A 110036-nucleotide genomic window follows, 5' to 3' on the forward strand; every position below is an offset into this window, starting at 1 on the left:
CACTCTTCTAATCCTGATTCATTTTATAGCACAATCAAGTCACTATGCTGCCTTCAGTTGTTATGAAACCGGAGTATCAAAATTCGACTTTGCGTTATAACTGAATCTGACACCTTAAAATGGACCTCCGTCCTTTAAGAAGCTCCAACTCTTTCTGATGCTCTGCTTTCAGTACGTCATCACTGCAATGCTGTGATGACGTACATCAGGACTGGGCGCAGCAGACGTGCCGTTAAAACAGGTGTTTTCTAATTGCTGCTGCCGCTAGTTTGAAGGAGTGGGAGAGATTTTGTGTGAGAGGTGTTTAGACTCCCCCAAATGGCTGCCATGGGAGATTCAAGGATTTGTTAAAAATGCATAACAGAATCAAAGCAACATTTTTTGGGGGGGGTGTATGTTGATTTTACATAAGAGACTCCCCTTTAAAAAAGGTTTTATGTGTCTGGTATCATTGTCCTGTTGGAACGCTCATTTGTGTCCAAGTTTCACTTGTTTGGTAGCTATCTAGTCACAAAGCATGGTGATGCCATCTTGATGAGGTACTGTTATTCTTCCACTGGTAGCAGTGGATAACACAAACTGATGCACGGCTACTCCTGGATTGTAAAAATATCCTTCAATTCAAACACTCAATGAAAGTTGGACACAGCAGGGCGATGAAATTAAACAAACATCCCATTGGCTTCTGAATAAAGGCAGCAAATACCAGGCTTGTGTGACGGTGCCGCCCTAAGCCCAGAGAAAGTATGAACTACGCTGAAAAGCTGAGTCTGTGCCAACATAAATGACCATTACCATTAGAAGAGTGGTCAAGTTCCCAGTCAGTGTTGTAGCTGGAAGAGGAGGATATTTCTCTGGTTTCTCTGCAACCTGCTATGGGACTATGACCGAATATTAGGTTGGATGTACAACTGGGGCCTGCGTGTATATTTTTGACCCAGTTTGGACTGAAGAAAATTTGCAATAAATTCAAAGTAGTGCACCCAGTTCTTGTGAACAGTTCAGTTTCCCAAAATGAATCCGACATTTATATCCACAACAAGTACGTAAAGTTGCAGTAGGCAACTTTACTAAAAATATATTTATTTATACTTATTTTGTTAAAACAGTCACTATGTATTGACAGTACAATATGAGTTAAGACAATCTGACAAAAATATTGATTTCCTCTGCATCCTTGCTGTGAAATACACCGCTTGGTCAGAAACAACCAATCAGAGCCAGGTGGAGGGTCTTGGCGCTGTCAATCATGCTCCTCTATGCACTGCTCACACCCCACACAAGCGGTGTATTTCTACAGATGGCAGCAGAACCACAGGGAGGAGGCAGAGCAGCTTCATTTTTTCCACAGATGATCTGTCTCAGAGTCATGACTCAATGACTGTTTTAACAACAAATATATTTTTTATAAAAGTTACATACTGCAGCTTTAAGACCAGGACTTTATGCATCAGAAATCGAATCAGCATTTATTTCCTTTGCAAACTGCAAGACAATAAATAGGTCAGAAGCAACACAAAGTAATAAACTGCAGAGTTTTGGCTTTGTGTTTCTTCCATTTTGTCCCTTCGTCCTTTTTGAAACGTTGCCCCTCAGTGTTAGAAGTGTTGCCTATTTGTTTTGGACCCAAAAGCTTTTAAGGCACACATGTTCAAAATTTGATCCAAGGTATGAATCCAAAGTGTTTCTTAAGACTTCCAGACATGTATCTTATGCATGTATTTGTCTTCAAACAGCTTTTAATGGGAGGGTGGTCTCTAAGATATGTGATATTGCACTTTTGGTCACCTGGGCAATCGGCTGCCTTCAGTCTTTAACTCTTTCTGTTTCTCAAATGTCCCTCAGTCGTGACTTGTGACCCGTTGGCTTTCTCTGAGCAAGACGGGACCTTTAAAGGTTTTCTTTTACGTTGCGATCGATCTTGCTTGTCCCCTCCGCCCCTCCCCACTCTTCTTTAAAGCTACTTCTTTCGCTGCCCTCCACTGCCAGCTCTCTCATCTGTCACTCTCGCCTAAGTCACCCTTTGACCTCCTCTGAGTTGCTCTGAAAAACTACAAAAGGCCGGGATTTTCGCCTTGGCGTCCGAAAACACCAGCAAGACAGAGCGGAGACAGGGAGATACGGGGTACTTGAGGGGACAGGGGGGGGACGCTTGACCAAACTCTGCCTGTTGTACAGCTGGAGTGTACATTAGGGCGTCTGATACAGTAGAAAAAAAAAAAGGAAAAAAAGCCCCAGATTCATTAGCTTGTGTTTGTTTTCGTTCTCTCTGGAATTTCTCTCCATGTGTGGGGTGTGGACATCTCAAATGAGTGAACGTAACAAAAATCAACTGAGCCCCTTCCTTTTCCTGCTACGACTGGGAGGGGTTGATATGAAGATGATATGTGGAATTTTACAAGTGATGATGCAACGCTCAGGTATGTAAACTGTTCCCATTAAGGTAGGGTGCAGTGCAGAGTCGGGTTCGGGGTCTTTCCAAAGACGCCACAAGCAGAGACACTTTGTGATCTTTGCTAATGTCAGTGGAAAGTGCCTCTCTGCGGCAGATGCAGGAATGTCTACTATCGGTGTGCAGTCTTTGCTCTAATATTCTATCTTATGATCCCTTCTTTTACGTTTTTGAAATAGTCTGTCGCTCCACAGAGAAGATCCTGCAGCAGGGAATGTGTCATAATAAACGAAAGCAGGTTTTGGTCCAAACGTTAAGGCTTTTCAGTCGCGGACGTGTCCCTCTGTGACGCGGCTGATCAGGTGATCTCAGGCCTCAAATAAGGAAGGGCACCTGTGAAAGAGAACGGAGAAAGCAAGTGTTAAAATATTCCCAGTGCGAAGGGAATATTAGGTGGAAAGATGATAAAAGAGATATATGGCTGCCATAAATTCTGGGCATGTGTTTTAGTTCCGCTGACATATGGCTGTTGTTAGCATAGCATCTGACAAATGTGATTTGGATGGGAAGGTCAGGGCAGGGTGATGGAAGAGGTGTGAGGAAGAGGGAAAAAGAGGCAGGACAGCACCTTACATAAAGTATTCACACCCACGTTTTGCTAAGTTACAACCAGAAGCTTCAATGTATTTTATTTGAGTTTTATGTGACACACCAACACAAAGCAGTTCAAAAGATGGAGCTAAAACAACACAAATGACTACTATACTTTATTTGTACAAAGTTTTGGAAACCATGTAACCTTTTACTTCCACTTCATAACTTTGAGCTGTCTTTGCCTATTATAAAACTTGTGTTTATAATTAAAGTTTGTGGTTATAATTAAAGCATCAACTATGAGGAACTTTGAGCAGTGTGAATACTTTTTTGGAGCACTGTGGAAATGATGAAAGTTGAGTTCATTTTATGTGGAATAAATGAATTAAATGTTAAATTTAATGCATCATCATTGATTAATCCTGGCGCATGTAAGACAAACTGGGTTACATTTGTTACAGAATACAGTAATTAGGTTATTCAGTAACGTTTGGTGGACATGTTGAACTGTACATACAAAATATTTGGGTAACACTTTATTTGAAGGGGGTGAATAAGACTGACATGACACTGTCATATAAACCTGTCATGAACATGAATAAGCCTTCATGAATATTTATGACTGTTGTCGTAAAGCGTCATTCGGTAAATTATGACACTTTTAATACAAAGTTGACATTATTCAAAATGTCTTTGTTATGACAACTTGACATTAACCAAGAAATCATTACTGATATAAATTTGTTATAAAAGTATTAATGATTGCACTTTAAAAATTAGGTAACTTTATGTTATTAAAGGTAAAGTTTAAACAGTAATGATTTCTTGGTTAATGTCAAGTTGTCATAACAAAGACATTTTGAATAATGTCAACTTTGTTTAAAAAGTGTCATAATTTACCGAATGACGCTTTATGACAACAGTCATAAATATTCATGAAGGCTTATTCAACTCCCTTCAAATAAAGTGTTACCAATATTTGATACTATGTTCAATTCTACAGTTTGCATGAATGCATAGAAAACCGTCTGCTAATTTGTTCAGGTTCAGGTCAAAAAGTTGACCAATTTACTAAAAAGTAATAAAATATACATAAACTACATGAGTTGTAGAAGAGATGTCTCATGATTGGTTCGAAAATCTTGTTTTATAATTTGGGTCACTGTTTTATGAAAATTGCACAACTTCACAAATTACCGTAAGCAAAGACAAAATATCTAATGGCTGCCCTGACAGGAAGGTAACCTTTGCAGAGGAAAAAAAAAAAAAAAAAAAAAAAAAAGGACATCTCCTTGGCAACAGTGACATTGCCCGACTAAAAACAAACAAGTGTTTCATGGATTGCCGCTGTGTTTTCCCTGAGGCAGTCCGGTGAGAGCTCAGTTATGGTCCAGTTTCTGACGGAGTATTGGAACCTGCAGCGGCGCTGCTTCCCCAGCTGACCTCAGTCCGACCACCTGTTTCCAATAGTCGACCTGCCAGAGGCTGTTAGGATCTGTCCACCCCCAGAAAAGACCTTTTCCTACGCAGCTCCAAACCCAGCCGCACACCGGCTATCCAGTCGCACTGATTAATCACATCAAGATGGACCGTTCAGCCGTGCAGCGCTGCGGAGAAGTGTGCAAGTGTGTGTGCTGTCCTTTATGCACACACTGCCACACTCTCATTCTCTTTCTTCTGTCCACATTAAGATATCTGACCGCGATATTTCATTAGACATTTGCTGCTCTCGGATATTAAGTTAGTTATTCATTTGATACCTGCAGCCACATGGAGGCAGGCAGAGGCGAGCTCTCCGCTCTCTTTGAAGGTTCCCAGTTCTGTTGAGGTTGCCATGGGGTCAGTGGATGAACCTGATTGGCCAACCCCCTGCGGACCACAATTGGAAACGCCGGCCGCTGTAATCATGCTGTGACGGAGAGTGACGTTGTCCTCCGAAGTTAGACGGAGGCTTGTTTGAAGTTGATTTGAGTCCTTTAGCATGTGGGTAATGTGATGTGAGGGAGCCTCTGGCTGCAGGGATCCTCTGGGGGGAAACGCTCTGAGGGGGTCCAGCAGACCGGGCTGCAGCCTCGCTTCACCCTGATGGGAGCTGACTCTGCCGTGTAACCGAGCGTGGAGCTCACTAACAGCGCCGGGACGTTTATGGCTTATACTTAATCAGCTCTGCACAATTAACCCCAACACTTGAGAGCACATGACAGGGCGGAGGAAGAGGCACAGGCAGCATGGTGGATCCAGACGTTAGAACTGAGGCACATGATCACCCTCCCCTCTGGCTGGTTTGCTTCATGTATTTTATTTTCAAGATCTGCAGATTCCAGCAGAAAGCCTGAACGGAGCGTCATAAAAAACACAGAAAATTGGCTGAATGTTGATGTTGTTACATAATCTCTGAGGACTGAGAAAAGTATTTTGTCACAACTTTGTTGATTTATGTGGGTGGAAGCACAATTATTAATTAATCAGAACTACAATCTGACTTAAAGACATCAAAATCAATGCAGTAACTGGTAGATCTTAATATGGCACTGCATACATTTTTGTCTTTGCCTCTGCTTTCTCCATGTAAATTTCAATAAAAAAATAAAGAATCAACATGGATGGAAAGAACTAAACGTAGCAGTCGTTTCAACCTAATTTAATTTAGCTGTTAAATTAACATTTTTAATTTAAATAAATGTACAAGTTTGACATACTATTTTACTCATCTTTGTTTTACTTTCATATTTCTAAAAGTTAAATTTTAGCTATTTGTAGGGGGAAAAAAGAAGAAATAATCTAATCATCAAACAAAATCAAGAGTGACTGAAACGGTTTAGGTTGAAGCGGACGTGATTTTCTCCAATAAACTACAGGGGGGAAATGAAAAATCTGCTTTTGTCAGTTAACGTCTGTCATCAAAGCTGATATCTTAAGAATGTGTCCTGATATTTAGTTTTTATAAACTTCCTTTACGTTCATGCTTAGTCTGACTTGGAACAACTATGGGGATGATTCGGAAGAATATTGTCTTTAACGTTATTTGAGCAACATAAAATGTATTAATCCTGTCATTTTTAAAGCATTTGTTTTAAGGAAGAAGCAGTCCTGAAGCAGTCATTATACTGCATTATGAAAGCTGGATTTGTGATTGTTTTATGTATTTCCGCAAACATATAAGGAACAAGAACTGCATGACATCAGGGAATCTTATAATTGTGAATTTATTGCTAAATATTGCAATGGAGAAACTGATTATAATTAGCCCACATCTTCTTGAGACATATTGATATTGCAATAACAAATGCTAACTGTAAAATTGCATAACACTGTATGAAAATATAAGTTTTTAATTAAATCAAATTAGTCAATTAATATCCATTGCATACTAATGATTTACCTACATAGTAAATAAATAAGTAATAATAATAATAAATAATTTCTTGTTATTTTTAAACCCATGTTTCATTTTTTCTTCTGCTTCACAATAATCAATTACTTTGTGTTAGTTTATCCCATAAATTTCCAATAAAAAAGTATTGATTCTTACATCAATACTTCAACGAGAAATTTGCTTGCATCTTATTTCCTCTTTGATTATTTTTTTTTACACATCAATGAAGTATTAGAAAACCTCCTAATATGTTGATTATGTATTTGTTTAAATTTACCAGTGCAGATGTCAAGCAAGGTGTGTGGAGTTAAAAAAGGGGACGTTTATTGACCTTACTTTGCCCGTACTGGCTGTACTGGTAGGACGCGACGTGGTCCACTGTGTAGCCTGGTGAGCTGTAGGACGGAGTGCAGTAAGACTGGGAGCTGGGCAGGGAGGGCAGCGCTGACATGGAGGGAACGCTGGAGAGACCCTCCAGACCCTTGATGTGGTCCATGCGTTGGCTGCAGCTGGCGGCCATGCCACTGGGGGGCTCCAGGCCGCCTGTCAGGGGGGAGATGGCGTAGTCGCTTTGGGGCTGGTGTGGCACGCCGCCTGGGTTCAGCAGACCCATCACCTGATTTACAGAGAAAACAGTATTACAATGAGAAGTAAAAAAAAAACAAAAAAAAACATTTTCTTTTTTTTTTTTTTGCTGGTTTTGAAGGTTCTGATACACTTAATATATTTATTTGTTGTGTCCAAGCACAGAAGTGAGTGTTCGTATCATAAGCACTTGGATACACAAAGGAAATCCCCCCGCCGAGGACATCAAAAGACTCCCTGTAAGTCAGTTCCAGACACAGATCGCACCAGAGAGGAGGAATTAAACAATTTGTCTCTGATCCATGGCTCCACTTATTCTAACATTCCTTTTTGACGCTGCTCCAAAAAGCCGTGGCACAAGATAGGGACTTATCTCTGAGAGAGATACGCTCGGAGAGATAAGACGAAAGCAAAGATCTGTGTGAGCTGGGCTTTGTTAAACCAAAGAATAGATTTGCAGTTTGGAGAAATCCTTTAGCTCTTGACCTGGTCTTTATTAGCGAGCAGATAATCAAATTTAAGGAAACAGTCCTTGGACCGCAAAGGACGGAAAATAGCCGTGGGTCAAAGCATTATGGCTGCTTCAAAACAGACCTGAAAAACCACCAATGACCCAGTGTCACTTATCAAATCTACCTGTCCTTCATTAAGGCGCACTGTGTACCATTATTAAGGAAGTGAGACCAACTCTGTCTTATTTAAGACTGAATCTGCTACCTTCAAATGTAAAATATCCCACCTTTTTCTAGCAGAGCAAAGGCCTCCAGGCTGACCTAATGAGAAGCAGGTACGCAGCTCTTTGCGTCCTCTCAGCCCCTCTAAGTGACACATTATTCAACATCCACACACACACATGGTCCTGCTTAAATCATTTCCTAGCAGGGGAGGTGAGTGGAGCAGTCCATGTTGATTTTGAGAGCAGAGTTGTGTTTCCTCCCATGCCTGCTAACATTTTCCTTAAAAATTACCAAAATTTTGAGGGGTTTGTTTAAGCAAAAAGCCAGCAGGAAAAAGTGCTACTTAAAATGATGGGTGCCTGTATGCTGCCTTTCGTTTTATCTCTCTCTAGCTAAACCTTTACCCATCATGCCTCTCTACCTGTGAGCCTCTCTCTCTCTCCCAACATTCAGGGTGTTTCGTTTTGGAACGATGCCGTTGCCAGCGGCCTAAATCGACACAGCTTAGCAGGGAAGAATGTTGGTATGGAGGGGGGGGAAATATCTGAGACAGGATATTCCTTCTTTGCTGTATGAAACATATACAAATAAATTAGAACTTTCTGCTTTCAAGAGGAAAAATGCTGAGGCAAAAATTCTAAGAATGCCATCAGGAGAACTTTCCCTTGAGGCTGCAGAAAATGTTCAGCTGTTTGTCCATTCACAACATGGCCTTCAAGCTCTTACGGCGCCTTGGATGTTTTATACTTACGGTTGTCAGATTACACATGCTCTGATGTATTTTCTTGAGATTTTGTGTCATCAATTCTAACAAAGTAGTATTTAATTGTGAAGTGGGAGGAAAATGATACATAGTGTGCCGTCCATTTATTGTAATTTTTCTGTCTCCTAGAGCTCCTTTGTAGTATTGTCTTTGCTCATGCTTTCACTGCTTCCAACAGGTTTTCTTTTAAGGCACTGAAAATGCTGAAAAAAACATAGCTGAACAAGCAGAAATACATGGAAACAAATTACTTTTTAAACTAATCTATTCGTGATTGATTGGTTTTATTTGTAAAAACGTTTGAAAGCCATGTTTCGATACCTCTTAACAATTATGCACTACATTTTTGTGATCGAAAATCCAGCAAAAAATGTTGAAGTTTGTGGGAAAATGTAAAAGAGATCAACGGATGTAGATACTTTTCCAATGAAGAAGAGAATATTTTATAAGCATGCGGGAACACTCACATCATCAAATCTTTGAACAAAGTTTGCTTGGCATGTTAAAAAGAAAAAAAAAACAGTAGTCTGTTGCTGAAAAGCAGCCTCAGACGTGGCGCTCAACCATGTCGTGTAATATTTGTGTTAGAGATGTTGCTAAAGCCTTAACTGATCCTGTGAATGTTATGGAGATGATCAATTATCCCCAGAATGTGGAGGTTTGTCCCTGTAACTATGCCAATCTGCATGAGTGTGTCGCTGTCCTCAAACTCTGTGGAGTCAGACTGCGCCGAGCTGAAATCTCATTTTCTGCCTGTTAGGGTCCCAACCCCTCTGCCTCCTCTGCTGCGCCCGTCGTCTAGGTGCCGAGACCTTGGGACTTCATGCCTGGATAATTGACTGTAATTGTCTTTTCACTTCTCATTTGTCACACAGCGATTTGTCCTCTGTCCTATAAGAGTCATAGCACTTTTCTCCTCCACAGGGGCAGTGCTAATCCGTCACTGAGTTCAGGACTTATTCTGCTAACTTGTTGTGTGACACAATAACAAGTCTGGAAAAACGCCCATGACACTTTTTTTTGTTTTATGACATGAAGCAGCTCGCACATGTTTGTACCTGGTGTCTCACCTGTGGAGAGAGGCCGTTTCCTATTGCGGAGTTCATGGGATTGGTCGGCCCTCCTGGGCTCACGAAGCTATCCGAGTAGCCTGAGAAGGAGTGGCGTCCAGAGGCGAGGCAGTAGGCAGAGCCACCGTCTGCCTGCCCTCCGCCAGCGGAGGCCTGATGGCCGGAGGAAGGAGGCAGGGGCTGGGGACGGTGCACCGTGCTGGGAGGCTCCGACACTACAATCAGAGATTAACTGTAAGGATTTTGGGAAAACATGCACTTTCTTGTCTATCTTGCAAATTAAAACAGTGCAGATAAAAAAATATAACATGGCTTCTAAATTAAATAAAGATGCAATGACGCTGCAGCAGCTCTTCAGAATAGTTTTCGGTTGTCCAGACTGCCACAGGATCTGCGAGATTAGTCAGGTGTCTACAGGGAGCCTAAAGGATATTAAAAAGAAAAAGTTTTCCCCAGCTGCAGTCTGGCCACTGTGCTGGCATCCCATAACACCACACAGCAGACATATCAGAGGCTACGTTCACAAAACAGGCAAATTCAAACCAAATATGCTTTTTTTGCCAGTATGTAACCCATATCCGACTCTGAACGGCCCAATTCTGATCTTTTCACTCAAAAATTAATCAGATTTCAGCCACTTCCATATGTGGTACTAAATTGGATACATATCCTAAGGTTTTCAAAGCGTCTGCAGTCTGAACGGTCATGTCACATTTTATCCGACTTTTATGTTATTGATATGAGACATGTACAATATTTCTGCTCCAGAAGAAGCCAGACACGGTGAATCTGGAAGTTAACAATGGCTGAAAATTATAATTATGAAAATTTTAATCTTATTAAAGAACTCTGTCACTCAAGTAAATCACACCACAATCCCACCACTGCAAGATCCGACTACAAACAGACATCTCAACATAAGTTTGCAGTCAATACCAGGCTTGCCAAGATAACAAATTTTACTGGATGAGAAATTGTTCCTGATATTCTTCCAATAAACGATATTATTGTTTTGAGACCATTTTCAAATAAAATATTGAAAATAGCGTAGCAATGCTAGTTCGCCCTCTCAAAGACCAATAAACTATAATTTTGTAAAGAACCCGTAATACTGGAACTGGAAGGCATTTTAAATATCCAGAATAAAACATAACCACAAAAATAAATTCAACAAAAAAGTTATTTTATAAATTACCACATAAATTATGATTTCACACAACTGTAAACGTAAACTAAATGGATTAGGATATCTCTGTTAACAAAATTGCCCTTCAAAAAATATGAATTATCAGAATGGAAATTATTGAGCTTCTTTTAATTTATCATGTGATTAATTGATTAATTGCTGATTGTGACAATCTTAGTCAATAAAAGGCTATTGGTATTAGTTATTAGTCTTTTTATTAGCCTCCTTCATCTTGTTATGATGTTGTATCAATACTTCTGCTGAGCAAACTGTTCAAATTCAACAATATTTCTACACATTTTAGAAAGACAAAAAAACTGACACCGCATATCACCCTGAACACAACATCCACAGCATCACACAAAAATTAAAACACTATTAAAAACTGTCACTATTTTGTGTTGATCTATCGGAATCACAAATTATGAAAAAGTTAAAGGAGTGTGAAACTTTACACAAAAATCAAAAGGCAGTGATTGTTAATAGTTGTCCCGTACCCTGTGCTATAGATGACGGCGAGTAGGTGCTGTCGGAGAGCTGGTACGGCGGGATGCTGGACATGGCTGTGGGGGGGAATCCACCCGGGATCAGGTGGTTGAATGCCATCAGCTGATTGGCTCCAGCTTGCTTCCTCCACCTCGCTCGCCTGTTGCTGAACCACACCTGGAAAGGATGGGCAGTTATTGCACTTATATCTGAGTTTCATTTGCTGCTGAGTGTGTAATGCTTCCATACTTGTCAGAGGGTGAGAAGTTGAAAGGGAAGGTGTTAGACTGGGTGAGAGAGAAAGTGTGTATCATGGCTGGCTGCACTGACTGACATGCTGAGCCCATATGGGTGTAGCTCCTGCTGGGCCTGTTTATGTTTCCCATATGGAGCCTGTGGAGGAGAATTTTCTGGACCCTAGATCATAAATAGGAAGGTCCAGATTGGGCCCCTGAGACATCAGGACCAGAACTTGAATGTGATTTAATGTGAAGGAGCACATAGAGCGCAGCAGGCTGTCCTTAAATGCTGACAGAGTAAATAAAGCCACACTGCTTATGTCTGAATGTGTGTGAGAGGGATGCCTGCCATCAACAAGTGTGTGATGGTGTTAGAAGCTGGAGATATATTTGCGATCTTTGGGTTTATACTAGAATTAATCATATAAATTTAATGACTTCTGAGTTTAGATGTGTCTTACTGTCCCAGAAGTAGCTAGAAAAGTTCCCACCTGCACCCTGGCTTCAGTGAGCTTGGCCCTCTGAGCCAGCTCCTCCCTGGTGTAGATGTCTGGGTAGTGGGTTCTCTCGAAGGCCCTCTCCAGCTCCTCCAGCTGCTCGGCTGTGAAAGTGGTCCGACTGCGCCGCTGTTTCCTCTTCAGTGGCAGATCGGGCTCCGACTCCACGTCCGAGCCTTCGTCTGAGTGACTCGCTGTTCAGGAGAGAGGGGAACAGGGATTATTTCTCCAATATCAGATGTTTAATGAGCAGAAGGTGACTGCTTCTGAACTGGTACCACATTTAGTGCTCTGCACTTTAAAATAAAAAGAAAAACCAAGTCTACAATTTCAGTGTGCTTTCACTCTGTCCCTTTTGGTAGTTGGGTGTTAAAACTAATCTAATGCTATAAAATGTTAATTTGTTCTGTTACACACATGCACACACACCTGATAAAAATACTGTATATTCCCACCTCAAGATTAATCCCATTGACCCAAATAATGTCAGCACAACAAGTGGATTGAAAACGTTACAGAAAGACAAATTATTTCGATCCTGTAGCTACACAGGAATAAAATTGTGACTTAAATATGTAAAGGTTGATGATCTAAAGCACACAGACTAAATCCAATTTGCCTCTCATATTAAAGATAATGTGTCCAAATCTTACAGGCTTGTAGATTTCTCATCATTTATTATAGAGGCAACAGCTTTCACTTACTATAATTTAATAATTCAGGCATGAAGTTCAGGCTAGGATGACATCTAGCCTCTGATTAATGATTACACTGCAAAAACACAAAATATGTTCACGTATTTTTGGTCTTGTTTATAATGCAAATATATTAGCACATGTGAAATAGGACAAAACTGATGAACTAGTAACTTTTTGGAAAGATATAGGCTCTTGTTTTAAATAAATAATTCCTTAATTTTGATGAAAAAGTACTGGTCCTACTGTCAGATTATTTGACATTTAGTAACATATCTTATCTATGTCCTATGTGAATCTTGTCTTATTTCAAGTGCACTGAGATATTGGCACCAGAAACTAGACAAAAATTAAGATTTTGTGTTTTTGAAGTGTATATATATTTACATTGTATGTCACTAGGGTTAAGTCAAAGCATGGCCTCCAACCCAGTGTGAGATTCACACTCTGGGCATGTATTGTGCGTCTTAATTCAGTATGATCAGCCTTGGTTGCTGCTTTAAAGTGCTTTACATACACAGTGTTATGAGATGGATGGATAACAAAGCACACAGATGGACCACATAATTATGATAATTTCATATCTAGAACAAAATTTCTATCCAGACTTTTCCAGATCGTGTAAGAGCGTTGTTACATTTTTTTTTTTACCAAAACAAAAAACTTTATACCAATTTTAAAACAAAAGATTTTAACTGAACAGAACTTCTAATTTACAGTTGATAAAAAAAAAAATTATCAGATGCAATATAACCTGAGGCTTGGTGATGTAATACGCCTGAGCAGCTTTTGTGTTTCATTTCTTTTCATTTCTGCCTCAGATCTGTGTTAACACTATTGTGAGATCTTCTCTGTAATCCAGCAGTTTGGTTTTTAACTACTTCAAACACTCCATTGGCTTCCTTCTCAGCTCACTGTGGCCAAAGCGCCCACTTTTTGTGCTACACTTAATTAATTCCCCCTCAGCACAGGGGAAGTTTTGTGTGCAACACTGTATTAGTTCCCCCCTTGGAAGCCACAATAAAATACAAGAGAATCCAAATAGCTCGGGGCCCCTCATGTGAAACTGATCCTCTCTTCCCCTTTGGCGATTTTCTACTCACAACACCAAAAGCTGTGGGAGTCAACTTAACTTGCATTAGGAGCAAATTGGTAAAGAAACTTTCAAGCATGAGCGGCCGATACGTAAAATATTTTTGAGGTGGGAGGGGGGACAAAATTGAGACATTGGCTTAAGCCTCCTGCAGGATGTTTTAATGTGTTTTTAGCTGCATTATGCTGCCTGAACATGTTGGCATTTTAACAGGAAGGACAAATGAGCAGCGTCTCCAACAGGTGCAAAGAGAAGACAATTTGAAATCGCCGCAGCGGTTTAGGGTTTCATCTCTACGCTATCAGCTGTTTCTGGGGCTGTTTCAGATGTGGTCATCACAGAGCGCCTGTAAAACCTCTGATGTGTGGGGGCCACATCTTTCCTCGACTTCTGAGTGACTGGGCTTTGTGCTTTAGATGGCGAGGAAGGAATTCGGGGTGTGGAGTTTTGGACAGGACGACCGAAAAACAAGAGATGAGGCCTTTTGTAGCCTCCCCCTCCAGTTCCTGTATAGAGGAAGGCCGCAAGGAATGTCCACCCTGTCCTACTCCTCCTCCTCCCCCAATCCCACCCCAGCATGCACGTTCCTCAGCATTTCACAGGGATTTGGGCCTTGGGAAAGCCGAGGCAGCCCAGGAAAATCCTTAATCACTTTGGAATTACCCATTCGGTTATGACAGCTACCGGGGTTTCTAGAACTTTTCAAAAGAAGCGACAGAGTGGCACCTCTCAAGTCTTGGGAGACTAGCAGTGATAAAGTGCTTTAGGCAGAACCAAAGCGGGCTCATTAGTTTCATTTCACTTGACTTTGGATTGCTGCATCATGTGATGTCAAGAGGCAGCATTTATACAAGAGGCTGAGCTGAAAAGAAAACGATCTGTGGCAGGAAGCCGAGCACCAGACACAACAAATACTGCAAAACGAACAGAAAAAGAATCGGAGCAGTATCACATTCACCGGACAAACACTTTATGTGCTTTGGCGCACAACCCTCCTTAAACAAGCACCACCTTCTCCTCCCTTATTCTCCCCCTCCTTGTCACCCTGTCTTTGTCCCACCCCCCCCCCCAATCTCCCTCTTTTCCACCCATATTTCTCTCTCCGACTCTCGGGCTCTTTGTTGCTCCACAGAGTTGAGGTCTTTGCCGTCGATTTCCACGCTCCATCTGTGGAATCCGTCATGGCTCCCTCAGCCCTTCACAGTGGAGGCCTGTCACCTGCCCCATGGGGGAGCTTGGGAGGTGTTGGAGGGGGCTCGGGGGGAGAGACATAAAGAGGCTTCGCAAAGAGGGCTGGGGTGGGGTAGATGGGGGCATAGCCTGGGGCATTGAAACCCCTGCCTTACTGCCCCCCACCCCACCCAAAAAAGAGAAAATACTCTGCTAGCAGAGGGAACTGTAAGAGCACCTGAGGGGGGGAGTTGTGGGGTAAGAGTGGGTGTTGTTATGGTTGTAAATGTACCCATGAGGATAGACTGTCAGGGCATCTGTGCTGGTTTTAGTCGAGCATTTAGACACTAAACAGGGAGAAGCTATACTTTGTGTATTTTCTTTAAAACGTTCAAATATTTATCTTTCAGTGTTTAAAGAAAACATTGGTACATGTTAGCTTAAATGTGCATTAATACCCCTTGAGCCTTTCCTAATTTTTGTCACATTACACCAACTAACTCCCATGCTTTTTATTGAAACTTTGCGATAATATTTATGTGAAAAAATTAAAGAGTGACATTTCTATTTAGCTCTACTCAGTTAATTTCCTTTAGGAGCAATTTCCACTGCAATTGTTACTTTAACTCTTTAGGGTCACTAAGACAGAAAAAAAACATCTGTTAAGCATTGCTTCAGAAATAAACATAAAATCAAATTTAAAAATTCTCTAATTTTTTTCAAGAGAACCAAAAAACTTAAGCCCACACATAATAGATAATTCTAAATTTTCTGAATTTTTAACACCCTAAAGGCCAAATAAAAAATATAGAAAACACGTTTTCCATTACAAAAGAGAATGACAATTAAATAAAATAAAGGCAACTGCATTTGAATGGGAGTCAAAAACTACAAAAAAGGGCAACATTAGTTCAAATGGCGCACAAAGGAAATTAAGAAAAAATACTAAAAACACACATCCTTGACAGAGTTTGTGCAATTTCAATAAACACAGTGAAAGTAAAACTGAAATGTAATTGGACAAACTCTAGTTCATAAAACAGCTGAAGCTCAGTAAGATTGGATTGAGAACATCCGTGAACATCTTCAATGCAGCCTGGTCACTGATTTTCAAATGAATTAGATCTGGTAGTTGACTGATCCAGTCTGACACGTGGAAATGCATTTATAAACCCTTTCCATTACAACTTCGGATGCATGACAGAAGGATGAAGTTGGTTCTTTGCCCCAGTTTCAGGTCTTTTGCAGCCACCAGCAGGTGTTTCCCCAGGATTGCTTTTTATTTCCTCTATCTATATTCCCATCAACTCTGAACATATTCTCCATTCCTACTGAAAGAAAACACCAATACAGCATGATGCTGCCACCATCATGCTTCACTGAAGGGACCATGTATTCAGTATGATATTAATGACTAGCTTTAAGCCACACTTTGTGCTGAATATTATAATTATCTATAAGGGTCAACAAAATGCCAAAGCCCAACACCACAACCAAAGATAGAATAGGAATTTATGCTAAAACAAAATTTATGCTAAATGAGTTTATACAAAAGTGACTATATGTTAAAAAAAAATGTTTTTTGCAAAAACTGAAGTTATGTTAAGGCAGAGGCTATGATTTATGGAATTTGTGCCTAACATAATTTATGTTAAAATAGAAAACATGCTATATGGAATTCATGCTAAAACAGAGAATGTATGCTAAATCTCTATGTATGCTAAAAGAATTTTGCTAAAGTGGAATTCATGTCAAACACAATTCCTGGAAAATGGAATTTATGCTAAACAGCAGTTATGACAAAAAGTCATTTTGATCAAACGGAATGGATATTTAAATGGAATTTTTGCTGACAAGGAATTTATGCAAAAATGCAAAAACGGTAGTTATGATAAACTTGCAAGCATGATTTCTGTTGTAGCAAACCTTCTGTTGTGGTTTTAGTTCTTGTTATGTGGCTTTTGCATTTTGTTGACTCTTTTGGGGAATTGTAAATTACAAAACAACACATGTTAAATTATATTTTGTAAAATAACTGTCAGTTCACAATTGTTCATCACTTGATGTTAGTTCACCACTATGAAAAGTGTGGTTGTACCATAAGAAAACAAGAGGTATGAATACTGCAAATGTTAAAGCAGGTTGTGGCGAGGAGGCAACCTAGTCAACCCAGAAGCTTGAAGTTGTTTAAATGGCTAAAAGACACAAGGAGTGCAATACTCCACATCTATTACGCAACACAGCATGCAACAGTTTTCCCCTCATCCTGCATGCACTTTAGGGCAATGATAATCATGTCAGCCCTGAGGCGTCTGCTGTCAATTAAGTCTCTCCCTTCTAAACACATCTTTACCCTTATTGATAATGGGATGTGCTGTTGAATCAGCAGCACTACATTAGCCTGCTTACTGCAACATGGAGGGGATGAAGTTTAGCTGAAGAAATCATGGTGAAAGCTTTTCTAACTTCTGGTTTCACAGAGGTCTGTATGCCATCATCGCCTCACTATCCCTGACATCTGATTGTATCACTTTGGCACCGCCACATAGCCACGGCCAATCAAATTATCCACTCTATAGTTTATATCACCTCCTGCATGTATATACAACCTAAATCTTAAAATGCTGTATTTACACAGCTGTATGTAAATATTTCTGCTCCAGGAAAGAGCATATGATCCTCTCGTCAGTTCATCCAAATATGAGAAAATATGCGCCTTAAAAGGGTCAAATGATCTGAGTACGAAAGGGCCTGGAGAGACGGCCCGGGTGAGCTGCGGAGCATTAAGCTGCAAAATAAGAGAGGAGTGGTGGAAGGGAGGTTGGTGTTGGGGGTTGGAGGAGAAAAGAAAACTGTTTAATTTAACCAAACTGAGGACCTGAGAGGCACAGAGCACGAGGGGCTCTGAGCCAAAACAACCTCTCCTGAGCCAAGGAAGCCCAAAATGGCTCCCACCATGCTACGCCATCCCAAAGGAGAGGAAAACAAGAAGGAGAAGGCAGAGGCGAGGATTTAGCTGCAACAGTCTATTGGAAAGACTTTCAGCATTGACAAATTTCTGAGAGGCAGAGTGGAGGGGAGGGGGGAGATCGGATGGGGACACAAAGGCTTAAATATGTCCACTGAGACACGGGACAGTACACACCGAGCATAAATGCATGTGTGCATGAATGTGGGGCCGCTGGGAATTGGCCGACCATATGCGTGTTATTTGCACCACAGTTTGGACGTACGGCTAACTCATCAGAGGGGTTGGAGGTGGAGGTGGTGGTGGTGGGTGGGGGGGTATCTTGGTTAATAGTGAGGGTAAATCAAGCTTCTGACACATCTCCCCCTTCTCTCCACCTACTCCTCTCAAAAAACACAGAAAACAAAAGGCAGAGGAGACAAACGCAGCATTTATTTGGGCGGAGACGACCATGCTGCCTCCATTCAGGAGCTGTGGGACTAAGTGACTGGTCGACTGCATTAAACAGTACATAGAAGTCAAGGCAGGCAGATGCTGGCCTGGATAATGGCTTTGCTGACAGCTTACGGACCCATCTGTGATGCTTTCTGCTGGGTTAAGAAAAACATGGTGCGTGTGGGTCTACATGAATTGTGTGTGAGTGGGTGTGTGGGAGGTGGAGTGGTGGGACGGTAAACTCACTTGACTTGCTAAGAAGTTGCTACATTGACAGCTGCGCTGCAAATGAGAGGATATGCGTCCTGTGTGGAAGATGAATATCCATAAAACAGTTTTCATAACTACAAGGCATCTTCACGCTTTCTCACTTTACAACCAGAAACCTCTGAGTATTTTGTTAGGATTTTATGTGACAGATCAATACAGAGGACAACTGCAAAGTAGAAGAAAAACAATTAATGATTTTCTAAATGTTTCGGATAAATCAGAAAAGTGTGACATGCTTTTGTGTTTCACTCCCTTTAGTTTGATGCTGTCAAACAAACTAATGTGCCATCTACTATGTTCATAATTACAGTCCACCTGTGTGTGAATTCACCTTATAAATGTAAATGCAGCTGTTCTGTGAAGGCCTCAAAAGCTTAGTAGAGAACATTGGTGAACAAACAACAGCATAAAGGATATAAAAAAACAGCCGACAGGTCAGAGAGGAAGTGATGGGAAGGTTGAAAATCAGGGTTATGTTGTAAAACCATATCCCAAGCTTTGAACATAGAAAGCTCTGTTCAATCTAACCATTTGAAAATGAAAATAGGACGGCACAACAACAAATCAACCAAGATCAAATATCTGGCATGGTGGAAAACAAACAGTGCACATCAAATTGAACCAGGGCTGCACCTAATGTCACATGAAAGCTGGGATGTTGGATGGACGAATACAACTATGGCCACACTTTTCAGATTTCCCTCTGTAAAAATTATCAAAAGCAACAAATAATGTCCATCTTTTTCAGAGTTATGCACTACTTTGTGTTGATTTAAAATAAAAAAAAATGTTTGTGGTGGTATGTGACAAAATTTGGAAAAGTTCATGTAGTACAAATGCTTGGAAAACGCTGCACATGTCCTCACACACACAAAGGCAAACTCTCATCAATCAAAGCCTTGTTATGCTCAGAGTCATGACATGACGACAGTCTTAAAGAGTCTGCTGCTGTTAGCCAGGACTTCAGAGAGCGTGCTTTGGGATGTTGAAGGGTATGAGGAGGTGGTTACCTGTCATTTGTAGCTAAATGTGTTTCTAACCCTGTTTCCTGTGCAGCACTGGGGGAGAGTGACCTTACCGGGACCCGATGACCCAGCACTTCTTATGTCTAAACTACAAAAAAAAAAAAAAACTCCCAGCAGCAGTCCGTGGGGAACATGTCACACTTGCTATCACTGCCATTTTTATTTGTTGACAGATATAAAGGATGTTTGACTTTTTCTCCCTTTATTCCAGAGCCTAGGCGCTCTTTTTTACGCAGCAGAGTTATCTTCCACAGGCATTTGCTTGAACAGCAACATACTTGAAACAGAGCAATGTGCTGCATAGTGGTGCATTCATTTCATGTGGGTGAGGGGAAATCTGATTTTCCTATTTTTTTCTACCTCAGGTCTCAGATGGTAAATATTACCAAGGAACTCCTGGTTTGGCAACAAATGTTGGAACAAGGAAGTTCCTGTAATCAAGTTTCAGAGAGTTGTGAAACTCTAGATCCAACTGATTTAATTATTCTTTTCAGCATTTTGTACCTAGGATTATAAACAAATAATGGCATAGATATGACTGTTTGAGAGTACACCTATGGGTTTTCAGAGAAGATATTCCCACACGGGATGACTACTACATAAACATGCTTTTTAAGCACCCTGCTCCCACACTCTCAGAAGGCTTTAAGCTAATTAGTTAACAAAGCTCTGAAAGAAAGTCAGGCTTCATCAGTCTGATGATTGACAGCTGCCTGTCCCCCCATCAGCTATGTGGATGCTGCGTTTACTGCCCCCTCGTTGGCCTCTGCAAACTCTTGACACTCAACCCTGACCCCGGTAAACTCACTTGCACGTATGCACGTTAGAAACAATCGAGCTCACAAACAAGCAAACGGATACATGCAAGAGAGATTCTGCCTTACTTTCTCAGATACACACACTCACTCAGATTTAAAAACAACCTCTCTCCCCCGCCAACCCCCCCACCCAACTCAACTGTTGGGCCTATAGTGCATACTTGCAGCAGATAAAGAGGGGCCTTATTCGAAAGCCAGCCATTCTACTTGACCTTCGCCGAGCCTTTTCACTCTTTCACTCCCTTCAAACCATCTTTGGGGCGCGCTCGCCGCTCAATGTGGCTCAGTCCGTCGCGGGTGAAGGCTGGGGGCACTACTGCGAATTTATTTGGGAGGGGGTGCCCCCAAATACCCCCCTCACACACGCACATGCGCCTAAACACACGCAACCTCTCTGGGCCCCGCCTTTTCAGAAAATCGTCCTAACTTCAAAGTTGGTGTGCATTCATTAATTGCCCTTTGAATTGATATCAGAGGGTCACAATAAGAGTGTGAAAGCAAAAAGAGGCTTTAATGAAGCATAGAGCAGCCATTCATTTGCAGATAACTATGTTTTCATGCTTGGATAGTCATCATGCAAGGCCTTATTAGAAGAGAGGGAGGGGTGCAGAGGGCTAGCGAGACGGAGAGAGCCCCAGGGTAGAGGAGAGTGATTTGGTGCTCGCCACTTGGCCCCTGTGCCCCCCCTTGCCCTTGTGCCCAGGGACTCTCTGAGTGACACATTCATCCGCTCCTTGGACAGACAGAGCCCTCTTCACGACACATTTGGCAGAGTCCAGTAATAGCCAATAGCTATTATAGGACTCATCAAGATCTTCTTTTTTCCTGTCTTCGTCAAATTTCGTTAGGACAAAAACAGCAACACTGAAAATACCAAGGCCATCATTTTTAATATAAGTTAATTTGCTGACAGCTGTCCCAATTACACAAATGATTGGTCTGAAAAGTGCTTCGAAATGCCAATTAAACTTTCTGTGTAACATTGGACTCTTGTCTGAAACCCAAACATATGAAGTTTGGAATTTATTTCAAAAAAAGCTTCACAGTAAAAAAAAGCTAAAGGCAGAAATCTGCAAACATGTTTTCAAACTGACAAATTCCACATTAAACAGTTTAAAAAGATTTTTTTTTCTTATTCCAAACTTGGCATGCAGCCCCAGAACAAATGTTCAAAAAACTAAAGGATTATTACATGTTCAGAACTCCAGAATAGCTGCATATGTTTGTCATTTCAAACCCAGTGGCATGACAATGTAATAAGTATACCATTATCATATTTTTCTATTTCCAAAAACCTCCACTGTGCACATTTTTCTTTCCAATTTGTAACATTAAATTATCATATTCCTACCCTAAAACTTTTTTGATGATATGACAGATAATGTGAAGGAGGGAACTGACTTTTGTGGCTGTGGGGAGAAATGACTAATGCTGTGATTCCCCTCCTGTTGCTGAGTATTGCTGATTAAATGGCTGCAGACAGGTTGCTTCATTTTTTTTCTCACTTAGAGGAAAGACAGATTCATAGAGATTCGTACAAATATTGTAGGTGGCAAAAAATTATGCGGAAACCATCCACCAGTCTTAACAAGAAAAATATTATTTTAAAACTGCAGAGGAGATAGCCTAAAAGCTGATATGATGTTAGGCTTGTGTTACTCTATAAAAAGCAGAAAATATATATGTAATATATATGTATAATATAATAAGTACTTGAAAAGTACAACACAGTTTTTTTTTATTCTAAAGTTTCTGTATCAGAATCAAAGTAAAATGTAATAGCCTTATAATCACTGTAATACTCAGCTTGATATATTACTATTGCAGCAGCAGTAAAAATGTATTGCTTTACTATTTTAAATAAAAGCAATTAAATCAGTGTGTTTTAATTCATTGTGTAAAATACTGCTATACCTGATACAATTGGAAATTTTGATTTTCAACCTAGTTGTTTGCTGTGTAACGACTACAAATTCATCCATTATATGTTCTTGGGTGGCTAGGTTTATGATTCTTAATGTTTTATATGTAAATCATTTCTGTGTCAAAAACTATGGAAAAAAAACACTCCCAGAAAACAACCATTCATTAGCAATATCATCAGTCAAAATTGAGGTTTAAATGTCTCCTGTAAACTTTTTCATCACTAAAATAAATCCCCTCACATGGCTCTAAACTTAATCTTGGCCTCCTTGTCTGCTCCTTCCTCCTCTTGTTCTGCAGGTTCTTCATATTATTTCATCCCCTCTGCTGTGACACCAATGTGGGCTGTGCCCCCCTCGTACCATTTGCAGCTCAAGGTCCCACACCCCAAGTGGCAGAGGAACCTAAGTTCCTCATTCAGTTGCATTATTTACACAAACAAAGTCCCGCTCTGTTTCTGTGACAAAGCTGGCTAAATCTTTATAGCTCTTTTATGTATTGTATGTGCACGGTTCCCTTTTGTCCCTGAGCTACTGGCCTGGGGTTGTGGACACAATGAGGCTGGCAGAATGGAGGCAGATTGAAGGAATGTGCCTCAATAAACCTAATTATGACATGATGACTGCGCTCACCATGGTAGGGGTTTTTCAAAGATCCTGGGCTTATTCAATTAGCCCTTTCCAGGATCCTCTTTCACCAAAATAAAGTTATCCCTTTGATTGTTTGCATTGCAGAGTGGAATGTGTGGACATGTGTGTGCATACAAACGGCTGGGCTAAACGTAAGTGTATTGGTCCTCGACAAGGCTCCTCTGTATTATCGGGCTAATTTCACCAAAGTAAGTTCGGACTCTCAAAGATACACTGTTAATATGTGAGGCAGGAGGAGGGTGGAGGCGGGTACACCATGTCTGTTTTAATCATTAACTTTGTCTTCAGGGTTAATTACCATGATGTTAACAGTTTGCCAGGGCCCTAAAAATGGGCCTGGAGGGCAAAACTGTTGTCAAATAAATCTAAAAATGAAGTGGGGTATATAGGTTTTTGAGAACTGAAGTCTTCCTGTTTAATGTTTAAAGAATTTGTAAGATGTTACTGTTAAATACATTTTTATTGTTTAAGTTTAAAAGCAAACTTTGTGTTGCTTAGATATTTTCTTTAACTTAACATAAAAAAGTTATTTGTAATTTTTTTTTTTTTATTTCTAATTAAAAAAAAAAATCAACAAGTGACTTTCAGACCATGATGTTTACACATTCTGATGACTGTTTAGGCCACTGTGTATCTCTTTAATTATGTACAGCTGGTATTTCCATTGCCTAAAGCAGGGAATATGGTAGTTATCATCTGAGGAGATAATAGGCTCCTTGTTCCAAAGTAAACAGTTCGAGCTCTCGATGTAAAATCAGTCCCAGTGAAACAAAACATATGCATAATTAACCCGCAAATTGACAATACACACCACCCTAATAAGGTTCCTTTACAAACTAGATTGACTTTGCTTTGTGCGCTGTGGAGGATGCAGCGCAGATATAACCCGAGCTGTGCGCCGCAGGCTCCGAGAGACACACGGAGAGCGAAAGAAACAGAGGGAGAGGGGCGGTGTCGCTCTCCAGATGAAAGTGCGATGAAATAAAAGAGTCGATTTAATCTGCTTGAAGAGATTTAGGAGAGCAAGCGGGGGTGGAAGGGGGAAAGGAGCGGCTGGGAGGAAAGGGGAGGGCAAGCGGCTGAGTTTTCGGAGCTGTGCGCATGCAGCGCAGAGGACGGGCTGCCCGGGGCCCCCATTGTCAAGCTGTGCTACGGGCCAGACTGGGGTTCTCCCCGGGAGAACATTGGTCCCTATTCACCGAAAACACTCGGTAATGCCCCCACCCCCCTCGGTCATTAAAACGAGACATGGCACAATATCGACATCATTTAGAGGACATTATTAATGTTTGAAAGGCCAAGGCCAGGGCATCATCAAAGGATCAATAATAGCTCACGAGTTACATCAGGCTGGAGAAGTTCTCTTTGTTTTGTGGACCAGTTATAGTTTGAGAATGGCTAACTCTGCAATTATAGTGTTTATTAAAAGCCACGTATCAGGGCAATATTGTCTTTTTGCTTCTTGCAATGACTTTATTTTATCGAATTTTACTGGTGTCTCACAATGAATTATATACACTCTATATAAGTTAATGTTCGCTGGAGAAACAGCCTTCTTTCTTGTTAAAGCTTTGTGGCCAATTTCACCAGCTGGGATTTTCATGCGCGCCACTGTTTTAGGGGGTGAGCGCGCATCCTCGGGCTGTAGGTGGCTTTCACAAGACTGAATTGGCTAAGTGAATGGCAGCGGGCTTCTTGAGGCGAACCCTAAAAGAAAACATTTTGTAGATGAAAATAGCCGGTGAACGGGCCCTCCGAGCCGTGCCGGGGCAGCCGGAGCGCTCCCTGAATAATTCATCGTTCATTGCGGCCTCATAATGTCTTGCGTCGGGGGTTTTTTTCTCTCCCTCTTTCTGTGAAACTCTCCTTTTCCTTTCTTTTCCTCTGGCTGAATTTTAAGCAGGTCGCCTTCTTCTTCTTCTACTTTAGCGGCGGCCAAAGCTGTTTCCAAGCTGGCCTTTTGTCCGCGCGCAGCCCAAGCGTGAGCCTCAAATGGACTCGCGAGCCTTTGTCTCCCAAGTTCATCCGCAAGTGTCCCGTTGTGCGCGCGAGGCGTGTCTTTGTGAGGAGATGGAGACCGTTGAACAAATGTTTGATCAACTCATCTGGGGGACATTTTGTCTCTTCGAACCAGGGACCTTTATCTCTCCTCCCCTACTGACGCAGGAGCAAGCGGCAGCAAATGCTGATATTTGGCGCCTTAAACATATTTGACCAACAGATCAATATTTTGGGAACAATATGGTCTTCACTTTGTTGCTGACAGGGGAATCTGCGTGCGCCAAAAGCTTATTAAGCTACATGCTAAAAGTTTGTGTTCTAAGCTACTGGTCATACACTAAAAAACAATCTGCGTTACAGTTTAACCAACAAAATTGTGGACAATTTGCATGTATTTTATTTGAGAATGATGTACCTCAATATTTCAGAATGGAAAAATGAGGAAATGTGATTCTTAGCAAAAACTTGTAAAAGTTTGACAAATTCTAACTATCAAGATAATTGTGTTAATTTATCTTGTTGAAAACAGAAAGAATTAATATTTGACGTGAAAACATCAAATATCACTGACAATTTCACCAAATTGTGAAACTGTCAGTGAAATAATGATAAACTGATAAACTATTTAAACATTCTAAAATGTAAACTTTAGAGCTAGGAAGCACGATATGCTAGCAAGCTTGACATTAGCACTGTGGCTTACTAAACTGACATATTTATATAAATATAAAAGCCTTACTGTTCTATACACAACATTTGATAAATTATATTTAACTTAACCAACATCTTGAGTGAAATTCAAAATATTTAAGTAGGACCTGTTGTCAAAATAAAGAAGTTAATACTGGTGAAAACTAAATCATTATTTAACATAACCTTTATAAACTAATATTTAAATAGTGTCATAATCTTGCTTAAATTTCACAGAGCAGTTTCTTTTCCCCCAGCTGGATATAAACCAAATTTAATTATTTTAAGCTAGCAAACTCTGACAGACTCATTACCCTAACAGTTTTTCCCTCTGTCAGTCACAGCAAGGTCTACATGTTAAAAGATGTATGTTTGTAGAACTGTAATATAATATGGAAATTACAGAATGCTGCCATGCAACACAAATTTCCACTCTAGTGGTGCAAGCCAAGCATAAAAAAACAACTTGATGACATTCAAAAACAATCTAATTTGCCCTAATGTAGCAAAGGTAGATGAAATGAGTGCAAAATGTCAAAATATCCCACAAATCTGGAATAACTATACTAGTATTCAGCAAAAGGTTCAATCTGCAATTTCTGATGGTTTACTCTGGCATTACTTGTTAATTTTTTACTCCTCATAAAACTTACAACTTAGAGTCACTAAAGCGTTACCAAAGATTTTCTTTCACAAAAACAGTTCTGCCTGACTTTTTCCACTGCTTGTAGCAGTTTGCAGCCCTAATAAAAATTGATCTGGTCTTTAATATGGAGCTCAAACTATATAAGCACAGCAATCAAGAGCAGTGTGATTAGTTTTAATAATGAATGAAGAAATTAAATGGTTGATGGGTTTATAATGCCGCACTAGAACATTACAGAATATATGCTGAAAGGCTGTACGGACTTACTGTAAAGGCCATTCATTTACTGCTTTTAAACCACTGCTCAACACACTCACACAGACAATCACACACTTGCATTCTCCTCCTTCCCGCACAGAGCCATCGCCTGCTGTTTGATTTACGGTATAGGGCCTCATGGGAAAAGCATTAGTGGAGAGAAATGGTCGATAAAGAATTCCTCACAAAGGTTGACCCATACTCTCTACCAACATCCAGCAACTGTAAGCCACAGCTTTTACTAGTCAAATATTCCTCTCCAAACTGTTTTGCTAAATGTGGTGAAATTTCATAGAAGCCTCTCCAATAATTAAATTGCAAAACAAACGTGAACATTTCGCCAAGCCAAAATATAAACTCAAGAAGTAAACTCACATCTGTCTCCCAAGATGCCTTCAATGCTGTGTTTGGCTCTCCGTTCACTGTCCTCTAGCTCCTTCTTCTCGATCTCGTCTTCCTCTTCTTCTTCCTCACCTTTCCCCCCAAACTTAGTCCTCATGATGCGACTGATGGAGCTCACTGCAAAAGTGGAGGGTTCAAACAAGTTGATGATGTCACCATGGAAATAAAGACTAGGTGAAAATATATGTAAAATTTAAGAATTGTGCTGACAATTGGATATACACTGATGAAAAATTATCTAAAATGTGAATCTATTTATGTAAAAATGATAATTTCAGTATTTTACTGTTTTATTTGTATTATTATTTTTGAAACAAACAGATTTTTAAAAAGTTAAATAAAAACACGTGTACTTAAATTATGAAAAAAAATTGGCTACATAAATTTAAAAATTCTGTCAAAAATTACGTGAAGTTCTTTTTTTTTTTTCCTTTTTACCTGAAGGAACGCTGTTGCGGTCACATATCCCATCCTTCAGTAATTTATCCCGAATCTCCCAGCTAAACATACCCGGGTTTTCCCGCTTGTATTCCTCTATTCTCCTCTCGACGTCCGGCGTTGTTCCCTGCTTTAAACACAACAAGAGTTGTTTTATTTACTGACCAAACAAGTAAGCCGTTTTACAAAAATCAACAGGTTATTATGACGCATCAACACGTAAGTACATGCACAAGTTTTACTTTTATGGACTGTATGTAAGAAAATAAAATTTAAATTACCTTGGGTTTGCTGCCTCCGATGGCTCCGGGTCTGATAGAGCCCGTCTCCTGGTACCTGCACAGAATTTTGGACACGCAGCCGTGGGAGACCCGGAGCTGTCGGGAGATGACGCACGGCCTGATCCCGTGGTGGGCCATCTCCACGATCTTGTGTCGGATGTGGTTGGGCAGAGGTCTGCCGTTGATGAAAACCCCTCCGAGCTGGTTGACTCGGCCTTGACCCAGCGGGGTAGACACTGTAAATTTAAATATTAAAAATATGAGAGGGAACTTCTCAGGATAGACCACCGGATCTACGGGATCTCTAACAAAAATTTGTTTATTTGGAATAGGAAACTACTTGTAGCACTTAGAGTAATAGATGTTTCATTAGTCTGTAAAAATGTAGCTTATCTAAAACCTCCGCAAAGCAAACTGTAAAACAAGGTGGACAGAACCGGCACAAAGTTTCCACAGTCATACCAATCTGAAAAAGTGTATTTAAGACATAAAGAATCGACTTCACCGACACGTTTTAGTTCATTTAAGTCCTTCTTTTAGACTTTACATAACCATTTAGGCACAGAGTCCACGACTGACTTTTCAATAGAAAGTTCTTTAAAGTCCATTTTTTTCCGACGTCACTAAATCGAAATTTTGACGTGCTTTACCTTCCAGTGGGAAGCCGCTGCGGGGGTAGTTCTGAGCCAGCGTGGGTCGCATCATCCTGGGTACTGACCCCGCCAACGCAGTCATACCTCCACCACCCCCACCGTCTGCACCGACCTCCTCTTTTCCCGGGGAGGGCTCTCTCCTGCGGCGAACAGCAGCAGAAGTCGGTCGGTAAATGGAAAAATCTCCGTCCTTCTGAGAAGTCAGCACCGGTTAGCCTCGGTCGGGCTTAGCTGAGCTCCGCTAAGCACCGGAGTATCCCGGGACAGCCACAAACCCCCCTGAGGCGTCAAAAGCTGACGTCAAAAAGATGAAATTAGGTTTTAAGGGACTTTAAGGGTTTGTGTTTTTCAGCGTAACGGGTTCTGTTTTTAGAGACCACGGCAACCAGGGCGTCGTTTCTATGGCGGGGATGTTGTTGTTGTTTGTTGACACCGGTTCGAAGTGAGAGTGGGCAGTCAAAAGTAGTGGAGGTTCTCCCGTGGTTGTCCAGCGCTCACGGTTGTGATTGGCTGAGCGGCTTACGAATGTTTCGCAGGGGAAGGCTAGGATTGGCTGAGGCATAAAACTTTTTTCTCCTATCAGAAACGCAGTCATAGTTGCGCTGGACCGGACAGGGGCGGCAATTCACAGAGCGCAGATCTGTTCATAAAGTTGACTTTTCAAAGCATTGAGATGCTAGAAAAACATATTAGGCTTGCGCTGTGTAAAATGACTACAGCACAAGAAAATATAAATCAATTAAATGTTTGTTTAAATAACTAAAATAATGTCTTAGGTGTCGTGGCATAATATTTTACTCAATTTAGATGTTGTTAATTGATCTTTTTTAAGTCATTGCGTTATGGTGAAAAGCAATAATCATTGAAAACAAACATTTTTGTTGATTTACAAAGAATGGTAAAATACATGTCTTCTTTTGTGCATTTTGTCTCTAACTCTCTGATACGATGTAGGTCATGTATGGAATTTCTACCAACTAAAAATTGTAACAGATCAACGTTTTAAAGTCCAACAAAATGAATGAATGTTAACTCTGGGATTTGGTCCCAGAGTTAACATTTAGACCAATAATTACTGCTGCAAATTATATGCATTAACATGAGCGCAAATTTGAGCTCGCATGATTTATTAACGCAAAAAGGGAGGAGAAAAATTGTAATCAGAATTCTCTACTGCCAATCTGTGCGTAATATCATCTCCTACGTGTTTACGCATGCTATTGCCCGCGACCTCTAATTTGTTTCCTCCCCGTGGCCTCACATATATGACACAAATGGCGACAAAGAGCGTGCACTTCAAGGAATTTATTGTGGTTCTTCAGAGTGCAGCACCAACCAGCGAGGAACAGTCTGATGGGGGCCGTGCGCCTCAGCAGGGTATGACGCCAGGGCGGCCGTAAAGCCTGTCTGGCGCAGTGCCACTTTGGAGGGGAGGATTTATTTTTACGCCCTTACAACTTGCCCCCGAAAGATGTCCAATAATCGATATCGCGACAAACAAAGAAGTTGTCTTGCGTTATGGGGTCACGGGTCACAACATCCTGTATCTTTCGCAGGATCTGACTGATGCAGTGGAGTGCTCTCCTACTGCTCTTAACTGGCACAAAGGCTTGCTTTAATTCACAAAATGGCAACTTTATGAAGACCAAAAAAAAAAAAAAAAGAAAGCAAGGTTCAAGCTTATTTACCAATAAGCTCATTAACCATAAGCTCAAAATGAGTTCATTTGGAAGAGCCAGTCCAAAGCTGTATGGGACCCTAATCAGAATTTTATTTCAGCATTCTTCAGTTAACCCGCACCACAGTTGTATTTCATACAATTCATGTTCGGACTTTCCTATGTAATATACTTTATAACCAAAAAAGTAACATCAAGTAACATAACCAAAAAGAAAAAAAGTTTGATGACAGGACTTTAAAAGTTGCATGTTATGAAAGTAGTATATGACATTTTAAATAAATAAACAAGAAAATAAATGAAATAAGCAATATTCCAAATCAATGAAACATGCGTTCACTGAGACTGAGGCCCCCTGGCCCCTTTCGATGATGCCACTGATGTGTTGAGGTGTTTGCACCCTGCAGAAAACTGGAGATTAAATGCATCTATTACCCCGTTCAGTGCCATCATCCTATTACGTCTTAAACAATCGATGACAAGTTTTGATTTTTGCATTATTGCCACTGATTTGTTCAGTGGCAGTCTTCCCTGAATAGTCATAGTTGTGCACATTGTGTCGTGAGTTCCACCAAAACCCGAACACCTGATCGAGCCTCTCTCCGCTCACCTGTGGAGAGTCTACAAAGGCCTCTGTCTTTCACCCTCATTTACCTAGAGGAGGTAGTTTCCCCCAGACTCAGTGGAGTTCAGTCAACACAGCCCCGGTTTGTTGGATCTGGGTAGAGAGCAACTTTTAACATGTTGTGTTCGCTGTCAACAACCTGCGCGGATAATGGAAGGTGAGTCCAAATTAAATAGGACTATAGGCGCTCTTCATCTGTTAAACGGAATCTCATCGCGTTTTATTTTCACGGGTGGGGTGCTTTATCGCGTGCGCTTGTGTTTAATTTCACATTTTGTTTGATAATGTCACGGTGCTTGAGCGTCATTTCACTTTAACCTTTTGCACGAACGATTAAACGCAACATTTAAAGGCCAAATGTTAAGAATGGTTTCCAAAAGAAAAAAAATCAAAGAGAAATTTTCTAAATTATTTTAACATTACAAAAAGAGGGAACCGTGACTGTGTAGGCTGACGAATGTGGCTATCTGAGAGGGATTTGACTGAAACTAGATATTGTACGAACTGAAAAACACGCACATGCAAAGGGGGCAAATAGAAAACAGAGATAGAGGCTTGATGCTATTTTAAAAAGCGACACTGAATCTCCGTGTCCAATCCATTACCGGAGGACGAAACTCAAAGTCAGAAATCTCTCCTGATGAGAAATAAATGAGTTGCATCACATGCTCTGCGGAGGAGGACATTCAAAGAGTGCTGATTGAATAAATCAATTTCTTTTACACATGCTAATAATAATTCACAAAAAAGGCAGGAAGCGGATATCGTAAAACTGTAACTTCTCAAAATTTACCTAAAAATATATTTTTCTCTCTCTCTCTTTCTCTTAGAGGACGATATTTGTGGTCTTCTAATTTTTTGGCCTGTTAATACTTCCTATAATGCGTTTACTTTTTTAAAAGTAAGAAACGAACAAGGATGTATGATTTTTTTTTTTTTTGATAAAGCGTTAAATAAATAACTAGTTTATTTGTTGCACTGTGAGCCATGAAACACTCACATCTATACTATAATCATGAGGTAAAACATACTTTGCTAGCCAAAGTTAGAGGTGGAGATTATAGGAGTATAGGGAAATAAGTTAACTTAAATTTTCATAGAGATCTATAATATGTTATATTGAATATTTTTAAAAACCCAACGAAAATGGAATTGAAATAGCTTGCTTTTTGTGTTGTTTTACAAGTTTCTGATGACAAATTCCAATTAAAAAAAATTAAATGACATTCAAATCATTCTGAGAATTAATATAGGGATTACATGCTGAGACTTGCAATTGTTTGTGAACAGAAGGTAAGCTAGCAAATATATTATTTCATATATTTTCTAGTATTGACATAGATACAACTTTCAGTTCAACTCATGTAACGAGCATATTAAAACTTTACAAATGTAACAATTTTACTACTTATTATTTATTGTAATGTTATGCTTTTTAAGTCTGAATCCTAGAAAAATGTACTTAACTGCTTTAGTCACATCTGCTTAATTTTCCCTCTAAGCACGTTTTAGTATTTTCATCATGAGAACCCCATTATGAAAAAAAACAAAACAGAAATGGTTCTTTGATCTTGTTATTATTATTCTTAAAAGAAATCTATCAAATTGTTTTATATTTTGGAACCAAGACAGATAAGTAGAATGCAATTTTATTTTTTATTTAATTTTAAGATAATTAGGACATTTAAAAAAAAAAACAGAAAACAATTAGCATTCTTTTCACATCCCAATTACATTTTACTGTGACTGTAGAAGGCGCTGTTTCAACCATACAGATCAACTTTGTTGTCCCATTTATTTTTGGCAAAAGAAGGTAAATTAACAAGAAAATATTAAATGAACACATAAGTAAAACATTGAGTTGGAAGATAATAAATATTTACTTTTTAAAATGTATCATAGTTAATATACTTACTAGCTGTGGGAGGTGTCAGAATAGTTGAAGAGACACTTCTTTTGCTTCTGGAGGTGATTATATAATTTTATTAAATACATTTTTTAAGTTGTGTTGACTATTCTGCAGGAAAGCTAATTTCATATGTTTAGTCTATCTTAAATAAATAAAAATTGGACGGACGGACGGACGGACGGACGGACGGGACGGACGGACGGACGGACGGACGGACGGACGGACGGACGGACGGACGGACAGATAGATAGATAGATAGATAGATAGATAGATAGATAGATAGATAGATAGATAGATAGATAGATAGATAGATAGATAGATAGATAGATAGATAGATAGATAGATAGATAGATAGATAGATAGATAGAAGTTAATGGTTTTATATGCCAGAGGTTCAAAGTGACAGGGCCGAGAATCAAACCTTGGGGGACTCCACAGGAAAAAAAGGAAATGCTTTAAACCATGTGAATTAAGAACAAATAATCACTGACATTTTATTGAGAATTACTTTTAACAATAAAACACTGTCCTAGAGTATTCAAGAGTTTACTCGTTTGGTTTACCAAATAATTATTCATTTGTTTACTAAATATTTTCTTAATAGCCTTCAACAACATTTTATTTTGCGTATCTGAAAAATGGCAGCCTTACTTGAACCACAGTTTGAAAACCCAATCACACACTATTTTCTTGCAAGCATACCTGGATGCAACAGCCCTCACTTCCAGTAAATACAGGCTTGTTTGCACACTGTTGATATATCATGAATGTGGCATCTTTAATAAATGCGTCATGCTGGTTTTGGAACTTTTTGGTTAAGCCCGTGATGTGACGCATGCATGCATCCGCAGTTAGCTGCTGAATAGTCCACCCAGGCTTTTATCTGTCCAGCTCATGAAAAGCTTGTTTTATTTCAGCCAACAGGGAGGCCTTGTACGAACAAGTATGACGAATCTAAGAGATATTAATGGAAAATTAGCGTTTAGCTCACTCTGAAAAAAATCTATTTGCACTTCATCAAGCTTGTACCACCAGAAGTTTACTCTGCATGAAAAATGCAACCACCCTGTTGCCTGACACTAGAAAAGGATTTCACTTTTTTTTTCTTTCTTTTTTTTTTTTTTTTTTTGTTTACTAGCATGTAACATCCTTAGTCATCCAGTAGGGGGCATATTTGATGCACAGCAGGGAGCTTAATGTGTCAAGTTGGATCATACTCAGTTTATTGTGAACCACATTATGTAAGAGCTAACATGAGAGAAAAAAAATTGCCTAAGTAACAGGCCTCTCCAACAGCTGTTGCTTTCATTCTGTGGAGAGACAAATGAAACCAATGTGACTGGTATGCATGTTTCCTTTATTACTGAAATGTGTTTATGCATGTAAATCAGCACATAAAGGACATTTCTCTGTGCAAATACATTTGGAACTTGAACGACAACCACAGACTCTCATAAAAACTGACAACGTTTTCTAGGTCCTCAGAAATAAATACATTATGCTTACATTGGTCAAAGGTTTTTACCCCCATTACTTGTGTAAAATAAGAGGGTGAAAGTGCATCGTACTTGTTGGGGAAAGGTCGAGCAGGAAGATTGAAGCAATCGGACTGGCAGGGTTCTAGCTCAATAACCATCAATAACCACGGGAAACTGGCTTTGCTGTTTCCCTCCTCCACTGCAGCCAGGAATACTTTCAAACAGAACGGCTCAGAGAAAAACATCAGTCTCACAATTTCTCAGTTTTACAATTCATGACAGGCGTTGACATCCTTTTTTAGACTATGAAGCATCAGAATTGTACAATCGCAAAAATGAACACCCTCCAGTTTAGCCCACTTCCATCACACTTTGCTGTCTGATCCTGATTCTGTTGTATTCCATGGAGACTCAAAGTGTATTCCAGCATGCAAACATTTAAGGTGGAAATATTTTCATCTCAGCATCTGCAGGGTGTTTTTATAGTTACCTACCAGCTTTCGACATCCATAATCCTACCGCATTTACCTAAACTCAGCCACATTCGCTATAAAAATGTTTTGGGAAGGTATTACCTATTACATTTTATGTATTATATAGTTATAGTTTAATCAAGCAAATTAGTTTGTAAATGTAATGGATGATAATAGCAAAATGCTAACATTATCTACTTTATTTTGGTAGCAAAGCATACCTAATCATTTTAAACTCAATTTGACTAAATATGTTGATTAAGCTAACTGTTCGTCTTCATCTGGTTCAGTATCTGGAAGATACATATCTTGAAGGGTGTTACAAGTTGTGTTGTCAATTAAATGTTAAAAACTGCAATAAGACTGGTGGTTTTTGTGTTGGAGCAGGAATTAAAGATTGCATCCAGCTAAACTAGGTCAGCCACAGTGCTAATGCTAAAGCTAAGTTAGCTAGCAAGATGAACTTCTAAGTCTTGAGTGACACAATGAGGTGTGGTTGTAAGTGGAAACCACAGCATTTGAAATGCATTCAAGTGTTTGAATACATTTAAAACGTATCACTACTTTAATAACATTTTATGCCTGAATCTTATATTAATGTGTTAAAATTATATTCATGTGAACGTGTGTGAATGGAAATCACTGATTTCATGTAAAGCGTCTTTGAATGTCCTGCTAAAATAAGTACGATGCCGCAAAACGATGTAACTGGTTAGAAGGCAACTCGTTTAGTGGATCGACTACGTTTTCAATTTACGTGACGTCTACTCAGGAATATTCATTTAAATTGACACAAATCAAGTTCAATTTTACCAGTTTTTTTTTTTTTTAAATCACAGCAGGTAACTGCACCCCATTTATCTGAATGATAAAGCTGAGTTTCTAACCCTGAGGTTACGACGCAAATTAGAGAAAAGCTTGTGCATCACCCTGTGAGAACAGATTTAAAATGTTTATTACCATTTTATGCCTTAACAAAAATGTATTATTTGTGGTTCCTTGTTAGCAAGGTGGACAAATCAGAAGAGCAAACCAATATAAGCAATCAGTTACAATTAATCTAATTTAGCTGTACATTTTAGAACATGTTTGGAAGTTGTTTTTTAGCAGTAGAACTTACATGATTTCTACTCAGAAATACTCTATTACACAAATTGTTTACAAATTGTTGAATTAATTTTAAAAGCCAATTTTAACAGTGTAGGTGATTAGGCTCTCTTTAGTACAGAACAAAGTGGCTGCTATGATAATATGATCTGTGTTATGGATAAATATTTGTAACACAAACCATCAATTTTTTAAAAGTGAAGAGCCTTTTTTTTTATTTCAGATACTACGATTATGCTGATGATAAAGTCCAAATTGTAAGCGGAGCTTTCTAACCTTGAGGCAGGCATTGTCAACAAAAGGCTGGTCTTAGCTGGGTTGGTCAAGGGAAAGGAGGACCTACCAGTTAAACAAGTTTATCTTAATTATTAGTTAAAATTTTGCTAATATAATTCAATAAAAATATTTCAAAAAATTTTTATTTGATAATTTGGGGATAGAAAAAATCTTCTCGTTAGCACAGACATAAGGGTCAGGCCGGCAAATCTCTTTGTTTTCAGACAATTTCAAAGAAATTAATTCTAACATGTAAAGCCGCAATTTAACAAATTGAAGAGCTTTTTGTAACCACAAAAATTAAACCTGTTGAAACAAAAGTTATCAGTTGTATTCTAACAGTCTGTTGTTTGAGTACAGCTAATTGGCTTCCAAACCTAATGGGGAGTGAACCAATTCAAAACCGGCTCACTGCGCTTGTAAAGGTGACACAATTCTTAATTATGGCTTTGGAGAAAAACAAGAGAGGTGAACTTGGAAGCAGCTGAAGTGGGAATCTGGACTGCACCTGCCCAACATTTCTCTCCTCAGAAGCAACATGCAAAAGCTTTTACATTATTCTAACATACAAAAAGGTGCTATGCGTTGGGAAAACCCTGTCTTTAACTTCCAGAGTGTGAGTAGAAGATGAGAGCAGATGAGGGAATCCCCATTTACACCCGAGCTTCGACACTGTCTGATTCTGAAAGCAGTGAAGTTCGACTTCATTTTGAAACACGGTGAGGCACAAAAGTCAGGAGACAAACCGTCTCTTTCATTATAAAGTAAAGAAAGGAATAGAATGACATCACATGCACTAAAGTAACAAAACACGGGTTCAAAATCACAACTTGTCTCTTCATATTCCTTTGTTTGGAAGAAGTGGGCAGTAAAAACAGTACCATCCTGCAAGATAAAGGTAAAGCACAAAGCAAGGTCTCTAAAAAAAAAAAAAAAAGGCTGATTACACCAAACATCCCACACCAGTTGTCCATACGTCTGACCTATTTACATGATTCCATTGTGGATGCAGCTTAGCTGAGATCCGATTTAAAGATTCACCACATAAACACACAGTAGGCATCCATCAAAACCAAACCCTTTCAACCAAAACCCCCAAAAAGTGAGCATATCTGTACAATAACACTGGTGGGTTTTTCTGAGATGCGACTGAATCATTGTGGACAGTTATCATACAGTGAGTGGCATAGTGGGGGTAAATGCATATTATATAGCTAGACAGTGACGGGAAGGGTACCGAACCCAAATCTAAGCACTTCATGCTCTTTTATCAAACCAAATACACCCCAAAAATCTCATCAAAGTAAGAAGTTCACGCAGCAACACGTCCAGTCAGCTACCACCCCAAAGTCCAGTGCATAAGTTTAGGAAAAAGATTATCAAGGATCAAGTTGGCCTACATTGCCCCAAACAACATGAAGACCTTTAGGTGTTTGCTATACTGATAAAAGGCCATTTCCCCTAAAAAAAGTAAAGGGAGCAAGAAAAAAAAAATCAGTTGCCAGGAGGCTCCTATGTACATGGTCTCACAAACACAAACACACACACACACCCACACACGCACACACACAGCCCTGGTAAATCAGAGCCAGGAGCCAATCAGGCGTTCCTCCTGGAGTTACTGGTAGCAGAAGTGCGGCCTGTCTCGTGGTCAGGTCTGTATTTGAGCCAGCAGATGAGCCACGTGACGACCACCGAGAACATGGCCAGGATGCTGGCGACCGACAAGCAGATGGGTCCGGCCGGAGAAGGGGGGATGCTGTGGCTGTGCACAAAAATCAGGCCCATGAACAGCAGCACCAGCATGGACAGGAACGAGAAAATCACGCACACGCAGCCGGTGGTCAGCGCCACCCTCTTGCAGCTCTGACAGCTGTCGTAGCGCACCGAGTCCTGAGAGAGGGTAGTGGCCGTGGACACTGTGGTGGAAGGGGTCGCCTGGCTGGCGCCGGACGCGCCCGACGCCTCCTCGCGGCGGAGGGCGACCAGAGCCGGGTGCAGAGGCGGAGGGTACGGCGGCAGGGCGTCCTGCGGCAAGGGGTCCGAGTCGATGTAGAGCGGGAAATCCTCCGTCACCTTGGTGTTGTTGGGCAGGTTCTGGATCCGGTAGTCCGGGACGGGCGTCCGGTGGCGACACACTGGGCAGCTGATGCGCCATGGCCGCTCCTCCCGGAGGTGAAGCGTGTTCAGGCACTCCTCGCAGAACGTGTGCAAACACTCCAAGATCTTCGGAGCCCGCCGGTCAAGGTCGAAGTAATTGTAACAGATTTTACATTCGTACTCCTCATAGGGGAACGCCGGGGAGGCCTCACCGGGGGGCTCCGCTCCGTTTGACGGCAAGTCTACCTCTGCCATGTCATCTCTCGCCATTCACGTTCTCCGGTGAAAACAAAGGGAGCTGGCGGACAGATGCTGATGACGGTGCACGTCTCTCCTGCTCTCCCCCTCCCCTCCACTGCTTTCATTGAAACGCCATCGTTGCGCGTTCCATTAATCCCCGCTGCTCGATCCAAACGGCCGGGATCCCAGTCAGAGACGGTGACTAGACTTCTCTCGAGCGGGGGGAGATGATGTAATGGCGGTGACTCCTGCGGAGCGCGGCGCGCATCATCCACTGGGTCCCAGCAGCATCCCTCAGTCCCGAGTGCGTGTTGTTGTTCTCCGAGCTCCAGCAGCCAGATTACGTAGACGCTGCGTACAGTGGGATGCGCTCATTTGGGGGCGGTGCGGGGAGCCACTTCATTGTTTCCTGGAACAAAGAGCGTCAAAACTCAGCCGACTGTGTGGCAGCAGAACGTCAGCATCGTCCAGCTGTTTCTCCGAGACCTTCTCACTTTGTTTGACCTTTGACAGTCAGCGTGCCTCTGTTTACCGTGTTGACAAAACGCAAACACAAACTGAAAATGAAAACTAACAATTAATCAAATTGTTTATTTCGTTCGAATAATTTCCTATCAGACTGAATATGTAAACATCCCAGTTTACAGCCACGAAACTAAATATTATATGCGTTACATGGTAGAGGAACCCCTTTAATCTTTTCATATTTTGTTCCAGTAAAGCTAGAAACGTCAAAATATTTTGGAGGAATTTTATGACAGGCAAGAAGCACATAACTGAGAAGTACATAGATATAGTTATACATAATTTTCAAAGTATTTTTTTCCTGCAGTAAAAATCTGAAAAGTGTGGTGTGAATTTGTATGCATTTTACTGCAATTTGCAATAAACTTTATAGTTTCCTTCACCGTCAAGCTGGTGCTTTATATGTCACTGGCTAACATTAGCGACTGGGTAAGCGAGGTTTCATTTAAAGGTATCAGACTGAAAGGGTTTGAATAAATATTTACATTTGTAAAAAAAAAAAAAAAAAGGAAAATAGATGATAATTCTCTCTCTACTTCCTTATCTCCCCTTTCATTAGTCTGTCTCATAAAATCCCTATAAAACACACAAAGGTTTGTGGTTGCAGACTGAAGGTGCAAAAAAGTGCAAGGGTTCAAACACTTTTTCAAAGTACCATGGCTTACAGCAACACTAGACCTCTGGGGGTTAACAGATGCTGGAGCGAAGGACAGCTGCAGCCAGATGAATTCTGATCTGTTTAGGGACAGAAGAAATACAGCCGAGCAAATCCAAAAGGACAAATGGGTGATGACTCAAAGGAACACTGCAGCCATTTTAGAAGCTACAGAAGCTGATTATTCTACAGGAATTGAGTTTGTGGTCTGATCCGATTAAACTGTCCTCCAAAATAATACCGAGTCATAACTTATGTTGTGGTAAACAGCTGTGCGTAACGTGTGCGCACCCAGCTGTTCGTGCTGACGTCTATTCTTGGGGACAGAGAAGACGTTGTGTTATAAATATTTATTAGTGTCTGATTTGAGGCTTCGCACTCTGAGGTTAAAGTTCTTTGCTGATATAAAGCCTGAAAAGGGTCGGAGTAGTTCTGCTGCTGATAGTTAAGACAATGAAATAATGAATAATGAAACAAAAATGCTTTCTTTTAGTATCTGCAGCATCCTATTGTGATAGCATATGCATAAAAAACAAACAAAAAAAACTTTAAAAAGTGTAACATTTAAAGCGGACAGTACTTCAGCTGTATGACAGCCTAAAGTACAAACCTGTTCTGGTGGTTCTGTTTGTTTTGTTTTTTTTATGCTTTGATTTTTGGATGGGTTTGTATTTGTTGGAGAAGGCTAAGAGACACATGGTAACATTGGAAGAGTTGCACAGATCCACTGCATCTGTCCTAAGGACAACTGTGAGTTATGCATGCAATATATCTGTCCTTTTCTGGAAGTGTGGCACGGAGGTAGATATGCTGAAAGGAAGCCATAAGAAGTTCCATTAAAGTTTAAGCTAGATAAATTTGAGACCTTTCTATAAATGTAGAATTCAAATGTAGAATTGGGCTCACACTGTCTGTGTAGGAAAAAAATACTTCACGTCACCCTGAGCACACTAGACCATCTGTGAAACATAGTGGTGGCAGCATCATGCAGTGGGGATGCTTTAATTCTGCAGGCAGAGAAAAACGTGAGACTGGGGTGAAGGTTCAACTTCCAACAACACTAAACAGGACAGGGAAGTTGGTTAGGAATGGATGGGAAATAAAATACAAAGCAATCCTTTTAGAGGTTTGCAAATAAAATAAAATAAAATACAATAAAACTTGAGACTGAATTGACAGAACACATTCCTGCATTACAACCCAAAACGAACAATCACAGCTAAGAGTAAAGCATCTTTATGTCTTCGAATGGAATAGTCAAAGTTCAGACCTAAATCCAATTAAGAATTTGTAGCAAAACTTGCAGCTGACAGCCACTCTCTTTGTAGTCTGACTGAGCTTCTGTAATTCTACAAAGAAAATTTGATTAAAAAAAAATTATTGTGCAACGCAGGTAGAAACATAACCTAATCTGCAGGTAATCCCTTCCTCCCACTCTCACTCCTAACCCCCTCTGTCTCTTTCTCTCTCTTCCTATCAGTCACTGACGTATGTTTACGAATCCTCACGAATCCCTGCAGCAATATTAGGCAATAAATACTTTCCACTTGCTATATTTACTTTATAACATCACCTGAACCATCCTGGTATAAAGGTCACATAATCACCACTACAGACTCACAGCTACTGGTTGATCCCTGTCGTAGCCCCGCCCCCGCTGAGCTCACCTGTGACACAGCAGCCGCACCTGGCCGGGATGTTCGCACTCGTATTCTCCGTGATCTCCTCTACGCGAGGTAGATCAGCCGCGTCGCGCACCGACACTTCCTGCTCCGTCGGCCTACTCACCTGACATGCAGGAGCTGATGGCCTACCTCCAGGATCCGGAGCTTGTGGCCCGGTTCCAGAGAAGATGCGGGCTGTACCGGGTCGAAGGGTCGAATCCAGGCCCCGGCAGGAGCCGACCTGCGAACAGAGCCCCGATCACCCGGGAGAAACCACGTGGGCAGCTGGAGGGAAGCTGGGACCGGCAGGACAGCAACTCAAACTATCAATACCAGGTCATTAGATGTCTCTGCTAATGTGTGTTTCATTAGAAAAAGAAGAGAACTGGAGTTCGTTTGCATGTACATCCTGCATCAGATACATTAGAATAAAAAAGAATAAACCAGCCGGAAAGCAGCACAAACGAAGCGTCAGATTCATACAGAGGTTTTGCAAGCCAAAGTTTGACTGGCTTTTCTTGTTTGTCAGGAGTTTGCTCTTCCTGCGCAGCAAGACAAGTTATGTACAGGATGTTTACACTCTTTACTTTCATATAAAAGGCTATATGCTCTATATTAGATGTATTAAACAAACATTTAGGGTTGAATCAACAGAACTCATGTATTAGGTGTGTAGACTTTACTTGGGCAGATTTTCTGAGCAGACACTTAAATAGAATGAATTAATGAGATTTTAAAACTCTGCTTACTAAACAACACCAATTACGGTTCCAATAATGTTCCGATGAACTGAATGAAAATAAGAAAACACAAATGTTATGATAGTTGTATTTTAAATCCATACTCTGTTGGGCAATCCACACAACCAATTATAATAGCCATTAATGTGATACAAATTGAAATCATTTGAATGAGTTGTTGAATGAAACACCATAGTAAATTCATTTTTGTGGTGTGTGTGCAACATGAGGTTAAAGGAAAAGGGTGTAGCCACCAGACAGTGGGCTGGTTGCAAAACTGGATTAATGGATCTAATCTTATTCCAATGATTCCTCTGCTGGCTTCTATTATGTTTTATGTCAGCCTGTGCAGGCAGGGCCAAGTACGAGCTTCTCCTGGTGTAACACATATTGTACAGATTTACAAAATCACTGTACTAACACTATGATTTAAAACAATATATTTCTCATGCTGCTAAGTATATAGCACATTGTTGACTTCACTACTATGTAATGGTGTGTAAAACTTGCATAAAAATGTGATTTGACCCAATCAAAGTTTCATAGCTTCTCTGCCATACTCGTAAAAGTGTTATAAAAGTGTACTTGTGAAAGTGTTATGACTTTTCTGTTCGGAAAGCACAGCTGGTGATTGTCCTTCATTTTCAATACAGAAATATTTCTTAATGCCCAAAATCGTCTTTCTTTTGAGAGAAAAGTGTGGTATTTGTCTTTCAACCAGCTGACTGGCAGAGCACCGCAAGGAGAATTTGTGTGTAGGACAGAATTTGGAGATTCTGTCCTACGCAAGAATTACATACAGGAATAAAAAAGCAGTTTCTTTTTTTTAGGCAACTTCTGCCTAAGTTTTCTTGGAGTCAGATCATGTAGCAGTGTTGCAACTGTTGCGTGCTACTCTTGGTTGATACATTTAGTACATGTTTACTTTTCTTTAACAAACACATCAACATAATAGACATTGACAGCCAGATTAAATAAAAAAAAAACTGTTTTCAAAAGGGAATTTGTCAAAAGACATCTTAATGATCCCAAAGAGTACTGGAAAAATATCCTGATACATTTGGCATAAAACTAATGCACCAGTTCAGAAAAAAGAACATCATCTCAACAGTCAAACATGGTGGTGGCAGTGTGATGATCTGGGAGCAGGAAGTCCACCTCTGAAAGGAACAAAAGGTTTTGAAAAGTCAAAGTCAAACTCTGGAGTGAAATCAAATTCTATAATTCTTCCAAAGAGATGGAAACAAATTAAATCATCATTTTAAAAAGTCTGGAAGGTTATTTGGGTTATCTTTGTTAAAATGTTTTTCACAATCTAAAACATTAAAGTAGGATCAAAACAGTAAAATTTACTTTTTCACAGAAACATTATGAACTGGAAGTCAGTGATTTCTAAACCTCAACCCAAACCTAAAATGTGTGTTTCCTCTGTGTAGGACTGCAAAAAGCCTCAGTATGAGGTAAGAAACTGGCTGCTCCACTTCCTCTTCCTGTTCTCGGCTGGTCTGGGTCATGAAGTGTTTTACATCACCTGCCTGCCCTGCATACACTGGAATCTGGACCCGTTCCTCTGCCGCCGCCTCGTCAACATGTGGACCGTAAGTTTCAGCCAAAGAGAGATCACCTCTGGCCATGGGTATCTGCGAGGTAACCTCACAAACACAGGCCATCAGGATGATGCTCTCCTCCTTTACAATGCTGCCTTTCTTGTCATGTTGCTCCGTCTCCTTCTCTTCACCTTTCAACCTCCTTTCATCGTTTGACCTCCTTCCAGTGACCTGTCTCTGACACCACTAAGGCCATATATCCCCAGGCAGGGACACAAGGGCCAGCTAGTCTAGGGCCCCTGACATAGCAAGGCGACACATATGAGGACACATCAGTGCCAGAAGACCGCTTGGCTCTCTCTTTTAGATGTTTATTGAGACAGTGTCCTGCCCTGTGTGACAGGAGACCTTGGAAACATGTCAAATGAAACCTCCATGACATTTTCAGTGACACACAGGCAGTCATACCGCCTCAGTCCCTCGGTGTGTGTGATGGGCAGCGTGTTTTTGTGCCCTTTCTGTCCCTGCCTCAAGCGCTTGGTGGGTGCCCTGTGTCTGAACCCCTTGTTTGGCTCCCCCAGGAGGAAGAGAGACCATTCTTCTGGTGCACCACGGCCCCGTGTGAACTCCATTTCAAACACACACATAAACTCCAACACACACATACTTGCAATCTCTCTGTCGCCTGCTAAACACACTCATTGCCCTCCCTCTAGTTAGGCATTACCAGCCTCGCTCTGCGGAGCGTTTTATTGGCCCCATCAGCGTTTGAGCTTTCTCTCTCTGGACTAGCCATTTGGTCTGTCTGCCCCGAGGGCTCATCACCCTGCACCTCTCACTCGCTACAGCGCCTTGCCATTGTGATGTTGGAGTTATCTAAGGCTAAGGCTGAGCTACAGACACAAACACACAGACACACACAAACACACATGCTTCGCCACTGTCCTTTAATGTTCTTTCTTGGTTTTCATCGCAGGTCGACTTTGGTTGACTTAGAAAATAGTAGACATGAGAAACTATGTGGTCAAGAATTGCATCGTAGTATTGCAATACTTCAGCATAATGCATTGGGAATCATGCAAATACTCTGCCAGGGGGAATATTTCAAAGTATGCTTACAGGTAGTGACACTAGAGGCCAAATATATTAAGAAAAGCTAACATTAAGCCAGGATTCTGGTGTATTTAAAAAACAAACAAAAAAATCAGTTCTAAGCAAATCTGAGGGATTTTATAAATGTGATTTCTAGGTAGTGTATTTTTTTTATACAGTGGCCCAGAAGGGCCAACAAAAATAAAAAGCCACAACAGTAAGAAGTTATGGTAAAACAGAAGTTTCAATAAACTTGCTGGTATAATGTTGGTTTTACCATAACAGTCAGAAAATGTAGGAAAACTTTGCTGTATTTCCTACAGCAAATTTTCTTAAGCAGATTGTCTTATGCTCCTATTTCTACTTTTATGTTTTTTTCTTTGTGCTGTCTTTTTCTTTCTGTATCACAATGACTTGGTCAGACTTTTAAGAGACAAACTACGAACTTTGAGAAAGAAAGCATGTTTTCTGGAGTGAAATCTAGCTTCACCATGGATTCTGGAGTAACCCACAGTGTTTAGCTTTTTGTACTAATTGTTAAAAGAAATTCACTTAATTGTTCTACAAATATCAAGAATGATTGAAGAAATGCACAAGAGCAACTGAGAAAAACTGTAGTCATGTCACGGTGGAAGGAAAAAGAAAAAAACACCCGACACACATAGCGTTTCTCCAGCCTTACAAACAACGACCAGCCCACCGTCTCAAAATATACACACCCGACAGTCCGATCCAAACGTGGAAAGATCAAAGTCTGAATCTGCTCTCGGCTCGATCAATATACTTATTCACAAAGTCAGGCAGTCTTTAACTCTTTCCTTAATGTGCGGAGTCTGTCTGTGGGGTCAGGCCTTTTGATGTGAATGTCACAGCCATCAATGAGGCAGCTCAATGTGATGTTTGTGTAGAAGATAAGGGTGTCGCATCATGCACTTACTCGAGCTGGCCGCCAGACTCGGTGTGTGTGAGGACAGAGACACGCTGTCGTATGGATTATCGTATGAATACACAGTGGCGGTGTGTGTGCAGAATGGGCTTGCCATTGTCTGTCCCTTGTTTATTGTCTGTTTTCTGTTAGGAGTTGTGCATGTAAAGTACAGATGAATATGGTAATAGGACATTTTATATTCAGAAATGACCCAAGGGCAACAAAAAATGGAAAACAGCATCTGCACATAACCAGGCTGCAGTGAATAAAAGGGCAACATTGTTTAGTTTTTTTTCCCCCCCGCTTTAGTTTCAGTTCAGATTGTCAGTGTTGTGATTTTACTGCAAACTTATGGTCACTGTAGATCCTTAAAAGATTTGTAGGTGTTAGCTAGAGTTTAGATTGGTGTTGTAACAACGGCTGCCATATATATCATTACACACACCACTACACAGTAACAGACTGGCAGGAGAGAGGAAAAGCATATTACTTTCTCATTTCATACATGCAAACAAATGGAGAAGACACTCATTCTCAGAAATATTTTTATGGTACACATCAAAATAAAGTAGTGCAAAGCACTAACGTACCAGGAATGGGCTTTAGTCTGAGCCATTTTACATGGTAAATGGTAAATTACCCTGCATTTGTGTTGCACCTTATTAAGCCAGAGGACTCCAAAGCGCTTTATGCTGTCCATGACAGAGTTTCCTTCCTGAAACTCCTCTTCTTCCCGTTGAAGCTGAAAGTAGGTAAATGCAGTGCACTGTTGAATCACATAGGTACACTAGCCTACGGTTTTCAGCCCTTCATGGCTGGAGGTCCAACACAGGCAATTTTGTTTTGCAGTTTACGGAAACTGTAAAACTCAGTTGCTGTTTTTCCATTGTTAGTTTTTTGTGATAATTTACTTTTTAGCTGACTATATCATAACTGTAAACTCCAACGGTCAAAATGTTATCCCCTCTACTGTCTTCGATTTCTAGCACTGACCCTGCATGACAAGATTTTTTATAGCTAAGCAGATCAGTTTGTGAAAAAACAAAAATCTGGCTGCCGTCCCAGCTAGTATTTATGTGAGGAGTCAGGCTGAAGTGTGCTATTTTTCAGGTCTCGTTTCCTATGATCGTCTTTTACCCTCAGTAAAATGCCCTTGTGGCTAAAACAGAGCGAATCTGCCTGCAGCCTGCCTTCCTCCTGTTCAGCGTCTGCCTCAAGTCCTAAAGAGCTCTTTGTGTCTCCACATGAGCAGAAACAGTGGATCCGTCGAGGTACTTTAATGTCTCCTTTGCCATGGTAACAAAATCTCGCTGATTGCTGTGTCAAATGGGATTGTAATAACAACCTCTCTGTTCTTCTCCTTAAACACATACATTACTATCCTGCTCCCTCTGTGATCGCTGCCTTCCTGCTCCTCACTAAGACAGCCATTCATTAAATATACAAGGCCTGGCTTTAAATAAACCTGGAGCCGGAGCGGGCCGGCCTATCCACTCGCATGTTCTCATGAAAGAGAATATGCAGCAGATTTGGCTGGGTGCAGATGCAGAGACATAAACACCCACACGTGAATTCACCTTGCTCAGGTGTTTTGTCAGATGAAGAGCATACTCTCACCCAAAGATGCTGAAAACGATGTGTCAGCAAAGTCTGCTGTCTTCAACTCTGTTTCTTATAATAGATTTAGTTACTGCACATTTGCAGCATCGGCACTTTATACTGTGTGGGATCTGCACTTTTGTGCAGCTTAATCCTGGAGTTGGGATGTGGATTAGATATTTATGAAAACTGAAGGCTGGTTTCAAAGTAAATGGTCATCGAGATTTTCACTTTTTCAAAAATCTTTTCTCCTTTATTTGCACTTTCTGCTTCTTTTTACTCCTTTCTGGCCACTAGCCAGAAAGGTTAATTGTCAAAGAAATATTGAGGTATAAGTAACTAAAATGTGCAAGCTATTGGTTGATAACAAGTATCAGAATATACTAAGGATTTTGAAAAAAAAAAAAAGGGCTTCACAGTACCTACGTTTTTCCGTCATAACATGGGTCATAGAGGAACAAAGCGGTGCCCCTTCTGCGCTGCTGGTCAGCTGGATAAATAAAGGCATTTTTTTTCTCTCGTGTATGAGGCAGACAGTTTGTTTTTGGAAATATTTAACTTTTCAAACCACATAAGTCATAGCAGGAAGCTAAGAGAGCACAGCCTACTACAGAGGCTACACAAGCAAAGAGCTCGGCCTATCAGCCAGCTGATATCAGTCTGCCATCCTCACAGGAGATGATCAATGAAGAATAGAAAGGCAAAAATAATCACAAGGAACTGATGTGATGCATAATGTGTCTGATTTTAGTTATTGTATGCGGTAGCAAAAGTATGTCCTAGTTCATTCTGCACTTGAAGGCTTTTTTTTTTTTTTTTACATTTTAAAGAACAATTAAAATGTATATTCTTTGACTATGTATTGCCATATCTGCTGCAGGTGGTGATGTACGTTGGCCAGGTGATGAAGGACCTGCTGAAGCTTCCTCGCCCACCCTCGCCGCCTGTGGTCAAGCTTGAGACGCGCGTGGACGCGGAGTACGGACTGCCATCTACCCACGCGATGGCCGCCACTGCCATCTCCTTCACACTTTTACTGAGTGCTCCCTCCAGAGTACAGGTGAGCGCACGTGTTTGTTTCTACTGAAACATCATGGATTAGTACTTTGGGTTTCGGCTTCATTCATATGTCAAAAATCTTCCACAGGTTAATTGAACAACAAATATACTGGATATATCAGAGTGCGACTGCACAATATGGACCAATAAAAGCAATTTGTGTATTTTTATAGTTGATTTTACTTTTCTTTAAAATACAAACTAATTCATACAAAAGTTGCCAGAAAGACTTCATTATTGAATATGATCAAGCTCACTTTCAAAATAGCAAATCCTATCCAAAATCTCTTGTCAAAGTGGAGTCTGTCTCACAGAGCTCAAATAGGCTTTTATTTTGAAGTAAGAAAGGAAGCAGTTCTCAAGCTGTGCTGTTGTGGTGACAAACACATGTAGACAAACATAGGGAATCCGTTGCACCATCTCCACATTGGTTCAGGAGGAAGATGGCTGCAAATTCAGTGAGTCTGTGCTGCCAGCTGGGTTTTCTTAGAAACTGTTTCACCACTAATCATAATAAACTGAACTTGATTGAACTGTTTTATGACTATGACTGAATTGAAATGTACGTAATTCACTTTGGATGAGTCTGTATGACTAGGAAGTGCCAGTTAGGAGCATCTTCTGTACGTCACTGTTAATAGAAAGCAGAGTGTTGAAGTGTTTCTAAAACCACACAATTCGGAATGGCTTCATCAGCCTCCATTAGAGTCTTTCACAGCTCCTTTGAGAAGTTCACATACGCTCATCGTGTGCATTAATCTTTCATTTTGGGCTTTTAAAACCTTATTTGAATTGTTGTTTAGAAACCCAATTCCAAACAACACATGTCCAATGTGTTGTAAAAACAAAAACAATGGGCGCACAAGTTATATTAAACCTGGATCTATTTCAGTTGCACTGGCTGAAATGTTTGCAGACGCCACAGCAATATTTAGTTAAGAGACTCTCAGTAAGCTGCACTTTGATTGCACACATTTAGTAGCCATCATCAGTGTCATAACCTAAGAGCAGCCAGATCATAAAACAAAGGATCCATCCTCCTCAGAGCTCAAGCAGGCACCGCACACAGTTTGCAGCTGCTGGGATTTATTTAAAATGATTTTGTTAACAAGAGATTTCACAACAAAAGAGGATCTAGGTATAGCTTCGGAGTGAAGGTACTGCTGAAAGTAACAAACAGGAGGAGCCTATCTTAATATTAACCTAAATGTACCTATTTAAAAATTATTAAACCAAACAAAGAAAAGAAAGTCCCCAACTAAAATAAAGAGGAGAAAGATAAGTTTTAAATAACTGGCAGTTCATTCCTGCAAATTGTTCAACAAAAATGTGTTTCCTACCATTATGGCCTGCCGGGTCAATTTTTGTATGACCGTGAGGAAGTCCATGAGGACTTTGTGTGTTTCTCATTGTGAACAGCCACTTTTTACCCAAGTAAAAGTAAAAAAGTGGTTTTCCAAGAAATTACTCGAGTAGAAAAGTATTTGGTAAAAAGGCAACTCAAGTACTGAGTAACTAATCATAACATCTGATTTTATATTTTAGCATAATGTCATGAAACAAATATTTTTTATGAGGTTATGTGGAAGTTCTGGCATCTTAAAGACCAAAATAGAAAGAATTACAACAAATAAATACAAAATAACACATTCAAGCAGAAGAAACACTTTTTAAAATCCTATTTTTTCAATGTTAAAACTTCACATGAAGTTATTACTTACAGTAGGTAATGCGTATACAAGATAATGTACTTCCAGTGACAATTTATATTGTTTAATGTGTCTTATAAATCTCCAGATGCCACAACAGGCTCAGCAGATAGAAAGTGTGTCTCTGTCTCATACATTCTTGGTTAAAATATGGTTGTCCTTTCTTCATTGAAGTTGGACAGAGTATTCTGAAATTTTACTCAACTAAGAGTAGCAGTAGTTCATAAAAACATTACTCAAGTAAAAGCAATTGAGTAAATGTAACTGCATGTGTTGTAAACTGTATTTAAATCAGCTTAATTCATAAAATGTCCTTACTTCAGATGTTTGACGTGTCACTACCACTATTATGGCTGCCACTGCACCGCCTTCTATAATCAACAAGGCTGTTAAATCAGCATCCTCCCAGACTTGCAGTACTTTGAGACTCGGGGCAACAGATTGAAATGAAGGGAGTGGTCCTGCTGTCCATCACATGCTGTCCTGCCTGCTGGACAATGGGCCGTGAAAGGCAGGAGCAGCCGTCACCATCAGTCACACATCAGCCACACCCATCGATCTGCTGCTTCATCCTCTGATAGACTGCAACGAGTCAATGACTGTCAGACCAACTTCTCCGCCTCCCTCCTCTTCACTCTTCCTCTTTTTATCTCTCCATCTCAACTGCCAAGTCAGTAAAACACTCAACGAGCCAATCACTAGCTGCCTTAATCAAGCTCTGTGTTGTCGCGAAGACCAGGGCGAACGAGAAGTCGCCTCAGCCGGAAGGTTTTAAGCGGGCTCCGGGGCTGTCAGACTGATTTGTGGCCGGATCATTTCCACTTAATCTCTGCTCAGAGGGTCAGAGAAATTGGGCCAAAAACCGAGACACCAAAAGTACAGTAGAGCGCTTAACTGTGCCCTAAAATTCCTCCAGGAATCCCCTGACAGAGAAGAGCACGCACAGATATAGATGAGAAGCAGGCTGCTGCTCAAGTCCTCGGGGCAACTCAGCCTTTTCCCGAAGCAGGTCGGAGGTCACGGCAGTCAATCACAGACTGACTCCCGAACCCCCCACCCCTCCTGTCCCTGGCATCCTTTGTGGCCATTCAGAAATAAAACCCCTCCCTCTTTATGAACTACCACTGAATAGGCTTCCAGCTGCAAAGGACAGGAAAAGACTAAAAAAAAAAGGCATGGAGGTGGATGAATGCACGAGGCTTCTCTTCTCACTGTTATTTAAATGGGAATGGGGGATAAAAGCTGCCACCATATAGGTAAAAGTGTGTGTGTGGGGGGGGGGAGGGATGCGGGAGTCTAGGGAGGAGGAAGAGAGAAACACTAGCAAGATAAAGGAGTAGTGAGGTGTTGTCAGGGAGGCTGACGCAGAGAGGAGTTGCATGTGAATATGAAAAGATTTGATGTAAACATGAATATCTGGGGGAAAGTGTGCAATTTTTCCTGAGAATTAACTTGTGATCGTGTCAAAGTGATGCTTGGTGGTAAATGTGTGTTTCTGTGTCAGTTTTGCTTCCAGACAGGCCTGCTGATTGCTGCGACGCTCTCGTCTCTGGTGTCTCTGAGCCGGCTCTACACTGGCATGCACTCAGTTCTGGTGAGCCAGTCACCACACACACACACACACGCACACGCACACACACACACACACACACACACGTGTGTGTGTGTGTGTGTATCTTCACATTTCTATAGCCTAACGTATAGGCTGTAGAAATATAAACATAGCAAATGCAGGATTTTAGGTATATTTTAGCAGGATTTTAGCAGAAATATCTTCAACTAACTGGTCTTACTAGTTTGTGCTTTTTTGTGTACATATTTCTTTCAACAAAAAAGAAAAATCAACAATCCACAGGGAAATATGTTCATACAGTGGAGGATCTTTAAAAATGACAAATTTAATTCAACAAAGTTTATTCAGTATTTGGAAGCATGTCCAACACGGACTGAACGGCGTCGTTCACTTCCTCCGCTGCCATTGCTAAAACTACAACCATCATTTGCTTTATCACAAAAGCCTGGATCATTAATGATGCATTTTTAGATCTACTCTTTCTTGTCTTTACAAACAGTGTAACTCAGCTGCCAACTAGTGAATGTCAGAAGGTGGCATCGATGCAAAACCTTTGATTTGGGCAATAATTCTGCTTACAGGCACAAATGATAACATAGTCTCATACGTCTCAGATTTGCAGAAGTGCTGGATTTTAGTTATTAAGAATCAAACCTAATGACTCTACGTCATCTGACATGCTGACTAAATGCTGCCATTGCTGTGCTTTCAGGATGTGGTTTGTGGCATTTTGATCACTGCCGTCCTGATTCTACTCACCTACCCTTTCTGGGAATCCTTCGACAGCTTCCAGCTGACCAGCCCTCTGTCCCCCATCATTGCTCTGTCACTGCTGCTCTTCCTAAGCTACACATACCCAGAGCTGGACCATTACACCACCACACGAGGAGACACCACCACCATTCTCGGCGTGTGCGCTGGCTGCTCAGTGGGATACTGGGCCAATGTGCAGCTGGGCGACACTTTTGAGCCCCGGGGGCCGTTGCCTGTTCCTCTACCCACAGTAACGGCGCTGTCTGTGGCGAGAGGGGCTGGACGCAGCCTGGTGGGAGTCGTTGCCCTGGTGGGAACTCGGCAGATAGTGAGGAAGCTGAGTTTGGACGCGTTGTACTCTTGGTACAATGTTCCGAAAACGGACAAAAATGCCAGGAGGAGGAAGGAGATAGAAGTACCATCCAAGTTTGTCACATACACAGCTGTGGGACTGGTTAACTCCATATTGGTCAACAGAGTCTTTGCTCTGATTGGGCTTCTATGACCATCTGGCACCCGGTAAGACTGATCTGTAATTACCTCAACAATGAACTTCATATTTATCTCACCATATGTTATTGAGCTTTTATAAACTGAAAAAGAAGTGAATGTGTGACTCCTCAGTGGAAATGATTCATATAAGACTGTATATAAGACTTGTGACTGATCTAGAGCTTAGCTGTAAATAAAAAAATAAAAAAAGTTTGTCCACACAGAAATAAAGCTTTCATGGTTCTAAATTTGATTGTTTGAATCAAAGGTTAGAGAGTGCAGTTATTTGTTTCAAACTGAACTGTTGCAACTTCACTTTACTTAATAGCCTTGAACTTTCTCACATTTTGCCAGACAACCACAAACTTCAATGTGTTTAATTAGGTGACGAACAAGTATGTTGAAATTAAACAAGAAAGTTATGCTACGACGGTGAAAAGAAGATCTATGCAGGTAAAACTTGACAGGACAAAGTCGCCAGTCCATCACAGGGGAACAACAGAAAAAACGTGTGTGTGTGTATATACCAACACCTAAGAACAATTTATAAAGACCAACTAACCAAACAGTTACGTCTTTGAGGATATCAATTTAAAGAAAAAGTTAGATTAAATCATTGATATCCTTTTTGGGAGGCCTCCTTTCTATAGATTCTCTATCAGATTGAAATGGGGACTCAAGGTTGGCCACCATCACATCAACACTTCCAGTAAAAAGAAACTTATCAGAAAAACTTAGACTAAGCGATATGAATCATTCAGGGTTAACTCTACGCACTTTGTGTTGGGCTATCACACAAAAGCACACAAAAGTTTGAAATGTGAAAAAGTTCAATGGGTATGAATCGTGTAGTCTGCTTTCCTCCAACACTCAAAGACTCTCCATCTGCTGGTTGGTTCAGACCATCTGTTGCTTCACCGCATGGTAAGTGTGAAGCTTTGCTGCAGTCGAGTTAGAAGGAATGCCGGCACACCTGTCAGACTTCATTTTCAAGATGGACTGCCTTCTGCGCAGGTTACTTTAATTTAACGCTTCACTGACTGCAACAGTTTCCCTTTGAGAAGCCAATAAGACATCAACAGATTCAGTGAAAAATGCTGAATTAGGCCATATGAAAAGATGCACTCAGAAGAGAGCTCAGCCAAACATCAGAATGCTTTTATTTGATGTTTCAAAGCAACGGATCAAAGAATATTGAGTCTTTGACGCACCTGAGTTTCTATGGAAAGCTACCACACCGACTACAGCCGGGTCCAGGTGACATTAGCCAATGTCATTCAGTCGGTTAATTCTGTCCGATTCAGATCTTATTGAAGGCAGCCACGTCCACAGATTGAACATATTCCTCGAACCCAGTGATGGCTTCCTCCAGGAGATCTGTGCCCACTTTATCGTCCTCCACTACGCACCCTATCTGTAGCTTCTTGATCCCGTAGCCCACTGGCACCAGCTTGGACTGCCCCCATAGCAGGCCCTCCATAGCGACGCTACGGACGCACTCCTCCATCTTGGCCATGTCCGTCTCGTCGTCCCACGGCTTGACATCGAGGAGGATGGAGGACTTGGCGACGAGCGCCGGCTTCTTGGACTTCTTGGCGGCGTACTCGGACAGGCGCTGCTCTCGGATCCGAGCCGCCTCTGCGCTCTCTTCGTCGTCGTCGGAACCGAAAAGGTCGATGTCATCTTCGCTGTTGTTGTTTGGGGAGGCAGGCGGAGTGGGTGGGAGAACAAACTGACTCCTGGCTGACGGGAGACGCGCTCTCTCGGTATGGAAGGACTTGATGTGGCTGTACCAGCGTCGGAGGTGGCAGAAGGCCTGCGAGGGCGGAGAGGGAATGGCATCGAACACTGCGGCGTCAGCTTGGGACACCGTGAAACCCTCTATGTAGCTTCTGTCTGCCAGGAAATCATTAAGAGCCTTGAGGCCTGCGTGTGAGCTCAAATCGCCAAGCACTGTTTTAGTTGAAGGCAGGCGAGATGGCAGAGCTGGCTGGGATTGGCTGAGAGCTGGAAACGGGTGCTTGAAGGTTTCCTGCATGGGAACGTCATGTGTGAGGAGGATTTCAGCAGTGTGGCCACTGAAAAAATCAAAGCAACACATAATAAGTCACTGAGTTTATTCACCATGCACCAATGAATGCATGAGAAGCCAAAATTAAGGGCATGCATGCATGCAAAACCCACACACAGACTCACAAACACAAAGAAGTCACGTTAATTTTTAATTTAGTGAAAACAGCCGTGTTATTTAAAAACCACTGGATCAACACTACAAAGCTGTACACACTGGTTGGTTCGTGCACCAATTACACAGACGATCAAAATCACAACCCATAAACACAAAACCAAACTACACATCTGGTTGATTTAGCAACCCATAAATGTTTGGTAGACGTTTAGGAAGGTGAAATCACAGGAAAGGTTCGAGGTCCATCTCCAAAGCAGAGCAGGGCATGGTCAGCTCGAAGCGGCCGATGACATCGGGGTGAAGGACTCCGAGACGCCCAACACTCGTCCCGCGGACAAAGATCTCAGCACAGCGACCCGGGAAGAAGGTGGAATCTGAAAGAAACGTTTTTAAAAAATTTAAACTTGGAAAAAAATATCAGAAAAAGACCAAGAGCTTTTATAGGTGTATTTTAAGAACTCTTTTTTTTTGTATAAAAGCAACTCAAAGAAATCCAGCTGAAAGGGAGAAATTTCAGAAGGAGCACTGAAGGGAGATGAGAATCATGAAGGAAGGCAGTGTTCCAGTAGCTCATTGTCTGCTGGATTTATCTTGTCCAAGAATAGCCTGGAGGTGTGCTTGGGATTATTGTCCTGGTGGAAGTAGCAAAATATTTCCAAGTTTCAACAATAAGGTTTAGATATTAGGTAAATTTTAGAAACATAGGTTTTGGCCACCAAAAGCATCACTTTCAGTCACTAAGAGATTGTTCTTGACACTGTGGCCAAACAACTCTGTTTTTATCATAAAAGCTCTCTCTATAAAGGTTGAATATTCAGAACAATATACAAATTAGAGTTTCAACAATTTAGAGTTTCAACATTGAGCTTCTGTCATGGCTTCAAGGTCGATAATGCAATTCGTTATGGGATATTTCACAAATTAGTTTGACTGTATGCATGTATGTGTGATTTTGACCCTTTTTGAATTAGAGAAAATCCAAAATAAATTTTACATATTAATCATCCGTGTTTCTAAGAATGACTGAAGTTCAGTCCTTAAAAAGAATGGGAAAATAAGAACCAAAAGCATGGTTATTATGTATATTTATCTAATCCACCATCTGTGGTCTCTATTGTCTGCCAGTTTTTACTGCTGCCATTTGTCTCTTAGATGATTTTTCCCTTTGAAAAACAAGGATTTCTTCCACATCACAGATGTGTGAGTAAATCAGAGTGTGGGTGAAACTGTTCGGTTCAGGCTTAATGATCATCATTTGTTCGCCCACGTTCGTCATCAACTCTCAGCTCTTCCGCACCCCAAAACGAGGCACAACTTCCTGTGTGCAACAAAACTCCCAGATAAAAATCAGCGTACTCCATAAGTCCTCATAGACTCCAGTCATATTCAAAACTGAATGCTCAATTTTTTTCACAAACAGACTGGCAAACAGACTTGTCAAGAGATGACAGGAAGCGGTGGTTACTACAGTAACCACCCCCCCTTCTCCACACACATACACAAACGTGGCATGCTCCCATAATGCCTTGCTTCTTCCCACGCTGTCTTGCTAATGGGTTCCAGAGCCCACAGCCTGGACGTTCTCTCATCACCGTGGGGGAATAATAAGAGGACCAGAGCGAGAGGGGATGACATCGCGGCGGGGTAATTCTACCCCTCACTTTAGCCCCGTGTTCATTAGCAGGACTATATCAGTGGAGTTGCTTGCGTTGGCAAGCACGTCATTAGCTTGCAATATAAATGGGAAGCCATGGCAACTATATAAATAGCACCGGGGTATATCCTAAATAACTGAGCCGTCAATGAAAATCCTCCGCTGGAGCCTGGCAACATTCCACACACTTCATCTTTCAGGAGCAGAAACGGCAGGCGGATCGATCATTTCCCAGCTGATGATGCTGTTGGATTTGAGACTATTAATCAAAAATCCTATTTTCACTTTAGAACAATTCTCGCTTCATTTCTGCAAACAGGCAACTTCAGGTTAGAAATAAAAGACAATTAACTCAGGTATTAGCCTTGAGTTGGTGTAAAATAGGAGGAATATTTAATAGAAAGACCAAAAACAGCTTTTTAGTAGCACTTAATGCAGAAATAAATAGTCGGTCCTTGTTAGAAAAAAAATAAGGGAGCTTGAAAGTCTAGCCGCCATAATTTGCATTTACTCAAAAATAGCAGTTTCAAATAATAATAAAAAAAAAATAGAGAAATGGACACAATATATGATGTAATTTGACTCTGGATGTTAATGTGCTTGTTCAGACTTTCTGGTTCAAATCTTATTGAAGAAAGAAACTTTGAGTCAGTGCGTAAGTTTTCATCAAAGTTGACAAAAATCCCATGCGGAGTACCCCAAGGTTCCAGCTTGGGGCTCCTGCTAGTTAACAAATAAGATAAGTTATCGCAGTTATGCAGATGATACACAGCTCTACATTACATTATCACCAGGCGACTGAACCAGTCCAAGAATTGAACAGATGCTTATCAAATCAATGCGTGGGTGTGCCATGACTTTCTCCAGCTTAACAGAAATAAGTACCAACAGTGGTACTTGTACCACAACTTGAGAAACACCGATATGAAGAATAACATATCTGAGGCTTGAATGAGCATGACGAATATGTTCAACAATTGTTTCTCTTGGTGAGACTAACCATTTTTTCTTTTCTTCTAAAATTTTTAATTCTATTTGAGTTTGAGTATAAACCTTCTATGTTTGGGATATATTTCAAATAATTCTATTCATCCATTTTTTTTTCCCAATCAAGAGTATTCAGTGAGCCACATTTTAATCACACAAACTGTGACAACAGCAAATCGATATCTGAACAAATAAAAGACTTGCTCCAGGTCGAAGTCCGTGCCTTGATAAATGGACCGGGGGTTTGCATTGGACACAGTTGTTAGGTGAAACATGGGCATCTGTCTCCTAAGTGATTCTGTCTGACTGCGGATCCCTCGGCTCGTCACGTCATCCCCTTTCTCCAGGTTTGGAAATGGAAGCTAACCTGACACGGACTCCCCTGGAGGGGTCCTGCCTCGCCCTTTGGATGGACATATCGTGAGGATGCCTGAAAGGTTAGCTGGGGTCATGACCTTGTAATGGGGCTAAGGACACGCTGGCATATGTGGGGAGGCGCTAAAGGTGCAGCGTGGAAAAAGAAAGAAAACTGTATGCTGCGTTTCTGTCCCACTGCTGGGCACTGCAGTGGCTGACGTGACTCCCATGCCCGATCTGCACACCGCAGGCGGTGCACGCTCCTCCAGGCTTACGTCGCACTGTCACACTCTTTGGTCTCCTCTCATTTTCTCCTCCACCTCCCTGTCTGCCTTCCCTCGATCCTCTCTGCTCTCAAGCGCATTGATTTACAGTCTGAATGGACCATCTGAGACCGGAAGAATCTCCGACAGGGCGACCTTGGAGGCAGGCAGGCCAAGGGATGAAGGCAGTAAAAGGTGGGTGGAGATGGAGAAAAGGAGATGAGTGAGAAATCCAACACTGCGATGGATTTCTCCATTGCAGCGCAAACACAAGCCAAGACAAACCTTTCTGATTGCCAATTTCACAGGGATGGAAGACGAAATCAGCCCGACTCATCCTTCTGCTTTTCAAGTTAACATTCTTCCTCAGATATTATTGTTCCACCTCCACATTGATAACATTCATCCTCTGCAGTGCAAAAAAAAAAAGAACTGCGGCCAGGGGTTTGAAAAAGCTTGTGGTTCTGAGTTTCTTACTCCATCTCTCATCGTGACAGACAGCCCTTTGAAGGTCATTCTGACACATTTCATCACAAAAGGAGAAGGTTGCATTTTGGCCCACAACCTCATAAACACTGAAGCTGATGTGACAACTTTGAGTAAATGATAGCACAAACAAAGTCCAGTGTTGTTCCAGTTTATTTGACAAACTGTGATCCAATTGCAGCGTTGGATGGTGGACAAAATGAGACCCGCTTTTGTAAAATGATGTGAAAACATGTAACGCAGCCAGAAGCAACATTTTTTTATTCTAACTCGAGTTCCTTGATACTGAAAATTTGCCAATATTCTTAAAATATCAATTATTTTTGTTTTGCTTTGTTTTGTTCTAATCACAGCACTTACACAGTACTGATTTATTCACAGGGTTCCTACATTTTATCCAATCAACAGTGTAGAATGTTATTCATGAAGGGACATGTTGATCCTCGGCTGCAACAAACATCCACAGGTCTTTTCTTGAGTCAGAATACTCCGGTTAATGAATCGGTTACTCAATTGATGATTAGTTCAATCATCAATTCAACTCAACAGTATTAATAATTTCAGATATCTGTTCAGTTAATATGTAGTCAGAACAATCTCAAACAGACTGGAAGTATAATCACTTTTTGTTTTTTTTTTATTCCACACCATTACTAGTCTGGGAAATATTTTTTCAAACTCTTTAAGATTACCTTGTAATTAACATGTGCAATAACCATGTCACGCTCCAAATTTTATTGCCTTGGATTAACGCGTTAAATCATTAACCGGTTCAGACAAAAACATTTTTAGCCAGCGCTGCATCTCTCAGAGCAAGCTGAGGTCCGAAAGTGACGGTGTGTAAAGAGCTGGAGTCCTGAAAGCAATGGGTCCAGTAGGGAAACTCAGGGATCTCCCTCTGGAGAAACACTCTCCAAGTCTTCCAGAGAATGTATACAGGGAACTCAGTTTTATCCAGGATCTTAATTCTTCAATCCTGAGCCATATGGGGTTGGAACTAGAAGGAGGTGAATCAAGTGCTTCCCCCTTTGTGCTGGGATTGATTTTACATGACTGGATGCCAACTTGTAGATCCTCTGCCCATCTTTGCTCCTTAAACACAGAGCTTTTCATAAAAGCTCTTCTTGTATCTAAATGACTATATCTGGCTCATAAGATCACTTGGTCAAAATAACATTACTGCCCCCGTGTTGCTACTTTTTTTTAAAAATGCAACTGAAAAGACATAACAGGAAGCATCTTAAAATCAAACTGAATTAGTCATTAGGACTTGTGTTTGTAATTTATGTAACGGTCCAGATCTTAGGCTAAATTTACAAAGTAGACATGCTCAATACACTACTTCCACTTGCACCTCAAACCCCATCAGATTTCACCTACACTAAGCTGCACAATTTACCATGGAAACAGCAAAATCAACAATCCTCTCCTAACAACCAATGCTGGTTAGGGATTTACATAATCCAAACAAAACCTGCCTTATATCATGTTTCTGATCATTAAATAAAAAATCTAAAAAAAACGAAAAAACTCCATAAAACTGTGTTTTTCTGTTTTAATGGACTCTGAGCCAATAGAGCACACTCCTTATCGGATTTAATTGAGTCCAGATTGCTTACCGTCTGCAGCCTGGATGTGGTATCCCTCTCCACGAGCTGCTTTCACCTCCAGCAGCTGCATGGTTCGGTCCAGCAGGCCGTGGATCACCTCGAAGCCCGGAGTCTTGTTGTAATAAATAGCACAGAAACGCCGACTGTTCCTTGCCCCAACATCTGGGTGGAGGAAAGAATTTAATGTAACGATGCTCAAATTCGTTGACAGTGTGCATTTGTGCACCTAAAAATAAAAATAAAAAAATGAATAAAAAAATATAAATTAAATAAAAAATAAAAGCAAAAATAAAATGTCCTCTAAAAAAATAAATATATGATTTCTGTTACTCAGGCAACAGCAACCTCCAAATGGGCAACGTGTCATACATCGTCTCACGTTCAAGCATATTCACACCTTTGCTCTCGTCCTTCAGCACCACATCAGATATCTCAAACAGTTTGAGAGGAAGGGGCATCTTCCTGTTGGCAGCTACGGTTTTCAGCAGACCAGGAAGCAAAGTGGTGCGCGCCACCTGGTGGAGGAAGAAAAAAAAAAAACATTGGGAAAGTCGAAAGCATGGCGGCAGATTATTAAAGAGGAAAAGGGCACCACCTAGTGGAAGAATAACAGTACAGGTCGGATCGACATGGTTTGAAAAGTTTGACTTAAAATTATCATGTTCTGCTATAGGATCAGATGAAGGGAAGAGATTCTTTGCAAAAAAGTTTTTACTCTTTATAAGTTTATACTCTTATATCTGGATGAACTTGAGAATGCCAAAGGATGACCCAGAATGAGCAGGAAGTGACACCATGGTGATGAGAGATGTATCAAATTCTCAAAAGAATGGAGTTTTAATATCATTTTAAGCCAAGGAAAAAAAATTTCAGAATTGACATTTTAAACTTTCTGTAGCATCTCCAACTAGCGATTAATTTTATAAATAGTTTTCACATTTTTAAATAGCTTTAAATCCTCTTGCATTGCTTTGAACACCATCAAAACATGCCCACATAAAAGCATTTTCAGAATTAATTTTAAATTGTAGGGTGCGAACATTAGTCAGAAAAATATTGTACTCGTTTCCGGTCAAGTACATTTGAAATGGAAAAAAAACAAAACAATAAAAATAAATAAATAAATATATTGACGCATCTTCAGTCAAATGGTAAAATCTGTACAGCACTCATGTTAAAGTTAAATAGAAAACAGTTTTGAGAGAATTACCATTACAGTAGAGGATAGATGGTAGAAAGCAAGATAATTCTCATAGAAGGATTTTATTTGACAAGTAATCTGCCTCATCCTTTATCCCAGAGTGAGTCTGTGCTCAGTGGGAAAGTCAGTGTCTGTCATTATTCTGTGTTTCTGTCAAACTGCATCTCACCTGGAACTCTGCAGTCTTGGGGTTGGAAATATGAATAGCTCGGGTCTCAGAGATCTTTTTTCCAAGCTTGTCTGCTATATCTTCTTGAGAACACTAAAAAGAGTGAAATAATGACCATTTTTAGGTTTACAGAAAAAAAAAAAGCAAGCTAAGGTTTATATTAATGTAATTTTATCTTTTTTCACCAGAGCAAAGTTGAGAGCCTCTGTGAACCCAGCGGCTGCCAGGTCTTGTCTCAGCAGCTCTGTCAGTTTATTGAGAGGAAACTGCAAACAAACAAAAACGAGTTTCACAAGATGTAACACTGTCTGGTGCTTCTAAAGACGAGTCGTTTATAGAAACCAAGGCGTGGCACCTGGTTGGCTACGGTGTAGGTGCGTGGCGTCGTGCGGGTGATGTTGTTAAACCCGTAGGCGATGGCGGCGTCCTCCATGATGTCACAGGCGTGGATGACGTCAGGACGGGTGGGCGGGATCTCCACCTCGATCTCGTCACCGACGCCGGTGGGTTGGGAGAGGAGGCACATCCGGGTCAGGAGCTGAGCAATTCTCTCCGTTGATTCCCTGATGGGAGCAGGAATGAAGGAAAAATGTCAGCATTTGTTTAAAAAAAAAACTTATTTGTCTTTGTTGAAAACAATTGGATGCAGTGCATCCAATTGATGGAGTTCCTACAACATCTGAGAAGATTCGATATTTACTTGAAAACTTTGAAACTGTATAAATGCTGGTTTGCATGCATGTAACTTGCATATCTTAACACAATGAGTAATTCAAATGAGTTACCTAATGCCAACTTTTTTATTGATGAACTCGCCAGACAGTTTCTCCTTCCTGTAAGCCAGTTCCTGCAACACAAACCAGGAAACAGCAAAGATTTAGAAACCATGTCAGTAAAGTGATCACTGTTCAAAAGAAGAAAATAGAAGTAGAAACAGTACGGGGTATATGCAGGACTTTCCATCTGGGTACACCACTTCAGCCTGCTCCACCCTGCAGAGGAGGAACAAATTAATGAGAAATTCAATATTTTTCAATGACTTCATGAGCCTTTGTTGTGAAGCCAGCGACTGTGAGCTTAGCAGAGCAAAGCAAGCACAAACGAAGCATAAAGCAAGGCGTCCAACTGCTTAAATCTGGAGGTTACACTAAGAGATCATTAAACGATCAATGTAACCCTTAATAACTTTCTGGCATCTGAATTTCGTTTCAGTAGGGCTGAACCAATTAATCGGATTAATCATGATGAAAAAGGCCATTTGCTGTGATATATGTATCATATAATTAAATTATTTTTTATTTGATACTTTTACTGTAGTTTTCATATTGTTAAAATGAAAACTAAATATAAATTACTAACTTCTTAATCTGATCAATCATCAGAAAAATTAATAGAACAATAAATTACTAAAATAACTGTTAGTTGCAGCACTACTTTTCAGCCCTCTCTAAACAACATATTTTGCAACAATTTTATAAAATCTACACAGACTTGCAGAAGTATCCATATAAATTCAACTACAACTGAATCTGTGGCAAGTCTTAAAAGCTGCTGTTCAAAGATGCTCTTCATTCAGTGTGACTGAACTCAAACTATGTATAAAAGTAGAATGGACAGATATTCTGCAGATGGTTGTAAGCATCAACCTGAATACAAATACACACTTTTTAGATTTTTTAAATATTCAAAGAAATGTTTATATTCAACTTTTTTTCATTTAACTTCCTCATTATCTTCTACTTTGTCCTGATCTATCACAGCAAATCCTAGTAACATGTTTGTGGTTTTTATGCAACAATACGTCCGAGAGTTTGAACTGGAAGTGAAAACCTATTTCAGCAAACAGAGGTGGCTGAAGGAACGGAGACTTACGTGAAAGGCTGAGCACAATACTCGCTGAACATGGTCACGATCATGTCCAACACAATCTTTGCCTGCAGGGAAGAACACGGCGAGGGTTGAGCCCGTTTCTAATGGCAACAGTAAGAGGTGGTGAGTTTGTATTTGTCTTGTCTCAGTATTACCTTAGTAAGATCGGTTGCCGTGCACTCGATGAAGACGTTCTTCGTCTTTAAACTGATTTTTGAATGGTCCCCTGGAACCAGAGCAAACTTTCTAACTCAGTATTGTCTAAACTGTACAGTAGTCTTGTTCATTTTCAAGTTTACCACAAAACTAAAAAAAGAAAATAAAATCTCACCATTGATTATAGGAGGCATTGACAGTACAATGCCGTTGCTGTCGTAGATGACTGGATACACAGGCTTGTCTTCAATAATAGGGAGATAATGTCTCAAGTGACTGTCTGTCTGTGTGAACAACATGATTATGATTAGGTCAGCTGTTAGCATAATGAGCTGCTCTGAAGACCAAAACACAGGTACCTAAAACCGCTTTTACCTTGTAGAGGCTCATGAGCTGGGTAGCAGTGTACTCTTTGGTCTGGTTTAGCGGTCTGAAGCAGATGTCTCCGGGAGCTTTGGCTGTGTAGGTGAACGGGCCTGAGATGGTGTCCAGGTCATGGGTGCCAATGGCAACCAGGCTCCTCTTCCTGGATAAACACAGTTAATACTTGACTCAGTTAGAATGAATGAAAAAGACAAATGCTTTTTCTCTCTGTCAATCAGTTTTACTGGATATTGTCTTGAAAAAGCCTAACTCATTGCTCTAATTCAGCACTTTGAATTCATCTGTGGAGTCCTGTTCATTAAGCCATTATGTTGAATGCTTTTCTCATTATTGATATGAAATGTCAAGTGCCCCATATTAAAATAAAATAAAAAAAATGAAGAACAAAAACAACCATTCAAAACCATGACTGTGATATCAGTGCTTCCATGTTAGGGGTGGGCATTTATTATATCGTTTATCAGTTATCATGATAAAGTTCTTATAATAATTTTGAAAAATAAATTATTTATTATTATTATTATTATTATTTATGACCTTTTTTTGACATCATAAATTCTAATTGATGGTCCCTATTGTCAGGTCTGTTACTTCTACTATTTTTTCCATTATTTGTTCAACTAAAGTATCAATAAAGATCAATAAATTTTCAAATGTGCGAGCAGTTTGGTGATACAAATCACACTTCCTCGTGACTGATGTCCTAAAGAAGCATAGTGCAAATGCATACGTTTTTCAAAAGCAGTATCTGTGTTTGGGGGGCTATGATTGCTGTGCCATGCAGTCAGAGCCGGGTAGTTACCTAAACAAGAAGTAATAACTAGTTCTTGTTACCATTTTTACTGTAATCATAATAGTACCACAAGATATCGTGATAATTCCTATTCCAGGTGTTCCCGCCTAAGCTCAGCGCTGACCGGCAGCCTACATTGTGAGTAGATCAGCTTGGAAAAACACTACAGAAGTGATAGAAACCTCCACCTGGTGCTCAGACGTCATTACTCTTCTGCACTGACCTGCAGATGTTCTGATGTAGCTTCTCCTGCAGCTCAATGAAACTGTCATAGCGCTCCTGAGTGAAAGTGATGTTCCTCAACACTGCTGCCACGGCATGGGGTCGCACTGCTGCTGTCTGGAGAAAACACATCAAAAACACTTTATTCTCTTCAAAAATTAATGTTCTGTTTTTCAAAAGGAACTTCAGGCAACACAACAAATCTCTTCTCTCACACCTCTTTAGTGATGATCAACCTCTGAGACTCCCCACTGTCTGGGCTCAAGCGTCTGTATCGAGGCGCCTCGAGCCTGAAACAATATTTTATTTGTATCAAAAGTAAAACAATTCAAGAAAAAAAAAAAAAGAGATGCTTTTAACAACAATAATTGTTTGTATTTAAATCAAAAATTCGTCATTTCTTTCCCCCAACAAACCATTTGATCATACTGGATAACATTCCTATTCAATGAAGCAGGGTGTGACTCACTTATTCTTGAAGACCTGCAGGCCACGGACAAGCCCCTCCAGACACAGCAGGTCGTAGCGGTTAGCTGGCACGTCGATCTTATACAGAATAACATCGGATGCTTCTGAAGCTTTAGAGTCGCCCTGCTCCTTGCTGATTATCTCCCTTTCTGAGGTCTGGAACAGAACCAGACCAATGATGGTTTATAATTTTCTTTTGTTGTTGTATTTACTCATGTCTACAAATCATCTGTAACTTTATATTTTACTAATCTTTTTTAAAGAAAATTCCAGATTCCTTGTAGGTGCCTGTAGGCAGTTGAACAATTCATGCCAGTAAAGCTGCAGTGTTTTGGTTTATCAAGTATAAACAAGCATTTTGGGTTTATGTAACCAAAATAAATCACTTACAATTTCATCCAGCTCCAATCCAAACTCAAAGCATAACTCGTCAAACTCCTCATCGGCTATAACAAGAGAAAAACTGTCAGCAATAATGTATATTCAGTTCATCAGCCATCTGACGATGTGTCTACAGCTGGAAGAGAGGAAATGATGCAATCACACAGACATAAGCTGAAGAGATGTGAGGCGTTTTACTTTATTAAACCAACACAAACGCTAGCGAAAAATAACTCACGCTTAAATAAGCATAAATCTGCCCTCAAGTAGTAGCATGTTTTTCAGAAGCTAAAAACGTTATGGAACAAAACTTGATGGTTAGCTGAATTTAGCTGTTAGCACTCAATCAATGAGCTGACAGGCAGCAAGTTCAGCCTTTGCTATCATGCTTTCTTATTTCTTTCAAAGTCTAAAACGCCCATAGAATCAAAGATAGACAATTTATCAGTTAATTGTGAAAGAAAACGACAAAACTTACTGTATGTTCGGCCCAGAGCCTTAAAGAGAAAGTCTCTTTTAACTCCGACAGTCGGCATGTTTAGCTGCTAATCGTAGCCAGCTCAGAGGTGAAAGGACCCTACTAGTCGAATATAGCTGTCTGCTGCAGTGCCTGATTCAAAATCGGATCGTAAGCTATTTGAGTCCATACCGCCATCTACTGTACATGAATGTGTAATATCCTTATCGTCCACACACTCAATTCAGTTTTTTAGTTTTTTGTCATGACAATAAACACGTAATGCGTTCATAAAAATAAAATGGTTGTCTTTATTTCCTTCAGTTCTCAATATTTATTCTAGGCTCTTTCAGGTGTATATTTAGCAAATAAACAATATGTAGGACTTTTGAATCACCCTTTCGTTTCCCAAAAGGAATTGGATTAAAAATCCTGAAAGGAAAATAAGGAAAAACAACAATAAATAGTATTTTGTACTTAGTCACAATAATGGAGAACTGCTTCGGATGGATGGATGGATGGATGGATGGATACCATTGTAAAACAAGAAGCAATTACTTCGGGAAATAAAATATATATATATTTTTCCATTCAGATTGTTTTCCATTCTTATCACAGTAGAAACTATTTCAATCAAATGGTTTTCCAGGCTGTATAAGAAGCCTGAACTGATACGTTCGTCAACATAACTGGTGTTGATTCAGATTCTGAAGTTTCCAGGCAAGCAAGAATAAAGAGTCCAAAGTTTATTTATTCCTCGGGCAGGCTCTGTCAACGACAAAACGCATGAAAAGATAAAATAACCTTTATTTATCTACGTTTTTTTTTGTTTTTTTTAATCTTAAATAACCCTAAAACAGGCTAAACGAGCGGTCAGTGTGCTTCTGTAGCCTCTCTCATACAAGCAAGCGGAGCAGAGGAACCTTGTCAGAACCACATTTGTGGATGATTATTTTAAAAAGCCGTAAATTATGCGAGCGCGCGACTGTCATGCGCATGGCCTTGTCTTTCTTGTGACCGCCAGTAACCCGTGTAGTCGCCTCGAGACCTCCTTCTATCTATCGCTGGTCGGTCTCTAGCACGCGCCACCTTCACGAGTCCAATCACAACGCAGAGAAGCCCCTCCCCCCCTCCTTCTCCCCCTCCTCCCCACGCGACCTGCCATCCACACGCGCGTTCCACAACAACGCGAACGCGCGTGGGCACTCTCGGAGCTCACTGGGCGCGCAGCATCCACAGACCGACGCATTGATCCGGTGGGTTAACGGTTTCAGACTCCGAAGAAAGCCTGGCCACAGTCGGAGAAACTGACCGCTGATTGGAAACCTGCACCGGTGAGTTTCCTCTTCATTTTGCCGACGTGTGGGATGCTACGTCAAGTTACTAATAAATGACAGAAACGTATTAAAGTAACGCATGTTATACTTTTTAAAAACATAAATACAAATGGCTTTGAATGAGCTCATGTGCTTCAATCGCATTTAATGTGACAAACTGAGAATGTTAATTGAATATTAGAGGGAGCGAAACACTGCAAAACGGGTTAGGCAGCCTTATTAACAACTGATGACAGCAAAACACAGATAAAGTCCTTCAACTTACGTCGTTATGTGTCAAATGCGAATTTCTCTCGTTTCCAAATATGTCGGTGTATTAAACAGAATAGACACCGTCAGCATTATTTGTGCGGTTTTGTTTTTCAACTCCCAACTCGCTGTTTATTTTTATATTCATAAAACCGGAAGTTGTGAGTAAAAGTATGTGCATGTCGCTTCTCGGTGCATTTGGCTGTTGTTCCAGCTGGAACATCTGAGGCCCTCTGCTGCGACCACTGTGGTAATTAGATCTGAATTACACTGCATGCGTTTGGCCTCTCTGAAGTGTTAAACCACAACTTTTAGAAAACTTTAACGCACACGTTCATATTTCTTCAGGTGTGAGCATTTGCAGAGTTTGTGATTTATATTGGAGATAATTTTTTTCTTGCCCCTTATATATCTGTATGTGTTTGCAAGACTGTGTCCCAGTTTGATGCTGGTCTAAAATCACAAAACAAGAGCTATAAAGTGCAAAAGAATGACAGCATTTCATCAGTGTGGCAATGTCTGTGTTAGAGTTGTGATTAGACCTGAGCAGGAATGAGATTCACATCATAACTTTAAGTAAAAAATAAATAAATAAACCACAGGATCATAGTTTACACTCATAAAGGTAAAACAAAGCAAGACACAAGTATTTAATTTATAAACTAAACATTTAAAATGCTATCTAAATATTTAGGTTGAAATTGGGACATTTATGAATGAATGAATAACATGAATAACTTTGAAAAATGACTCCCCAATTTTCTCTTATGAGAGTGTAAATAACTCAGATTACTGCTGTTAATATTTTGATGGGTAACTTTAAAAAAAGAACCCCACCCACAGTAACTGACCCTTGTCTTATTAGGCTTGCATCCTACTTAACTTTCTCGTCATGTTTCAGACATCAAATTATCTGTTTTTCTTGAAAAAAAACAACAACTAATATTTTGTGTCAACATGACACCTTTATGTTTAACAACTCAAGAAATACAGTTAGTCGACAGTGAACTTGCATCTCACTCCTCTTGATGATGCTTTAATGTGGAAAAATAACTTAAGTGCTAAAGTTAGCATTTTTACTCTGTTTTGATATAACTTATTGATAGTTTGGCTTGTAGCATATTTGAATGTGGTTCCAGTTGATCATGTGTGCTTCAGATAGAAAAAAATGTTGTTCCTCTGCTACATAAACTTAGTGGAGTTCTGAACATAAACAGCAGTTCTATAGCTAAAATAGGTTAATTTTAAAAGAACCTCAAAAAATTGGTTGCACAAAATGTGAGTTAGAAGTGCGATTTAAAAAAAATCACAAACAGCTGATTTGAGAGTTTAGTTCTGGAGTTGTCTTTTAAAAGTGTATTGATTGGAACTTTAAGCCAATACTTGCATCTCTTTGGAATATTTCTCATTTTTATAACTACATCTGCTTTAACAAATCCAAACTGTCCCTAAAAAACACTGACTGTGAGTTCAGACCACTAGCTGCTTGACAATTTGTGCACTGGCCTGGGCTAGAAGTGCTTGGAGTTTGTTTGTTCTAGGATGGTTTGATGTGAATATAAATCACACAGGCAAACTCTTTCTCCTTACAAGGTAGATTTCTCTGAAGAGCCTCTGAAAAAAGACATGCCTGTTCTGATGTAACATTATAAAACACATCTGATGTTAATATTTTAAAAGTGGAATCATTTTTTATTTATTTGCCTACGTGTTTTAAATATGAATACCCATCTAACATAGTTTTATAACATGTCCAGATCAGGTTCTGAAACTTTAGGAAAGCTTGCAGCAAAGGAAAGTTTGTGACCTGCATGTCTGCCAACAGTTTGTGTCAACAAAACATGTGCTTACAAAAGTAGAGTAAAGCTGCGGTCTAATCCACACAATCTAAACAATTAAAATGAAATCCCAACAAACTCAGTTAAGTTGTTTTGCAAGCTTTTGGTTATGTCATTATTTCAAAAGCATAAATCTGGCTTGCAACACCAACGCTCACATACAAACTAACCACACATAAAGTCCTCTTTCTGTTCACACACCTACATAGAAGCGCAAACGCAGACTGTGTCGCTGCGTCGTCCTCTCTCCAAGGGCTATGTCAAAGTTTCTGCGAGACATCCGCCTGCCCAGCTCAGCTGAGAGGGTGTCAGCACCATGACGTCTGCACACAAAAGACCTCATTCAGTCGATTTCTCAAGGAAGCAATGATTCCCTCTCTCACACACACACACACACTCACACGCAGACACACACACGCATGCCTGCTCACCCCACCACTACGTAGAACATAACACGATATTATTCAGTTAATCCAGAGAAAGGAGGCTCACTGCAAAGCTTCTGTTAGTTACATAAAACCAGCCATTGAGCAACTACAAGGCACAAATGAATGGTGGACATTTTCAACCATGTTTATGTTTATTTTTACTAAATAGTGCTGCACTCATGTATTATAATCTATAGGTTCTGTAGTACAAAATTGAATTTCCTCTTTACATTTTTATTCTGTCAATATTTCAGATTGTTAAATCAATTTTAAAATTAAAGACAACCAGAGTCAACATTAAACTACTCTTTTAAATGATCATTTAAGTGGGAAAAGATACCTAGCAGAAAAAGTAATTGCTCCCAAAAAATAGTAACTGCTTGAGCAGCAATATCTTTCATCAAGCAAGTTTGTTACATCACTGTGGAGGAACTTTGGCCCACTCCTCCTTATAGAATTGTTGTTTACCTTACACTGGAGGATTTTTCAGCATAAATGTACTGTAGTTCAGAGTTTGACTATCACACTCTAAAATCTCAGTTCAGACTTTGATTAAGCCACTCTAAAACCTCAGAATTTCCCTTAAAGTTGAAGGTGAAAACAGTAACAATAAAATGCTGTTCAAAATTTACTTTCCTTTTCATAACATACTGCTAAAAAGAGTGTAGTATAAGATGTTTCTGAACTTGGTCATTTCAGCTAATACATGATCTAGAAATAACGTACATCTCCTCTGCTGCTCCAAGAGGAAGTCCTTTTTGTGATCAGGGTTGTGTTAGGTGTTGGATATAAGACTAATTTTTTTTTAAAGTAGTCACAAAAGCTGCAGAACTACTTTGAGTGAGTTCCTGTAACGTGTTAAAATAAAATTAAAAAGTAACTTCCAAAGCATTTTCAAACACTAATAAGGAAACTGCATAACATACAATAAAACACAAAGCTTAATAAAAAAAAAATCTCAATAATATAAAGCCTAAACATCAGGTCTGCTCTACAGGGCAGCTTTACATCCTGGTTGTCACATTCATTATGTGGTTTTTCCTTGGTTTGCTGAAATAAACAGGAATTTGACTAGGACTGCTGTCAAATCTACATGCCTAATTAAAAATAATCAACAAATAATTAATAATAACAGTTAATTAACAAAGGCATGTCACAGTTATTGCAGGTGGTTTACCACTAGTCTTATTGAAACAATTGTATGATATTTAAACATTCTAAAAAAAATTATTATTGCAAATACTTTATCATTTGTTTAGTCAAATAGTTTTTAACTCTTATGAGACAAGGTATTAAACAAGGAGCCAGACATATTTATTCTGTTTTGCTTTGATTTAGTCAGGTATGTTTTTATGGTAGAAATTAAATGCTGGTTGCACATTAAGCTATTTTTCAGTTTCAAGAGGTTCATTTTTACAGCAGTTCTGTTTGTGGTTTTCAGGGAAGTGAAAAAAGTTTGTCTGGAAACTCTGCTTAGCTTTCCTGTATTGTCTCATATTGACGTCCTTTCTGGGTTAACAAATGCTTCCTGAACACAAAGAAACTGAGAACATTGTAAATTATGTGCTCCTGAGATTCAGTAGGCACATGCTTGCTTCAATAACCTGAACTGGAAATCTGGGAAAGCAATGAAGATAAAATCTTTGTGTATCAATCTTAGAGACACTTGAAGGATGACTGTATGCAGAGGAGAGACAGAGGCAGGATGTGTCAGTGAGCAGTTTTTTATGGAAAACAATGTGATGCTTCAGAGAAGCTAGATGAGCCGCTCCCTCATGAATAATGAATTCCTGTTCTTAAAATGGACTGCTTGGGGACTTTAAAGTGGTTTTTTTTCCTGAATTTTGGTACATTACATCCAACAAACATCAGTGTATTCTATTGTGATTTAATGTGATGAAATAGTTCACCACTTTGAGTTGGTCTGTCACTTAAAATTCCTTACATTTTAGGATTGTAGTATGACAAATTGTACAAACTGTTCAAGGCGCATTAATACTTCTGCCAGGCAATGTAGGTCAGAAGCCTTAAGATGTAAAGTTAACCATTGTCTCTGTTCAGGACTATGGACAGCTCCCAAGGTCCTCCAGGGAGACGGGGTGTTTATGGGCCATAGTAAAAATAAATGTATGTATTTATTGTCAAAGAATCATGTTGCATGCCTTTGTATTTAGCCCTCTTCAAATAAACAAATAAAGAGCAAAAATTTGCTTTTAGAAGTGTTAAAGGGTGAAAAATTGGCCATATATGGGAAGGCGCTGCATCTTCTTCATATGCATTTATAAAACTTGTACATTTTACATTTTACAATCTAAATACATCTCCTTACTCTTGTCAACCTTTATGACTTCCTTACTCATCCATTTTGGGTTTGATAGGTGGTGAATGACACGGATAAGCAGTCGATGTCCATCAGTGAAGGAATATTTCCTGTAAATATTGCAGAGTATGTTTTTGTGCTAATTACTTAAATGGTACCTACAGATAAAATCAAATAAAGCAAGACTGGAAACCAAAGATTGTGGGGGTTTTTGTCCCCAGTGAGGATGAAGCTGAAGAAAAGATAAAAACGCCATAATCTCTGCTCAGTAACCTTGGTTGCAGACAGTGCATACATTAGAACAGATTGGCTGGTACCACAGCCTCTGATAGAGCACTTACCAAGGCCGGGATGGAAGTGTGCAAGTGGTCATCCCGACATACTGTAGCTGTAATGGTGGCTTTTTTCTCCTGACAACAAAAGGAGACTTTTCTAACTTTGTGAAAATTAATATATCTGTACTCTACAATCACTGTCTGCATATTTATATGGCAAGTCAGATTATGCATATTTTGGAAAAAATAAGTTGTATTTGAATCAAGACCATGAATTGCAGGGTGAAACATGACCACAGAACGAGACATAGGCTGAAGACCAAAAGATATTTGGAGACAGGCCTTTTCATGGCTTTTATGGACTGAGATGAGAGTGACCACTCAAATGCCAGCAGGGTTTGGGTGAGATAGCTTTAGGTACTGATATTATGGTAAACAACTAGAAATGAAGTACCATCAAACTTCATTTCCCAAGGTTGAAGGTAGTTTTCTCAATCACTAGGACTCCAAACCGAAAAGTCTCCCTTTTACTTTCTTAAATATTCTGGCCTGTGGCTTATTATTATTTTGGGTTAACCGACTGCCCTCTAGTTCTTCAGTGATTAAATTGATTGTAAAAATCACAATTTTCGTAATAATTGTGTGCACAGGGTATAAATGATTGTTTATGTCTTAGGATCTTGTCTATGTCAAGATTTTTTAAAACCTACTTAATAATGAAGCCAGAGAGCCTTTTACAACTTGAGTTATGCATCAATATCCTCTTTGATATTTTTTTCCCACCAGGGTGGACATTATCTTCCAGTAAAGGAATCTGAAACTCTAGAAGAAAAGTCAAAGTTAACAGCATAAAGCCAGAGAACTTCAACAGCAGGAATAGTGCCTTCCTCCTCACCTCATCATCCCTCATCTCCACCAAAATGAGGCTCAAAGAGGACCTGAATCCCATGCTGCTGCTTCTCTTCCACCTCATGGTGTGGATCTACACCGCAATCACCTTCCTGCCTTCCTACCTCCTCAGCTGGGTCTCCAGATCCCATGAGAATTTTTATGGATCAGAGGAGGATCGGGCCAAGAGACCTAAGGCTTGTTCAGTTCTAGGATGCTCAGAGGGACCCTACAGAGCAGTCAGCGCCACCAAAAGGCTCCTTTCATCGCTACACCCTGGAGTGGATACGCTGGATAAGATGTTTGAGTACGCAGCCATGAGGTTCCCGCAGAGAGACTGTCTTGGGACGAGGGAAGTAGTTACAGAGGAAGATGAGCGACAGAGCAACGGGAAGGTGTTCAAGAAGGTAATCTGAAGGTGGTTGCAGCGGGAACTTCTTAAAATTGCAGCGTAATGGAAGTAGGTGAAGGTATATGGGGGGGAAAAAACATTTTATTAAATTAAATGTAAAGGTAGTTGAAGCTGAGTTTTCATTAACCACATATCTGTCTGATAATCTTAGTAACATCTTTTAAACATTGTATTTATTGAATTTTGTAACATAAAAAACAAGTGACAATGATACATTTGACGTAAGATTCACATTAAACTTAGTCCCCAAAGTAAACAAATATAAAGAAACAACAATAATAAAAAAACAACAACTCAACAGTACATATGTCAGAAAACAAAAACGGAAAAATAAAATAAAATCAAAGATTGCTGTGAAAAACTCTGCAATCTGCACTGTTCTCTTAATTATCTTAGTATCATCTTAATTTAAGGTTGCAAATCTCAATCTTGTTCCTTCATAATTACATTAATCAAAACCTTTTTGAGTTGTGTTTTTAAATCAGTATTAAACATTGAACTATTTTTCTCTGCAAAATGCAAAAACCTGGTTACGTTTTGGATTTTTAAACATTCAAATCTCTCATAGGTTTTCTCCAATTACCTTGAAGGTTTATTGCTTGTTTTTATCTTCAGAAACATGTCCGCAACTTTTAGCTGTGTCTGTGCTTCAACACACCTGAGTCAGATAATCAGGTTATTAGACTGACACTGGAGAACTTTAATGTATATTGAGGATGTAATTCAGCCATATAATGAATGGACTAGGGACACATCTAAAAGCTGCAGGACACTGGCCTTTGGGGACTGGAGTTGAAGTTCCCTGATTTAGATTATGTCCCAGCAAGACACTGATACACTTTGAATCAGGCAGCGGCCCATCACTATGAGAAACCAGAGACCGACTAGCTCAGCTCCGACAGACACTTCAGATCAGGTTAGAGCCAGCACTTAAGAAGACATGAACGTCTTTAGACGGGGAGAGGAAATCAGAGTATCAGGAAAAAACAAGCAGAGATGCGGCAAACTTCACACAAACTCAGGAAGTGTTCGACAGCTCAACATCCATCCTGTACTGACTGTCCTTCAGGTTTCATTAGAATCAATATCACAGCTGGTTACCTCAGATAGGGCATCAGCTAATAATTAATAGAGCTGTAATTAACTTTGATTTTAATTTTGTATTGAACGAGTCCCCGCTGTAGATTAGTTTGGAAAACTCTCAGGTTTACCCAGGTTTACATGAAGTAGTACATTATTTTAGTATTGAGAAGGATGGCTGAAAACAGCAAAGAAAATATAAAAGTGAACAGAGTTGTTGATCACAAGGAAAGGTGTCAGGGAGAATCTTCTCTTATGGATTTCAGTTGAGTTATGTGATAAGTAGACTCTAGAGATCTGTTTACATTGTGAGTTGAGAGGCACAGACTCACTAAACAGACAGTATCTCTTGTGTAATGTTTGTTTTTGTTTAATCTAGTGAAATAATCACAGAGTTGCTGCTTTGTTATATTCAAACATGTTGTTAATGTCACTCATACTGAAATTTAAAATATTAAAATAAATCAGTGAGGAGGCAAACTTACATTGTATTAGCGTGCAGTGAAGTGAGCACAAATCCGAGGTTTCCCAACTTTGACGTTCAGGGATTTACCGCTGAATTCCAACACTAATCCCACCAGCCTGATCCTTTTAATCCATCTAATACTCACTTGGTTTTGCAAGTCTAAATGCCTTAGCTATTTATTTCTCAGGCATTGAATCCATCCAGCGAGTGCAAATCCTTTCTAATGAGTAAACATTCTGTCTGTGTCTGCACTAGCATTTATGAACCAATAGGAGTCAGTATAACCTCACTAAACGTGCAGGAATCTCTGGTGTTTGCTGTGAGCATTTAGTGTGGGTGTTTAAAGGTAATATCCAGAGGAGGGGCATGGGGATGACAGAAGAGTAGTTGTGCAAAATAGTTTGTTTCTATAATGTGGGTTTTGGAGGAAGAGCATTACTCAGTGCACATTGTGTTGTTGTGGTAAAAAGAGTGAAACTTTTGGCTTAAATGTTTGTGTTAACAGTACCTACTAAGTGAATGGCTTTTTCCAAGCTTACTTGCTGAAGCTTTCTTAAAGATCAAATTAAATAAAACTCAATCTTATGAAATTTAAATTTATAGAACTCTGTAGAATCTAAAAGCTTTATTAAAAATACACTATTGAGCTTAATCATTGATCTTTGTCATTAAATTGCATTCTGCAGATTTCTGAAAACCCTGCCAATCCCATTATTCAAAGATAAACTTTAGACCTGCATATTATATAAGAAATAAATATTTACTATAAAAAAAATAAAGCATTTTAAACAAAACCTCTTACATGCATTGTTGTTTCAGCTGCAGCCTTGAGGTTGGTATCATGCTGAAAGGTGACTATCTGACCCAGTTTTTATTCTGTCAAGGTTAGGGATTTGGCTGGACAGCTGCAAACTGGTTAGCTTTTTTACCCTGTTTAAATCTCAGCTCTGCAGGATGGACTATTAGGAGTATTCATGTTTCTTTTTAAGATTTATATTTATTAATATTATTGGTTCGCGGTAAGCATTAGGACATATTTCCAGTTGGAGCACAGACAAACGTATAACCTTTTAATCACCATGAAAGGATAATTTGAACATCAGAGTAAACAAAAAGAAGAAAATGGAAAGGAAACAAGCAAAAACAAACAGCCTCCTTTCCCATCCCACCCCCATTTATACTGCCTACATAGTTCTCACTTTACAAGCATTTACACACATACACAGTCGTACCATTTGCAACACTCATGTCCATCAGTCAATATATTTATATTTTCAATGAAGAAGTTGCACAGGACAACAGGACAAAGCCCCAGTTCTTTGAAGCTGGTCCAAAAGGGCTCATATCACTGGTGTGGTCATCTGAATCTAGAGAAGGTAGAATATCTGTGAAAGGGCCCCATATTTTTTCCAAATGCTGCCTTTCTCCCTCTCACATAATTTTATATCGATTCAGGCTTTCAGTAAGACACGTTTTTGTATTGCTGTACTTCTAAGTAGGAGATATTGTTTTTGGTTTTGCTTTTTCATAGAAGGTCACATTAGGGCATATTGGCTCCCCCAGAATCTATATTTCTGGGTAATGTTCAATTTGAGTTCCAACAACTTTTCCAACAAATTTAAATGTTATACTTCCAACATTCATCTACAATTGGGCGACTCTAAAGCATGTGCACAAGGTCACCATTAGCCACTTGGCATTACTGGCATCTGGGGGAGAATTTGCTTTCAACTTCATGTAACCTGTAAGGGATATTTTATGTCTTATGCAATGTGTTTAAATTTCATTTGCCTATGCTGTGTGGGGATTAACACAGTAGTAAGTGTCTATTGTCGCTACCATGTATGGTAACTGCAGGTAGTCCTTGGAGAGTACCGCTGGCTCTCCTATAAAGAGGCTCTGACAGCAGCGACTCAACTGGGCAGCGGTTTGGCATCTTTGGGTCAGCGGCCGAAAACCAACATCGCCATCTTTTGTGAAACCCGAGCAGAGTGGCTGATAGCTGCCCAGGCCTGCTTTGCGTACAACTTCCCATGTAAGTTCACTCTGAATGCTGAGATTTCAGAAAGCCATAAGGTCTTTATTTCTAAAACAAAAAATAACAGTGCTATCAGATTTGTTAGAGATAACTGTTTACCTTTATTGTAAATTAGCCTCATATTTAAGAATGAAAAAGAATCGTGTATGTGACTCCAGGCTTCAAGATTGAAAAATCTACTCACTGAAGGTTAAAATGGAGAAATGTAAAGATTTATTCTACAGTCATATTTAAAATACCTTTTGAAAACAACAACTGTAAACAAGTATTAAACATGCTTTTCATTAAGCCCTCAGTTTTGTTTTTAAAAATAAACTTTTATTGGGCTTAAAAACATCCATCTGTCTGTAATTAATCTATATAATATGTTTCACTTAGTGATAAAGTTCTAAAAATAGCTTTTCAATAATATCCTATGAATTGCACTTGTTTCTACTACAATGTTTTTCTAACACAATGATGAAATTGTGGTAGATCATTAGTTTATTTATGATCATTAGTTTATTCTCTAATGATCATAGTGTGACTTGTTCTTCTTTTTGCCCCATAATGTGTAGACAGTCACATTAATTTATTCTTGTTTGGTTTTACTTTTACGTTAAACAAAAATAACAACTCATTTTTGTGCAATTAAAAATGTAAAGACAACTAGACAAACTATGTCTAAAAAAGTAAAAAAGTGAATCTCCTGTTTCTGTTTTCTTTGTATGAGTTCCCCCTCCCACACTCCCTGTATTCTCATCCATTTAATGTGGTTCTTGTTTGCTCTTGAATTGTTTTTTTCTTTAATGAATTAAAATGAATCCGAACAAAACAATGAGCACCTGCCAGTAGAGTTTCATTTTTACTCACACTGAGGATCCTTTTAACTAAAAGCATTGCAGCTACTTCTTCAGAGTATCTGTGTTTCTCTTGTGCTGCTCTGTTGGACATTTTTTCACTAAGCAGCTTTCTAGAGTACAGCGTCTGAACTCTGTTGCGTTTGTGTGGTTGTACATCTGCACATGTTATTGTTTCCACTGCAAAGAATATAACATCAGAGGCCCAGCTGAAACAGTAGGAGGTCAGTCTGTCCGTTCTGCTTCACTGTTACATAAATATCCTACTTTTCCTCCTTTCTGCGCTCTCTCTCTCATATATTTCTTCTTCTAAGTAACTTTTTAAACACAGAGTCTCTAGAGTGCACAGTGCCTCACAAAAGCACTCATCCTTGAACTTGTCTGTTCACCCTGCAACCAAAAACCTCATTGTAATTTTGTGGATTTTTTTGGGCAGCAGAAAAAAATATAATACATGGTTCTCAAAGACTTGCATCCTTTGTAAATATTTAGTAGAACTAACCTTTCCCATAAAAAGAGATGAATAGGTATTTCTTGACCAGCTGGTGGTGGTAAATTGGCCCAATGGTGCCGATTGTATAGCAGCCTGGCCCGGAGCAGCTGTGGCTACACTGTTTAGATGCAAGATCCTATAAATGTCCAAACACAATAATTTCTTTAGTAACCGGAAATGGTTTGTTTTGTCAGGTTAAGTAATCATTTAACATTAGGTTACATTTTTTTTCGAAATAAGAACATTTTTCACTCAGTGAATTTCCCCCCTTAGGGATGCTGGGCTGATTTATTTTTTAATATGTTCTGTATTAAAGAGTAATGTGCCTTTTAGTTTATGTGTTCAGTGTAAGTGTGAGCAGCACTTCATTAAATTGTTTTGATTGTCCACAAAGTGACTTTCATTTTGTCCATGTGCTGTGGTTTAGGCTCCATTAAACTGTCATGCTTCCTTTAAAATATGGTGTCTGTATGAGCAGAGAAGGCATCTTTGTAAAGGGCCCTGCTCTCTCTGCAAACAAACACAGGGACAGTGGAAAAAGCCAGAGGCAGTCTATAATACACGGCGAGGGGAACAGAGAGGAGTCAAGGGTCGGAAAGAGCAACAGTGGGGAGAAAACAGGACAAGGCAAGTGAGGGTTGATGGCGTCAGAAGAGGGGTGAGAGGGGCTACGTGAGCATCTGATGTTGACAGAGGCACCACGGAGTCAGCCAAGGCCCCCAGTGAACTCAAACACTGGATGTGTGTGTGTGTGTGCATTCCACACATGCGTCAAACGGCCAGCATACAGCCTGCAACACATGCACAGCTTTTAAAGAAAAAAAGAAAATCAGTTTTGAACACTTGAGATCTTATTGAGCTACGATTAGCAGTGTGTGCTTCTCTGTTTCTTGCTGTTTGCCTCCTGTATTACTAAAACCGTGTTAATCTGGGGTCCATTTGAGTGTTTGGATCTCACGGCTGGAGGTGTCATGGGCCTTCGTTCAGACACATATGCAAACATACACACAGGCACAGGCGTAGTAACAGCGCAGGAAGCAGAAGACTCCATGACGCAAAAATGTGAAGTCAGAAAATTCTGCTTCCCAAAGTGCTGTGTGTCAGAGGAGGAACACGGGGTTAGAGAGTGTTACAGTGTCAGGCTGACTTCCTCTGTGTCTTCTGTTGATTCCTCCAATCACTTTCACTCTTTTGCTTTCAATTTTGTTCTTTTTTCTATTCTATTCTTTATGTTCTTTATATTTCTGTCTTGTTCTGATGTTACTGACAGACTTGACAAGCTGCTGCTCTCTCCTCTCTCTCACAGGGCCTGGGCTCCTCTAACCAACACTGTCATCCTTTACAAGTTCTCCATAAATGATTTTTGAATTATGTTTTGTATTGGTTTTCAGTTTAAAACCATAAGAGGGTTTTGTATTTGGTCATCTGGGTTGGTCAAAGTATCCTTCCAAATCAGAAAAAATTACTTCATGAAAGAAAAAAAAATGTCTTGGTGCGTTCTAACAAGACTCCAGTAATGAATAGAGTTGTTTTGTAAGGCAGAGGAGGCAGACATTTCAAAGCCAAGTTGTCGCGCTCCAATCAAAGAAGCTTAGAACTAAAACCGACTCAAACGATGATTTGACAAAGTCTTCGTAAAAAACTGAGCATACTTACACAAATAAGTTTTTCTACTCCTTCCCTCCTACAGATTGATTGGTTTTTCATCGCATTTGTACAGCATAAATGTCACATAATATGGGTAAAAAATATTATTAATAAGTATTATTTTTCAACTTCTCTTTATTTACTTTACAAAAACAGGGGTATGTAGATTTTTGAGTTCCACTGTTAGGCAACTGCAGTCATGCAGGCACAGATTCCATTAATCTGTCTTCTGTGTGCTCTTAGTTAAGACATCCACCCCCCACACACACATACTAACACTGTTTATATCCTCAACAGATTGCTTATCAGGCAGTGGGAGCTTGTGGTCCTTCAGCTCAGTTGCTTGTGGACTGGAAGAGGTCAAATCCAATCCTCTGAGCTGTGTTGACTCAGGGCACGTACATTGTGCATCGTCACACATTCCTGTCAAGGGTTTTATTTCCGTATTGGTCCACATGCACTTTCTGAAAGTGATGAAGATACACAAACTTTCTACACATGTTTGAGCCTCATGTGTAAGCACACTGAAGTGTGCTTACAGTTTTTGTGGTCAGTTTAACCTTCTAGGTGATCATCTATCTTTCAGTGGTCACACTGTACTCCACCCTGGGAGGTCCAGCCATCGCTCATGGTCTGAATGAGGCTCAAGTCACCCACATTATAACCAGCAGAGAGCTCCTGGAGACCAGACTGCAGGTTAGCGCTTCAAGAGATGAGAACATTTTTATTAGATCTCATAACACAGAGGAATAAAACCTCCATGACGGTGATGATGACTGATGTAGGGCTTCAGCTGCAGTGACACCTCGTGACTGAGCAGAACTACAGCATACTGTATGTACTGCTATTCCGGTTTCGCTGTGTAACTCTGCAATGTGGGTTTGATATTTTCAAAAATTATAAATAGTGGCCATCTGGATGTGTTTCTAATCACAGATCCTTTTATCTGTCTAAATATTTGCTACACTTCTTTGTGCAGAAATTGCTACATTGAAGTATTGTTGGTGGTGAAATGGAGCGTGTCTCTGTGCCTTTAGAGGTGTGTTGTTGCATTTCTTTGTTGTTGCTTTGTATTTGTGTGTCAGGCGATCTTAGCTGAAGTTCCAAGGCTGCAACACATCATCGTAGTGGACAACACACCGACCACATGGCCCGGCTTTCCCCGGGGTATCAGCATCTACAACATGGCCACTGTTCAGAAGCTGGGAGCCAGACCAGATAAAGGTACATTGTGTGATCGTGTACAGTGTTTATAAAAAGTACTCACCCTTATGGATGTTTTTCCCTTTCTATTGTTTCAACAAATCAATCACGATCAACAAAATTGATCATTTTTGACAAAAAAAAAAGACTTTAATGTCAAAGCAAAAATTGATTTCTGCACACTTTTCTGTGAATCTGCATGATTTCTATTCTATTCTATTCTATTCTTCATACAGATGTGTAAACATGACTCATTCCAAGGAACAACATGAAGCTGCTTCAAACTGTTAAACTTCATCCACCAAACTAGTAAAACGAGGGCTATTCGTCTTATGAAGAAGATCCTGTTACTGTTAAACAGTCTGAAAACGTTTTCTCTTGTTTTCTCTACTGTTACCCGTCTAAAAACCTCTGCATATCCTACTTAATCCCACTAATCTGCTTCGCTTGGGTAACATTTTCAGAAAATATCTTGACAATTTACAGACTCGGTTGCTCATGTAACAAACGAAACATAATGGGGTTTCTAATGGGCATTGGGGTGCGGGTGAATTGGTAGGAGTCATGTAAGGTCATGTGAATGAGGAAGTCCTGACATCTGTGTCAGATTAAGTTTGATACCATACGTCCTGTACTAGAGGACGGATGTGAGACTCATTGCCTCCCCACCCTTTCCCTCACCCTGCTCGGCTTTTATTGAAGCCCTTTGAGCCAGCTGACCCACAACATGACCAGCTGCTACTGTCATGGACAGATAAAGGGAGAAAGAGGTAGGACTAGGAAGGGAGTTGGGAACACTGGGATGTGGGGGAGAGTCATGTTTACACACAGCGCTGTTAACTTCACATGACATAAGATGTTGATGATGGGAGTGAGAAGAAAGATGGTTGTTGCTTTTTGATTCTTCTTTTATGTTTATCCTCGGTTTGATTTTTTTGACAACTTTACTTCTTATTTTTATTTACATTAAACGTTTCAAATAGGGAGATATGGGGAAAAACGGTTATATATTACTTTAATAACATGAAAAAAATTCAAGATCTATGTATATATTGACAATTACACTTGTAATACATTATCTCTTAAATGTTTTTTGATGTTTCTGAATTGCATACATACATTTTCTTTCACCTAGAAAGTTTCCATTCATGTAATATTTTAGTGCGCTAAAGCTGCAGCACGGAATAGATCAAGTTTTTTTTTTGTTCTTTTAAGATCTGTATTTTTCTGTATATACTTTTTGTAATAAGGTCTCAAAACAACAAAACAGAAACAACTGGATTTTACTCACAATTTAGTGAATGAGTATGCTGATAATAATACATAATTTAACACCAAATGATTAGATCAAAAAAGAGAAATACTTAGGGTTAGATGGACAGACTGTTGAGTGAAACTAATAGAAGACTGAAGATGGTTAAGTAGGCAGAGATGTGACAAAGAAAATCATCACAGAGTAAAAAAAAAAAAGGAATAAGTGAGACGGCACCAAGTCTGCTCAGTCAGACAGCAGGATGATCAGTAAAGTCTTTGAACCCAATCTCTCATCCTTAAATGGAACAGGAGGCTGCTGCTCACAAGGAGGAAGCCATTAATCAGCTCTTCTCAGAATCACTGGCAAGTTCTCTGGACTTGATTTTATCTCAAATGAGCAAGAAGAGAGTACAAATACAGTTTGTTCCACTGATTTGTGTGGAGAAAGACGGCTGTTTTTCTTGCTAAATGTGGCTATCTTCCAGGTTTTAGTTGCTGGTTTGAATTAAGAATAATGATGTAAATAATGTTTCACACATAATCACTGTTTCATAACACAAATCTGTCATGTGCTTGTGTCTTCACTGTCACTGCAGCGACATTTGAGCGTAAGCAGCCTCTGTCTTCAGACATCGCAGTCATCATGTACACCAGTGGTTCCACAGGCATTCCAAAGGGCGTCATGATCTCCCATAGCAACATCATCGCCAGCATCACAGGGATGGCGGAGAGGATACCCAACCTGAGGTACTAATACTATCATGATCTGCTATCATACATCATCTATCAGATCAAGAATCAGGAATGCCGATTTACTGATTATCAGTTTTGCAATATATTGAAATAATTCTGTTGAGTTGCTGCAATAGAAATTATTGGTAACTCTTGGAAGTAATATTTTCAATAATAAAACAAGTTCTTTTTCAAAACATCAAGATCAGGAATCGAACCGGCGATCTGCTAACCACGTGGCAAACTCCACCGTTGACAAATTGCAGTTGCTTATTTCAAAGGGGGATGCTGGAGATAAAAAAAACTGTTCAGCAACCAGAACTACAGTATGTTGCAGCTCTATTGTTTACAATAAAAGATAAACCAAGTCTTTTCTCCTGGGACTGATAGGAGTCCAGAGGAAATGTGCTCAGGAGGAAGTCTAGCACGAATGGAGGAACAATCTGGGTGAAAGGGAGTCAGACTGAAGTGGATGAAGATTAGAGAGTTTACATTCTCAACATCATAGAGAGTTTCATTTGAAAATAAAATAAATTTACAGTGATAACGCCCTCCTGATTCAAATCATGTGCAGCACTTTGCAAAGGTGAACATACCCCGTGAACTTTTCCTCACTTTGTCACATCACAACCACAAACATCAATGTATTTTATTAAGATTTCATGTGAAGAACAAACAGAAAGTACTGCATAGCTGTGAAGAAGAAGGAAAATACATTGGTTCAACATTTTTGGCAAATAAAAATGTGAGAGGGCACATAGTAAAAAAGCTCATTCATCAAATAAACAGCCGACAGGACAACAATTAGTAGTCAAGCCTTAAAGAAAGGACAGCAGGAAGAAAGATGGTGATAAAAAAGTTTGTAAGAAGTGAAAAAATTACTTTTTTTGCTGTGCATGCGAAACACTGTGTGAGGTAATAAAATAACACTGCACCTCACCTTGAACATAGAAACAACCTGCTGAGTAACCTGCGCAGCAGCAGTTTCATGTTTCACTGCCGTGCCTTATAACTGCTAAAAAATAATAATAAAAAAAAAAAAAACAACTGGAGATAAAACAGATAAAACATGCCACAGTTTTGGGAATATTTCAAATATTTAAAACATACAAACTAATAAATAATTATCCATATCGACAGTATCAATAACATATTGAATTAAATAAAAAAGCTTTGAACAGATTCAACCTACTAGATTTGCCATTTCATTTGTAAGGTACAGCAGTATGCAAGACATAAAAGGTTTATGAAGTCAGTTTCTTTAATTAACATAACTTTCTAAAGGAGAACACTGTCTCTGTGTTTACAGTGAAGAGGATACCTACATCGGGTACCTCCCTCTCGCTCATGTGCTTGAGCTGTGTGCAGAGCTTGTCTGCATTTCTCATGGCTGCCGGATTGGCTATTCCTCACCTCAAACACTTGCTGACCAGGTAACACCATCTAGCACTAATGATAATCAGTCAATGATGGGAAATATTGTTTTTTTTAGCATTAAGCAAAATGCAATTTGCGTAATTGGGGTTAATGTTACACTAGTTATTTCTTTGCTTTGTTTGATACTACTGTCATAAAATTAGATGTAGTCTGAACTTTTAAGACAACCTTCTGTGCAAAGCTAGATGTAACAGATTATAGCAACCGTCTAATTATAATTAAAGCTATGAAAATCAACATTCTAGCTCATCAAAGGGGCTCTCATTAGAGTTTCTCCCGTGATGTGCTGCATAAATGGCTTGTGCGTCACGGCTTAGATATGTGGATAAACTGCATGCAAATCATTTTCTGTATTATTAATAGGCTTTAATTAGTGAGCTGGTAGGATATGTGTTACTTTCAAGCACTGCAGTTGCTTGCTGTTTGTTTCCATGACAGCACTCAACCTTTGCTTTAATAAAAAGCTGACAGACTCAGTTAAATATTCACAATAAATATGTTTTTATTCCTCTTGAGAGTTAGATGTTTTGCCTTTAAGAAACAGTCACATTTTAAGAAAACTTGATTTCAGAGACATAGATGTTGATTTTTTTAAATGGAGGAATATATTGTTGTTTTATTGAGCAACATTTTAGACAAAAACAATTGGAAACACACAAAATTGTTATCGGTAGGTCTGGCTTTTTAAAGATCAGCAATTGGCCAGAAAACTGCAATCGGTGCACCTCTGATACAATCTATTATATAGCGATATACATATTTATTAATGCAAATCAGTGCATCTTGAAAATAAGAATATATAATAAGAAACATCTCTCTTACATAAAACAAAACACTGCTATTCAAAAAAAAGTATCCATGGAGCTAAATGCTCACCTTGTTTTAGCTGAGACTCAGTAAATCTATTCTAATCAGTTTATATTGTAACATTTCTGGATTTGTTTTTTTCTCACAGTCAACCAAGATCAAGAAAGGAAGCAGGGGAGACACCACTGTCCTAAAGCCCACTCTGATGGCAGCTGTCCCGGTATGTCACGAGTTTGGCTTCATACATGGGAAGCCTTACGTTTTGCTGGAGCCGCCCTTCATTTACTCCTCCTGAAGTTATTGATTACGTTTGGGTTCATGGACAAGAAGATTTCTCTCAGACTTTGTTCATTAACTCACATAGGAATATTAGTGTCCAAAGCCCTGCAGGCCTGAATCTGCTGGGTCTATCTAAACATACTATGACGTAAATACTCTGAATCCTATTATAGTCAGTGATGCTCTGCTTTGGTACATTTTATTATTCAATTAATCAAATTAGATGCCAAGATGCACTTCTTTCAGTATTTGAAGAATTGCACTAATTATGCTGTTTTCACTGGCTTCAACAAATGTCATAAACTCCCATGTAGAGACTCGCAGTGATTAACAAAACGGTTTTAAGATACCGGTTGATATTTTTGGTAAGATTCTTTTGGTGAAAAAAAAAGTTGATTAAACCATTGAACTGAACAAAATGTACGGAGACAGAAAGGAAAACAAGGAGAAGGAGCAGTGTTATGAAAACCTGCATTTGACTGAGAGTGAAGAAGCAAATGAAATCAAAATGTGGAGTTTATTCCCTTCAGTATTTATCCAGTTAACTATTTTATATTAAGACTATATTATGTTTTACATATAAAAGAATAAATGAGTGGAGCTGCTGCAAAAGAACACTTTTACTCATATGATGGATGAAATACCAAACTGCATGAGGACTGGATCAAAACTGACCCTCGTGTTGTTTGCTTGAATATCTCGTCTTATCTTAAAGCTGACCATATCAGGTCTTAGTGCTGAATCCATTTTGCTGTTGCACTGCACCACCCTCTCTCTCATGTCACGAGGACGCATCCCACCAGCCCACATATCCCAGCGGTGGTGGTGTAAAGGCCACAGGGTCCCAGTCTATGGAAGCGTTCACATCTGTAAACAGAACGTGAGAAAGCCCCATGTGGTTTTCCCCACGGCAATCACACACATCCAAACTGTTTGCTGTGATACAACAACTAGCCGCCGCATGGATCCTGCATCTACTTCCTCTCTCAAGTCCACAGCTGTACACACGCATGTAAACAGCCACCAGGACCAGCTGCTTTTTATTACTTTTTATTGGTATCCTTTCCCCCAATTACTCTGTGAACTGCTTTTAGGGACACTCTACTGTTCCTTTACCATTTCAGTAAAAGGGAACTTTTTTTGAACTTCTCAAGCTAACTTCAGCTCCCTAAGCTATCCCCTTGGCTAAAAAACAAGTAGTAATTTTTTAAATAAACTGCTTTGTTTGTGTTTTTACCCTCTTGAGCTCATTACTGGTGTTTCTGGCACATTTTGTAAGTCACTGACCTTTGGGCTGGTCAGAAAAAAACATTCAAATAAATCAGTCTCAGCCATTGCTGCAAAATAATTTAGTGTTCTTGATTGAAAGCAATACCCTTTCAAACAATACGGAGTTATATTTCGAAAAATGCATCTTATGTTTGTTAAACCAGTCCACATGTTGCTCCATTTCCATGTCAACCATTAAGGGTTTACTAGGCTCAGTGATTTTAAAGCAAAGCTATAAATGATACAACTAGATGAATTTAGAGATGAAACAATTAGAATCTTGTTTCAATATCTATTTTTTCCAAAGAAGAGCATTAAAATTTTAAGCACATTATGCTTTGTCCCTTTAGATGTAGATGCTGTAAAAAGTCCAACACGTGTTTAGATGAAAAGTACAGATGTCATGGGCTTCTTTCTGTAATGCTTGACGAACAGCACAACAGTTGTCGCTCCATGTTCTCCCTTCTGGTCGACTTGTGAATCAAGATGGTTTTCACCATCAGGCATGTGTGATTTCCATATGAACACCAAGCCAAGCAGTTGCACAATGCGACAACCTGGCCACGTGCATCCCACTCTGAGACACACACAAAAATCTATCAAGTCCTAATGATGACATCTCATTAATCTGTGGCAGCTGCCTGACACACACATTCATCCATCTGTGATGCCACCGGTTTTCCCTTGTGGTTTCTGCTCCACACATGGCAACTACACACATATTTAACATTTAAATACTCTTCGCTCATCTTAGTGCCTTCAAATTGGACAATTGCTTCTAAGACCTTAACTCTTTTCCTAAAGAGTGCAATTTATCCTTTCATAATTTCTTAAATATCACTTAGTTCAGCAATTTGATCAGGTTGCAAAAGTTTATGATTTAGGTTGAGGTTAGTCGATGTTAGAAAAACACTTGAGTTCTCATGATTTTAATTTAACAATTCTCTCTTGAAACTTAGGTTTTTTTTCTCTGTTTCTTGTGGTCATGTACTATTTCTAATCCACTGAGGGACCCAGTTATTTTGCAAAAAAACCCAGAGACAGAATAAGTATCTTAAAGCATTATGTATGGAGGAAATAAAAAGCAAGCACTCCTTGGCTTTCCTGTTTCAAGAGAAATACTGCTGATGACACAAACTGTCTACACCTTAATTTTCTTCATTTTAACTTGTAGCAGTGTAATATATATGATGACCATATTTGAAGCATTACAATAACTAGCCTACAAAGTTTCTCCTGCATAATCAATATAAGGAGGGAACAAAATCTTCTGTTGGCTGCTAGGATGGAAACCTAAACTCAATATAAAGCTGGACTTTTGGGTCTTGTTGCAATTTCTCCTTGTGCTGCTCTATATTGTCTCATTTATTTCTTTCCCCTCTTTGCTGTCTCGTAACTACAGGAGATTATGGATCGCATCTACAAGAATGTGATGACTAAGGTGGAGGAGATGAACAGTTTCCAGAGAACTCTCTTCATTTTAGCATATAACTACAAACTGGAACAGCTTTCAAAAGGATACAGCACACCGCTGTGTGACAGGTGAGTAGCAGAGCTGTTGATTTGTAGTCCTGCCAAACGGGTTGTTTGGACATGTAAGCTTAACACTAGCAGAGCTCTTTACTTTCTGTTTCCAACAGGTTTGTGTTCAGGAAAGTTCGTTCTCTGCTCGGGGGTCGAACACGAGTCTTATTGTCAGGCGGAGCTCCACTTTCTGCCGCCACACAGCGCTTCATGAATGTGTGTTTATGTTGCCCAGTGGGTCAGGGATATGGCCTGACAGAGACCTGTGGTGCCGGGACGATATGCGAACGTAAGCGGAAATGACTTTCGGTGTCCAGACTGTTTATTCACACATTTACCTCATATTACTTTAGATTTGTTAAGCATTTGTTATGAAATGGAACAACGGAAAGGGGAGATGAGGGTTTGTTCTTCCCTGCCCTCAGGAGATAACCTCTACCCTCAAGCTAAATTGTTCTCTTGGAGTTATGTAACAAAAGCACAGATGTATAAAAACATTACAAATTTCCGCTCTGACTGCTTGCATTTCCACACAGTGCCTTGTAATTAGCTTCATCAGTTCTCATCTTAGTGTCAGTGAGCTCAGGGTTTATTCTAGTAGATGACTGACAAAGGTTATATTCTCATATTACATACATTTTTCTTATATTGACCTATGGAACATGGCTTCTTATTACTTTAGACCAACTACAACTGGTCACTCAGGGTCAGTGGTGGGTTGATGTCTATAACCAGAGGCCAGTGAGGGGATCTTGAACGGGTGGAGTAAGTCCAACATAAGGACTTGCAACCATTTACTCACACAGTTGCACTGAATGATCAACAGTGCTGCAAGATATTCTCCATTGGACTTTAACTGGATCATTCTAGCAGAAGAAAATGCTCTGATTTAAAGCATTTTTTTACTGCTATTCCATTTAGTGGTGAACATCAGATGCAACATTTTGCAGCTGTATTTTCTCCCCTGTCACTATTTCATAAAAGCCAGATTCTTTTCAGCAGATTCTCTAAACTGACAAGAGAAAACGAAAAACTGGGCCTAGCATGAGCTGGAGCTGCAGCGAAAGGGTTGATGTTTTCTCTATTAGTTTTTAGTGCTAAAAAATATATTCATCCTGTTTGGTAAAAGTGAAGACACACCCCCCTCCATCCAAAAATCCAGACTTATCTCATAGGTTCTTACAAACACAAAACAACCTCTCTTTAATTTCCATAACCAGTTATCCATCAGATCTGTTCTCAGAGATCCATCAGTGTTTTGGTTTTCAGCACAGAAATTTCATCAGGCTTTCCCAGGAAGACTAAACCAACACAGCAGCCCACTGCCACTCACATTCACTGTGGTCATCTGAGTCAGGAAAGCACTACGCTGTAACAGCTCCTTTGGGAGGAGGTTTCCATGGCAAGTGAGGTCGTGTTGCCATGGCAATAAATGCAGGACCTCGATGCTTGTGGGCTTTCTGATTATGTTTGTTTGCCTGTTGTCTATTTCAGACTGGGATTACAGCACTGGTAGAGTGGGAGGGCCGCTGGTTTGCTGTGAGATCAAGCTCAAAGACTGGGTGGAAGGTAAGTGGGACTGACAGGCTGTCCTTATGATTCTTTATCGTGCATCCTGTCTTTTACGCAGATTGTAATATACTACCAGTCTCTCCAGCTCTCCCTTCCAAATTTACAAGGTTAGTTTGGCTGTTAGTCCTGTAGGAAAGCTCCCTGCAGCCTCTCCATAACCTTGTAAGGAAGCCACGCCACATTTCTCTTCCCACTTTCATCATTTCACGTCGGGGTTCATAACTTATTTTTATGGTGCTCTGCTGAATCTCAATGTGCATCAACTGGAGTTTACTGCTCTCTTCGCACGGCAAACAAAATGAAAATTTATGCTACCATGATCTTCATCACTGTCATAGGAAATGTTTTGCAGCAAACAGTCCTGATGTCAAATCTGATGACCTTTCACCTTGTCCTCAGGCGGTTACCGAAGTACTGACAGGCCTCATCCCAGGGGAGAGATTCTTGTTGGTGGACCTAATGTCACCATGGGATATTACAACTGCGAGGCAAAAAAACAGGAGGACTTTTTTGTCGATGAAAACGGCCAGCGGTGGTTCTACACTGGGGACATCGGAGAGATTCACGAAGACGGATGTCTCAAGATTATCGGTGAGAAGTCATGCCCGACAGCCGGGGAGTGCGGCGAAGACGAGGAATTGATTAGACACTCCTTATGAAAGAAATGAACACATACTTCATCACTCTTAGATAGAGGAGTGGTGGTAAAGCTTTTAACCAATCAGATTTTATTATTCTGCCAAGAATGATCAGCTTATTTGACCCACACCTCTCAGTTTCTTTGTGCACATGTTACAAGCTGCTCCCTGTGCTGCGTTCCAGATCGTAAGAAGGACCTGGTGAAGCTGCAGGCGGGAGAGTACGTCTCCCTGGGAAAGGTGGAGGCCGCGCTGAAGAACTGCCCTCTGGTTGACAACATCTGTGTTTATGCCAACAGGTTTGTGTTGATGAAACATTATAGTGTTAATAAAAACATCACTGTAATAATAAAATAATGAATTGATCAAAATATCACAGGTCATATGATGTCACATGCCAGTTTTTATATTTTAGGTATAATATATTGAAAGTACAGCTGCATTTTTTGGTGATGGTCATTGCAGGCAGTTTAGAGTCAGTCAGATTGGTTGAGGAGCATCTGTGAGCAACTTTTTAAGTTTTGAGTTAGGATTGGGCTTTAACTAGGCCGTTAAATGTTGTGATACTGTTGTCTAACAGTGACGAGGCCTTCAGTGAACAGCTGAATTTATACTAAAATAAAATCAAACACTGATGGACTTTGGATTTTACCCTGGAGTATCAGAGTAACCATGACATGCGTTGAAGTTTGTAGTTTCGGGTTGACAAAATATATAAAAAAGTTAGAGGGTCTGAATAGTTTTGCAAAGCACAACAGGAACGTGATGATTAGCTTCTCTTATTCTGAGCATATTTCTGCTGCTTCAGTGTTTATCCAGCTCTCTAACACAGTGTTTCCTTCATATTTTGAAGTTTCAACAATCTGTTCACACTCACTTCTGGCATGTGTGGCTCCCAGCTCCTTATAAGGACACATATTCCACTGGAATAATGCACATGCATGCATATCTTTGTGGCTCCATCACCTTATTCGGCCCACTATACTGTTGCCGAGGGCCTTTTTCCTTTGTTGTGTTTTTTTTTTTTCCATCTCCCTTCAACACTGCTTCATGTGACCCTTCTGCTTTGCAGTGATGAAACATACGTGATTGGCTTTGTGGTGCCCAATCAGAAGCAGCTGCTGGCTCTGGCTGGCCAGTACGGTATCCGGGGGTCATGGGAGGAACTGTGCAACAGTGAGGCCATGGAGGAGCTGGTTCTTAAGGTCATCACTGAGGCTGCACTGACAGGTGAGAGCAACCTGAAGACTACCTCCAATAAGGGCTGGACCTAACCAGGTTGCTAGCTAACATGGTCTTCCTTTCAACGCAGCCCAACTGGAGCGCTTTGAGATTCCTCGCAAGATCCGTCTGAGCCCAGACCCCTGGACGCCGGAGACGGGACTGGTGACCGATGCGTTCAAGCTCAAACGCAAGGAGCTGAAGACGCATTACAAAGACGATATTGAGAGAATGTACGGTGGAAAATAACGACCGGGAGCAGCAGATCACCGGTTGACTCAGCGGCTCTCGCCGCTACTTCTCACTCCTTCACCTGCAGCCACAGAATCATAATGTTTCTGAGCTCTCAATGACCTAATTGAACCATAGTAGTAGCTCTATGATTGTGTTATGAATCACGGGACAAGTGCTGATGAGGAAACCTGCAGATTCTGATCTTGGCAACTGATTTTTTTTTTTTTTTTTAATTCCAAAAAAAAAAGTTTTTCAGTGAAATATTTCTTCTTGCATATGAGAGGTATAAAACAGAGCAGGTGTTGAACTCTGATCTAAATATATTCATGTCAGCTGCTTCATAAAATCGGTTTGTTTTAATTATATTCTTTGTTTTAACTTAATAATTAAGCTTCCTCCAGTGTTGACTTTGCTTATCCTGCAGGTCAGGAGGCAGTTAACGTTTTTGTTCATTTTCCTTTTGTCTCCACGTTGTTTGGGTTTCTTGTCTTGGTTTATTTTGTCTCCCACCCACAGTCCGACTGTGGCTCCGCCTGATCGTGTGACAACAGAACGTTCTGACACAGAAAGCACAAGGTCTTTTTAGGGCAAATGTGAGTAGGTTGGTAAAAAATCAGAAACGTTCTTCTTGTGTAACGGTTGTATCTGACCTGAGCCTTTATTAGAAAACTTACATAATTTAAAGAAACACGATACACATTTGTTTAATCTCCTGGGTTTTCTTACAGCGATAGAAAACAACTTTCGGGAGAGTAAGGAAAATGCTTGCGTAACAGACTAAGTTAATGTTTAGTTGTCGCTGTATTTGAAAAATTGATCGCAACAGGAAAATGTATTATTTCTGCCCAAGTAAGGCAGCAGATTTCAAACAGGACTATAAAAGAATCAAGCTTCCCCAATGTGCGTGGAGAAGTGGTTGGACTGTAAACACACCAGTAAAAGTAGAGCTTTTGCCTTCCATGGTTTATTCTGTTTCAAGCAATGCCACAGAATTTTGCCCTGTGTGGGTCAGAGAAATTTGGATTCAGTGTCACCTAAGGACACTCCTTACACCAGACTGAGACAAAAATTAGATATTATAAATATACTAAACCAGGAGGCAGACTGTTTTTCTGGACTTGAAGAGAGCAGGAGCAATGTGCTCCTCAGTATATGGAGCAAGAAACTGTTTTGAAATAGCACAAGGATGTAATTGTGTTGTTTCTATGCTGCCATGGCAACATATCAGGGTCCAGTGTGAAGGAGTCTGGTAGCAGCAGCGGTAGCCCATCCATGACAGTCAACTGAGAATTTGAGCTTGAATGGCTACACTAATATCACCATATCTCCATCGGACTGGCAGGGCTCCAACTAGGTTATCATAACGCTCTTTAGCGTCCCACTGCTGCTCTGACCGGAACGGAAAGCATTTCAACAAGCATTTTGAATGACTCCTCCTGCATTAAACACTGCAAAAATATTAAATCTTACCAAGTATGTTTAGTCTGGTTTGTAGTGCAAACATCTGAGTACACTTGAATTAAGACAAAGCTAGATAACAAGTACATTTTCAAATTGCTTTTAATAGATACGGTCGTCAATATTGATTTTTAATTTCAAGTGTACTAAAGTATTTGCACTAGAAACTAGACCAAAGATGTTTGGTTAAATTTAGTGTTTTTGAAGTAAAGTTCCCAGATATGGAGGACCAAACCAAAAATTAGGCATGAAGGGTAGCTGCTATATGGGGCTAAGAGAAGTTGTGAGTTTTTCAACCTGTAGCACAAATGGAAAATGTAGACTGTGAGCAGCAGATAATAGGGTTCATAATACAGGTTTAAAATAGTCAAGGTGTTACTCATAAAAACCGCTTCAACGTTCGTAGCCTTGCTGTGATCATGTGTGCAGAAAACCAGCCAGGCAATTCTGCAACTGGAGATGTGATGTCCATGTCAACAGTACTATGGTAGAGGAGTCAAGGAGGCAGCAGTGTAAACCCTGAGTAGGAAGAGCACACACAGTGTGTCATGCTTGCCTTCAGGCTGAAGCTGCTTTCCAAATTCGTCAACATAGAGAGGATTGCACAGACCCCAACTTCAATGTTCCTCACAGATTGCCACATGTTGCCTTTTGGTGATTCTAAAACATGCCTTTGTTGTTTTGAACTGATTCTTGAATCATACTTGATCACACACACAGATTTGTGGATATATAGGTAGAGAAAGCAAATGGCTGCTATAGCACCTCCACTCCCTCTTTATATGAGGCCTGCCTCATAACATGAGCACATCCAATTATTTATTTGCCACTTTGCTGTTGGAAAAATAAAATCAAATGAATTAAATAAAGTTTGTGTTGAATCTAGACACGATTGAATGTCATTTTTGTGAATGGTTGTATTGAATCAATTTTAAAAAAATGTTTTCTATGGAGCTCAACACATGTAAAAGCGTAACTAATACAAGATTTCTGGACTACTGCACCTCATCACATTTGGAGAAAACACAAATAAGTCATTCTAATTGTCAAACACGTTGAGCTGAAATATATTTTTACAAAAAAAACGTTTGATACACAATTCTTTGACAGAAATATAAATATAGGATGTGGCCATATAGAATTTTTGGTAACACTTTATTTGAAGGGGGTTGAATAAGACTGTCTTGACACTTTCATAAACATGTCATAACACCTGTCATGAACATGAATAAGCCTTCATGAATATTTATGACTGTTGTCATAAAGCGTCATTCGGTAAATTATGACACTTTTAATACAAAGTTGACATTATTCAAAATGTCTTTATGACAACTTGACATTAACCAAGAAATCATTACTGTTTATATTTTATCTTTAATAACATAAAGTTACCTGATTTTTAAAGTGCAATCAGTAATACTTTTATAACAAATTTATAACAGTAATGATTTCTTGGCTAATGTTAAGTTGTCATAACAAAGACATTTTGAATAATGTCAACTTTGTATTAAAAGTGTCATAATTTACCGAATGACGCTTTATGACAACAGTCATAAATATTCATGAAGGCTTATTCATGTTCATGACAGGTGTTATGTCATGTTTATGAAAGTGTCATGACAGTCTTATTCACCCCCCTTCAATTAAAGTGTTACCGAATTTTTTTTACTAAGAACTGGTCTACAAGTTAATTAATCATAGGTTAGTCATTCACAAACTGAAAATATACCTGAGTAACTCTAATGTTTGTCAGATATTTGTAAATCATGTTTTTGTTCAGTAAGCATAGAAAAAAATATATAAGAAATCTTCAAAAATAAGTAAATATAATCACTGTTGAAATACAGCTGACCCTGGGCCAGGAATCAAACCCAGGACCTTCTTGCTGCAAGGCAACAGTGCTACCAACTGCACCACTGGTGCATTGGACATTATTTTCTTAATAAACTTTTACATTAGAAACAGTTCATCTGATAAAACTTCGTAAAATAAGACCCAACTGGTTCTCAAACGTGTTAAAGACCATAGGTTGCTGCAGAGTTACATTTCAATGGAAATTTTACTTTTATCAGTGATTTACTTTTGCTGAAGCAAGATGTCAAAGCTCCTGATTGTTTGGTTTCTGTCACTGAGTCGCATGATTACTTCTTTGGAAACTGGGAGGTTCACAGTCTCCAGATGAGTCAAGGTGGAGACAAACTAAAAGACTTCAGCTGTAATCACAGCAAAACGAGTTCCTGGTAATGATTAGGAGATCACTTTTCACGGTTTTAGTTTCAAAAATATTTTTTACACATTTTTCTGGCTTAAAATTATGCTTTACTGTGCGTTAGTCTATCAAAATAAATTATGTTGAACTTTTTTCTTGTAACAGAATGTGACAAGCTTCAGGGGTTGTGAACACTTTTTAGCTACGGCTTCAAAGCACTTCCATTACTCTGTAAAAATACTTTTCCATTACATCCCCTCTGGACTACTTTCTTCTAGACTCTGGAGATTTCTTCAGTAAGAATCTGATGCATGTATGAGCTCACAGTTTTATAAGAATCCCCAAGTGGTGTGAATCCTCTTAGAGTTGTGCTTTGATTTTTTTTTTTTTAAACCCCTACGATTCCTTGGTGGGTCTGCTCAGGGTTCATCTTACAATCGGACCAGGCCATGTGACTCCTGATGACGCTAAAAGGACTTTGCATAAATAACTTCATCTGTGTCAGAGTTCTGCCCAAACCTCAGCGGGGACAGCAGAGCCTCACAGCAGACACGGATCCGCAGTTCGGTGAGTTCATTTGTTGATTTTTTGTAACTTTTTTCAGTTTTTTTCCTCTACAATTTGGATAAACTTTTTTAAACTTTCGTAAGTTGCTGAAAATCGATCTGTAAAAAAGAAAAAGTGGAAAGGCTTTAAGTTCAATTCAATAGGATAAACATACATATTTAATCAGGCTGAATTAACTGAATTTACATATAAAAATGTGCAACGATATTTTTGTTTGTTTATTTGGATTTGATCAAACATGCATTTAAATTTGAGTTACACAATCAGTCCAAACAAAACAATTATATAAAGTTACCATGACTAAATACTGCGTGTATATATTTGCATGCAATGCATACAAAACAACAACTAATTGGAAGTCAGTGTCCGTGCGTAAAACGCGCGTAAACGATGGTAAAGGTGTAAAAAAAAAAAAAAAGAAAAAAGAAAGAAAAAGTATGTTTATAGATTAATAAACACAATTAATTCACTTTTGTCCATGCCGTCCATCTTCTTCTGCCTTTTATAGACTTTCACCGCGAACTACTCAAAGAAATGGATCGCCTGGAAAACTCCACAGCAGCATCAGAGCGCCTCTTCTCTGATGCCGAGAGTGCGGCGGTGGAGTCCCAGGCCGCCAGAGAAGGCAACGGGAACGCATACCTCTACATACTGATAGTCATGTCTTTCTATGGAGTGTTCCTCTGCGGTATCATGCTGGGCTACTTTCGCTCCAAGAGGAAGGAGAAGAGGAGGATCAACATCTTCACGCGCCTGGTGCACGAGGAGGAGCAGAGGGAGTGGGGGGCTCTGCCCAAGAAGCATAGCGCCCCCTTCCCGGCCACCGTCTCGGGGCTGCGGGCCATGCAGGTTTCCCTGCCGTTCTGCGGTAACCACGGCAACCACTTCGGAGCCCTCCGCCACGAGGGCTTTCTGCCGTCTCCTCTGGCGTGCGCGCTGTGCGCGGAGCAGAGCAGCGTCAGCTCCCTGTGCTCCTCCGCAGATACGCGCCTGACCATAGAGGAGGAGGAGGCCGACAGCGGTGCGGTGGAGGAGCCGGAGGCGAACCTGAAGGCGGCACAAGCGGAGAGCAGCGGAGACGATTCAGGCTGAACTTTAGATGCGAAAACTCAAATTCAACTGCAGGATTAAAGATGGAGAAAAGACAACTTGAGGGGAAATCAAAATGGCCTCAAATGCGTTATTATTGGGACCCTAAAGGGGACAGTGGGCAGCTGTGAGGCCCTAAGTTTGTTAGTGAAACTCAAATCATCATCCGTGCCATATGTATGGGAGAGAAACGACGAGGGTCTACATCACAGATCCACATTTTTTATTTTATGTTTATTTTTTTATTATAATTTTTTTTTTTTTTTTGCACGTCAATTGCTGCTTTCAGGCTAATGACAAGTTCAGCACAACGCCACACCTAAACACACACAGGTCATATCAACTGCAAATTTCCAACTCAGTAAAAAAGAAGAATAACATGCAATGGACAATGCACCAGTTTTTTTTTTTTTAGTTTTTTTTGTTTTTTGTTTTTTGTTTTTTGTTAGATATTAAATGCAGTTCTATTTGACTAGTTAATATTTTAGTGTGTGAACGACGGGCTCTTTTTGCGGTGCCTCCCTCCTTGCTGTTAAGCCCCCTCACCACTCCCTGCTGCTGCCACCTCACTGGTTTGGGCTGATGACTCATCCTGCAGGAGGCTTGGATGGAAGACTGGTTTTGTGTTTTGTTCTTGAGCAGAACTTGACCTGTTCCGGCCGACACAGGTCTCAAGTACTGAAACATACCTGGAACCCACTTGAAAGTTCTGTCCGAAATGAAATGAGTCTGTTGTAGCTTCATGGTGGACAAATATCTGTTCACAAACAAGCACTAGATTAGGTTTACTTGATGAACGCAACGCACTGTAGGATATATAAATGTTTGTATCTTGTCACTTCTACGGTTTTAATTTAAAATGGAGACTTTTGGAGTGTTCATGGAAACAATAAATGTGTTTGAAATGGAAGCAGTTTCTCTTTGTTCCTTTATTTGAATTTAACTTTGTTGCTTCACCAGTAGAGGGCAGTGTTGATGGGCATTTTGTAGCTGCTTAGAAATAGGCAAATGAATGGGAGAGAAAATTGCTTTTATTATTTTTAGAATGGATAATTAATCATTTAAATAACCCAGGAATTTTCTGTTTCTTAGTGGAATCTATTCACAAATCAGATCGTCTCAAGTACCTCATCTCGTACTTGCCGATGCCTTTTAGTTTATAAAAATAAGCGGACCGTAGGGGATCGTGAACAGCATTTAGAAACCCATCAGTCTCTATTAGAACATGTTGATTTGATGCAAACCCAGCAGACCACAGCCGCGATTCACCAACACTTTTCCTTTTCAATTTTAATCAGCTTCCACCCTGTCTGAAAAGTGACAGGTTGCCAACAGGCAGCTTCGGGATTCCTTTTACTGATGTTCAGTAAAAAAAATATTTTACATTTTCTCCCATCTGCAAGACTCAGCCCTGCCTCACACTCTTTTCTCTTTCTCTCCCTCTCTGTCATTCACTAACACACACACACACACACACACACACACACACGCACGCACGCACGCACGCACACACACACGTATACAAAAACATAGTCTATCAGCAGTGCTGCAGGCTCTCAATCCCACAAACCTCTGAAACGACAGCTCGCCACACCATCATCAATGACATTAATGGCTTCTGGGAACACATGCACAGACTTCGTGACGTACGTGTATTTACAGCGTAGTAACCCCCACAATCCCAGCGGTGTCTGCAACAAGCCTGTCTGGGAATTCACGAGGCTGTACGACTCGTGTCTTCATTCGTTTCGTTCGCTTTACACTATAAAAATCGGTGTGAATTTAGTTAACAAGCTTCAAGGGCTGTGATGTGAACAATGTTTATGGGCTTTACTTCAGCACTCCTCGCCTGTCCAACTTTGATAGAGCTCGGTTTCTTTGAGACACAAGAGAGCTGGACTAAACAGGAAATGCAACAGAAGGGTTTGAAGAAAGGAGGAAATTTGGCATTGGAGCTGCTGATGTCCCTGAAGAAGAGGACACTCCCAGCTGGTGTTTATTTGCTGTTTGGAGTAATCCATTGAACTCGATACGCACTTTTCCAATCAGAGTTAAGAATGGCTAAAACGGCTTGACCTTCAGTCCTCGCAACCAGACCAACAATGGAATGGTTTCAATCCTGGCTTACTCATGTGTTAAAAAGGTATAGTCAAAGTCTAGGACTTAATTAAATTAAATATGTGCCAAGAATTGAAAACTGACCTTCAGACACATAATCTGACTGAATTTAATTGGCAAAATGTTGTTCTCTGTTAGATGCTCCAGGCTGGAAGAGACCTTTGGGACATGCAGCTGTAATCACAGTGAAATCACAAGGTGTGACATGCTTCTGCATTCAGCTCCCTGACACATTGAGTCAGGGAGCTGAATGCAGAAGCATGTCACACCTTGCAGATTTACATTTGTAAAAACTGTCGAAAATGCAGAAAAATTATACTGAAGTTAATGGATGCAATGTGACAAAATGTGAAATGGGAAGTGAAAACTTCCCATTTCGTCACCTTGTCTCTCAGTATAGAAAACTCATTTACTTCACTTTCTGAATAGTCTGCCTCTGAACATCCAACTTGGATTTGGGAAGTGAGGTCCGTTGTTACCTCAGAAATCTGAATCTCCCAGTTCCAAGTCATAAAATTCAGCAGGATCACTTCCTGGAACCGATGTGTAGATTGCTTGATTTTGCAGCACTTAAGCTGTTGCCAAGGTTGCAGAAATACAGTAAGTTGTTTTCTTTGCACTTCTGACATTTTGTATATTATTAAATCAATACTAATTATACCTTTAACACCGTAGAGAAAGACATTTATTTATGAAGAAACAGCTCTAGTGTTTGAATACATAAAATTCTGAAAACATTAAATAGTTAGCAGCTTCCAAGCAAACCTTTGTATTCGGAATTAGACAAGAATGATTACTCAGAACAAGAAGTGAATCCACCAGACTTTCTGCCATTCTCAGCTCTAAACTCTGACTTTTGAGGTAGAGATTTCCAGAATGCACCATAACATTTTATACTGTGTTCTGACTAGAAGAAGAAAAACCAGTAAGAATTTAAAAATTGCTGCCCTGAGTGACCTGGAATGACGCAATCTTATCCTCTTCACGTCCTGCCTTTAAACATTAAATGATAACATAGATATTGAGCACCAGTACCTGGTACCTAAAGTTTTCACTCGCACACCCCTGGAATTCAGTTCTGGTGTTCAAATGACTTCCAACCAAGAGCTAGGCATGCAGACTGCTTCTATAAAAAAAGTTATAAAGAATAATTCCTGTGGTGAAATATCCTCTCAACTAAATATTCCACAGTCAGCTGTCAGAGGTATGGAAAGGAGAACAACTCATCCACAAAGTATTAGGCTAATGCCGAGGCGTGTAGCGCACTGAGTTTCTGCCAAATTGTCAGCTTCAGATTAGTTTTGAACAACTGTGTTTAAAGAGCTTAGCAGGATGGCCAAGCTGCTGAATGCATGGGATGCAGTGAAAGCGTGCTGCTACTGCAGGACTGTAGAGCAACTGAGAAATATTCTTTGGTTTGACCAATCATGGATGAGTCTGGGGTTTTTCAGTTACCAAGAGCATGACACTTGCCTGACTGCACTGTGTCAAGTTTAAAGCTTGGTTGTGAGAGAATTGCATTGTGGGCCTGTGTGTTATTAGCTGCTGTAGTTCAAATGAAAACAAATCCTAATGCTTCGAAGCACTAGGACACATTTTGGTCCAGAATATGTGGGAAGCGTTTGGGGATTGTCTCTTTCTGTGCCAACGTGCACAAAACAAGATAAAAACACGCCTAAGTTGGCTTGATGTGGAGGAACCTGAATGTACAGCACAGAGTCCTGAACGCAACCCACACCGACCCATGTTTGTAAGTTATTGAAGCAGTTGATTTAACTTTGTGTCTTAAGAGATACCTTTATGTCTTTTTAAGAATGTTTGTAAATTATTTTTATGATAATGTCGATGTGGACCCCCGGAAGAGTAGTCTGTACCGCAGTAGAGACTAACGGGGGGATCCTTTAATAAACAATAAAACTTGTGGGATTAGTCAGAGTAGAGGATGTGAACCAGACCTTTTATCCAACATCAGTGTCTGACCTCACAAATGTGCCTGTACAAGAATGGTAAACAAGGTTTCCCCCAGACAACTCGCTAAGCCTGCTGGTTGGGGCGCTAGGGCAGTCATTCATCCAACAGCTCATCTTCTTTTTGAGTTACAAAATGTTTAAAGTTGACAGGAAATTTGAAAATATCACTTGATAATTATGTATTATTAAAAGATTGGAAGAACACCAACTAAGACCCCTGTCTTAAATAATGCAAATATTTTAAAAAGACAAGCAATGCTTAGCCTGGTGGGGACACAAGTAAAGCCTGGTGACCCGTCAGGCTTATAATACACTGGAAGAAATCCTGGTAAAGAAAATAAATCCTATTCTTTGTGGAAATGGATTACAAATTTGTTCAATCTATCTATCTATCTATCTATCTATCTATCTATCTATCTATCTATCTATCTATCTATCTATCTATCTATCTATCTATCTATCTATCTATCTATCTATCTATCTATCTATCTATCTATCTATCTATCTATCTATCTATCTATCTATCTATCTATCTATCTATCTATCTATCTGACTTGTTAATTACATGTTTATTTCCTTAAGGAAAGCCTCCTCTTTTCAACATGAAGGCTTATATAGGTCATCTGTTGCTTTGCTACCCACAGGGATTAAATAAATGGGAATGACTCTAACAAGACAAGCATCAGAGGAAGACTTTTTCTTCCAATCTCCTAGACAAATTGACACAGATACAGGCTTGTTGACGCACTCTAAATCTAATTTCCTACACAAGATAAACACCCAACCCTGAATAATTTACAAGCAAGAAGTACAGCAAATCACACTGAGAACCATTCATTTGTTATCAACGAGGAAGCTGAAGAGGACACGCCGCTGCGTTGTTTGCGAAGAGCGTGAAAAATGCTTTCGCGTCGCCTTGTTCTGTTTTGCTGCGAAACGGGAGCAGAGTGAGTGCAGATGTGTTGGAGCGGGGAGCAGAGTGAGGAGTAAATGCAATGCATGGAGCATCTCTTTCACCGTGGAGCAGGATGTTTGTCATTAATGTCCCCCTGTGGGAGTCAGTGGTGGGCTCTGTGTGCAGCCCCAGGGCTCACACACACACACAAACACACATACAAACACACACACAAATGAATGTGGAAATGAGTCATGTCAAAAACCACCATCTATCTGTCTGTATTCATCCTCACACCCTCCTGCCTTCCCCTCTCCTATGTTTCATTTAACGTCTTTATGTCTCATGGGGTTTTAATAAGAGAGGGGTTCCAGTAATCTGTCTCTGTAATATCGATGATCCAATAGCTACATAACCAGCTCCTGTGCCTCACAAAAAGTGTTTGTGCTCCTTGAACTTTTTCACATATGTCACTTTACAAGCACGGATTTTTAATGAGTTTTATTATTAGGATTGTGTGTGACAGATCAACACAAAGCAGAGTCTGATCAGGAGAAAAGGGAAAAGGATTTGATAAATAAAAATCTTAAAAGTGTGGCGAGCATCTGGATTTTTCTCTCTTTACTCTCATGCCCATAAATGCAATCCATGTGCAGTCAACAGCATTCTTTATTAATCCAGTTGTTCTCAGAGGACTTTAGAGAACAAACGGCACCATGAGAAATAAAGAACACAGCAGACATGTCAAGGAGAAAGTTCCATCTGCAAACTTACCTACACATGGCCATCCACCCAAAATGGCAGGTCTGTTAAGGAGAGCAATCAGGCAGGCAACCATGAAGCCCATGTTAACTCTGGAGGAGCTGCGGAGCTCCACAACTCAGGATGGAGAATCCTTGACTTGTCTGCAAGATAAATAGTTTTGCTCTGAGAAAATATAGAAAGAAAGTCCTTGCTAAAACAAACAAAAAAAAAAACCTATGACAAATAGTTTATTTAAACATGTGGAAGGAGGTAGTATTGCAATAGTCTTTGCAAAAATTAACTCCAAGCGGGCCCAGAGAAACGTCATCCATCGCTCTTGATGGCTCTAAGCATAGAGCTACAGTGAACTGGTTTAGTTTAAAGCATTTTCATGTCTGAAAGTCCGAGTAATAAAAATGTTCAATCACTTTTCCTGGACAAGCATGTACGGAAGAGGATTGGGAACACTGGGAAAAAAAATAAAACAGTTCTGACTTTAATCTCTTTAACAGTTCTGAGACTTTAATTTTCTCAGAATTAAAATCAGAATTCTGAGAAAAAAGTCAGAATTCTGAGATTAATGTCAGATTTTTTTTTTCTTTTTTCCAGTGGCCCTAATCCTCTTCCGTAAGCATGTAATCATTTGCATTGACTTTACAGCAATCTGGCTTTACTGTGCATGTATGTGGCGACAGTGGAGAGGAAAACTCCTCCAGCAGAACCTGGCTCAGTACAAGTGTCCATAAACAACGACCAACTGGGGATTTGAGGAGAACGTAAACAGAAAAGAAACAGAGGAACTGATGTAGCAGTACTTTGTAAGGTGATGAAAAGTAAAGCGTTAACAGCAGAAGAGGGATGTTTTGCAACTGCACATCGAATATTCTATCCTATAATAATCCAGGCTCAAGAATCAAACAAGCAGAAAATGAGTTAGAGATACTACCAAACTCTGCTGAAGCTTGATACAAAAACCATAACTTTCCCTCTGTGTTCTGATATTGACTCTAACCTTTTTCGGCTTCATCTCAGAGACCATTAGTATCTGATCTCCAGCAGCTTCTCATTACATGTTGCTTGTATAAAGTGCCAGATTCCAATAATTATTTCTGTTGCAAACCCTGCGCTGTTATCACGAGGCTTTCTTCCAGCACTTCCGTGTTATTCCACGGTTATTACCAGCTGGGTGTCGGACACATCTTGTCAACGGTCACACAATCAAACACACTCACACAATCTGTCAGCAATAGAAGCAGAAAATTGACGCGATTGTTGGCTCTTCTTCCACCCTAACTAACATGTTTCTTTCAGTGTGGAAAGTTTTTTTTTTCTCTCTCTCTCTCTCTTCTGCTCAAACACTCTGGAGTCAAGCCTTTACCTAATGAGTGTTACTATGGAAACGTAAGCCAAAAGCTAATTTGCATCTGTACAGCTTGTCTGGAAGAATCACTGCTAAAAGTAGAGAAAGAGATGAACCTTAGCATTTCAACAACAAGTTGGAAAAGACAGAAACAAAGATGAATTCACTTTGACTGCGTTTAGAGACGAAGAACTGCGGTCGATGAAAATTCAAGCCATTCAGTGAATTAATTTCACTAATGTTCACAGGAAATATAAAACAAAAATGCACGTCATCCACTCTCCCAAAGGCTTTTCTTGAGAGAGGTTCAGATTTAGCTGCATTCTTACCAGCATGACTTGTGGAATGCACCTCAACTATTTTTCTGAAGAGATCTCTGGGTAAATAAATGGCATCTTGTCGCATATATATATAAACCTAACCTGGTGGCATTAGAATCACAGCTACACAGCACAAAACTCACAACACAGGTTCAAAAACAATCCAATGAATATTTTTATTTTTTTAAACGCTGATTTCCATACAAAGCTACGGCATTTAATTTCAGAGGAGCACATTTCAGCAACCAGCTCAGTTATGATGTCGTGATGTAATGATGTGTTTCTTCCTGTTATTTACTTTATTTTCACTTGTGTTTACTTTTTTGCTTGTTTTGTAAGAAAAACAAAAACAGTGCTTCATGTTTATTGGCATTCTTAATAAGCATGTTTCAAAAACCCTGAAACTAATTACTGTTTCGTTGAGGTGACATACTTTTATTTGAGTACATTTAGTACATTTAGAGTGTAGAAATTCTGCATTATAAAAAATCAGTACTTTCCAAAAAGAATATATATATATATATATATATATATATATATATATATATATATATATATATATATACATACATACATATATATGTTATTGATTTATTGGCACATTAACCATGGGTCAAACTCTGTCACAACTCGTTAGAGGAAAAGTATTGAAACATGAAACAGTTGGACATGTGAATTTAAAACTTTAGAAAAAAATAACATTAAGTTCACCTGTAAAGTTTGAAGTGCATTTTAGGTTCACCCTAAAGTTTCACATAAAAGCCGAATATCCCTAAATCTTTCTGAGCAGTGTATCTTATAGATTTGTGATGTCCGCCCATCATCATAAAGAATGAAACAGAAAGTGAAACAACCTCCCAGCATAGATGTTAGTGGAGGGCAGCAAAGTCTCTTAATTAGGCAGAACTTCAAATATTCATGTGCCGGAGCTGCTGGGACTGCAGCTTCCCCACATGTAAAATAAAGTCCACTCTTACACTTTTCTCTAAAGTGAGTAAGAAACACATATCTAACTTTTTTTTCTTCTTTTTTACCACAGACCCTTTTCAAATAATGAGAACCTTTCTGGAATAATATCATCTCACCCACTAAACGAGCTGGTCCTGTCAGAGGACTGTGACTAACGGGAGATATTACCAGTGTGTGGACATGGTGACACATGAGACGCCGGACCAGGCGTGGGGAGCTCAGGTCTGGAAAAAGCTCGCCACTTCACACCGTGAGTGACTCTTCATTTAGTCTGTGGGAGGTGTTGCGAACTCCTGCCAGGTTGTGCCCAGATCTCCACCAGTCAACATCATCGTGAGCGACTGCAAAGTTGTAAAATGTCTCTTTATTTGTCTCGCGTCACACACCGCGGCGAGACACACAAAGCGGGCGGGAGGAAAAACAGGACTGCTTAAACACACCTGTTTTCTCTGAATGGAGCTCTGCAGGCTAATTGCTCTCAAATAGCTTGTCCCTATAGATGTGTCTCCATGGCAACCACACACCAAATCCCATTATTACATTTATGATAGCCGGACACGGTCGATGCTGCTGGCAAACACCACTGCTGTAAACAAGAAAGCAGTTCTCGAGCTGCAGCTTCAGCCTGATCCTGTGGCTGTCTGGGGTGATGTGTCAAGAGTCCGAGTCACAATTTGAGCGCACTAGTAGTACGACGTGTGCCAATATGAGACACAGGAGAATTGAGAGAGGAAGTCTTTGCCTGTATTTCTGTATTCCAAGATTCAGAAGTGCAGGTGAAAGCTGCATGAGTAATTACAAACCAAATATCCCAGAAAAGGCAGCAAAATACCATTTGAATCCCATGAAGGGTTGACTAAAGTCAGAACTGAAAGAGTACGTCTTCACTTTAGAAACATGCGGCCATTTTATTGGTAATCAGAGGACATGACACCCCGTTGTTGAACCTCCAAGTGAACTGTTTTTAGTTTAACATACATGAAACTGCAGTTGGTAACTTTTATAAATATGCATAGTTTCTTAGATATTTGTTAAAACTGTCTCCCTGTCATGACAGTAGAAAATGAGACAGATAATTAGAGAAAAGAAAATTTAAAAAATCAAGCTTCTCGGGCTAATCCCTGTGATCCTACTGGCGTCTGCAGATATACACCTGTTAGAAACAACCAATTAGAGACAGGAGGAGGGTCTTAGCTCTGACAATCATGCTCATGTATGCACTGCTAATAGCCTTCCCTTGTTAAGATTGCTTGTACAATCTTGAGCTTGCTGATTGCTCAAAAGAAATACATCGCTGGCTGTTGTACGCAACAACTTGGGTCGTACCTAATTTTCTAGCCAACCACAGTTTCTCCCTCTCCAAGGTTCAGAGAACAAGTTGAGGAAGTGAAGAAATGAAACTGCTGTTTTTAAACTTACAGACAGACACAGGATGAGTCAGAGAATCAGAATCAGAGACGCAGCAAAATCGTCCGTCTTCACATTTCTGACTCATCCGTCAGGAAAAGGTTCACATCAATAAACAATCCAAGCATTCAGTGACATTACTTTGGAAAGAATTATGCTGTTTTTTTTGTTTTTGTTTTTGTTTTGTTTTGTTTTGTTGTTGTTGTTTAACTTGTTAAAATAAATGTCTAAGAATTAGCAGAACATAAGCTGCCACGATGGTGATAAAGAATCAATTAATTGCCAGCATGATGGATCCTTGGGCTTTACCACCACGTTTGCTCAAATTCTTATCTTTAGTGATTATTTATTCATAGCTGTTGTGACATTGCTTCTGTAGAATATTAAGTGAGAGCTCATTGTACAAAATTCATGTTGTAATTCTGCATTTTATTATTTATTAATTGCTCCTACTCCTCCCCAGTCTTTTTTCCTTCACATGTTATTTGAACTATTGAGTCTTTGAAGCCTTTTCTTTCAACTCCTCTAAAGGAGACACTGTTGTGTCACCCTGTGGCCCTCCCACTTCACACCTCAGTCTCATCTTCGTTGTCCAGAGGACCTCGGCTGCAGTTTCTATCAGCCATCTGCTAACCTACTTAATCGCTGAGATGAGCATCAACACAACAGGGGGGCAGAGACAGACCAGGCTTTCTTACAACTGTTCATATGGCACTAAAGAAATGCCATTAGTCAGATTTACTTGTCAAATTATTTGATTATTTCATTTAGTTTGACACCTCTTTCAAAATGGTGCGCTTTCATATAAAGGACAGAAGTAAGTAAACAATATCCGTTCAAACTGACAGAATAAATTTAATGTAATTTCCTTAGATTAAGCGTGTGCCTTGGTGTGTTGTTTACTTATGTCTCAACTCTAGGGGCCTCTCAGCCTCTTCGTCATGCTGCATGGCCGTGTCAAACTCTCCCTGATATTTACAGAAAAAAGCTTATTTTGACTAATATGAAAGACAAGGCAGGTGCTTGACAGCTTTTATATAACACTTCACATGAAGGGGCGACAGTGGGATAAAGCATAAAAGCAATAAAGACATTCTGTGTTTGACAGTCACACTATGAGTTGTGGTACTTTTTCCACACCTGTCAGCTTCTGTGTGGCGAAACAACCCAGTTTATAACGTCTCCGCCTTGTTCCATTCAGAACGTATTTTTCTCTAAACAGCTTCCTACACTTTGTGTTTATTTTAATTGTTAATGATTATTTTTTTTTGATAATAATGAACAATTATTATCAAAATAATAATAATTTGATAATAATTAACATTATTCCAGGGGAAAGCTTGTGTTCAGTGCCAGGTCTCGTCTCTCTGGTGGAGCCACAAACACAAACCGCCGACATCTTTCACTCAGGGTCTCAGATCTACCCAGTGTTTCATCTTTCATTTCCTTGTTTTGGTATTGAAGGCTGATCCATTTAATGGGGGTTAGGGCCACCGCTCCGATTACCATTTTCCTTCTGCAGAGAGGAGCTGCTGTCCTTCTGCCAGATGAGCTGTAATAGTTTTGTTAAAGGTTCCAGTGTTTCCTGAAAAGGCTATTCATCATAATAAGCTTCTTCTTCGGTGGGCAAAACAAAGTTTGTGGTTCGGTTGAAGTAAAGGGGAATCGTAATATTCAATTCTGGCCACTGTTTTAATCAGCTTAGCTTCTCCTGTGCCGTTTTAGACACTTTTAATGCAAGTGATTAAGCTCAATAGAAGATGTGCAGCCTGAGTGAAGGCAACAAGGAATGAAATGATTAAGGAGTCAATGATTAAAGAAATCACCTACATCCTTCCACTGCTCTGTCGCAAATAATGATCTGTCACAGTCACATAAGATACCATTGGTATCTTATGTGACTGACCAGCACAAAGAAGTGCGTAGTTACGAAGTGGTAGGAAGTGAATACAGGCTTCAAAGACTTGTTAGCGATTATCACTGAACGAAGAGCTTCATAAAGACCAGAGAGCGCAGGAGACAGATTTGAATTTTAAAGCAGTTTCATGTTATAAAGCAATGTCACAAGGTTTGAATATTGCATTAAGCTCTGTTCAGTGAGTTATCTGAAAATGGCCAAAGCATTGCTCAAACGGACACTTATGAAGAACATTAATTAAAAAAAAAAAACATACAAGAAGCAGCAGGGATCAAGAGGTCAGGTGGGAGAATCTGACAGGAGAACTGTAACTTGGGCAATCCACAAATCTGGCCTCTGCAGACGTCTGGCTGTCTTGTGTTGTACCGCAGGACATGGCGACAG

General features: G+C 39.9%; 6 protein-coding genes across 9 annotated transcripts; 3 read left to right on the forward strand and 3 right to left on the reverse strand.

Annotated features, from left to right (window-relative positions):
• Positions 1–1426: 1426 nt before the first annotated feature.
• On the reverse strand, positions 1427–28712 carry pax3b (paired box 3b). Of its 4 annotated transcripts, none has more exons than XM_088011703.1 (9): positions 28279–28712; positions 27629–27864; positions 27348–27474; positions 26883–27026; positions 11860–12059; positions 11141–11306; positions 9458–9672; positions 6699–6978; positions 1427–2785 (listed from the first exon to the last, which is right to left on the reverse strand). In XM_088011703.1, exons 1-9 carry the CDS (start codon positions 28361–28363, stop codon positions 2751–2753), a joined length of 1488 nt encoding a protein of 495 aa, XP_087867829.1. In that variant the 5' UTR covers positions 28364–28712; the 3' UTR covers positions 1427–2750. The 4 variants fall into 4 exon arrangements, with proteins under 4 accessions (XP_087867829.1, XP_014847257.2, XP_014847259.2 ...); XM_014991771.2 differs by having other exon boundaries at positions 27348–27477; XM_014991773.2 differs by having other exon boundaries at positions 6694–6978; positions 27348–27477.
• Positions 28713–33833: 5121 nt separating this feature from the next.
• On the reverse strand, positions 33834–38682 carry rnf228 (ring finger protein 228). The gene has a single exon (XM_088011704.1). It carries the CDS (start codon positions 38195–38197, stop codon positions 37427–37429), a length of 771 nt encoding a protein of 256 aa, XP_087867830.1. The 5' UTR covers positions 38198–38682; the 3' UTR covers positions 33834–37426.
• A 2329-nt stretch (positions 38683–41011) lies between these two features.
• Positions 41012–52734, forward strand: sgpp2 (sphingosine-1-phosphate phosphatase 2). Its single transcript, XM_014991765.2, has 5 exons — positions 41012–41347; positions 43188–43349; positions 47798–47977; positions 51190–51279; positions 51971–52734. Exons 1-5 carry the CDS (start codon positions 41141–41143, stop codon positions 52514–52516), a joined length of 1185 nt encoding a protein of 394 aa, XP_014847251.2. The 5' UTR covers positions 41012–41140; the 3' UTR covers positions 52517–52734.
• Positions 52735–53640: 906 nt separating this feature from the next.
• farsb (phenylalanyl-tRNA synthetase subunit beta) lies at positions 53641–66288 on the reverse strand. Its single transcript, XM_014991763.2, has 18 exons — positions 66170–66288; positions 65701–65756; positions 65312–65466; positions 65060–65132; positions 64844–64959; positions 63819–63969; positions 63619–63727; positions 63443–63513; positions 63291–63352; positions 62359–62410; positions 62204–62265; positions 61774–61981; positions 61604–61684; positions 61419–61511; positions 60446–60563; positions 60058–60210; positions 54918–55065; positions 53641–54581 (listed from the first exon to the last, which is right to left on the reverse strand). The coding sequence occupies exons 1-18, from the start codon at positions 66225–66227 to the stop codon at positions 53804–53806; spliced, it is 2544 nt and encodes an 847-aa protein (XP_014847249.2). The 5' UTR covers positions 66228–66288; the 3' UTR covers positions 53641–53803.
• A 7127-nt stretch (positions 66289–73415) lies between these two features.
• On the forward strand, positions 73416–94971 carry acsl3a (acyl-CoA synthetase long chain family member 3a). The gene is made up of 14 exons (XM_088011705.1): positions 73416–73890; positions 77299–77476; positions 81045–81154; positions 81544–81682; positions 83512–83662; positions 84957–85080; positions 86040–86111; positions 88842–88981; positions 89080–89252; positions 90458–90532; positions 90935–91126; positions 91358–91472; positions 92246–92403; positions 92486–94971. The coding sequence occupies exons 1-14, from the start codon at positions 73516–73518 to the stop codon at positions 92641–92643; spliced, it is 2160 nt and encodes a 719-aa protein (XP_087867831.1). The 5' UTR covers positions 73416–73515; the 3' UTR covers positions 92644–94971.
• A 1516-nt stretch (positions 94972–96487) lies between these two features.
• On the forward strand, positions 96488–98861 carry kcne4 (potassium voltage-gated channel, Isk-related family, member 4). Its single transcript, XM_014991761.2, has 2 exons — positions 96488–96862; positions 97371–98861. Exons 1-2 carry the CDS (start codon positions 96757–96759, stop codon positions 97952–97954), a joined length of 690 nt encoding a protein of 229 aa, XP_014847247.2. The 5' UTR covers positions 96488–96756; the 3' UTR covers positions 97955–98861.
• Positions 98862–110036: the final 11175 nt, after the last annotated feature.

This window comes from Poecilia mexicana, unplaced genomic scaffold (assembly GCF_051168715.1).
Source record: "Poecilia mexicana isolate PSO_F unplaced genomic scaffold, ASM5116871v1 scaffold_13, whole genome shotgun sequence".
NCBI lineage: Eukaryota > Metazoa > Chordata > Actinopteri > Cyprinodontiformes > Poeciliidae > Poecilia > Poecilia mexicana.

What these genes read in the sequence shown, in the direction of transcription:
- pax3b (XM_088011702.1), bottom strand. Translation starts at nt 28,363, where the DNA reads ATGACTGCGTTGGCGGGGTCAGTACCCAGGATGATGCGACCCACGCTG. An exon ending in TCACTGAAGCCAGGGTGCAG is followed by an intron (nt 11,307 to 11,859) that starts GTGGGAACTTTT and finishes CATCCTTTCCAG; the next exon opens with GTGTGGTTCAGCAACAGGCG. An exon ending in CTCCACAGGTGAGACACCAG is followed by an intron (nt 6,979 to 9,445) that starts GTACAAACATGT and finishes TCTGTAAATCAG; the next exon opens with GTGATGGGTCTGCTGAACCC.
- rnf228 (XM_088011704.1), bottom strand. Translation starts at nt 38,197, where the DNA reads ATGGCGAGAGATGACATGGCAGAGGTAGACTTGCCGTCAAACGGAGCG.
- sgpp2 (XM_014991765.2), top strand. Translation starts at nt 41,141, where the DNA reads ATGCAGGAGCTGATGGCCTACCTCCAGGATCCGGAGCTTGTGGCCCGG. An exon ending in GTGCTCCCTCCAGAGTACAG is followed by an intron (nt 47,978 to 51,189) that starts GTGAGCGCACGT and finishes TTTCTGTGTCAG; the next exon opens with TTTTGCTTCCAGACAGGCCT. An exon ending in CTGGCATGCACTCAGTTCTG is followed by an intron (nt 51,280 to 51,970) that starts GTGAGCCAGTCA and finishes CTGTGCTTTCAG; the next exon opens with GATGTGGTTTGTGGCATTTT.
- farsb (XM_014991763.2), bottom strand. Translation starts at nt 66,227, where the DNA reads ATGCCGACTGTCGGAGTTAAAAGAGACTTTCTCTTTAAGGCTCTGGGC. An exon ending in GATTGGAGCTGGATGAAATT is followed by an intron (nt 65,467 to 65,700) that starts GTAAGTGATTTA and finishes GTTCTGTTCCAG; the next exon opens with ACCTCAGAAAGGGAGATAAT. An exon ending in TATTGTGCTCAGCCTTTCAC is followed by an intron (nt 62,411 to 63,290) that starts GTAAGTCTCCGT and finishes CCTCCTCTGCAG; the next exon opens with GGTGGAGCAGGCTGAAGTGG.
- acsl3a (XM_088011705.1), top strand. Translation starts at nt 73,516, where the DNA reads ATGAGGCTCAAAGAGGACCTGAATCCCATGCTGCTGCTTCTCTTCCAC. An exon ending in GAGAGGATACCCAACCTGAG is followed by an intron (nt 83,663 to 84,956) that starts GTACTAATACTA and finishes CTGTGTTTACAG; the next exon opens with TGAAGAGGATACCTACATCG. An exon ending in ATCTGTGTTTATGCCAACAG is followed by an intron (nt 91,473 to 92,245) that starts GTTTGTGTTGAT and finishes TCTGCTTTGCAG; the next exon opens with TGATGAAACATACGTGATTG.
- kcne4 (XM_014991761.2), top strand. Translation starts at nt 96,757, where the DNA reads ATGACGCTAAAAGGACTTTGCATAAATAACTTCATCTGTGTCAGAGTT. An exon ending in AGACACGGATCCGCAGTTCG is followed by an intron (nt 96,863 to 97,370) that starts GTGAGTTCATTT and finishes TGCCTTTTATAG; the next exon opens with ACTTTCACCGCGAACTACTC.